The sequence below is a fragment of the Acipenser ruthenus genome, chromosome 2, assembly GCF_902713425.1.
Source record: "Acipenser ruthenus chromosome 2, fAciRut3.2 maternal haplotype, whole genome shotgun sequence".
Lineage (NCBI taxonomy): Eukaryota > Metazoa > Chordata > Actinopteri > Acipenseriformes > Acipenseridae > Acipenser > Acipenser ruthenus.
Window position 1 is genome coordinate 23,422,097 of NC_081190.1, and position 122,709 is coordinate 23,544,805.

General features: G+C 37.7%; 1 protein-coding gene across 2 annotated transcripts; it reads left to right on the forward strand.

Moving 5' to 3' along the window:
• Positions 1 to 16,886: 16,886 nt before the first annotated feature.
• Positions 16,887 to 111,165, forward strand: LOC117963485 (fibrillin-2). 2 transcript variants are annotated; one of them, XM_058992355.1, is made up of 65 exons: positions 16,887 to 17,545; positions 18,297 to 18,379; positions 19,333 to 19,431; positions 20,012 to 20,107; positions 21,360 to 21,455; positions 41,034 to 41,231; positions 46,048 to 46,173; positions 53,933 to 54,058; positions 61,422 to 61,574; positions 62,015 to 62,185; positions 63,281 to 63,424; positions 64,259 to 64,378; positions 65,128 to 65,253; positions 65,744 to 65,866; positions 66,257 to 66,379; positions 66,991 to 67,143; positions 68,962 to 69,015; positions 70,202 to 70,327; positions 71,938 to 72,063; positions 75,900 to 76,019; positions 76,804 to 76,941; positions 77,978 to 78,028; positions 79,364 to 79,489; positions 80,302 to 80,529; positions 80,986 to 81,111; positions 82,095 to 82,223; positions 82,632 to 82,757; positions 84,910 to 85,035; positions 85,853 to 85,975; positions 86,366 to 86,491; positions 87,622 to 87,747; positions 88,419 to 88,541; positions 89,526 to 89,648; positions 90,291 to 90,416; positions 91,713 to 91,835; positions 92,720 to 92,842; positions 93,015 to 93,176; positions 93,393 to 93,461; positions 93,570 to 93,695; positions 94,015 to 94,140; positions 94,362 to 94,514; positions 95,051 to 95,122; positions 95,784 to 95,909; positions 97,066 to 97,191; positions 98,274 to 98,399; positions 98,807 to 98,923; positions 99,026 to 99,154; positions 99,692 to 99,811; positions 100,527 to 100,652; positions 100,835 to 100,987; positions 101,192 to 101,257; positions 101,834 to 101,959; positions 102,213 to 102,332; positions 102,444 to 102,566; positions 102,785 to 102,916; positions 103,185 to 103,310; positions 103,632 to 103,838; positions 104,385 to 104,510; positions 104,633 to 104,755; positions 105,594 to 105,710; positions 106,137 to 106,265; positions 106,796 to 106,915; positions 108,085 to 108,316; positions 108,405 to 108,576; positions 108,843 to 111,165. In XM_058992355.1, the coding sequence occupies exons 1-65, from the start codon at positions 17,376 to 17,378 to the stop codon at positions 109,212 to 109,214; spliced, it is 8,598 nt and encodes a 2,865-aa protein (XP_058848338.1). In that variant the 5' UTR covers positions 16,887 to 17,375; the 3' UTR covers positions 109,215 to 111,165. The 2 variants fall into 2 exon arrangements, with proteins under 2 accessions (XP_058848338.1, XP_058848336.1); XM_058992353.1 differs by having other exon boundaries at positions 16,888 to 17,545; positions 108,840 to 111,165.
• The last annotated feature ends 11,544 nt before the right edge of the window (positions 111,166 to 122,709 follow it).

The following is a 122,709-nucleotide window of genomic DNA, read 5'->3' on the forward strand; positions in this document are numbered from 1 at the left end:
ACATGGTGCCTGAGTTACAAGCTTGCAGTGTCTATTTTAAATATCCAAAGTATGGATTGTAGCGTAACAGGAAAGCGTAATCAGTCAGACTGCTGAGTCTGTATCATCTGATCCGAAACTGCAGAACTCTACGTGTTCGATATCTGAACCTTCATCATCGAGGATGCAAGCAATTGCCTGAATCATTCAATGCACAGAACAACTACTTCTTAGTTTTTTCTATTCACAAGAGCCATATTTCCCCTCAAAATTAATGGTGAAACTTTGACTTTTGCAGAATGATGCGGCGTCGAGGAGCTGTCACCAGCAACTTGTAGTACTTGGTGGCACTGATGGACCTGTCGCCTCATTCTCCCTTTGTTCTTCTCTTCTAGGCTGTCGGTGTGACAGAGGTGTTGGTCTTACTTTTTTCACTGGTTGGAAAAACAGGGCAGTTTAAATAACATTAATTATAAATGAGGGGAAACTAATTACCGGCAGATGGAAGAAACACTTCTTGTCCTCCACAACCCATTATACTCTCCCGTTGAAGGGTGGATGAGACGATCTCCTACGCGGACATCAGTGACTGGCTTGTAGAGGTCTCATGCAAATCCCCCCCCCCCATAAAAGTATATTAACAAACCTTATTAATACATGTTAAAAACTACAAAACAACAGCACTATCGGTTGTGTGCCGGTATAAAGAGACAAAAAGAGTCAATGTACTCAAATTTGTTTCAGGTTTTTCAATGTTACAAATAATAACAGAGCTACTGGTAAATATGTAAACATGCTGTGATGGTGTCTCTTCCATGTTGGATACACAGAGCTAGGACTTCTTATTCTTTTTCTCAACTCGAGATTGCTGAATGTCCTGGCTCCAGCACAAACAGCTTTTTGAAGGGAATGTTACTGACTCACGATCGGACATCAGATTTTACTCAGCAGTGATTGGTGTAGCGCAATTAGGATTACGCTTGCGCCAGGCGCTAAATTTGATCAAAATCTCTCTTGGGACAGACCTCTCCCTGCAGCGCTACCGCAATGACTTTCAGCATTGCCCTCGCACTTGCCCCTGAGTTATCAAAATCAGGCTCTAGATCTTTTAGTTTTCCAGAACTTATTTTTGCTTCAACATTCTGAAATACTGAATTTCCTGTTCTGTGGTCACCGGTAAGTTTTGTATTGGGAAATTCAGGATGCATGTATTAATTTTGTTTAACTTTCTAGTGCTGTTTCATTTGCAAGTTTGTAACAAACAAAATAAAATCTTTATATTTTGGAGAAAAGACTCGGACAACATTTGTGCTCTTTTGAGGCTTGTCCATTTTTAGAAACCAATTCCCCAGGAGGACATCTAATTGAATTCTGAACGACTCACATATTTTAGCTTGCTTTTATGACATAACCCAGCTGATGTTTCCATACATTTATTCTCTGAATGAAACAATGCTTTTTTACTTTTTATTTTATTTTTGCAAGATGTAAACATATTTAATATTTTAGATGGGACATATTTATATTACTATGTTAACTGAATATCTTGCTACAAGGATATCTCAATCTTCTACTTACATGTTGCAAAGATTCTGTGAGAGAAATCCTAGAAAGAATGACTGAAATAAGGCTGGATCTCCTGTAACAGCTGAGACACACCTGGACTTCGGTGTCCACAACAGGCTTTTACAATTTAAAGGTCAATTTATCTTCTAAAGCCTCAAACAGAGAACAGCGTTTTTAAATACACAGCAAGAGACTGACACTCCCTGTCAGATAAAAAGTGGTCAGTGATTACCAACAGGATGGTTCTCATTGTTTGGCATAACATTGTACATGTTTTCATGACACCTATGATATTGCACAAGCAACGTGTGGATGGCCCATGAATAACCTACATATAATGATTTACATACATGTTGTGGTGTTGGACTCTTTTGATGTGCAGAAGTTATTAAAATACAACATTATGCTCTTTAGTATGTTTTAAAGTCTGTATTATGAATCCACGTAAAATCATGGAATGTTCTTGTAAGTTCTTCTAGGTGTTGATGTCACTGGTGGTGGACCCTCAAGGTAAGAATTGGTACACATAAGAGAATCAGCAGGCTAATCTGTGCAACGTAGACAGCAGACTTTCATATACAATGTATGCTGCTCATCTACTGCTTGACAGCCACACAACTATGCTGGACTTCCTGTTTTTTTTACTGTGAATAATAGCTTGATTGTGCTCAGGTTTTGAATGACTTGTCATTATTTTTGCAAGTGTTACTTGAACATTCAAAGTGTATCACATTGCTCCTTTCTTGTATGGACTATACACAAATCTTAATTGATTCACACCACTCTGGTTGATTTTGTAAATGAGGTGGAAAGTTTTGTCGTACTTGGCAACAACATGCAATTTCCTTCTGAATGAAGCACCATTTGGCCAACAAAGGCTATCAACATTGTTTATTTTTCCAGGTAAATGTAAAACTTTAAAATGGAAAAAGAGTTTACTATTGTCAGAGCTGACATAATGCCCCAGAATGTTAAAGTGACTCAAACAAACAGTTGCGCACGAGCAGCATGTGATTTAACAGGTGTTAGGTCTCTTAAGGAAGTTTTTGGAAATGAGTTCAAATCGTTTTTTACTCTTATGAACAAACAGCATGTTTCTTAAGCTAGTGATGTTAGAGATGTAAGCAACAGCAAGATTCTTTGCTGAGATATATAAGACTTTGATGTAATTCACAGAGCCTCTGCCCTGCCTGGACTGACTTTCGGCACGTGCTGTGTACTGACCTCTCAACTTGTGGATAACTTTTGAACATTTGTGAATAGGGGTATTTTCTGTTGATCTAAACAGTGGCTAAATAATGCCATAGTTCCTGGATCTTTCCATATTTTTACAGACAGAAATACACAAAGACAGTCACTTGTATGGGTTCATTTGCCGTCATACATAAATGGTCCAATTTTCTAAACCAGGATGGGCAAAGTTTTCCCTTTTCAGTCTACTGAATTTCTTTTTTTCCAGCCGTGTTATAACTTGTTTTAATTGAATCAATTGATCCACCATCCATAATTATATAGCAATTTTACCTATTAACCAGCAGTGAAATGGCCCTCAAGGACCGGAATTGGGCACCCCTAATCTAAACAGGGGTGGTATTTACACCTGCCTCTATATAGAGCAATTCAGTAGATGTTTATGGCTTATGGTCAAGACTATTTATACTCTTTTATTTTATATTCCTTTTTTTCTGGGAAGTCTGTCCATTCACTGGTATTTGTCTACTAATTCTTTCAGAAAATACTTCTGTTTATTGCAGTTTTTATTTAGACTATATGGAAGTAAGGTTGTTGGTATTTGTCACATTGTGGAAGGATGGTGGACAATTCACTGGCAGACAGGAGACAGAACTTTATTTGTAATGCCGTTCAGGCGCACTGATTTATTTTAGTCCACAGAGGGTGCTGTTGTCCGTGGCCTGAATACCGTAAATGGTAATCAGGTCCACAGGAATACCAACACAGGTAAACAGTTCAATACAGGTGCACTCACAGGTGCTCTGAAAATAATAATGAATGACAAAAGTTGAAAGAAAAAGGGAAAATAAAACACAGAGCAATCCCCCAAGACCCGCCTCTCAGCCACTCAGAGAGAGGGAAAGCCAACACACCCTCTTCCCCACCTCTGTGTCATCGCCATGACTGACAGGCGGATCTTATGAGACTGCTGCCCTCTTACTGCAGAACCACGGATACGCCAGATAGTCAGCACAGATCTCCCCTGTTACAGACATGTATTGGCTATTTGGTATGGTGATAGAACTGAGGTTGTGCCCATCAACTGCAGGTTCAAGTCAGATGAATGCCAGTACATATTAACCCTTAAGTCTTTATATCACTGCAGTGTGTTGGCTAGTTTGAGTGGCATCTCTAGAGCAAACTTTATCTCTACATCCACTGACCTGTGTTTACAATCATGTTTAGATGTAAAAAATGACAATGAAGCCAGTATCTGAGGTGTATTTAACTGGAAGTTTTTGAAGTCTATAAAATCCTTGGTTGTTTTGTCATCCTGCAGATCTAACACTGCATTACTGTGGACACAGTTCTACTGGAGTAACACTACTGCTTTGTTCCACATGACAATGTTACTCTATCCAAAATGCAGCATAATACATAATTAATTAATCTTGGAATTCATTGAGATTTTAAGGTATTGTGGACCAATTTTATGACCACCATACATGCCAGCTGGAAATGTGTGTGCCAGCAGGAACTGCCAAACCGCTGTGTAATTAGTTGTTGTTTTATTAGTGACTTTATTGACTGCCAATTGGTATGTGTCTGTCGAGCACAATTGTGTTTTTTACATAGGGTGTTGCTTTGAGTATAGACACAAAGCTAAAATGTGAATAGGAGACATTTTCATTTTATTTTAAACTGGTTTAATTGAAATATACACATATACAGTGGTACTGTTGTAGAGATTCACACTTGCATCAGGAGTTAAACATTACTTATTTTTGCTTCACTCCCAAAAGGAACTAAAAATGAGAGAAAGAAATACTTAGAAAAAAACATTCTTTTGCATATCTTCCACTGTGTGACAATAATTATATGTGACAATAATTGTTACTAATCACCTTAAAGTGTATCCTTATGGAAACAAGTTACTTTAACAGTCATATATACAATTATGACCAAAAGTTTTGCATCACCCTATAGAATTAACTCATTCTGCTTCAAAAAGTCGAATGAAACCTATAATGTTATGTTAACATATTGAATTACATACCGCTTTGTAGTTTTCCATATACTTAAAGAAAAATTTATAATTTAAAAATGTGAGATTTCTAAATCTAACATGAAATACTTTACTACTATTATGGCTTCTGGTAGACTTTTGTGATATAATTGTGTAGTTTCTTTGTTTACATGCTGTTAAATAAAATATCTAAATTATGTTCATATACTAAGAGGTTGGATAGTAAATATGACTTTATATACTGTAAAGCCATAAATATTTGCAAGCCTTTTATTATGTGTTTTTCAAGTTTAAAAAAAAACAAAAAAACATAAACATTTTTGGCACAAATATCTTAGTCCCTTCCTAACTTGTAAATGTGTAATATACACTACCAGTGCAACAGGTTGCCGACATTTCTGGAGCAAATTATGGCTTTACAGTATTTTGTTTAAATGTAGCTGATACAGCATAAGTAAATAACATAAATAAATAACATATATAATAACAGTTCATGCCGGGAGTTATTTTTCTTTCTTTTGTAGTATGTTTTGTAATTTGTTTTCTGTTAAGTCACAGAATCGCCCTTAGGCAGTTTTTTCATTCAGCCATTTTATCTTGTTGTTTGGAGTGGAGGTGGAGGGTGTTCCTTTGAAAAGGGGCAGGACTGACGGTGATGTAAACCAATCACATGACAGATCGAGACTATTGCCCGGTAGTGTAAGGCTGTCAGGTCAATATTTCAATCTATTTTTGCTCTTATGATGAAGTTTTAACCAATCGCAGGCCAGAATTGTCATCTATCTATCTATCTATCTATCTATCTATCTATCTACCTGTTCTGTCTAGTGTGATGCATGCTGGGAGAGTGGAGTGAGTGAGGTGGAGTGGATTGAAAGTAGGTGTTTCGTTTTTCTTTCTTTTTTATATGTGTTTGTTAATGTGAATAGTTATTTGGTTTTGTTTGTTAAATAAATTAAAGAAGTTTGTCTTTTGCGGTCAGCATGGCTGGCTCAGGGGGGGTTTTCCCCCTTGAGAGTTTAACTCGTAAGCACGGAGTTAAAATAGCTACGGAAGGTTTTGTTCCTATAGAGAAGTGCATGTTAGCGATTGGGAAAGTAGTCGGTTATGACAATATAAAGTCTGCATCTAGAATGAATGGATCAGTCGTGGCGTTTTTAAGTCAAACTGATCTAGTGAATAAAGTAGTAGAAAATGGAATTGTTTTGAATGATTCTCTGGTTGCAGTGACGCCATTAGTGACACCAGCGAGGAAAATAATCATATCAAACGTTCCACCTTTCCTTAAAAATGCACTAATTATAAATGAATTGTCTCGACATGGGCAAATTGTTTCAGCCCCAAAAAGAATCCCGTTGGGCTGTAAATCTCCATTATTACAACATGTGGTCTCCTTCAGGAGACAGTTGTTTATGGTTCTGAATAAAGGGAGTGAGGAACTTAACATTGTTTTAAAGTTTAAAGTGGATGGCTGTGACTACGTGATTTTTGCTACTTCAGAAACGATGAAATGTTTCAATTGTGGGGCGGATGGACATTTAGTTAAAAATTGCCCGAAAACAAAAGATAGAGAGGAGAGAGAAGGGGGAGAGGTGAGCGAGAAAGTAGCGGTGAACTTGAAATCCACGGAGCCGAGTAATGTTGATGTTGAAACAGAGAGTGGGGGTATAGAGAGAGGGAATGTGAGCGCTGAAAATGATGGAGAGGTGGCTGGGACGAGTGTTGGTGTGGAGGTGAGCGGAACAGAGAGTAAAACTGGCGAGAAGGAAATTAAGAATACCAGTAGTGATGGTAACGAAAAACAACAGATTGAAAGTGGTACTGTTAATGATACGGATAGTATGAGAGAAGCAGAGACTGGAGAAGTAAGAGAGGACAATCAGGGTGCGGGTGGAAATAAAACTGAGCGTCTAGGGGAGAGTGCATCGGAGAATGTTTCTGAAGTAAGCAGTTTGGCAATGGAAATGAGTGAGAATATGAATGATAATGTTGGATTTAAGACTCCAGGAAAAAAGAGGAAAAAATTATTAAAAAGGAAAAATATAGAGGAAGTAGAAACAAGGGGAAAAGAACAACCTCCTAAAAAGGAGGGGCAAAAGCCCTGGAGTGTTTTGGTTGCCAGCACCATACATGAAAGTAATTCAGAGTCAGAGAGAGAGGAGGAGGAGGAGGCTGTGTTAACCGACTCCTCTCAATGCTCTGAATCCATTTTGTTAAAGAGCGGGTATGGTGAGCAAGACATAAGAGAGTTTTTACTGTTGACAAAGGGAAGGAGAAAAGTTGATGTGGAGGATTTTTTTCCTGATTTAAGTTTGTTTGTGAACTCAGCGGCTTATCTGGTAAAGAAGTCCTCTGGGTCAAATTTTACAGATCAAGAACGCTGGTGTTTAAAGAATTGTTTGATTAGAGTTCGTGGTAAACTTAATCAAAAATAAAAATGGTAAACTCCGTGGTTTTTTTTCAAATATTGTTAGTTTTTTTTTCTATCCCAATGATGACTTTTCTGTTAGGGACTATTAACATAAATGGTTGTAGAGACAGTTTTAAGAGGGCTTCTGTTTTTGAATATTTGAACCAGAAAAAACTGGATGTCATTTTCTTACAAGAAACTCATTGTGATTTCAAAACCCAGTCAGAGTGGGAAAAGGAATGGAAAGGGCAAATGTTCTTTAGTCATGGATCTAATGTGAGTGCTGGGGTGGCAGTTTTGTTTAAGGAACATTTTAAACCTGAGTCTGTGGACTTTACTGAACTGGTAAAAGGTCGGATGCTTAAAATAGAAGCTGTAGTAGAAGGACAATCCTTTGTATTTATTAATATTTATGCCCCCAATGATGGAAAAGAGAGGTTGGAATTTTTCAAAATTCTGGACGAGGTTTTAGTAGAATGCACGTCTGATGAGGTTTTGTTTTTAGCAGGGGACTTTAATTGTACTGCTCATTGTAAAATGGACAGAAATCATCCTGAGCCACACCTTAAGTCTGCAAGAGAATTATCAGTTATATTAAAAAAGATTGATTTAATTGATGTGTGGAAAAGTGTGCATCCAAATAAAAGACAATATACTTGGGTTAAGTACAGTAAGAGTCACATCTCAATGGCGAGATTAGATCGGATTTATGTTTTCAAAGAGCATTTTAATCTGATAAAACAATGTAGCATCTCTCCTTCTACCTTTTCTGATCACAACCTTGTATTCCTTTCTGTTTTATTGCCTAATGTTAAACGCAGTCGTTCCTATTGGAAATTCAACACTAGTTTGTTAAATGATTTGCATTTTATCAAATGTTTTAATTTCTTTTGGAAAACATGGAGGGATGATAAAGGTTCCTTTTCAAATCTTAGACAATGGTGGGACGTAGGTAAAGTTCAAATAAAAACATTCTGTCAACAGTACAATGAAAACGTTACAAAGAGGGTAAATGAGTCTCTGCAGGAGCTGGAGCGGGATGTCTTAGAGCTCCAGAGAGCTCTAGACTCCAAGCAAAATGATAATCTAATTGAAAAATTAAAGTACAAAAAGAAATTAATTGCAAATCTTTTGGATGTAAAAGTGAAAGGAGCACTGGTGAGATCTAGGGTGCAGGGGCTGACGAAGATGGACGCACCTACTCAGTTTTTTTTCAGTTTGGAGAAAAAAAGTAGCCAAAGGAAGGCAATTCATTGTCTAAGGAGGCCGGACGGAGTGGAGCTGAGAGACCCGGAGGAGATCAGGAGGCACGCTGTCCAGTTCTACTCAGGTTTATTTGCAGCGGAGGCTGGGGCTGAGCCTGAGGAGGTGCAGGGTTTCCTGCAGGGCATGACGTGTTTGCCTGAGGAGGCTAATGAAGGGCTGGGGAGTGCCCTGTCTATCGAAGAACTTACTGTTGCTCTGCAAGGGCTGAATCAGGGCAAAGCTCCTGGCATTGATGGCTTGCCCGTGGAGTTTTATAAAAGTTTTTGGCAACTGTTGAAATATGATCTTGCTGAAGTTTTTGAAGAGAGTTTTGAGCAAGGAGAGCTGCCGCTAAGCTGCAGGAGAGCAGTTATCACGCTCCTTCCAAAGAAAGGTGATCTTTGCGACATAAAAAATTGGAGACCTGTGTCACTGTTGTGCTCCGAATATAAAATTCTTTCTAGAGCTCTAGTCAACAGACTGAGTACAGTGATCGAGACTGTGGTGCACCCTGATCAAACTTATTGCATCCCAAATAGATCCATTTTTGATAATATCTTTTTGGTCAGGGACATATTGGCAGCCTCAAAATTGTTTGGCTTTAGTACTGGTCTTTTTTTGTTAGATCAGGAAAAGGCTTTTGATAGAGTCGACCACCAGTATTTATGGAAGGTCCTCGCTGCTTTTGGTCTTAACTCTAATTTCATTAGTAAAATAAGATCGCTCTATTGTAACGTTTTCAGTTTGATTAAAATAAACGGAGGACTTACTGCACCTTTTAAAATTCAGAGAGGAATTAGACAAGGATGCCCACTCTCTGGTATGTTATACGCACTATCAATTGAACCTTTCTTGAGTAGGTTAAGAAGTGTTTTGACAGGCTTAGATATTCCAAACTGCAATCAGTCAATTAAGCTGTCAGCTTATGCTGACGATATTATGTTGTTTATAAGTAGTCAAGAAGACATAAAAGTGTTAGTTGAGACCCAGAAAATCTTTGAAAAGGTTTCGTCTGCACGAGTAAATTGGAGTAAGAGCAGTGCTGTGCAGGTTGGGGAAGAAAAAAGATGCAAGTCATTGGTATTGCCTGATGGACTGCAGTGGACCCGAGAAGGTTTCAAGTATTTGGGAATTTTTATGGGCAATGAGAAAATGGAAAGGCAAAATTGGGAAGGGGTTTTGGAAAATATAAAAGGACGTTTGCAGAGGTGGAGGTGGCTGCTTCCTCAAATGTCTTTTAGAGGAAGAGTTTTAGTGGTAAATAATTTAGTCGCCTCCAGTCTTTGGCATAAGTTGATTTGTGTGGAGCCTCCAAAAATGTTGTTGAAACAGATCCAATCCCTACTTTTGGAGTTTTTTTGGAATGGATATTGCTGGTTGAGGCAGTGTGTGTTGCATTTGCCATTGGATGAGGGTGGGCAAGGATTCATCAATATTGAGTGCAGGACAGCTGCCTTCAGACTGCAAACGTTGCAAAAATTGTTTTATTCATCGGTAGAGTTGCCTTGGAGAGGACTGGCGCTGTCTTTCTTTCGTCAGGTTGGAGGGTTTGGTTTTGATTTTAATTTGCTATTTATGGATGTTGGTCAAATTAATTTGACGTGTCTTCCTCTGTTTTACAGGAGCATGCTGAGGGCTTGGGGTGCACTGAAGGCCGAGTATGAGTTTTCTTTAGACCCCTTTTGGGTTCTACAACAGCCTTTGGTGTTAAATCCACAATTTAGTTTCATTTATAGTTTCAAATCGGTTAATGATTCCCTTATTAGGGCTAAACTTGTGAGGATCTATGATCTAATAGACACAGAAAAATGTGCTTGGAAGGACCCAGAATGTTTAGCCAATGCTCTGGCCATGCGGTCTGTACGTGTGGCAGGCGTTTACCTGTCACAGCTGAATGAAGCTCTGCTCCCAGAGTGGCGAGAGGCACTGGAGAGTGTTTTTAGTGAGCATCGAATCCCTCAGCAGGCTCCGTTTCCTTCCTTGCTAATCTCTCCTGCTATTAGTAATTTTGAGGAAGAGAGTGGCAAGATTTTAAAAGTGAAGGACTTGTGTAGATGCCACTTTTCCCTATTGGAGGGGAAAAAAGCATATCAAATGTGTGTGAAAGTAAAGTTCCAAGATGTGCTTAAAGTTCTACCGGACACGCATTGGAGAGAGCGGCTGGGAGCTGGAGAGGAGGACAAGCCAGCCTGGAGAGCTTTATACCAACCTCCCCTTGGTAAAAGATCTGGTGACTTACAATGGAGACTCTTGCATACCATTCTGGCTGTTAATGCTTTTATAACAATACTAAATCCGGAGGTGAATGACAAGTGCCCTTTCTGCAGCAAAAGAGAGACTGTTTTTCACTGCTACATGGAATGTCAAAGATTGGATCCATTGTTTGTTTTTTTAAACAACCTCTTTTTAAAGCTGGGTTTGGAGTTCACGAAGACGGTTTTTATTTTTGGGGTCACATATGCAAAGAGTAAAAAGTTTGTGTTTCAGTTGGCTAATTTTATGTTAGGTCAAGCTAAATTGGCCATTTTAAAAAGTAGGAGCAGTGAAATTGATAAAAACAGTCAAGACTTGGTTAAAGTGTTTCGAAAGCTAGTAAGGGAACGTATAGGTGTTGAATTTAATTTTTATAAAATGATGCACGATTTATTAAAATTTGAAATTATATGGTGTTTTAATGGAGTGCTCTGTGAGGTGGATGAAGAGTCTGATGAACTTGTTCTAAATATATGAATTTTTTGTAGAATTTATTGTAATGTAAAAGTTTATACTCTGTTGTAAATAAATGTTATTTAAAAAGTAAAGTATCTATCTATCTATCTATCTATCTATCTATCTATCTATCTATCTATCTATCTATCTCAATCCTAAAATTATAGATGATGCAAAACATTTGGCAGTAGCTGTAGACCTAAACATATAACATATATAATATATAATGAAATGTAGTCAGTGTATAAGCGTTTTGAAAATGCATGCTTATATTTAGCTCTAAGTACCTAATCATTATACTATGGAACTGATATTGCTGTTTCTACTACAGTATTTTTTTTGGTTTGTTTATTTTAAATACAGCACACATCATTTTTTGAAATCTTTGGTTATTGTTATCTTCAGGATCTGAGAGGGATTTATAAAACTTGAACTTTGCCCTAATTTTTAAATTTCTGTATCAGATCACTTTGATAAAATGATTTAGTGTTATAACACACTCCCTGCCATCTCTGAGTAATGTCTATTCTCAAAGTGTTTTACTCAATTCTGAGACCTTCATTTGAACTTCTTTCATTTGTTAGGATGTGTTTCAATTCCCACAGACAGAAATTACGCTTTACATTACATTTCTATGTGAACCCGACTGGTGCAAAGGCTGTGATTTGCACAACCAAATGTAAATTAAAATGTTCAGTGTTAAAGGTGAAATGCAGTACTTTATATGCAGCAACTCATTAAACACAACAGCCTTTTGTATGTTGTCGTTTGTAACTTATTTATTTATAAATCTGGGAAGACCTGTGTCAGGTTTTAACAGGAATCAGAAGGTTAGCTACTGATTAACAGTATGATGTTTGTATTGGTTTGGCATGTACAGGTATTCACTCAACATCTGACTGAATTGTCTAAATCATTAGTAATAGGAAGCAATGCTTTACAAACCATTTCCAGTAGACATAACGGGCAAAGATTAAAATGCCCTTTTAAACAGCTTTTCATGAATGTACTCTCTATAACAATCATTTTTTAACAGTAAAGTGGAAATGTAACTTATGAAATATAAAGCCCCAAACGTGTGTACTAAATATATTGCCATTTTAACTCAATCCGCAGCATCCATCTCCCAATGATGGCAAGTTAGGTAGTCTAAAGCATTCAAGACAGAAAGATCATTTTCTTACCTTTCCTACCTAATCTAATCATGACATAACACTGTGTTGCAAGGAACGCTATTTATTTATTTATTTAAATTTCCTGAAGTCCACTATTTGTGCTCCATCTGGAAATTTAAAAATAACAGTGACCCAGGGTTACCAGACAGTAGGTAATTTTGTTGAGGACTATTTCCATAAAACTGGTTCGTTTGTTGAGGAAATAAATTACAATTTTAAATAATACATTAAACAGTAGGGCTACTGGAAGAAGGTTTGATGAGGTAAATGAATAAACTGACTTATTGAAAGGGAGAGCTGTGGCAGTTAAAAGCAGGCATCACTCCATCAGACCTGATCAGCAGCAGCATCTGCAAACAAGAAGATACTGAATGCTGTCAACAACAGCAAGGAAGGTGTGCAAAGCTGAAAGGAGGCTACTGGGTGAACAAAGGTTGCCTGTTGCTCTTCAGTCATCTTATAGAAACATTCTGTTTTCATATTTCACTGAGGTTAAGTTACCATTTTTGGTTTGAACAGTGCCGGTGTAGCATGGAATTTAATTGTATCATTGGAAATGCAATATATCCTTTTAACATTGTCCTTTTTTTATTGATTTAATGCTAACACAGAGCAGTACTGTATGTGTAGCATTATTTTATACCTCTGAGCCCAATGGGATGTGGCCAGCATTTCCTCTGCAGTCTGAGCAGTTACAGGAATTCATAGGCACATCTGTAAGGGATTACCATGGCATGTCTCCCCACCACGTATTCGATGTCTGCTTGGTGGGAGAAAATTAGCTCTTTTGTTACAGGAAGTGAGGCTATTGATATTAACTGGCCTAGTTCCTACATACTGCACAAGTCACAAAGAATGAATGCAAAAGAACACTATCTAAATCTTAACAATTAAAATAGCTTTTAGTTCATAGCATGTCTTATTAAAAATGGTCCCCTTTAACTTTGTAACATTACATTAGTTTTCATAGAAAAAGGCTTAATATTTGAGGAGACGCCCATTAAGAGTCCATTTAGCGCCATTATTTTACACTTAGTTCAGGGTGTTGCGAAATGAAGAGCACGTTATCAAACAGTGTTTACATCAGTGTAAATCAGTTTCGACTGTCCACGATGGTTTTCTATTCAATTGATAATTTACAAAATTAGTTACTATCGGAGGATAGAGGCAAGCTGGGGTGCTTTGTTAAAAGATGGAAACCTTTTAAAGAGGAGCTTACTTAAATGTTTAAAAGCGGCAAGAATTGTAATGTATAAACCACTGATTTGAAGACATACATCTAGTCAAAATGTTTGGCATGGAATTTTAGTTTCTTTTAGTATTTCTAATTTCAGCACTATTGAGTGTTTAATGGTTATGGGTAATGTGTAAAGCATAACCAGACTTCAATTTAACAGGCTCAACTCAAACTCTATGATAATCAATGAGCTTAATTTTCAACAATGAATATGTGGACTTGAGGTCTTTTTACCTTTCCAGTGTACAACATGTAAGACTCGAATTTGAGAAAAAAAATCAACACAAGCTTTTTGGCCACAAGCAGATGACTGATATTTTCTAATGAGCAAATGGTCGCCCATGCTTAAAAATGTCCCTTTAGGTATTCGGTTCAATTAACAGCCTTTTAGGGAAAGCATTCATTTTTGTGTAGCAGATATTTCATGAGATAATGAGAAATAATAAATGAAGAAAACAACAACAACAGAAACAGTACAAGCTTATTTTCAACACAAAAAGAAATATAATAATGATGCCTCATCTTCAGGCATTGATTGTATGCTCAGTATGGTCAGTTAGGTAATAATGTACTTCAATTGCATAAAGTGCCCTAGAGTCCTGTGAATCCACAGTAAATGCAAAGTCCTTTCAACACATGTGTGTATTATATAGTGTGCCTTGTGCTCCTGCAACTTTTGGGCATCTATAAGCCTCAGTAAGTTCACATATGTACCTCACGCTGTTAGATAACAAACGTTTGCAGTATATCCTGTTTGAAACATAACAGAAACCATATCCTTCCTTACTATAACCTAGAAATGAAAAACAAATTTTCAGGCTCTCACGATACAGCATAGTGTCTGCTCATGGCTCATTATTTTTTTTTTTTTGGCTACTAACCAGCCAGGGAAATCCAGTGACTACTGCAGAACTTTTCAACAAAATATCTGTTTTTATTCATTGACGGATCACTTCCAATACAAGGCAACATGCTAATCCTTCTCTCTCTGACAATTAATCTTCTGTTAAAATATGGTGTACATGATTGTGGCAGGGTGAAGGATGGTAAGAGGGGTAAAATCTGGCCTCCCGACAGGTGGAGGCACTAAATGGAGCATCCCGCTCGACTTCACCAAGATGGAGCATGCCTTAAGCATAGGGTCAGGTTGTGGCGGCCATCTTGGGACACAGGTGTTTCAGGTTACACTAATATCAAAGCCGGGTTAGGTCACAAGCACAACTGTTTAGCGGTTGGCTGTGACGGATTGATAGAATCGTGGCCAGGGATACATCCCTGGCTGGAGGTGGTCTGGTCGCATACAATGCAGAGGAGTAAGGCAGAGAGAGCTGACCCTGTTGTTGTTATGTCGCACTGGTGTTTTGAAAGCACAGAGCCGAGCAGGAACACGGAGAGAGCGAGTAGACAACAACTTGATCAGTGAATGACCGCATTACCCCAAGACAACGGCACGAGAGGACTGGGAATTAAAAACAACAAGGATTGTTGTTATTGTAAATATTTGTAAATAGTGAGTGTGACATGAACACTCTTGTGAAACCAATACACTGTGTGAGTCACTGAAACTCTTAAGACTTGTGTTATTTCTTTCATCACACACCCCTCCCTCTCACATTTGGTGTCAGCAGTGAGATTTACCCGGGTGCAAAGGGAACAATGGATCCTTCAGAGTTTTTAGAGTTTTTACAAGAGCAGGAACACTGCAGAGATGCACATGAGGTCCAGCGTCAGGCGTAATGGGCAGGCTTATTTCCGCAGCTATCCGAAAAGCTGTCACTCACGACAGCTGCAAACCCAGAAGCCACGGTCACCAGGATGATGTCGGTGCAGCCCTAGCTGCTAAAAATGACTCCAGAGGACGATGCAGAGGCATTTCTAGTGATATTTGAGAGAATGGCAGAGGCGGCACTATGGTCCAGGGAGGTATGGGCCATTAAGCTTGCCCGTGGACATTGGACACTGAAGAGACGCAGAATTATAATTCTGCCGGTGGATGGAATACAAATCCCGGACTGTCCACCAGGTGGTTGACCTGGTGGTCATGGAACAGCAGGGAAGTAAGGTAAACCCCAAGGAGTGGTCCCTGATGGGTTAGAGAAAGTGTCCCTACCCCCATGCTTGGCTAAGGGGTGGGACAGATCCACCCCGCCTTCATATGTGTTTCCACCTCCCCTTTTACGTTTCAGGTGCCACGAGCCAGGCCACAAGATCGCGGAATGTCTGCAGATAGACTGTGATCTGGGATAGGTGATAGAACAACGGCCAGCAAGTATAAAAGGGGATAATGGTCTGTATTCATGGCGATACCAAGACATATTTTGTCGCGGTATTGGCCATAATTTGAAGACCTCATTGTGGGAGGGCAATTCTGTGTGGCCACCTGGTCTCAGCTAGAGGGGGGAAAACAATTGTTGAATTTTCCCTCTAAAGTCCGATCTGTTTAACCCCAAGTTTCGTCCTAGGAAAAAAAAGGGACATCTATCAGAGACACCCTACACATGACGTATAAAAGTACAATATTGAATATTGAAAATAAATGTGTGTTAGAGTTGCAGGCATATGTGTCCCTATGTGAAATGACTGGCAAGAACATGATTTTCAAACCAGGGAGGGACTCTCTTGGACATTCTAAGTACTGTATTTGATTATTTATGAAACTTCCTATAATTTAGTTCCAGTTTTTAAAACACACCTGAGTGTGCTATGGGAGGGGTAACACGCATGAAGTACAAATTAGGTTGTCCAGTGTGTATTCGTGAATCCTAAACCTAATACTCAAATTCTAATCCTGAAAGCTATGATAATAATTACATGAATCATTAAAGTGAGTAACACTTGGTATAACAAGGGACACAATTCATTTTGAGGAGTCATCATTTAAATGTCTTTAAAATGTGTGCATTAGAAATAATTATATGTTGTCCTGTCTTTGTGATCTGCAGGATGCTCTAGGAAAGCTTTTGCTTAATTAATTAATTAATTAGTCTATTTATTTGTAACCATTTTGTCTTTAAAGATTGTGATTTACATACTAGCTGAAATTATAAATAATAATTAATAAACTATCACTAGGACTTAGTAACTAATGACAAAATGACTTATTTTTTGTGGGGTTTTTTTGCGTTTTACTCAAGTATTCAAAAGTACCATACTTTTCGAAAAAAAGACAAATAATTAAGAAATGTAATTGAAAATAGAAAAAAGAAAACCAAAAAGAAAAGAAACAAAAATATGAAACGCTAGTTACACAGCTGAAATTAAATAAAGCAACAGAAGAAACACATCAACGACTCAAACGCGCCCCCCTTCCCTTCTCAGTGGTCCCACCCATTCAATGGGATGTACTGTCCCGGGGCACGTAGGTGTGGAAAATGGTCGAACTTTTCTCAGCCCGCCGCCTCCTTTCTCTGTGTAAGCCCACGTGCTAGAGGTTTGATTTGCCCCCACTGACAAGCAGCAACCACAAAACGTCAGATCACATCTGCTCGATTCACAGTCAGAACTCAGACCGACATAGGAGCTGTTTACTGAGGAAGGAGGTGTTTCATATCTATCCCACAGTTTTGTAATCAGCTTCGACCCCGGCTTCATTTCACATGAATTAGTCACTTTAAATAAGTTTTTCACCAGGTTGAGATGACACACAATGGACATGTAACTCTGGAAAAGCAACACAAAACTGTTTTTATAAGACTGCAACAAAATTAAGGAATCGGTGAAGTGTTCTTTCCCACTTAGAGTGAAGCTACGGTACAGTACAGGACTGCTGGTGCTACCAGTCCGCTGAGAGAAAAGACTTGGAAAGGATTTGTTAAACGTTTTACCACAAACCTGAAGTGTTGAGAGTTTTACAGGATGGGGACCCAGTGGGTGTTGAAGTGCTTGCTTGGATGTATTGCCTTATCGGGAATCGTAGTGGAAAAAATATCAGGGCAAAATCAAGGAAAAAAATTCAAACCAGATGAAGAGAAAGAAATGACACCCAACAGAGTGAGAAGAAGAGGACAGCAGGATGTGCTCAGAGGGTAAAAAAATAAAAAAAACACACCTGGACTTTTTAAAATGATTTTCTTTTCTATTCCTTAATGTACGCTGCATATCGTACTGTAATGATAGGTATCATCTATCTGAATTCTTTCAAGCTATATAATCTGAAGTTTGTTTTTATCTTTTGAAGTGTATTTTTGCTCGGTTACTGCAGAAAGAAAAATAGTATTTTTGTTAGCGCATTTTGCTAATGCAATGGGAAAAACAAAATGCAGACAGGAAGGTGATTGACACTTGCATTGTAGTCCGTTTTCTTTCCTAAATTCTCAAATTGGCAAAAGGGTATATTGTGGTCAGTACGTTCTCACATAAATGTTGACCTGTATTAAGAGTTTTTATCACGCTAAACTGAAAAATGCAGTTGGTAATCAAATGCGTGTGTTTCCTTTGGGTGTCATTACTAGGGTTTGTTGCTTTTGAGTGAGGCAAGAAAAAGCTGTTTTAGGTTAAAAGTTAAATAGCATTATCCCTCACAATATAACTGTATCGTAGTCAAAATGTAATGTATTCTACTTAATCTAAGAAATATGAGAAATATGAGAATTTGTTCAAATGATGGCTTCTCCCAAGCATTATTATTATTATTATTATTATTATTATTATTATTATTATTAATAATAATAATAATAATAATAATAATAATAATAATAATAATAATATTATTATTTTTATTATTTTATATGCCTGTTTTTTGTATCAGTTTAGTAATCGGTATTTATATTCTCACAGCCCCAATGTGTGCGGATCTCGATTCAATTCCTATTGTTGCCCTGGATGGAAAACTTTACCAGGAGGAAACCAGTGCATTGTTCGTAAGTACAACCTATTCTATCTAAAGTAGCTATTGTAAATGCAGAACAAATATATATATATATATATATATATATATATATATATATATATATATATATATATAATATATATATATATATAATGTAGTTTAGTAAGGAACAAAACTCATGCTTGTATAGGTTTTGTGTTTGCTTGGGCACGCCATATTATAATGGCTATAAAAGTTGTGTCATGACATGTTCATTTTTCATAGCCTGAAGTGTGAGTGTATGTGGTATTCATGACCATGAGTAATTAAATTCTAAGCCTGTGTTGGGAACATACAGTACATTATCTTTACAATACACATCAATGAGTATTGGAACACCCTGGATTTAAAATAAATCTGGTAAGATACAATAAAAAATAGTGCATGATATCTTTGTCAAGTTAATGGTGGATGTCTAAGGTACATAGTACAACTAATCTATGTACTGTGTATTGTGCCTTTTAAATTCTCCACCATAATTACCATATCTGTGTTTTGCTATTTTTGACTGTTCTTTCCCATTTGTTTCCTATTCTTACACTATTCTTTACTAACCTTTATGCTTTCTTACTAGTCAACCTAGACTTTTGATCTCTGGCATAAAGACTATATTAATGGCATGGCAAAGCTCCTCTTTTTAGTTTGCTTCAAGGACAGCTTACACAAAAGTGCTTGCATCTTAATTGCACAGTACACTGGAGTATGGCCATGGAATGTATGCTGTATGTGAATGTTAACCATATGGTTATGCTCGCTGCATTTGTTTGGATTTTCCCATTGGTGGTACTAGGCAAGTTTAAACTACACCAGTACATGCTCTCATACATTTCTTACTGTCTGTTAAGCTGATCATGCAGCAGGCTCAGCGAGGCAGTCACAAATAGCTCCTACATTTCTTGGGTTGGACCTTCAGTTGGTGCTAATTTTTTCCCTTTCATATTTCAGCCATTTGCCGAAGCAGCTGTGGTGATGGATTTTGTTCACGTCCCAACATGTGTACTTGTTCAAGTGGACAAATCTCGCCAAATTGTGGATCAAAATCCAGTAAGTGTTCAAAATGTTTCTTATAAATTCTTGTTTCACATACCAACAGATCACTGTAATTCGAGAGTCAATATATATCGTTTTTTTTAATAGTGTAATAGTGTAAAGATTTTAAATATTATGTTACACTTTCATTATGCCGTGCTGTGTATAATCAAAAAAAATAAGAGGTTCATTGAATACATTATTTTGCGTTTGTCTAAAATAACATTTAGCCTTGTAGCTATTATGTGTTTAAATTATGTAATTCAGAAACAAATATATTTATTTTTGTTCATTATGAAATGTCTCATAGTCTCCAAGGATTTTGTTTAAATGTGTAATAATACTGATTTGTACTTCATATTTCATTTAATAAATTATGTTTGGGGGTGATCTTTAAAAAGAAGGTCAAATACCTCGCTTTCCTGTGTGATATCCTTATCACAGGCAGTTTGTATGTGCTTTATATTGTATAAGAAAAACAGTTATGGTATGAAATAATACCAGTAGAATAATTGGCCCCTTGCCTTAATCTGTGGAATTGTTTACAGAAACCAAGCCGAGCAGACCTACTAAATGACTTTTATTTCATTTGCAGTTCAGCAGTGCAACATCAGGTGTATGAATGGTGGTTCTTGTGCAGAGGACCATTGTCAGTGCCAGAAAGGTTACACAGGAACTTACTGCGGACAGCGTAAGGACTCTTTCACACAATTACCAGTTAAACTGTTCGACCTTTACAATAACACTCATCACTTGCGTAAGGCTTGAATGTGTATATGGTAGGCCTATTAGGCAGAAAATTGAAATATCCATAAAACTATCAGATTTAATTTTATCAGCAACAATACCAGAAACTAACTAAAAAGTGTTTCTAAAGCAATTGAACTTTGTTCATTTCTGGTTTGGAAACTTTATTGGGTGCTTTTTTCTATTCTTTAAAAAAAAACATGATTTGGAGTAAAGGGCTTTGATAATCTATATACATTTTATACTGCTATTCTCTGATATCCAGTGTAGTATGTACTACGTATGTCAAAAGGTCTGACGTCTCAAGAGGTGATGGGTTATTTGGCACTGGCAGCAGAGTACTCTGAAGCCCTACCCTAGTCCTGGTTTGGAAGCTAGCCCAGGGGATAGAGTGTGTTTGAGCGAGAGAGGCAGCTCTTCTCACTGAGGACTTGTAGTTTGCAAAAAAGCAGATATTTATTTTGTCAGGTAGACTGCTCAGGGACCTCAGTTTCACCTTTGAAATATGCAGTACTGTAACAGTTTCAAGAATATAGCTTTGTACTGCATGATACCATTATGGTTCATTTTAAACATATGATGTCTATAAGCAAATTCTCCTAATAATGTTACTGTTGATGGTAAAAAAATGCGGATAGTATTACAAGTTTAAAGCCTTGTATAGCCAAGTATTTTGTGGACTGTAAGACTGGAAAGATACTGGGTTCCAATCCTATCCCAGCTACAGAGTCTCTGTTTAAACATGGGCAAGACGTGTTATGTGCCACTTTTGAATGTTTAAAAATCCTTATGGCATGACACATTTCTCAGTTGAAAGGTCTGCGTTTGCACACTGAAAACAAATTAACATGGTCCATTGATAACACATCAAATACTCAAACAGTTTAAATTCCTTCTTGAAACCTACTGCACTGGTTTAGTTTTGTTTTAATGAGAATTGCAGTCTCCTGGTTGATTGTAATGAGAACTGGAGTCACCCTAATACCACTGAGTTGAATGAAAGCGCCAAGATAAATAATCTGGCCGGCATCTGATTTGGAGCACATTATATAGACAATTATAAGCCAGGGAAATTGATACGCTTTATATAAAACATTTCATAAATTGTACATGGAAAAATAACTTGAGATTTGACCACAGCTGTTCACTTTTCTTTTTTTTTTATCAACTAACTATAATCTGTGCTCGAATTTCAGCTGTGTGCGAGAATGGCTGCCAGAATGGAGGGCGTTGCATTGGACCAAACCGGTGTGCTTGTGTGTATGGATTTACAGGACCACAGTGCGAAAGAGGTAAGATAAATCAGTGGAAAGCATTACTCATTCCTATGTAGGGGATCTGCTTTAGTTCAAGTTGGGTTGGCACTTTCCAACCACATCTGCATTTCCGCCTTATCTAAATGGAGACAGTGACTGTAGTGTGTAGACACATCATTGAAGAATGACTGCAATAAAAAATACTTTCAACACTGTTGCTAAATAGGAGATCCAACTCTAACTGATTTTTATATCTCAGCTCTGCAGTGGAAGTGAATCCACGATTGAAGTTTCCAGCAACTCTGTTTGACAGTTCTGAAAAGATAAAACCTTACAATCAATACTGCGGTTTGTTTTCTATTCATGTACAGAAGTTACTGTTTACAAAAAGTCGGAAACACATCCCATAAAAGCTGTCATCCTGGTGTCAAGGCACCATGCCAGGATGACACTGGTCTGGAAGCAATCTCAGATTGATTACTGCCTCTTATTCCATCAAGGAAGATGTGGGTAGAAACCACATGCATTCTATTCTATTCTTTTGGTCTAATCCCTATACATGGCAGATGAGCACTTCTGAAGAATTCTGAGGTTGCTATAAAACAGTGCTGTAGGCAGCGGTCCAGATAAGTTGCGTATCTGCACTTTAACATACGCACTAAATTAAAATTTAATGCGTAAAAATGCACAAAGCAATTTTGCTGTACAGCTGGTTTGCCTCCCCTAAAACAATTACAGAATACAATGTCTTCAGTTACTCGGAAACTGTACATAAGAATAACCAACCCAACAAACATTATCCAATCTCTGGCTAGCCCTGTTGTCTTTGCAGCCAATCACAGTAAGAATAAGAAAAATTTGAAGCTCCACAGGTTGAAGCGTAAATATCCCAGTCCAGCTACAAATCCAACTGGAACCATCGAACTACCAAGGCAACCGCTAAAAAAGGTGCCTATAATATTAAACAAGCTGCTTTATAACTCATAAATGCATTTCCTTATTGACTTTATCTGTATGGCTTTATACTGAAGTTTTAACATGTTCGCTGAGTTTAAGAATTTAATGTTAAAATATAACTAATGTAATTAATTTGCAGAGTCAGTGTGATACCTCAAAAAAAATGCGCTGAGCCGATAAAGAACCTTGTAGAACACACACGTGGTTGTATGGTAGTTGCAGTTAAAATGGGATGCCTACACCATTACCATTAAGGATTGTACTGTATTCATCGAGATTACTCATGACTTCAAGGTAATGTTGCATTTTACCCCCTGAAAATACATTTTACTCTGTCAGTGTTAAAATTAAAGTTACTCCCAGACCCAAAACCTTACCTGGAGCGCTGGCTGTAGGCTAAAACACCTATCAGAGCTAACAATAACTTATAATAGTGTCTGGGAGATATATTATAGGTGCTGTCAACTGTTTTGAAATGTCAGGGTTATATGGGATTACTTTTATTGATATACATTTCCAGTAGTTTTGTTCTGTAAAATGAATCAGAGGGTAAACGTAAAGAAACAGATGTCACAAATGTTATGCAGCATGCATACATTTAAAGTCACTGGAGGTTTGGGTCAAGTAGTGCAAGTTGGTATAGGAATCTAGACTGTTTGAGGTTCCAAACAAAACAGATGACAGATAAATTCACTCTGGTGGAGCAAGCAAGGCATATTTGTGCAAACTCATTACTGAGGTCCCTAATTATAATCAAGCTCTACATGTTAAGATGAATCTAATGTGTTGCATGCCTAGTTTTTTGGCACGTGTAAGTTTGCTCTTGAAGGGTATAGCTGTGAGAGATCACCTCCTACTAAAAGTCGATAGATGCAGCACAGTTGAGGAACAGCTGGCACTGGTTTCTGTTTAAGTGTACACCTACAGAATGAAGTCCCATGAATTTATAATGTGAACGGTTAGCTAAGGATAAGAGTTTTCAACAGTTAAACAAAGAACAGATCATTTGATTATAGTGCTGGGACGAACACAGGATTTTCATGTTCAGATATATTTGCTCATAATTTAAATATCTGTTTGGATATTCGTTTGTTTTCAAAAAGTAATAAAAAGCATTATTGTGCTCACAACGCAGGCAGAGACAGCATAGCAGCAGGGGCAGGGGGTCGTGGCCCCTGTGTGCGTGTGCCTTTTACATCAAGACGTTACAATTTGTAACATGTTGAAGTAGAAAAATATACCAGGAGTAAATAATAAGTTGTGTAGGCCTTACTTTACCCCAGTGAATTAACTATAAAAAAGGATGTCAAATAGCAGTTCAAGTTAAATGAAAAAACTATTTTGGTTCTCATGTATTACATTCCACATAACAGAAAGTCGCAACAAAAAATATATAATATATAAAATCTATGTAGAAATCACTACACAACATTTACAGCAAGTTGGGCACTGTTTATAGAGCGCATCCTGAACTCACGTGGAGTGCCTTTACTGGATGCGCCACTTGGGAGCCCTTAAAACTTTTAAAAAGAGGCTCAAGAGCTGCTGTGTTTTTTATATGATTTTAGTCAAAAGTTTACATATCCCAATGGCTTTTTCTTGTAGAGCTCCTAAATTAAAAATTCTTCGTTTTCGAGAAATTTCTAGAAATGATAAATTTCCTTTGGGGTATGTAAACTTTTGACTACAACTGTATATATTAATCTGACATATCACACAGAGCTCTTTTTCATTTGCCATTTTTGAAAAAGTCACGCAACTTCTGGCGAGGTGGTAAATAAGGTATTTTTGTCATTTCTAATGAATATGAATATCTGATTTTTGTATCCGAAAACATGTCAAAAAATATTTGTTTTGAATATTCAGATATTTGTCCCAGCACTATTTTATTATGTATTTCCATCCCAGGTCTGTCATATCAGTGCACACAATGTCAAGCATTAATTTGCATCCAACATAAATCTAATTTTGACAATATAATGGATCACAAATGCATTGAAAAGAATTTACAATTTATTACACTTTCTGTAGTAGACAAGTCCATTGCGGGAGGTATACGCAATACCTCTAGCTTACCCAGATTATTGTTGGCTAAGGTTCAAATGCCAAGCACTTCGTATACAGTTTAGGGCGGTTGTTGGTTTTAACTAAGTATTTACCTTTGATTTTTAAACTATTGATTCACTGGACATGATCAAGGGCTGCATAGAGGAAGAGAGGAGTTAATAATAGAAGATATGTTCTTATAACTTATAACTAAGCATTTTGATTAGATTTATGGAATGTGGCATATATATATATATGTTTTAATTGGTCCCATGTCAAATCCATAGATGCATTCAATCAGTTGAGTCTTTCAGAATGAAGGGTTTTGAGAGTTTATGGTTTTGAAAAAATAGGCAGCATCATTTATTAACCAAACTAAAAGTAAAATACAAATATTTGGAGACAGACTTATTTTATACATGAGAGGAACACATGACTGAGGAACAGGGAATAAAATAAAACATCCTGAGATATTTAAGACAAACGTTTTCTGTATGAGTGAGAAAGCAAGCCAACACGTTTCTCTAGAGTGATGAAGTCATGGCATGAGTGGAAACTGTAAAGCACATTGCCCATAGTGCACTGTTTATTTCAGACACGATAAAATCAGCAACTTTAGGAATAATTAGTGAGACTGATTTCATGTGGCTTACTTTGGAATGGTAGTCAGGAACATTGACAAAACAGATGCAGGATAGTTAAATTTTGGTTATATTTTTTTCTTTCCTAATATATATATATATATTTTTATACATATAAGCAATCCACATGTCTTTTAGCATTATTGTTTAGATCATTGCCGGGAATGTTTTCTCTGTTTTATTGATTATTCAACAGGTGTCAAAGAGAAATGTTTTAAAAAATATATTATTATTATTATTATTATTATTATTATTATTATTATTATTATTATTACTATTATTACTATTTCTAGGTGTTTGCATACTGCTTTTTTGCTGACCACTATAATTGTCTTTTAAAGCTGTTTGTTATTTTCTCACTAATTTAGAACACATGTAATTTTCCTTCGGATTGGCCTCCCAGACACTGTGCTACGATAAAAAAAGTGACTGCATGGCTGGCGATCGAGCTCCTACCAGACTCATTTCCGGGCTGGAGACGGCAGACTGTGCAGTAACTAATGACTGGCAACACTGCTGAGCTAAAAAGGAAGCAGGACTTGGTTACGAGTTCTGATACCACTTAATTTCTCTGCCTTTCTTTGTATGCTCACAATGTCAAGTAAAGTTGTTCTCAATGTAAAAAATGTGACAACTTTAATCCTGAAATGAAGTAGCTTGTTGGTTTGTCTTCAGTTTTTTTTGTTGGTAGTTGAGATCAAGAGATTAGATTAGAAGTGATTTTCCAGTGGTATAGAGGCCGGGGTGGTGGTGTGTCTGTTAAGCCATCACTATAGACCATTTCTAACATGGCAAGCTACTGAGTAGATCTGTGAATTAGAGAAGTGTCGTGAAAACAGTAGAACTGAACACAAGGGCTGGTGGACTGTACTTAATGCAAACAGATATCCCTGTGAATCATATTGGAGTTGCTGATTCTTATTTTCTATATGATGAAACTTATGGGTATCTTTGTAGATTGTGTTGCAAATCTGCATGGGTTTAAGGCTATGTACTGTACTGGTTACATGGCACTACAGTATGCAGCAAGAGTTAAGACAAAACTCAGAAGTGACACACCACAGTCATGTTTAGTATTCCTGTCAGATTTTCATTCAGTGAAATCTCTCCAGTAGGGAATTAAATTGCCCTTGATAACTAAATTGACATGGTAACTACTAGGACATATTATAGGACATATTATAATACATTGGGGAATGCCTGTACTGAACAAGAGTATGATTTACAATTAAACCCAAGCATAGTAAATAATTATCCATACTTAACACTAACACTACCACTAATTCATAATGAATGAGCAGTATTGAATGTATCTGATATTGATGCTTACCTCAGATGAAATACATATATTTAGTTCATACATTGTTGTGTTTGATTTACTGACACATTTATAAAGTGTAATCTGTATGAGTATTTTGATATTGTAGTCTGGTTCTGTGGGTTCAACATTTAGGCTTAGGCTAGGCTTAGTTTATGTTTCTTTCAACACTCATCTCTAAATTCCTGTGTGATATATTGCTCAGAGAACGCAGTCTTGCAGTTATCTAAAACCTGTACAAATAATCTGCCATGTAAACCATCTGTAAAGTTTCCCAGCTGACCCCAATGATAACCTGTATGGTAATGAGACATTCTTTTTGTGTAAATAACCTTATCTGGAGTTAATCATGCATATCAATCTATGTAGAGGCTATTGTTAAACGTTCAGCTGTGTTGATGAGTTGCATCTCCTGAACAAATTGGAGCCCAATCTGAAATTAAATTGACAGCACTTTAGTTAAAACTATTTCAGGTATTATCACCATCTAAGTTGTGACATTTCTAACAGTAACAGCAGGGGGAATTGCCTTTAGTTTGTCTACTTTAATAGATATCCAAGCTAACAACCTTGAGGTCTATTGGTCCTATCTTTTCAGAAAAGTTTTTCTCAAAATTAGGCTCTTTGATTTTTGTAAATTATACTAGAACTTCCTGATAGCTGTGGCTCGGCTTGCAACACATGAATAACATTTCAAAATCTGCCACGTACTGAACCCAAATAAAACAGTGTGCAGGCTGGGTTAAAATACTGTCTCCTGCACTTGTGCCTGCTACCATCTGTTTTTATAGTTAAACTGTATGTCTGTGCCAAATAAAAAGGAATATTTGCACTAAAGATGGGATTAATTATGCGATTTTTAGGAAGTTCTGAACAGTAAAGAACTTCTAAGCTAATGAAAGAATGCTTCACGTGATGTGTTGGTGTGTGTAGCTTAAAGGCAAAATCTGAGCCACGCATTCTTATTTTGATCCAGACAAAAAATTGCTGAGATATTGGGGAAATAACCTGGTTTTGTTTTTAGTCTACTGGTTCCACTGGGATTTTTTGGGTGAGATTTTATATCTGCTTGAATTCAATTGTCTAATAAAAAAAGATTAATTATCTTAACATTTGAAATAGCACTTTTGCTTTAATTATGAAGATGGTGTTTGAGAAGCTAAAAGGATTCAGCAAACTTAGATTTTTGACAGGTTTTAGTGCAAATGTACAAGCTAATAGGAGCCAAGAATGTTTTTGGATTAATCCGTTTTTAATAGTTTGGCTAAATATGTGCTGTTAAATAGTTCCCTGCAGTTATTCTTCAAAACTTTTAAATACAGAGGGAGTGTGTGATCTGAGAAAAGCTAAACGCCTCTAAAAAATAATTTTGATGAAAACTTTCTTGTTGGAAATTTCTTAAAGAAGGAAGACCAAATGTGCAGCCTGGACAAGGAACCATATGAGTGCCTTATACACATTTCATTCAGATCTGGAATGTATAGAAAGGCAGTCTTTCATTTCCTTAAGAATATGGCACAGCAATCTGTAAGTTTTATTTTAAGTGTGTTGAATAAGTTCATGGTTCATTTTATAGCCGTTTCAATGGGAACAATATCCTTTAGAAATGTGCCCTCTGTAACTTTACCATACTTGTAAGGCTCAACACAGAACTTTTGAAGTGAACTCTAAAAACATATTTCCTGTACTGAATAACTTAATGTTGAAGTCAAAGGGCTTTTGAGGCATACTGTGTTGGGTTTTTAATTATGCCTTTTGTAAAGTATGAATTCAGTGTTTAGTATGAATTCATTTAATATAATTTCTAAGCCATGAAGGCAAAACGTAACTGTTTTATAGTACATATGCATTCAATGATCTTAAAGGGACAATATGTTTTTTTAAATGTACTGTTACTAACTGTGTCTGTTACTGTAGAAACTAGCTTACTGTAGATATACCTTGGATAAAGACGCCTGCCAAATAAATACATAATAATAATAATAATAATAATAATAATAATAATAATAATAATAATAACATGTTGTAATAGCTCGTCCACTGCAGTCACACAACCTATAAAAGATGGATACAAAATTGAAATTAATAATATTAATAATACAAATAATGAAAAATGCATGCCAAAGACTTTGTTTTTGGAGTCTAATCCACAATTACAAACGAAATCAGAATGAAATATGGTTCTACAAATTAAAGAACTGTAAAACTTACTTTGAGCAGAAAAATGCAGTGCTATGTTAAACGAGTAATGCATTGTACACTATGGCCATTTTTCGGTACACCTGTAGATGTTTGTGACTTCCGGTGGCTAAATTGAACTTTAAGAAATCGGACATTAAATGTCACAGGACTATCTGTATTGGACTATAAGTTTTCACTCACTATGTGATACAGAAACAGAAAAATCAAACACATTGAAATTGTGTATAGTTACTGGATATGATGAATGAATTAAAATTATCAAGGGTGCTACGTGGAATAAGTCTGCTATTCTTCAGCTACAGTGTGCTTGATTCCTGTACGGATCATAATAATGTGGGAAATTACACACATCACATTCAATTAGCAGAGACATGATGGTTTCCATCACATGAAACATGTTGTTTCAGTTAAACCCTGGGTTCATAGTAGACCGTTAAGATTAACTTGACACTTCATTACAGATTGAATGGTTGTAAGGTTCAGAAGGGAGAATGGCTCTGTAATGGTAAATGCTCATTTTCTGTATGTCTTGGGGAGTTGGATAACAATCTGGTAAAAGCTAGAATGTAAGCTAAAAAGTAAATGCTTATTAAACTGCTTTTCTAAGACAAATATTTTTCTTTCCACTGAAGCACACTACAGTTAATCAGTGGACATCCTGGTTCTGAGGCATTTAAACTTTGCTGACCTGACCCAAACTCTCAAAGATTTAAAGTTTCAAATCCAATACTGACCACTTTCTGAAAAACAAACAGCTTCCAAAACCACAGTATAAGTAAGTATGATAGGTTAGAAAGTAGTTTCCACTTGTTTTAAAATTGTGGTTACTTGGATGACATGACTTGAGTGTAGATGTTTAGACAGTTATGGATCACAGAGTGAAATTTGTGTATTTTATACTCTAAAGAGTGAACCAGTACCAGCAGAGGACGTACAGTATTGCTTTAATCAACACTACATGGTCAAATGAATAAGGTAGTCAATATTGCATTGTGGTATTCTTATGTGTTGATCCCGCACTGAAGACAGGCAGGTGACAGGCAGAATGGAGCCACGGATACACAGAAGTGCAGTGAAACACGCCAGCATGGTGCTCAGTGTTTATTAACACATAAAACAAAAAAACAAACACTAATGTCATGTGACGCTACCAGCAATGGTATCACACAGAGGACGATACAGGACTCTAGAAACACCAAAAATAAAACAATACAACAAACTATAAGTCAAAGGTGCCGTGAAAACAGCAGGCCTTGCAGCAGCCCCGATCACAGTGATCTCTATGTTTTTATACTGATGCTGTTTTTATACTGACGCACCTTTGATTTGCTGAGACACGCCCATCTGCCTGCTGAAACAGCTGATTGCTTTCAGCTGCTGCTCCACGCAGACAGGTAGACGTCCCCGGCAGAGCGCCACAGCAGTTAAACAATTAAATGAATCTATTTACAGCAATTAACCCAAAAATATACAATAAACTACATATTTCCCATGTGCAGGGCTTCTGCCCTGTCACATGCATGTATATAAGCTCCAACCCAAACTGTGTTTTTTCTTAAGCAGAACAACTGAGAGACGCTTCTTTTGTGACATTACATTTAAACTTTTAGTTTGATCGTTGCTTAGGTTGATTCAGTGAAATTTCTCAGTAAAACACGAATCACAATTCTTTTTACATTATAACATACATATGCATGAGGTTTTAGGCACATGAGAAATACACGATGGGTGTACAGAAGTACTGGATTTAGTTTGGTAAGATGGTGATATATATATTTGTCTATACCTTGGACTGTAAGATTATTTCTTTAGAATGTCCTTATACTGTTTGATTTGACCTTAGGTCTTTTCAATTAATGGGAAATGTGGCATTTATATGTCTTATATGTATGGATGATTGTTGCAGTAGAAACACACTTTCCATATGACATTAAAACATGATTACATCTAATCTCTTAAAACATCCCCCAGTCTTCTGAACAGGACACACGTCTCCAAAGTAAAGTGTTTCATATGAAATTGCTTGTAAAATTGCAGTGCATCTGCACTTAGTCTGGCCTCATGCTGGAATGTGTTATTCATTACCCTACATGTCTTGCCACCCCCCTATTAAGATATCTAAAATTAGAAAACAATTCTGTACCATCAGTCAATCAGCTTCCAGCTCTAGCGGGCTTCTATCAGACAATAGATAGAAGTTCAGCATCTGAGACACGAACAGTAATATTGCTCCATTCAAATATCAGCACTGTCCAGATAAATTATAATAAGCATGTGTTTTTTTCTCTCATTATGTAGTGATACCTGACAAGATCAAGGTAAATGTAGGTTTTGAAGTGTTGTTTTAAAGAACATCTTGATGAAGGCTTTACCATATGGTAGTTGACCGTGACCTTCGCCCTTTGGCTCGGGACGCATAACTCCAGTAGCGGTCAACTGCCACAAGATGTCTGCTTTGAATTTCTATCGTTCTTGGCTTAGAAAGTACTGCTGTTGTTTTAAATTGGCCTTGCTGAGGTAGGATTTGGAAGATGTTTTACTCATTATTGCCATCTGCTTTTTTTCCCTGAGAAGAGTCACATCTCTAATTAGCATATTCATATTTTCTGTGGTTATTCTGGCTTATACAGTACTGTGACAGGATGGTCGAGTGGTGATGTCACAGACCAGGAAGTAACCACACACAGACAAGGTACTACGGGCTGAGTCGCAAATTAGCTTGTTTTTCTTTATTAATAAATTGAATATTTAAACAAAAACAAAATACTTATACACAAAACAAAACAGCACGGTGGCCAAAACAAACACAAAATAATCTACAAAACAAGTGCTGTTTTGGAGATAATTAGGCATGAGTAGTAATTGTATATTATATATTTTCAGTTCTTACTTTTTACGTTCCTCCTCTGAACAACCTAACTATAAAATTGAGCCAATATTTGTTCCTGAGTCTTTTCGCTACCTAGATGTCCTGAACAAGGGACATTATGAGCCAACCGCAAAGCTGTGGAACAAGTATTGCTTTACAATCTGACCTGTGCCCGAGGCTTGGGATACCCTGTATAGTAAATGCCCAGAAATAATGTGATGAGGATATGCGAGTGGCCGGTTGCCTTCAACCTCCTTCCTCTTGATAGACCGAACCTGCTCCTAGAGGTTGGCCAGCATAGGGTCATTTTTCTGTTTCCACGCTAGGTCACCATCTCAGTCCCAGAATTTTAGTATGTCGTGCGTGTGTATCGTAGCTTCACACTGGGGGTCTTGGTAACCTGCCCCCGCAGATCACACTGGATACCAATCCCCTTTCCCTGGCGTTTATTAGACATCGAGGATTCTCCCACCAAACCCCAACCTTGTCCCATTGACATTCCCTCCCATTTTAATGCCCTTCACTATCTTTTTGTTTTCTTTGGGCGGAACTGGTCTTACCGGAGACTGTCCCTACCGTCTTGGTTATGGCTGTTTCAAAATGTGGCCACTTGACCTAATCATTTGCCACAGCCACGATTATAGTCACATATATTTTAGTAGTGGAATATGTCCGGGTTTCCCCATGGATACAGGAGATGACCACTGAGACCAGTGGCAGCCAAGTCACCCGCACCAAGAGAGCCACCTCAATCAAGGTTTGCCTGCATCGTGAGTCCACTAATGTGTGGGTGCTCACCTTACCAACCCCTACATCAATAATACAAGGCCCCGCCCAACCATTATCCCTGGACTTACCTGCCTCCGGTGTTGGATAATGTGAGGCCACGCCACACTCCATTGCCGCCGGGCAATTCCTGGCGAGGGGACCAGCCTCATGACACCGGTAGCACACCAGGGAAAAGGGTGCCCACGGAGCCTGTGTGTCCCGCTGTCGGCTTGGCAGCGGGGAGGGGGCCCCTGATCTCACCCAGCTGGGGGCCTCTGGGTCGTCCTCCATTTTGGAAACACGTGGCTTGGGCAGTACTACTGCTGGTTCTGCCGCCAGTTCCCTCCCAGGGCCAGCCAGGAACATCACGCTCATTTTCTCTATGAGGTGGGCATATTCCTCCTGTTTCTCCACTTGCCGTTGAGCCTCCCTCCGTTCTTGCACCTCCAGTATTGCGGACACGATTTACAGTCGCAGACAAAAAGCTTTTACAAAATAATAACACAGCACTGTAATCCAACAGTGCACCAAACAGTGCTCCTCAGTGGTGTTGTGCCTGTGCAGAGATAGTGGTGCTCGTGGGTGTACGTGGAGGCTCAGTCGTGGCAGCACCCAGTCCTACTTGTAATCTGCAACAACAAAAAGTTAATACAACGGGCCGTACTCGCGTAGCTGCATCCCCTTTGTATTGCTAAACTCCTCCCTGTGATCAGCCCAACGCCACGGTCTAGCCAATCGCTGCCTGCTCCGCAGCTGATCACAATGGAATTCTTTAGCAAACTCACAGATACGTGCTGCCTCCAAAATGGTCGACTTCCGGTTCCCACCTACCACCAAGTCACCCCGTCTGTGGGAAAACATACCACCAACCTTACACAGCACCCTTTCTGGTCTGGAGGGAGATTTGCAGCTCTCTCTCTGTCACAAGTATATTTGAAAATGTTTTTTAAATGGGTACTCAGTATTGTAAATTCACAGAGAAAGTTTCCTTTTTCGAGTCAGACCTGTATGCTTGCATCACTTAAGAATCAGACCCTGTGTTTAAAGTTGGTTTGCAGCAATGTTTAACATTTCAGGAGTGTTGTCGTGCTGCAGTTTAACTGCACCTCCTAAAATATTGTCCTTTTAAATAATAATAATGAATGGAGTACAGTGTATGATTTTAAACTTCTAATTAATTACTACTTTATAATGCAGCATGAGGGTAGATAAGGGTGGGAATGGGGGGGGGGGGGGGGATCAAGCGGAAAAATATGTGGTTGAAATTCGGTGCAAGACTGGCCTCTACAGGGGAAAGAAGTAGATCAACCTCTGTAACAGCTTGTACAAGTGAGCCTGGCCCCGGGTTTGTGCTTAGCCTCTGCAGATCGCAGATTGGAGGATGGAAACCGCAGACCCACATGATGTAGAAAGATAGTGAATTCTGTTTCCACCAAAAGAATAGTACGTAATTAATACTTTACTGCTGTGTTAACTAGTACTAATGAATGTATATTTATAGCTTCCTACATGTCAGGAGGGTTAGCATATCATGTTTGAAAAAAAAGATGCCCATGGGGACCCTAAGCAGCTGAAATCAGCAGGAGAGGAAATGGAAGTGGGCACCAGCAGTAGCATTAACCTGTTGGCTGTTTGCCAACACTGATAGGCCTGGTCACTTCCTAAAGCAGTCCTTCGGTTTAAACTCATGATTGCACACACTTAAAAAAGTGCATGTCCTCTTGCAGGCCTCCTGAAAAATCTGAGCAAAATTAAGACTGTATTCCCATGAGACGAAAGTTTACTTTACTGCAAAACTGAAATGTTTGCTTTGAAACAGGAACACACTCAGCTGGCTGTCACAACGAGTAAATTCACAAACAGACAGCCCCATTAACCCCCTAATCTCCTTTGTCTGTTTAAGATGATTTCATGATAATTACTTTTAAATGAGTGTGTAAGCCTCGGAATGTTGTGCTTGGAAAGCATGGCTCTATTAGCCCTGAAAGGAACACGTGATTATACCATGAATGAACACCATAGTGGCTCGGCAAGGCACTGGGATTGTGATAAATCCTACAAAATCCACAGGGATTAGCCTGATTACTGCGGCCTTCCTCTGCAAGTGGATACAGGTTTTAAGACTGCTTTGTGGAAAATCAGACATTAACACTTGAAAGGAAATTCTGGCACTGGCTCATTTTTTGATTCTGTAATAAATACCGCTGTTTTGAAATTCAAAGTGAAAGTGATATGCTGCTGAAGTTAAAAAAAAAAAAATGCTTTGAGATCTATGCACAAGAAAATAGTTAATTTTTATCATTTGGAATTTAGTTAAATTGACTTTACAAATGAAAAGGTTATATTGAATGTCATGAGCAGGATGTAATGTTGAACACTGTAGCATGTTGTTGCAGTTTAAATAGATCTAATTTAACTAATTTCACAAATGAAACATCATTGTAGGTACTGGTTGACAAGTGTTAGGTTGTTTAACCATTGTTAACATGGCTTAAATACTGCTGACACTGATTTCTGTTTGTATTGGTACAGTCGATGGTGGGTAAGATTGCTTTGCGTGTTGATATATATTTACTTATTATTATTATTATTATTTATTTCTTAGCAGACGCCCTTATCCAGGGCGACTTACAATTGTTACAAGATATCACATTATACATTATTTCACATTATACAGATATCACATTATTTTACATACAATTACCCATTTATACAGTTGGGTTTTTACTGGAGCAATCTAGGTAAAGTACCTTGCTCAAGGGTACAACAGCAGTGTCTCCCACTGGGGATTGAACCCACAACCCTCCGGTCAAGAGTCCAAAGCCCTAACCACTACTACTTCTTCTTCCATGTACGGGATACTAGTGCTGTATTTATAGTGTATTATGATAATATAATTAATGATACAATCTGAAAACATATCAAGGGTGAACAGGCAATGAGTGAGAGACAACTCACATCAGATAAACAGCACTAATCAATTTGTCCAAATGGTTTTACTTGAACTACAGATATTTTGAGTGCAGCCATAGTGTTGTGATAAAACTCGAAAGTTCATTTCCCAGGTCTGTTGCAAGGCAGTCAGAACAGCTCACATCGTGTGCTGTAAGAACCTTTCAACATTGAAGTAATGGGAGAGCTTTTCTTTGCTGAGTAAATCAAAGTTCTCTTCTCTGTAACAGAGCACATCTCCACATGCTTTTTCTCCACCTTCTGCACAGCTGTGCCATGTAGCTTTTAATAGGGTTTGTTTCAGGCCAAATGAGCAACAAAGATGTCATTGACACTGGAGTTTGTATATGAGAGGCTGATTTAATGTTCCCCAGGCCACATGCCACATGCATAAACTTCAAGAATAGGGTAAGAAATAAAAGCAGATAGAAACCCCTTTCTCTGAGCCTGTGAACAGGATCGCTTGCAGTGGTGACGTCAGACCAGAAACACAGACTCAGGAAGTAGTGGGGCAAAACTGAAACGCTACGGCGTTCAGCCTTTTATTAAATAATAAACAAAAACAAAAGATTTAAACAAAACAAAATACTACAAAACAAAAAGGCGCGTTGGCCAAACAAACAGAAATAAACAAATAAGTATTGTGCTGGTGTAAAAACCAGCACGCTTAGCAATTGTTTAGGTTTTAATTTCTTTACTGTCTAACTCCTCACTCGTTCTCCACTCTCGAACACCCTCAGCCTGTGCGCAGACAGCTGCAGGCTTTTATATTCTGGTTGAGGGGTTAACTAGCTATTAGTTAATTATTCTATTACCCCTCGGCCATAGTCTGCACGAGTTTAATAAGGATGCGTGACTGTCAACTAGTTAAATAATCAGTAGCTGATCAGTCACGCATCCTCACAAGGTTTTAATAAATCAAAAATACAAAATAACAAATAATAGCGGCAGCTTTACATCTGCGCCGCAAACAATAAGATGATAAATAATAATGAAATAGCGCACATAGATATATAGGGGTGGGACACACCGCCACAGAGCCCCAACCACTTTAATAAATAAAAAATGAACCCTAACCCAATTAAGTTTAATTTAGATTATTTTGTCATGGGCCAAATACCACATCGTTGTGTTTATGGCCTCTGTTCTTCTTGTAATGTGGATACTAGGTATTGCTTCTAGGGTGTGGTTCAGAGTAGACTTGTAAAGTCAAGCGCTGGGAAGCCGAAAGCTGGGCGGCTGAAACAGGAGTCGACCTCTTAGAGCCTGGAGGAAGGGCTACCTTCAGCCACGGATTCCCTGAGGTTTCCCCCTAAAAAATATGTGAGTAGGGGGTTTTTCCTTACCTGAGTGCTGAGCGGTTCGTATTTAGTTCTATGGGGGTGCGTGGCCAGGCTGGAGAGGCTGGGCTCTTTCCCCCGGCACAGTGATGCTCCGGGGGACGGGCCATGTCAGCTTTCATTTGCATTCATTTTTCAAAATTTGAGGGGTAGCTAGCATACGCCACTGTGGGGTGCGTTAATCATTATTATTTTTCATTCATGGTTTGATGGCCTCGTCTTTTGGGGGGGGGGGGCTCATAGCCACTTCCTAGCTGCATGTAACCGTTCATGTTTTTCCAGCCGGCCTTATGCAGGTAGCCTTTGCACACCCACGGATGAGGCCTCCTGCTACATTTATTATTCACATGGGCCCTGAGTGCCCATCACAGTAATCGGGCCCTAAGGTCTCATCACAGTTCATCAAACCATCTACAATTGCAATCAATAAATCTTAGCCATGGCAGATTCTCCATGCTGAATGCGTATTTTAGCTAGAAAATGCAAACTGTTCTATGAGTCGTTTTCTATACTGTGAACAGGATGTGAGGTGGTGTATTGACTTCAATGTCCAAACAGAGTTAATGTTTCCAAAATGTCCCTGTTTATTTACCACAAAAACAAAATAAACCACCTCTTTACCAACTATGTTATTGGGGGAACACAGCGGGTTTGCAAACCCAGAAATAATAACATACAATGATAATCCCACGTCTCCAGTGCACAAAACTGTGCTCTTCAAAAGTCGGGGATCGTGGTGCGTGACAGTGTTGTGTAGCGAAGGGAGTGTTCAGGGCTTTGTGCTGGCTCCATGGTGGCAGCTCCTGCTCCCTTACTCACTTACTTGCAACACGTAACAAAACAAACAAAGCTCTGGCTGTATATCACGCTCAGTGCAAGGGGCCGTACTTGCGTAGCTGCGTCCCCTTTGTACTACCCAACTCCTCCCTGCAATCAACTCGGCGCCATGGTTTCTCCAATCGCTGCCTGCCCCGCAGTTGATCGCAAGGGATTAGTTTTGTGTACGTGCAGCTACGTGCTTCCTTCAAGATGTCCGACTTCCAGTTTCTGCATAGTACCAACCTTACACAGAGCCCTTTCGGTTGGGAGGGAAATTTGCAGTTTGGATTCTTTCTCTCTGTTACATACACACATACAATTACCTTATTCCATGTATGAAAATATTTCATTTGCAAACAGCAGGAGAATGTGGCCTTAAACTATATAATATAGTACTTTTATACAATTATATATTTTATGTTATCATGGCGACAGACCCCTAAACTACAGAATTGTTCATACGTATAAACGTGACTAATATTTTTTATATTAGACTCCTTCCTACGTCATCATCTTCTTCAGTGTGCAGTGTCTGTCTGTGCCGACAAAATACTGTAAAGAGGACAACAATAGGCTACATTCAAAACAAAGATATGGACAATTTGAAACAAATTTAAACAGACGTTTTTAAAAGAGCAAGAAAATGAAAGAAGAAAAACACTTACTGACATAAACCACACAATGTTGTATTCATGTTCAGTGGGAAAAATTAGAGAATTTCACCCGATACCTGACAAAGACCTGGACAAACACCTTTCAAATTTCATCTTGTCAGTAAAAAAAAAAAAAAGGGGGGGACGACTTTGAAACAAGTTCTCTCCGAAGCATTTTTAGCAGCGTTGACCATTACATGTGCAGACATAATGAATGCAGCATTTTCCAGAGCAGCCCTTCACAAAAGAAATCTCAGCCAAACAAAACATCTTAAGAAAGAAGGGAAAGGCAACCAGCTTTAAGAAACATAGAGTATATAAAATAATAATATGGGTCAGAATATACAGTGCCTTGCGAAAGTATTCGGCCCCCTTGAACTTTGCGACCTTTTGCCACATTTCAGGCTTCAAACATAAAGATATGAAACTGTAATTTTTTGTGAAGAATTAACAACAAGTGGGACACAATCATGAAGTGGAACGAAATTTATTGGATATTTCAAACTTTTTCAACAAATAAAAAACTGAAAAATTGGGCGTGCAAAATTATTCAGCCCCCTTAAGTTAATACTTTGTAGCGCCACCTTTTGCTGCGATTACAGCTGTAAGTCGCTTGGGGTATGTCTCTATCAGTTTTGCACATCGAGAGACTGAAATTTTTGCCCATTCCTCCTTGCAAAACAGCTCGAGCTCAGTGAGGTTGGATGGAGAGCATTTGTGAACAGCAGTTTTCAGTTCTTTCCACAGATTCTCGATTGGATTCAGGTCTGGACTTTGACTTGGCCATTCTAACACCTGGATATGTTTATTTGTGAACCATTCCATTGTAGATTTTGCTTTATGTTTTGGATCATTGTCTTGTTGGAAGACAAATCTCCGTCCCAGTCTCAGGTCTTTTGCAGACTCCATCAGGTTTTCTTCCAGAATGGTCCTGTATTTGGCTCCATCCATCTTCCCATCAATTTTAACCATCTTCCCTGTCCCTGCTGAAGAAAAGCAGGCCCAAACCATGATGCTGCCACCACCATGTTTGACAGTGGGGATGGTGTGTTCAGGGTGATGAGCTGTGTTGCTTTTACGCCAAAGATAACGTTTTGCATTGTTGCCAAAAAGTTCGATTTTGGTTTCATCTGACCAGAGCACCTTCTTCCACATGTTTGGTGTGTCTCCCAGGTGGCTTGTGGCAAACTGTAAACGACACTTTTTATGGATATCTTTAAGAAATGGCTTTCTTCTTGCCACTCTTCCATAAAGGCCAGATTTGTGCAGTATACGACTGATTGTTGTCCTATGGACAGAGTCTTCCACCTCAGCTGTAGATCTCTGCAGTTCATCCAGAGTGATCATGGGCCTCTTGGCTGCATCTCTGATCAGTCTTCTCCTTGTATGAGCTGAAAGTTTAGAGGGATGGCCAGGTCTTGGTAGATTTGCAGTGGTCTGATACTCCTTCCATTTCAATATTATCGCTTGCACAGTGCTCCTTGGGATGTTTAAAGCTTGGGAAATCTTTTTGTATCCAAATCCGGCTTTAAACTTCTCCACAACAGTATCTCGGACCTGCCTGGTGTGTTCCTTGTTCTTCATGATGCTCTCTGCGCTTTAAACGGACCTCTGAGACTATCACAGTGCAGGTGCATTTATACGGAGACTTGATTACACACAGGTGGATTCTATTTATCATCATTAGTCATTTAGGTCAACATTGGATCATTCAGAGATCCTCACTGAACTTCTGGAGAGAGTTTGCTGCACTGAAAGTAAAGGGGCTGAATAATTTTGCACGCCCAATTTTTCAGTTTTTTATTTGTTAAAAAAGTTTGAAATATCCAATAAATTTCGTTAGGTGAAATAACTAGAAATAGACAACTTAAGAATACTTCAGTGCCCTTTCAGGAGAATGTTTATGATGGTCTTATATTTATAATTCAAATCGTTTATAGTATCCTTCTTTATACTGTAACGTGTCTGGGGGGTGGTGGGTGGTACCGTCTATAGTGTTTACAGTCGTGCGTAGGCCGCACGGCTGTAGCTACTTCTCATTTGGGAACTAGTAGGCTGTCAGGCTCGCGTGCTGTAGGAATACATCAACCGACCTGGGAGCACACTGTCACGTTAATACTTGGGAGGAGTTGCCTGCTAAATGAGTCCCTGGTTGTGTTCAGTGTTTGGGTTTTTTCACTGTCACTTTAGGCTGAGTGGTTTTTGAGGTGGCGGATGTGATTGGGTTGGGATGACATCCATCACAGGGTTTAGTAAGTAGGCGGGGCATTATAAATATGGCTGGCACGGTTGGGCAAAGGAGAGACAAGTGAGCAAGCGCAGCGAGAGACAAGAGGTGCGCCCGGAGGGAGAGCCCTTTCTATAAGCAAGGAAGTTCGGGGCTAAAACCTACAACTCTGTGTGAGACCTCCCCACTCCTACCCCATCCTACTGGCATTACAATATGTGACATGGCTGTACTTTAAAACTTGCATTTATGTACATTTTTAATTAGCTGTACATTATATATACAAAGTAATACATGTGAAGTATATATGGATACCCCACGAGATGAGATTCTTCATGTATTATAAGTTGCTGATTGCAATATTTGGATGTGAGCACTCTAGTGCTCACATCCAAATATTCTAGAATTGAATGCTTTGTGTTACGCACCAGCTAAAACTGGTAATGAATACTGTTTGTATTAAAAATGTGGATGCGGTTTTAGATGACAGGAATGCCTAAACAATGCTAAACCTCAGTAATGTGAGAATTGTTTCATGTTTAGCAATGCAAGTACATCAGAGTAAACAGCATATTTGTAAGCATTCTTGGTGTGAGTAATAAATGCTACTTTTTGTCATTATGCATCTGTCCCAATGCTTGTTACAAGCCTGTATTAAATAAAACCTGTAAATAAAAACTGTCCACTTGCAATTACTCAATTATAGTGCCGCTGCTTTGACTTCACTTCTTGTTGCCTGCGGTAAACATGCACGCTAAAACATTCATACTGAATTCCTGTCTATGTTACTAATGCATTCCATCTTCTTCTCTTTTCTGGCAGACTACAGAACTGGACCATGTTTCACCCAGGTGAGCAACCAGATGTGCCAAGGCCAGCTCAGTGGCACAGTCTGCACCAAGACCCTGTGTTGTGCCACTATTGGACGTGCCTGGGGACACCCCTGTGAGATGTGCCCTGCTCAGCCTCAGCCCTGTCGCCGTGGGTTCATACCCAACATTCGAACTGGAGCTTGTCAAGGTTCGTGTTTCACGGTCATTGTTTTTTTCTTACATTCATGAACAGGAAAGGCTGTTAACTTTTTGTGGGATTATATTTCCACTACTCGCCAACAAATATCAGGGCCCTGTCTCCTAACACTGGTTGGAGTCCGTAACACTATACTATGAATTTATTCTGCTTTACCAACGTGAAACATGGTTTTCTGTGATTTATATTACCAGTCTATAGGTATAAGACGTTGTTACCCTTTTACAGCATCATAGTGCTTTTTAGTGAGTAAATACTTGAAGGCATCACTTTTACATTTGCAGTCAGCATGCATTCAGAAATCATGACAGTAGCCGTAAGCAGATCTAATTCCAGAGGAGGCTGCAAGAAAGATAGTGTATATGAGAAAAAATGCATCTGTGATCTGTCCTTTTTATAAGGTATAAAATTCCATTTATCAGTTCATGCTGTATACAGTTCTTTTAAAAGTATAATATAACTGTTCTATAACAAGCCACCATTGCATAAACTAACTGCTATATAAAACAAACTGAAAAGCATTGTTCTTACTTAGTAGTCTTTTCTGTATTATTCTGACACTAAGGTATGCTTAAGCTAAGCGATATTCCAGTGCCAAAATACCATTACTTTGTGCTGATATGTTAGTGATATATTATGTTACCTGACCTAAGGTGACCAGCAACATGCGATCAAAGATACAGCTTCTACTTTGCTTCTTTTGATGTTTTCAGTCAAATGAGAATCTTTCAAGCCCCCCTCAACACATTGGCTGGGCTTTCAAAAGTGCAGGTCTGAAAATAACAGAGACAATTCAGCATACTGTTACAATTTACTTAGAAACTGTCTGCTAGAGAAGAGCCTTTCTTCACTTGCCAGGAATTATCATAGATGTCTAAATTAAAACATCTGGAAAAGCGTTGTTTAATTTTTAACACATTGGAGACCGTTAATATTTAAGAACATAAGAAAAGTTTGAGAACAAGAAAAGGCCATTAAGGTTAACACACCATTTTCCCCTACTGGGGGGAACTAATTTAAAAGCACAGATTCTAGTCATTATTTATTTATTTTTTTAATATTCCCAGTGTCCTACTACTTCACCAGGTAGGCTATTATAACTTTCTGTATAAAAAAAGTGCTTCCTGTCTTCTGTTGTAAACTTACTTTTACTCAGCTTCCCCTTATGCCCTCTTGTTCTTAGCCCTCTTGTGTGCTAAATTTGACGTAGTGTCTTAGGCTAACTTTATCTATACCATTTATAATTTTAAAGACTTTTTTTCTAGGCTGAAGAGATTTAATTATTTTAACCTGTCCTCATAGACCATCTCATTAGAACTGGGATCAGACGAGTTGCCCTTCTCTGTACCTTCTCGAGCGTGCATTTTTTGTAGTGAGGTGTATTCTAGGTGAGGTCTAACTAGGTGTAACGGGTGTTCTGTTACTGTGTGGTTATCTGCTGAGAGACACAGAGAGGGGTTTGGACAGGTTTTATTATAAAACAGGCAGATGCAGTGGTTAGTAGCCACCAGTAGAGTACCAGCAATGGTAGCCCTAGTGCAGAAGGATATACACACACACACGAACATAATACAGAAACAAAGAAGAAAACACTGTTCAAAAACAACTAAGAAACAAAAGGTGGCTCGGGCCGTGCTCTACTCCTGCTATACAGGGAGGTCCTGCACCACGAACCTTCTTCCTAACACTAATAATATATCATTTTGTGGGATTAAAATCCCCTAAATGAATCTCTTTCTAAAGTATCAGTTAACCCAGTCTACACACGGTGATAACCCATAGCTCACCCTGGTTAAACACACAGCCATGAGGATTCTTTTCTTTCACATCGAGGCTTGCAGAAGGTGAAAGCACAGCACACACATAGAACAAACGACTGGCTTTCCAGACCCTTGATCATCAATTAGTCAATTAACACCTGGCCACCTGCTGCACATCAGGATTCACTTAGGCAAGGGAGGGGAGTCTAACCTCCCAGCCCTGCCATATCCAGCCCACACTTATTTTGTACAAAATTTAACTTACTTTATTTACAATCAAAACAAAACCATATTTTATTTAGAAACCCAATCACACATAAACTATTTACAGGGGCAGGCATCTGCTCTGCCACACTCGGGTATTGCATAATCTTAGTATAACCTCTCTAAACTTGTATTGCACCCTTTTGCAATATAGTCTAACATTCTGCCTTTTTAATTGCCTCACCACATTGGCAACCACATTGGCACCACAAGTTTGCCCAGTTACAGAGAATGTCCAAATCCCGTTGAATTAGCTGGACTGCATTTTCAGAGTTCACTACTCCCCCAAGTTTGGTACCATCTGCAAATTTAACAGTCTTGCAATGTGTATCTTAGTCTGAGTCATTTATATAAATAAGGAACAGTAAGGCTCCAAGTACAGACCCTTGTGATTATACTTTTCTTGCCCGTACTTGCATTTCTAATTGCTTCATATAATCATTTGCTATCATTTCTATTCTGAACTGGGGGTCTGTAACATACCCCAATAGAAAAATAAAACCTCTAGTGCTTTTACCTACCAGCTTTACCCAAATGAACTCACTTTGTGTTGTATACTGAGGTAAATCTGTGTTTTTTTGTTTGTTTTTTACTTCAAGACCATCCCTAATATATAGAGCTACACCTCCTCCTCGCCTACCTATATGTTTTCGTAATAGTTTATACCCCTGTATGTGGAATTCTTAGCGTTTTGTCTTTACATTGTAATTTATAATTTTGATTTATTTGCTCTAATCTAAACCATCGTCTCTGCAGTCCAGTAATTGAGATTGAAAAATAAACTACAATCTTATGTGTGTCTGAACCCTGTCCACAACCTCAAAAGAGAGTGTAGCTTTCCTTTGCTATAAATTGTAATAAAATACCAAAGCCACACAAAAAAAATAATGTTCATTTTTAAACCACATTAACAACGTTATTTCTCATGCCCAGAACATGTGTTTATTATGCCTATAGCACAGCATATTTCACGTATAGGAGCTTTTTCACATCAATTTGTATTAGTATTTAGAAAAGCAAGTAGTATGGTACCATTTTAATCACAATTACTGTAACCTCACAGCAGAAGTCTTCAGTTTCTGTTTTTCTTTTCATCTAGTTGCTATTTCGGATTGGTTAATGGCAACAAGTCTAACTGAGACATGTATGAAAACATGGTTTGCATGAATGAAATCATTTTAAATCTTAATCACAACTGATCCATTGCCTAAAGGAAAAAAAAAATTACATTTTAAATAGTCCTCTTATTATATATTTTTTACAACTCCAAGAACACAGTAAAGTTTTAATTGTAGAAAAAGCAGGACTGTAAGAAAGTGTGCTTTGAAATTTTAAAGGGCGAACAGTTTATTTTTTGAAACAGAGTTTAATTATTTTTTTGTCAGCATGGTTAGTTCGCACTTGTATACACTGACTTTTTGTTTCAAGGATTGTTCATCATCACCTATTAAGAGTAAAACTTCCCCTTTCCGGAATAGATCAATTTCCCGCAGTCACCTCCGTTTATTTCCAGTGACTTCATTTCTCTGGTTTGCAAGACTATGAAACATACTCTTGTTGAAGCCACACAGAGCAGGCTCTGTGCAAAACCGGACTGATATACAGCTCAGCAATACAGCCTTTCAGAGGCCTCCGCCTGTAGTCATGTCAGTGAAATCTTGTACAAGCACTGGAGATCTCTGATTACAGCTAGTGTATTCCTTGTTTAATGTATTTTAAATATGTCTGACTGTCTCCCAAAAAGCAGTGGGGGATCCCTCTTAATCACGTCTCCTTGTCTACACAAAGAACCTTTAAGAACTACAGATTAGAGTGGGTATTGTATTGGACTGTTGGAGTGCTTTCATGAATAGGCCCAGAAATGATTGTTCTGAATCCAAACTTAGATGATTCTATCTGTATGTTTTAGAAAATATCAATCTTCTTTTTTTTATTTATTAAATAACTACTTCAGTTTACCTCAGACAGCCTGACTCAGCGTTTACACAGCCAAACATGTAGAACCCTGCATGCCTTAAAAAGTGGCATTTTACCACTAAAAAGCCAGGAATGTTGCCTATAATTACAAAATAAGTCAAACCAAACATTAAGTAAAGGAGAATGACACAATTTAATCTGCAGGCCTTCGGAATGATTTACAAACAGAAAACAAAGGTAATTAAACAAACTAATTGAAAAGACAAATATTGATATTGGCAGATATTGGCAGTAAGTACTTAGTTATGGTATATACTGTATAGGCCAAAATAAACTACTACTACTAGTACTACATATTTTTAGTTTGACGTCTTTTCCACTTCTGAATGTTTTGAGCTCTTTGCTGAACCACATGCTGAGTTTCAGCAGGTCTTCACTTCTAGTGTCCCCCAGACTCTCTCTAGCCAGAGAGGTGCCCATTTACTAACTAGCCTGCCATGGAGGACTCGTTTGTGGCAGCCCCTAATAGAGATCTAACCAAGGACCTCCCAACCAAAGACAACAGTGCCTTTTGACTGTAGTAAGCGTGGTTGTTGGTTCAATGGTAAAGAGTATTTATGGTTCTCCACAGCTTTACACTTGTGAAATTGTATTTGTAGCAAAGTGATTTGGAATGCTCAGTGAGTTAGGACAAAGAAGAAAAACAATACCGTGTACCATTGTCTCCAGCATCGTCCTCTACTGTATGTCCTGGCTCTATTAAGAGAAACCTGACTTTTAGACAGGCAAGGTTCTGTTTGCAGAGACTGACAAATTCAAGCCTGAACAGCTACATTTATATACTGCTTCTTTCCCCTTTCATGCAGACGTTGATGAATGCCAGGCGATCCCAGGTCTGTGCCAAGGTGGAAACTGCATCAATACAGTTGGTTCATATGAGTGCAAGTGCCCTGCTGGTCACAAGCAAAGTGAAGCAACCCAGAGATGTGAAGGTAAGAACTGGGGCCTGTTTACATTTAGTAACTCAATAGGAAACACAATTTTCTGTCCAGTTTATTCCGGGTGATTACAATCATTTTCTTTCATCCAACCCAAACAGCGTGAATGACATTGTTGGCTATTATTTACACAGATATTAGATCATTCAAATTTGTACATTTAAGCATTAGTACTTCTGTGGGTACAGTGGCCATAGGAAACAATTGGTAAAAGTGTTTTATAACCAGTTACCTTGCTTAAACTGCTATTGAACTTGGTAGGTGGACAAATGTAATAAGGACTTCACTGTATTTCTATTAAAGAAAACTGCAAAGAAAATGTAGCAGCAGTTGAAAGAACAAAATGCAACTAAATTACCAAGAAGAACTTTAATCAAAGCTCTAGTTTACCTGGAAATCTGGTTCCCAAAAGTTTTGACACTAATAAATGTGGATATGCATGGAAGTGGATATGTAATTGAAGGGTAGATATTTTAAAGCAAGGCACAAGCGTCTGGTAAACAGTAGAGTATGTTAATGTTTCAGGCATTTGTTTGTCAAAGATCGCACCTGTTAGTTATTTTGTATTTAAAACATTACACGTTTTTCTTGAAGAAGAAACACATTCAATCTTTGATTTCAGTGATCTGTTTTCTTGTTTAAGTAAGGAGGTTGGGTGCTTTCACCCCAACAACAGATCTGTCCTTTCTTTTAAAATCTGTCAAAGTACATTTCAGTTTACTAAGCCTAAACGTGGCCTGTTGCTCTGCAAACAGTGGCAGTTTACAGATTAAACAAATCACCTTCCTGACAGATGATGCCTTTTTACTGGTTGATTTGGGGAGGGGGGAGGGGGGTGGCTTATCCCCTTTTAGTAGTACTGCTTAGTCTAAACAAGCATAGGCCATGAATCAAAAGGAAAGTGATATCCATCCTTTTAAGGCATTTTGTTTTTACAAGTATATAGCTGTGCCAATATAATTGTTTACTATTATATGTTTGGTCAGCGCATATATTTTGCACCAGGTTTGACCTTTCCTGTATTATACTAAAGCTGTTTAGTTTTTTCCAGTTGTTTCAGTGTGATGCAATCATACAGAGCCAGCATGTCCTTACATTTGTTCAGAATAATTACCACTCATGTCTTATATATTGTGTACTAATGAGCAGCAACCGTAAGCAGAAGGTAGTGTCGTTAGAGCATTGTACTATATCCTTGAAAAAATAATAATAATAATAATAATAATAATAATAATATTAATAATAATAATAATAATAATAATAATAATGACTTTTTAAAAATAATTTCAAGTGTCAAAGAAAATGAATAGTCTTTACATTGTGTTGCTTGTTTGCATTGTGCATAACTAAAATCAGAAGGGACTAGAGACACTGATGCTGGGACCAAATCAAAACTTTGACAACCCACTAATCGCACTTAACAAAACTGTGTTTAATAGCATTTTCTTTTTTTGTAAGTATCTTATTTCTTCTATTCATAAAAAGAAAACGCTATTAAATACAGTTTTGTTAAATGTGATTAGCGGGTTGTCAAAGTTTTGATTTGGTCCCAGCCTAAATTGCCTCCCAAGTCGTGGAAATCTATTGAGGGTGGCTTCTTTCCCCCACGTGTTGCCCAGTTTCTCAGTTGCAGCAGGACAAAGTATATTTTCAGTATATTGTCTAATGTTCTGGAATTGCATGTTGAATAGCAATTCAGATTTTGTGATTATTGTAACTGCTGGTGGCACTGTTGGCAACATGCACAGTAACATTTCACTTCCCTTCTGGTTTCACACTTTTTATCTTCTAGCTCCGTAGGCATGCCAGTGCTTGCTTTCACCTAGTGTGTTAAAAGCTATGATTAAAGACCATGAGAAAGAGGCCTTGGACAATAAATCACCTTGCCAGCTGTTTATTTTCGTCTTCTTGTCTTTGAACAATTACACCATATGAAAAAAAGAATATTAGTTAAAGGGGTTTGCAAACATTTACAAACATTCCTTTAAGATATGGTCACAGCTATTGGCACCCTGTAAGGTAATTCAAGAAAACATGTTAAATACAAGCATGTACTGAACATTAGCAAGTAATTAATATGGCAAAGACCAAAATACACAGTTTCTGGTAGTTACAAACAATCTTTATTAAAAAAAAAAGCAATTAAGCAATTTCAAATATTTGTTCATGACAAAAGAATTGGCACCTTTACATTAAAAGTCTGTAAAAATGTAATAGAACTAATTACAAAATATAATAATTGATTGAAAACCATTACAAGTAGAAAGTCAATAGCCAGAAAAAAAGGTAACTATTTCCAACATCTGTTGAAGATGAACGTTTTGGCAACACAGCTAATGATGGTCCAGACAAAGGAGTCACGTCTGAGAAAAGCACTCGTAGCAACCTACAACAAAGGAAATGGCTACAGAGCAGTATCAAAGGGATACCAAAATCCACAATCAGAGCAATAATCAAGAAGTACAACAGAACAAATTCAACTGAATGCTTGAAAGAGGCTGTGTGGTCCAGTGGTTAAAGAAACAGGCTTGTAACCAGGAGGTCCCCGGTTCAAATCCCACCTCAGCCACTGACTCATTGTGTGACCCTGAGCAAGTCACTTAACCTCCTTGTGCTCCGTCTTTCGGGTGAGACGTAATTGTAAGTGACTCTGCAGCTAATGCATAGTTCACACACCCTAGTCTCTGTAAGTCGCCTTGGATAAAGGCGTCTGCTAAATAAACAAATAATAATAAAAGAGGTGGAAGCATCAGCCATAATAGTGCACGAAAGAACTCTGCAAAGGCATCTGAACACAGAAGAGTTGTATGCATGTAGACCTTGCTGCAAACCACTTTGAAAGATTATTCATAAAACAAACCATCTCAAATTTGCCAAGAAATATGAACAGGAATCTGAAGCATTCTTCAACAAAAATTATCTGGTCCAGTGAGACTAAAATACAACTTTTCCCCAAAAATGGACCACAGTATGTTTGGAGAGAAATAAAGGGAAAGCCTTCAATGAAGAAATCCTTGTACCCACAGTTAAACATGGAGGTAGTTTGATCATCATATGTGGGTGTTTTAGCAGTTCCAGGTACTGGAGACATTCATGTGATTGATGATTGGATGAATGCAGCCATGTATCAAAACATTCTACAATGTTCAATGATTCCATCTGCTTGTTGGCTGATTGTCAGTTTATCTTCCAATACGACAATGACCCAAAGCATACGACTAAGTCAACTCTGGAATTCTTGAAGAAAACAAAGATACACATTCTGGAATGGCCTTCACAATCACCAGATTTCAATTCAATAGAAATGCTTAGGACTGATCAGAAAAAAAGCTGTCTGAGCTGAAGGAAATATGAAGACAGAAAGGGCCCAGATTTCACCAACAAGATGTAACATACTGGTTAAGAATTATCATAAATGTCTGAAAGCTGCAATAAAATCAAAAGTGGGACACACGAAATACTAAAGCATGGGTGCCAATACTTGCGTCATGAACGAATACTTTAAATTACATAAGTTTGTTTTTTTGATAAAGATTATTTGTTAAATTACTACAAATGATGTATTTTGCTTTTTATTTTATTAAAAAGTGGTTAAAGTTTACTAAATGCTTGTACTTTTTTCTGTTACCTTGAATTATAGTATAATAAGAGTAGGATGTCAATACTTTTGTCTGCAACTGCATCTCTTTAAATTTGCCAGAATTTTTTACTAACTACCCAGAAAGTGTAGCCTGAAGGGAGGAGTTCCACTGAAGAACTGATTTATTAGTCTGTATTTGTAATTTTAAACATATATAATTAAGAAGGGCCTCTCTCCCTGCCTGCTAGGTGTCCAAGACAATATTAATGCCAACTGTGAATACAGTGCCTACTGTTGTTAGTGGCAGGGTGCATACATTTAAATAAGGGGTATTGCTGAAGAGCTGAATAAATAAAATACAAAAATAAAATAAAAACAAAGTAAATATATGAACATACCAACTTGAGGAGGAAAATATCTTGCAGCTTGTAATGGTATGCAAAGGTTGAGTTACTGACTGTCAGTTTACTATCACATCTGGTCCTTTTTATTCCCAAACCCTTATTTGGCATTCTGCTTTCTAAAGGTTTGACCTTTTGGGACTTTTTTGAATATACTGTACTAGTTACAGCCTTTTTTGGCTTTAATCTTCTTTCCTTCATTCCGATCTGAGGGCTGCTCCTATGTTGTTGACTTGTTCTGTGTCAGTGTTCTTTATATGACATCATCCTGACAGACACAGGTTACAAGGAGCACTTCCCATCTCAGTAAAAATCATTCCAGACACCTACAGGATACAGCCAAGTCAATAAAGAAAGAGAAATGTCAACAAATTGCCATCTAATCATGTCAATTTTCCTATGAAATGTTAATAAAAATCTGTTTGGCAAGAAGTAAATTATTGGCAAATTTATTATTAGCAAATGTGAGTATGCAAATATAGATAATTTGTGTTTATCAAGAATCAACCAACCGTGTTGGTGTAGCAATGGGAATCGGTGCTAATGGAAAGCATATGTTCAGTGTAAATAGCCACTTGCAAATTATTCTGCTCTAATGCTGGAGTCATGACATTCCTCTGCTGGCTCACATAGCTATCCATGACCATGGTTGTATATATTCGATTAAAAAAAGTTATTTAATAATATAGTTAATTTTGTGGTTTCTTTTTCAAAAATCTTGAAAACTAGTTTGATGTAAAATAATGTATTGATATTCAACAGAAACCTCAAGGTATGTGCAGGCGGTCTTCAAAGAGACCATAAAATTAAAGTTGAATTCCTTTGGTTACACGGTGCCTCAGTGTTTATTGTAATGGCTGAGTATTTTGGCACAGCTAGTACCAGCAATAGATCCTATTTTCCCATATGATCACAAAACCTCCGGTTGCCAAAACAGCAGGACTTCTTTGAACATTAGCAACTGGAGTTCAAAGGTCATACAAAGGAATTTATAACACTCCTGTTTAATTAGATTCTGAAACGTAAACTAGTTATTTTATTAATCATAACCTCCAGCATCCAGTGGTTAAAGAAAAATATTTTGTACCAGGGTTCCTGGTTCAAATCCAGGCTCAGCCACGGACTCAGTGGGTGTGACCCTGAGCAAGTCACTTAACCTCCTTGTGCTCCGTCCATCGGATGAGACGTAAAATGAGATCCTATTGTAAAGCGACTCTGCAGCAGCAGTTGTTGATGCATAGTTCACCCCCTAGTCTCTGTCAGTGGCTTTGGATAAAAGCGTCTGCTAAATGACTAATTAATAATAATAATAATAATAATAATAATAATAATAATAATAATAATAATTAATTCCTGAAAGAAATCATGTCGATTTTTCTTGCACATAAAATAAGGATCCAATGGGCCATCATAAGCAGTCATTTAAAGCTTGTGTTATATACTGTACTGTATACTGTATATACTGTACTTCAAATTATACTTGGGCTCCATTTTAAGATGTTCATACTTGTATTTTGTACAGCACAATCCTTTTTATTAACTCTAACGGTTCAAACGGGCTTTAATAGACTGAAACGGATGTAATCCCATGCATAGAACATAAAGCACAATTTGAAAGTTCAGTAGCGTCACAGTTCTCTCGCCCAGACTGCACGGCGTATTAATTTAGAAAGTAACAAGCAGGAATTTATACTGTAGACATTGCAAATATTAATGTAAAAAAAAGATAATTGTACCTAGATTTTATCAAAGAAAATAATAATCGTGAGCTTCCTTCTGCATTTAGTCATCCGGCTGGAAAGTGTTTCTCAAAGCTTTCACACTTCAGTGCCCTGTGCTGATGCTTATGTGCTCTACACTAGAGGAAGATGGTGTTATGGTTCAGAATAAAGGAACTTACAGTCAGCTTTTTCAAAGTAAGCAATGATTCAACTTCCTGCTCATAATGTTCAATAGCTTTTTATGTTTCCACTTTCTATCAGGAGTGGCTTAATTTAGGTTTTTAAACCAAAGAACCTTAATTAACCTTCTGCAGTATTTGACAAGGTCTGGCACGTGGACTCAATATATATTCATTTTGCAATGCTCAACGATAGGGAACTTTTTCATCCAGAAGCGGTAAGATTTATGGCTGCACATTTTAGTTTAATTTTAATTAATTCAATTAATGATTGACTTTTTTTGGCTCTGTTTACAAAAAAGGGTTTATTAAGTACTTCTCTCCAGAGCTACAACCACACAAAAACAGAATTAATTATGGTTGACATGCTACCAAGCTGTTTTGTTTGGCAACCACCGCCAGTGAGCACAAGAGATGATTTAGACATTTGTTCCATTCATTTTGGTTTAGCCTTTCACAGTCACTTGCTCACTGGTATATATTTAAGCAGGTTTGCTGTTGTAGACCTTTCATGTGTTTTGTAGTTTGATTTAGAATCATAAATGTCAGAGTTTTCACGGACAGTTGTTGCACTTTGAATAACCCTTATATCCCAACAGAGTTTTGTTTTTGCATTTAATAGACTTGCTGGGAATTTTGAAATAATAGTAAAAAAAGTCAGCCGTCTAGCTTTTTCCATAAAATGAATTGTAAAGTTTAATTGTTGAGGAAATACATATATTATTGACAGCTGAAAAAACCTGGTGCATTTAGTTGTAAATATCTGAGCAGGCCAGGTGCTTGTGTGAATTGTGAGTTTTGTCTATCATCATGTTTTTTTGCGAAAATCCCATCAACGATTAAGTGTCTTTATAATTTTTAGTGTGTTTTTTTTCTGTTAAAAAACGTATTGAGCATCGTGACAGGGAACCCTGTCGCTGGTTCGTGGAGTGTGTGTGTGGCTGCGACATGTGGCAGGAGACACGTTGCTAAGCGACCAGTTGAGCAGTGGGCTCGTCCTGCGCTCAGCTGATAGGACGGCCCTGAGTCGCTGGGATGCCAGGACTTCAGGAGCAACAGAACAGAAGTAGGTCAGTTTCGGGGATGTTGATCCCAATACAGTCTAGAGAGGGTTACGTAGAGTAGCAGGAGTGGGATGTTCCTGTTAGTGGGACTAGCGCTTGCCATTTTGTGTGGCAAACTTTTACCTTTATTTGTACCTTTGTTTTGTTTCATTTCTTTATTAAATGAGACACTAGGGCTACCATTGCTGGTACCCTAGTGTCAGCACTATGTTGTAATTAAATCTGCATGCCTATGTGGCATATCAACACCAATGCTCTTTGTCTGTCTCAGTATTTTCCAGTGACTACCCACACACGTAACACATCACCCATTTACAAGCATAATGATAGAATAACCAAGTAGAAAAAAACTGTATTGTATTGTTTGTATTGAGATGTAATACTTTTTATTGCTTTAAGGCAGGGTGTAACCTTCAGGTGAAGATACAGTATAAAGGAATTTGAAACAAATGAAAGCTTGAACCGAGTAAAATCACAGTTTTTAAAATTACTTTAGATGCTTGTTTGCAAATATTTCAAAATTTGACACAGAGTGAATGAGAATATCAGACTAGAATGGTGTTTGCCTAAAACGGCAAATCGAGCCGTTTAAAAAAAAAAAAAAAAAAGATGAGAAATTATTTACTAATACTAGCCTGTGGGTGCTTGTTTTCGCTATTTCTAAGAGCTCCTTTATTCACAATTGCCCTGGAATGTTGGTACTCAGGATTGTGGAGTCTAGTTGGTCACCACTATAAAAGCATTACCTTGCCTTTTTGTAATATTAAATTGCTGTCTTGCTGATGTATGTGTGCTTTATTCCTCACAGATACAGATGAGTGCAGCACAATCTCAGGTGTCTGTGGCGACGGAGAATGCTCCAACACAGTCGGCAGCTATTTCTGTACCTGCCCACCTGGCTTTGTAACATCTGCAGATGGCTCTCGCTGTATTGGTAAGTACATGCATACCATTCAGATAACTAATGGTGTCTTTTCTTTAAAAGGCAAACAATCACCAGCCAAATATAACAAAAATTCACTCACAGAAAAGTTGTATTTATTTTGGTTAGTTCAGAGTGAGGGACTTGTTCCAAGGAAGTGCCTTTGGAATAAACAAAAGAGTATGCTTTCTCTAGAGTGCAGCTTTGTGTCTCAAGTGGGTGTTAGGGCTTTCTTGGCTGTTACTAAGAGAATTTGTTAACATTTCTTTTCCATGGAATAGTGAAGTGCTTCCTTTAAAAAACACAACCGCTGCCTGCCATTGTAGGTAGAGTAGGTGGCACTGGGTGGATATGGGATCAAACAAGCATTTCACGTGGAGGACTTCCATCGGTGGAAAGATAATTTGAGCAGCTTGTACAAACAACGGGATGTTTATAGAAGCGTTGTATAGTCTAGTGAAAATAGAACTCTCCTCTAATTTTTTGGCTTAGTAGGCAAAGTAGACACTCTGGTGTGTCTCAGAATCAACTTTGCCCACACATATTGCATAGTTTGGCAGGAAAGTGACACTTGGCCTGCAATAGGGAAATAGGTGTTTGTTTGTTTGTTTATTTGTTTTTGTTTGTTTTTCCTGGAGAGTGTCACAACACTGTAAAGTTTCATTTAAATCCACTTGTCCTGGGGGAATCCCCTAACAGTTGATTATGATCCCTGAGGCAATTATACACAATTAACTAAGTTCATTACAATGCTATGATCAATAAACATCATTCTTTTGGGTGATTCTAATTCTCGTTTTTCTATGAATACAATTCATGGCTACCAACTTTTTTTTTCTGCAGTAGTAAAACGTGATGCACTATTAACGACTACCTAATGGTAACTGTTTGACCGATTTTAATACAGTTTTGCATGTGAAATATTTGGAGACAAAAGGATCAGTCTTAAGCACGTGTTATAACAACCAATCAAAATCCTATCAATCCCATAATCACCTCATCTCACTAGCAGGGTTAGGCAATATAAGAGAAGCTAATGCATGTACAACACTGTAGAAAATATGATATCACTTAAAAAAATATTGGACAATTACAGTTTTTGGCACCAGGTAAAAAGTCATATTCCAATTAAAGGTTGTCAGTAATTTTAATGTTCCCTGGTAAGTGGCAGTGTGTTAACCAGGTACTACAAAACACTGTAAACAAGAAAGCCAGACGGTCTATGACTTTAACAATGTAAACCAAAGAAAAAAAAACAAAACATTTGATAAATGCCACAGTGACCACCCATATCTGTGAAAGGAAATAACTATCTTGATCGTAAACAGCAGAAGATATATAGCTATGGCCAAAAGTTTTGCATCACCCTATAGAATTAACTCATTTTGCTTAAGTCGAATGAAACCTGCTGAATAATGTTGTATTAACATATTGAACTACATACCGCTTTGTAGTTTTCCGTGTACTTAACGAAAAACTGACAAAAACTAACATGAAATACTTTACTACTATTATGGCTTCCAGTAGATTTTGTGATATAATTGTGTAGTTTCTTTGATTACATGATGTTAAATAAAATATCTAAATTATGTTCACATATTTATCGTTTTTTAAATGAGGTCTCAATCCTAAAATTCTACATGATGCAAAACTTTTGGCCTTAGCTGTAATTGAGTTTCCAACCGTGTTTGTTTATATTCTAATGATAGGGATCCCATATGTGACATGACCTTTGTAGTTCTATAATTGAAAACGGCTGTTTCATTTGTCTTTTACTGTAGTTGAATGTGGGGCCACTGTACCTCCTAGCACCACACAAATAAACCCATAAGTCATGTAATTTCATTGCTGTACGGTATTTAATTCCTCAGCAAGCAACTTTCATATATCTGCAGACTCGTACTCCAGTGCCCTTTTTAGGATAACCACAAATACACTGCTGAATTAAAATGGTACTTTAATACTTTTAGTTTCTTTCCTGTATTGTTAAAGCAAAGCATACCACTTTTGTGATACGCTGTAAAATGTTTCAAGTGACCACAATTCAATTCCCTGTCCTTAATTGTCACATACAAATGTAAAAAAAATCTTTCCCTGGGCATGCTTGGATTTTTCGGATTTTGTATACAGCAGATATCTCTGCGACTGCCCTTTTACTGTAAGCATATGTGTTTTATCTGTTTTGACAGAAGCTTAGTGCAAGTTTATATTTGGCAGTAATTGTTTTTGCAATTATTCCATTCTACACTAAGCAACTTTTCTGGTTGGTTAACATATTGCCCTTTTTAAAACCCTTCACAATTATAAAGTATGCTTCTTACCACCCAATGATGGTTTAAACTAATGCTCAGATTCTGGTTGTACTAAGAGGATACAGTATAATTTTATATTGGAGAACATTTCTGCCAGTTAACACAAAATTAAAAAGCAGTGGTGTTTCTCAAATAACCCCAGATGTCCAATTACATTTTACTGTTTGACCTTGGAGCAAGTTGGGTTTTATTGAGCCCCTTTTAAGTGATCTGGAACAGCTCTGTGTGTCCCTCACTGCAGCTGTTTGAAATCATCAGTTTTTTTTCTAAAATCAACAAGACCTATTAAAGTACAGTAATGCTGATCTACTCGTACAACGCCACCTGTAAGGATGTAAATACATGTGCCATTCTTCTGAGGAAACCAATGGTGTGTGGGCCATGTGACTTACTTTGTCTGTTGTGGTTTTCATGGCAAACACCTTCTATACTAAATAATAACTAACGAATACTGGGGTGACTGTGACCAGCTGTGTAAATAAGCAATGGCATGCACATAAGACATTCAAAATGAAATTGTAGCTTTTAAGAAAGCTACAATCCACTTGGGCCAGAAGGTAATTCAAGCAATACGTTTCATTTTTCCAATGACAAAACCTGGCCAGTGTCTCCTTGAAAGTGAATTTTCATTCTTCAGCCAGTCTGGGGTGACACGGCATCCTTTATTTACATCCCATTAATACAAGATACGGAACGTCTGAAGTTTTGAAATTGTATTACCCTATTATCTTTATTATACGACTAAAGTGTGTCTTTTATCTTCTACGTGGCACTTATGGACACATCTCATTATTGTGTGGAAAATTCTTGGCACCCACAGAGCGTGTTATAACAAGTGTAGAATGTAGTTAATTGAAGGTCTTGAGTTTTTTTGTTCTGTTTGGGGAAATTATGATCTAAATGTGTGCTGTCAGTGGGGTAAGCTTTAGACCTTAAATCGTAATTACAGTTGAAGGGGCTCTGTTCGTATTTGGACTTCCATGTGGGCTGTGGGAATATGAGGCAGGAAATAACAGGCAGGCTTTTGTATATTATTAGGTATTTCTACCTCAAAATGTACAAATGTATGTTGTGTTTTATAACTTCAGATGTAAACTGTTTTTAGACCAAATCAGCTTTTGAAGTCTACTACAAATATCCTACAAAACTAGCCATAAAGCCCCCTTATCTTCAGAACAAGGAAGGAACATGAACCTTGGGATTGCATAACTGGATAGACAAAAAATTAGAGTACGCTGATGGTGACAGTCTCATTCTCCCCGAGCACGGTTAGGGTTCAGTTTTGGGGAGTAGATATAGCTTTATGTATTTGTTAATAGTATGATTTTAACTTTTACTATTAAAGACGTTTGCAGCTAAATCCCTTAGGACTAAGCGCATTCCTAAAACTACTGTTCAGAGTATTTCATTTGTGACCATATTTTAGCGACCAACAAAATCGTTAATTTGCGACCATAATTCGTTGCATTGTTTTATGAACTCCATTTTCCAAGAGGTTACGTTTTTTTTACAATTTGAATTTTTCTGAATACAATTGTAATATTTCCTGGAATGTATTAATTAGAATACAGTCATATGTTATATATCCAGGAGCTTGTGAATGAAGGGGGGTCAAAAGTCTTTCCAACACCTCAAGACCTACAACTAACTAACTGCCCTGTACACACTTTGGCCTTTCCCCCTGCAAGTTGTCAGTTGTTTGAGGGTCATTAGGCACACTGTAACGCGGTCCAGGAGGATTCTGGAACCTGGTGTGACCCAGGGGATTCAGACATTTATGACATTTTCTTTCTGGCTCTGAACTTGATTAGAACGTTGAAGGTTTGATGAAAGTACAATGAAACCAAAAAAGCCAAGAAAGCTGTTTTTATTTGCTGTAGTATGACTCTGTTATTGCCCTGATGAAACTTTAGCAGAGCAATAGCAGACACTACAATGTCAACACAATGGATTTAGAACAAGTATTACACAGCAATCATGACACAGTAACACACTAGTACTTATATGGTACCATTATACAACAATGGATGCCAATGTGTATTGATCCACACTAACTGTGAGTGAACAGTTGTTTTGGCAGATATAAAAATGTTTTATTATTTTGTCAAAGGCAAAGCCATTCTAGTTGCTGTTGTGGTAACTTTGCTCTTTAGTACCGATCCATGGTGCCAGTATGCTTTACCATTGAAGATCATTTAGTACAGGTGGCATGGCAGACTAGTGGAGACAAAGAGTAACTGGGTGCAGGAAAGGTCTTAGTTATTATGTTGACTGCTGGTCAGTGGAACATTTTGGAAACTTTATGAAGAGGAGTTCTGTCAGCTATAAAAAGGTTTGACTTACATACTATCAATTCATCTAATTTAGCTGAAACGGTCATAGTTCAATGAACATGCCTGAGGTAAACAGGCAGACAAAATTGGTGACAGTCGTGGTGGGTTAATGTCATATCCTAGTGCCTACAGTTTCAAACACAGTGGCAGCAGTGTGGAGTAGTGGTTAGGGCTCTGGACTCTTGACCGGAGGGTCGTGGGTTCAATCCCTGGTAGGGGACACTACTGCTGTACCCTTGAGCAAGGTACTTTACCTAGATTGCTCCAGTAAAAACCCAAGTGTATAAATGGGTAATTGTATGTAAAAATAATGTGATATCTTGTAACAATTGTAAGTCGCCCTGGATAAGGGCGTCTGCTAAGAAATAAATAATAATAATAATAACAAAAGGTAAGGAAATAAGTGGTCCTGAACAACTTCATTAGCAGTAGAATATCTAAACACATTTGCTAGGAACAAATTTGTAGTGTAGGTAATTATCCTTTTGACATTAATATTACTAGCCCTGTAAAGCCAAAGAGATTTCTTGTTACAGAATGCTGGCCTTGTGAATGCTGTGCAGCTTTTCATTCCCTCAGCATTACAGGAAATTATCAAAACTAAATGTGACAATTAAGATCAAAATTCAGTCAAGCAAACTTAGCAGGCAATGAACCTTATTGCCAAGGAGTCAAGTCACATACCTCAGTATACGTGATGAGTTTTGAAATTATTTTTTCTGCTACACCCCACCTAGAGATAACATACACACAATCCATCACTCAGTGGACAGAGTTTTTTTTATTTTTTGCTGAGGGAGATGCGGTCTTTCAGATGAAAGGTCATGTTTGGTTTGCAGATGTGACATTCCCATATATTCTGATAAAAATGGACGGCTTTGTATCTCAAGATTGATAAGAATATTATAGTAATGGTAAGAAATATCAGGGACGTGTGATGTTTTTCAATGTGACGTTGTATTCAGAACAGAAGATTCTTCTAAGAGGCCAAAGAACAAAGGAGTTTGTGGTCCATAAAAAGGAATTGCCAAATGTAAATGTATATTTAAATAAACTGTGTGTTCATGTCATTGGAAGTATATGGGGGCAACATTTAAGTTGGTGTAACCAAAAAGATTAGATATGTTATTTCAATTCAGTGAAGTACACCTTTAACTTGTGTAACTTGTTCAGAAAAAAATAACTTGCACCCTTATGAACAAATAAAAGCCATGGAGTGTATTTAATAAGATGGTGATATTTAAATGTTGGGGGATTTATTCCCATTGCAAAAAAAAAAAAAAAAAAAAAAAAGAAAGAATTTTCTTGAAACGCTCTATTTAGTAATAGAGATTCCCTTCCTGCACACACACACACACACTTCCTCCAGTTCCTCATATAGGACAAAAAAGACTACAGTATTTCAAATGCCTGACCTATATAGGAAGCCGAGCCGTTTTGAATATTTTGATTTTCACACCAAACTGGCAAAGGATGAGCCGGGTCTACAAAGGTAGTCCCAAATGCCTTCTTTTTTTAGTCATTTATGGGACCTGTCTTGATTCAACATGCTATTGTCAAGCCAACAAGGACAAAGGACGAACACCTAAAGAAATAGGAAAGGAACTCATCTTTTTCAGCTGAGCTGTGCTTTCTTTTTTAGTTCGATAGTATGTTGTGACTTAAGTTAAATGACCTTTGGGTTTCATTCCCCTGGCAGACTTCTGTAAGATTTCACAAGTCCCCTACAGCAGGGCCTCCTGGGATAATGATGTTAAAGTAGCTACCAAGATTTTCGCAACAAAATGTAAAAGGCTTATGTATGTCTTTTAGGATCACAGACTGAAACTCCCTTAACCTTGCAGGAGACAAAATATGAATGGAGGTAATCTGCTGGAAATCTGGTCAAAGGAAGTTAAATTCAGAATGGAGTTTAGGAAGTAAAACATTTATTTGGTGTTTTACCTAGGTATTAACACTTTTTTGTACAAAGGGTAACAGCATTTTAAAACCTCTGGTGTGTTTGATGATGGTAGTACATTTTCCAGCAGTGCACTTTGTTTGGTACTAATGCTTAAATTAATATTTCTGTGGACAGATTATCCATGAAAAAAAAGTTCACTGGATCTGCTGAATATATTCCAAGAATCCTTCTAAATGGCAGATTTCTTTGTTAGTTTATTTAAACTAGTATCAGGTTTATCGACAATATATTGTAAATATTTTGCCCCAGCACAATATTCGAAGGGTTCGTCCACATTAGTTCTTTCAATGCTTGCATATCATGCTCTGATAACACACCAGTAATTATAGTAATAAATAATCAGATTTTCAAATAACTCTTACTCTCTTGAGAGACTTTTAAGAGAAAACAGGGATTCGCCTAACAAGAATTGTAAATACCGTGTCCACTGGTACATTCGCATTTTGGTTCTGAATCGACAAAAGCATTTGGAGGGTGAGGGGTTAAAAATGTACCTAACCTCCAACCAATTTTCTGTCTAAACCAAGAAAAAGCAAACATGCCATTTACTGCATAAAGCTTAGTGCAAATTAGTGACGGTAGGCATTCGTTACAATGGTTACAGTGTGCAGTATTGGAAACAGATGATTCCTGACACAGCCTGCCGTAGTGGAGGTATTAGAAACATTAATAGAATGGGAATTAAGAGGTCATGGGAAGTGTATGTTTGGTTTAGATCACCCCTTTACACACCAGTGTTAAGGTTCTTGTTCTTCCTCAACATCCAGATCAGAGGGTGGGAACCTGCTTCTCCAGCCTGGTTAATGGCCGCTGCGCTCAGGACCTGGAAGGACGCTTCACCAAGATGCAGTGCTGTTGTGAGTCCGGCCGCTGCTGGGCCCTGGGTTCAGTGCCAGAGATGTGCCCCGTCAGAGGCTCTGGTGAGGAAATGAATGTCTTATACATTATTCATACATTCAAATTGGCAGCTCCTAAAAAATTGAAAATTGTTCGAGGCAGTGAAATTTATTTTCACCTTTAATGCAACTCATATTGAAATAAACTTTAAAAATATGTTTGGCAGTTTGGACATGACACATGCCAGTTCAGACGCTGATATAATGTGTGACTCATTCTTGCCTAAAGTGGAAATCCTGCTAGATGCATTTATTAAAGTTTTCTATGGCGTCTAATGGAGGGCAACATCATTTTCTTGTGTGTCAAGTCCCAACCAGATGCAAAACTTTGTAGAAGCAAAAAAACAAATATGGAGTCTTAGTTATCATGGGACTCTGAAAAAAAACATTTTATAACATCTGCATTGTTATATAAACACTTAGGTCTTTGTTTCACTAAACAAGGCTTCCCTTGTCTTTTCCAGATGAATATCGCAGGCTGTGCATTGAAGGCGCACCTGTAGGAGGATTTCCGTCTTACAGGCCTGAAAGACCTGGGGGAGGAGGAGACACCTTCAGGCCTGGGGTGAACGGGTTTGGTCCAGAAGTACCTAGAAATGGTGGGAGTGGACCTGGACCATCACTCCCCGAGTTTGGTGAGCTGATGAGCTTTATCATTCTTGTCAAGATAAAAGTGTTTCAGTGTGTAAAATAGAGGTAGCCACCATTAAAGGGGTAAATCTGGGACAGACATTGCACAGAGAGTTGGTGATCTTCCAAAGACTCAAAGCGTTGGCAAGTTCCACACTTGATTTCATAAACATCAGTGACAGGAAAAATGGTTTCCTCAAAGAAAAACAAGACTAGCGGGCATTCAGTGTAACGTTTTTATAAGATACAACGTATTAGAAAGTAAGGCAGGCAGGTCCCTGAATGGCTCACCCGGCATGCAAGGTGAGTCATACAACCAGAGATTACAAGTTTGAATCCTCATTGTGCGAGGTAGCCAGTGTTTTTTACATAGAATTACATTATTTTTTACACATTATTTTTACATACAGTTACCCATTTATACAGTTTTTTTTTTTTTTACTGGAGCAATCTAGGTAAAGTACCGTGCTCAAGGGTAAAGCAGCCATGTCCCCCACCTAGGATCGAACCCTCAACCCTCCGGTCAGGAGTCCAGAGCCCTAACCACTACTCCACATTGCTGCCCTATTTTCTTTAGGCCCAGCTTATTGCTACCACCCCCACGCTGACTCGGGAGGGCGAAGACGAACACACGCTGTCCTCCGCAGTGTGTGCCGTCAGCCGACCGCTTCTTTTCACACTGCAGATTCACCATGCAACCACCTCAGAGCTACAGTGTCGGAGGACAGTGCAGCTCTGGGCAGCTTACAGGCAAGCCCGGCCAGACTACACGGGCCGCTGGTGCACGGCGAGCTGAGGACAGCCTGGTTGACCTAAGCTCCCCCCCCCCGGGTGGTGCTCGGCCAATTGTGCATTGCCCCGTGGGAGCGCCCGTCCACGGTTGGCAGTGGAATAGCTTGGACTCGAATCGGCGACGTCCAGGCTATAGGTCGCATCCTGCACTCCACGCAGAGCGCCTTTCCGGATGCGCCACTTGGGAGCCCCTGGGAAAAGTAGCTATTTAAACCAGACATAATCAAACTTCTTGGCAGCAGGGCTTTCACTTTATTACAAGCTCAATTCAAGGCAGAATTTTTTTAATAGACCCACTTCTGTTACAGCTACTCTCAATCAAACAAAAACAGTGGACATCTGCAAACACTTACCCAACCTGTGCCTCAATGGACGCTGCATCCCCACCCCTTCCAGCTACCGCTGCGAGTGTAACATGGGATTCAAGCAGGATGGTCGAGGCGAATGCTCAGGTAAGGACATGGTCTTTTTCACTAATAAACATTGAGTTAGGATCCTATAACCAGGTAGTTTTGCTTCTGCTGGGGAGGTGGAACATCAATTCAACAACAACCTTTAAAAAAAATAATAATCCTGTCATGTGAAAGTTCATGGTACAGGAAACTTGAAAGAAAACATTTACACCAGTATCTTACAGTATGCGTTGAATGTTCCATTCAACCTAAAACCAGACCCCTTGTGTTTATTGAATTGTAAAAAAAAAAAAAAAGTTAATAAACAAAACATGGAAGCATGATACAAAAGTTGTACCTGGATATGGAATGTAATTTGACTGGTTGCATTACCATTGATTTTTTTTTTTTAAATGCTCATAACTAAGAAAAGTGATCAAAAACAGGATACTGCATCCATAATTCCCAAGCTGCTGATAGATTGTACAGCTATGGCCAAAAGTTTTGCATCACCCTATAGAATTCCCAAATTTTGCTTTAGTCGAATGAAACCTGCTGAATAATGTTACATTAATATATTGAATTATATACTGCTTTGTGATTTTCCATATACTTAAGGGAAAACTGACAAAAATGGAAACATGTGACAGTTTGAAATCTAACACGGCATACGGTAGACTTTTGCGATATAATTTTGTAGTTTCTTTGATTATGTGATGTTAAATAAAATATCTACATTATGTTCATGTATGTTTTTTTTTTGGTTTAATTATCTCTCAATCCTAAAATTCAAGGTGAATTACATAGCTGGATATTTCTAGTTCATGCTTTGAAACTAGCCTAAATTTGGCATTAACACGTTTTTAATTTCCAGCATTTTTCTTTTGTCAACAGATGTTGACGAATGCACCTCCAACCCCTGCAAAAACGGAGACTGTGTCAATACACCTGGCTCTTATTACTGCAAGTGTCATCCTGGTTTCCAGAGAACACCCACCAAACAAGCCTGCATTGGTGAGATAACCGTTTTGACATGTGGCTTGTATAAGCTTGTTTTTCTAAAGGCCTCTTCTCCATGTGAGTTTGGAACTGTAAGGCAGGGGACCCGGCCGAGGCACTGGCGTGAATGCCACAGCTCTTTCCCAAACAAGTCCTTTGTGAATTTTAACTACCACAGAGCCGTCAACACCTTCACAGCTGTCAGCACTTCTTAGGGCAGGTCTGTACTGAGGTGGGAGAACAGTATCTAAGTTATGTCTACAGTATGTGGAATTGGATCTCAAATGCATCACCTGCAGTGTACCAAAAAAGGTAAAAATGGAATATCCATGCTTTGTCCAGTTAAATCAGTTTTAATTGGTCCTTGGGTTACCATTACATGTTCTCATGACAAACAGCTCACTGTTCCATGAAGCGTTTTAAATAAGGAAAAGCAGCACCATTGTTTTGATATGAGCGTGTTTGGAGTTAGCTATCAGCTGACAAACACCCTGATAGAGTCGCTGACTTCAATCCCTTTTCTCCAAATCAATAATAATGCTGGTGGGTCAAAACATTTCTGCTACGATGTTAGTTACCTTCCTGGCTTTGCACATTCTGAGAATCACTGAAAATATTCTCAAATAAATGATCTTATGTACAGTTTAAAAAAAAACAAAAAAAAAAACATTACCCATCTGAAATAGCAGGTACAGTCAAATATTAAAAACCGACAATGCAATTTCTAAAGCATAACTTATATTTTTACTATTATGTGTTGCTAGATATTGATGAGTGCCTTCAGAATGGAGTTCTGTGTAAGAATGGTCGCTGTGTAAACACTGAAGGCAGTTTTCAGTGCATCTGCAATGCTGGCTTTGAGCTAACTTCTGATGGAAAAAACTGTGTCGGTAAGCAATTACTTATATCCATTTTTTTATGTTGGTTTTCTCTTAATGTTATTTTTATTGCACTGATTCTTGTGAAATGGTATACCATGTACACATATACTGTATTTATTGGTGTTGTAGAATTGGATTTTGACTATTTGTCGAGTAACAAAACCTTGTGGGTGGGTGTGTGTGTGGGGGGGGGGGATTATATAGGACTTTGATTCATTCACATAATAACATTTACCTAATACGTTTAACTAGACTAGTTAAATTATCCATAATTATAATTTTGATTTAAGTTGAATGATAAAAAATGAACACTTCCAGTATATTTAAAGGCACTGTAAATATTAACTAATTATTTTATGACAAAGAGTTACTTATAGGAAAGTAGATTTATAAAACTCTGCATATGTGTCCTTTTACCTGTCCCTCTACAATGATCCTTTGAGCCACTGAGGCGTCTGGTTACTGTGAAAGTCTTAGCCATGCTTTTGATTTCTCTCAGATCATGATGAATGTGCCACCACCAACATGTGTCTGAATGGAATGTGCATCAACGAAGATGGAAGTTTCAAGTGCATCTGCAAACCTGGCTTTGCCCTGGCTTCCAATGGGCGCTACTGCACAGGTATGGGCACGAGCGTAACTGCAAAAACTAGAGCACCCCAGTACTTCTTTCAGGTCAGAAGATGACTTCTTTCTGAGAGCGCTAAGAATAATGCACATGAAGCATTTCCCTTGTATATTATTATTATTTTATTAATTTACAAATTAATGTTTGTTTAATAAACTATGGGCTTCAGTGAGGTCCACATCCTGGTTAAATGAAGGTTAAATAAATACATTCAAATGAATGGAATTGAGTTTCCAGCTGGGTGCTCTAATTTAAAGTACATGCACACTACAAAGCATTTTCACTTTTTCCACTTCTAGGTGACACCTCGCGTGAGTAAAGTAAATCACAGTGTGACAAGATTGTTTCCTTTTTGGTTCTTGACGTCTTTTCTTTTTGCCTCAGATATTGATGAATGTCACACCACTGGGATCTGCATGAATGGACGCTGTATTAACACTGAAGGCTCGTTCAGGTGTGAATGCCTTGCAGGTCTGGCTGTTGGGGTAGATGGCAGATTCTGTGTTGGTAAGTGAGCAGTCCAGGCTGATGGTACAAATTGTTGTCTAATTCAAAGCTGACATTTCTAGGTATTTACAAAAAAAGTAATAATAATAGAAGAGTCACTGGATCAATTAAAGACAGATATAGATTCCCTTAGAAATGTATGAATCGTACTTGTTACTGGTATTCCAGTTACTCAGTAATATGCCATTCTTTTTGATGGGAAGCATGCACAGTAACGTACCACTCAAGGAGACCTATTTTTTATAGATTTATTTTATTTACACTGTGAAACCGGGATATCATTTTCAGTAAGGCCCTGCATTTGTACGACCGAAATTTGTGGCTGATCTAAATGAATGCAAAGTAAAACAAAATGCTTTAAGGCAACGATCACAGTAATCTTAAATTCCACGGAAACTGTTATTCAGTATTAACATTTTAGTGCCGAGTGAGACACAAAGGTAAACAGCCTGTCTGAGGTCAACACAGTAATAAAGTAGTTGTATTTTGTTATAAAACAGATGTATTTTCCAATAAAACAAGCTTGATATTGTGAAAAAACTTCACTGCTACAGATTTCAAATACATGATAAACAAACACAATTAATTATTTTTATTGTCCCCAATTCTAGACACACACATGCGCAGCACTTGCTATGGAGCCATCAAGAAGGGAGTCTGTGTCCGTCCATTCCCAGGAGCAGTGACCAAGTCTGAGTGCTGCTGCGCCAACGCGGATTACAGCTTCGGAGAGCCCTGTCAGCCCTGCCCAGCTAAAAACTCAGGTAAATAGCATGCATGGTAACTATTCCATTTAAAATAGTGACAGTATACAGATTTAAATGTATGTAGTAGGTGGTTTATCTATTGAGTAAAATTAGGTCATGAAAAACAAAACATCTGTTGTTGCAAGATAGTAAATTATTGTTATTTCGGACTACGCCAGCCACCACTTCCGCTGTTATGGGGGCTGCTCCCAATTCCTATCTTCCTGCAACTGACAGGAAGTGATTGTACCTTGTAAATCCCTCACAGCTGCAGTTGTTTTAAGACTTGTGAGCAGTGGTGGCTGGTCACTTGACACACAGAGGAGGCACACTGTAAGGGAGTTGGGTTTTTATATATACAGAGTATGTGTATGTGTAGACTTGTTTTCCTAAGTTTTTTTTTTTTTATATATACATTTTTTTAAATTAAAATGTAACAAAAATGCAATCGAAGCAGTGAAAAACCGGCGATACAAAACATATGACATTTGGTGGTAGACCATGACAGCAATGCCCTAACATAAGTCACACAAACCACATAAAATCATAAACAAAGTTCCATAAACTGAACACGCAACTGGCGGAAATGGGCTTCCATACTTGTAAACACAATTATGGTATCAAAATAGTTAATAATAGAAAGGTAGCGCACATAGCAAAGTCACAATCCACATACAGTCTTGCAAAGAGAACAAGTTTAGTGCGTCATGACACATCACCATATGTTTCAAAACAATCAATGTATGTAAAAATTACTGATAACTGAATTCCCAATATATTACATTAGTTGAGGCTGAGGCCTACCTGCACCTTTTATAGAAACCTTCTCTGTGTACACCAGCTTTCTAAATGGATTCTCTAACAGTCAATCTACCACGTTCTGCATTTCACTTTAAATAACAGTTTTCAATAACACTGCCTGGTATCTAAATACTGTATTTCACTATTGACTTCTTACAAAAGTTCTGCAGTTGGACAGGATGTTGTCTGAGGCACTAGCTATCCCATGACTTTTGCGCATGCTCAGCACAAGCATCATTACATGACAGTACACCGGAGAAAACAGGAGGTTGGCCTCCTCTGTGAAAAAAAAATAATGTGATTCATCCAATAAAAACTTGTTTGTAGGGCCAGGTGACTGTTGGCAACTTGTATTAGAGTATACTGGAGATAGGAAAAAACAACAGAGCCGTGCCTCCACCTAACTGCATAGTGTGAATTGAGTAAAATGAAGAGATACTTCATAGTATGTCAGCTACATTTTCCTAATATTTAATTTCATACCCTGTTCTGTGTGTTATGTGTGCTTTTATATGGTTGTTTCTGCTTACTAACTATTCCAGCAAATATTGTTTAGGAAAAGATTGATAGACAGGCTGCTTAACCCTTGGCACACACTATCATTTTTGAAATCCTGATTAACAACTGGCAAAGGAGTTAAAAATTTATCATCTGTTTTATGAGCTTTTCACTCAGAAACATTTGTCTGGCACCAACGAAACTCAAAAAAATGCATCTGTGTGTTTGAGTTTGGATCACCCTTACATTCCTTTTCAGCTCTGAGAGATAATACAGCTTATGAAGACAGGGCCTAAAGTTTTACATAGAAGGTAGCGTCTGTTTTCAAAGGAGCACTACCACCTCACAGGATAAATATACTGTATGCACTGTTTTATTTCTGAGAATTACTTGAGTACAAACAGTAAATAGTGTAGCACAGGAAAGTGCACTTCTCAATAACACCTAGAGTGCACGCCTGGTATTCTTTAAATTGTAACTGTAAAATAATCAAGAAATTGTAAGTCAAGGTTCTAATTTCTGATCATTTTCTTGCAGCTGAATTTCAAGCACTCTGTGGCAGTGGAATTGGATTCTCAGTGGATGGAACAGGTAAATAATTCTATATTTTATTATTACTAGAATACATGGTGAACAATACTTTTCCTATAAACTTTGGTGTTTTTTATACACGGTGGTGGCATGAGACTCATGCATAATAAGATTAGGTGGTGATGCGAGGCAAGTGTATAATAAGATTGCCCTTGTAAAATAAGGTTAATGTTAAAATTGCGAACTAAACTCTAACACCACTATATGAACACAACAAAACACCATTAATACCAAAACAAACAACAATCGTCTGCAGATTTCAAGTTTTATCCGCAGAAAACAATAAGCAACATACATTTAGTAAGAAATTACCTCAGACACGTACTCTCCGTCAGATTTTAGGCAGTGTAGAGTGAGAAAGCAGAGCTTCTTGAATGACGAGGAAATCACTTCACCGTCCAAAAAAGTCAAGTGAATTTTCTTAGTAATAATACATTTTCCGTGTCCAACACCCACAGAATATGGTAATAAAATACAAAATACTGAAGTTTAAAATTGTTGAAAAATACATTTGTTTTACAATGTGTTTTTAATTGTGTTTGTTATTCTCAACCCTTTTTCAGTTTATAAAAATAAACACAGCTAGTTCTACAATTTCTGTCTGTTATGTCACCATGTATTATAGCAACTGTGAACACCAAAACTCAACATACAAGGCTGTAATTTGATCTCGTGTTTCTGGTGGCTTGGATAAATCACTTGAGCTAATGTGCTCATGATTTATGTCACTGGAAACCCCAGGTAGAATTGCAGCCTTATTACGCACAGTTGGGCATATATTATTATTATTATTATTATTATTATTATTATTATTATTATTATTATTATTATTATTAATAGTAGTAGTAGTAATAGTAGTAGTATTAGTCGTAGTCACTTTCATTCACTATATAGGTCTCAAATGTGCAGTTTTGAAAGAAACACGTGTTACATCAAACATGTATTTTCATTTAAGATAAGACATCTGGTACTAAACTAGGTTAAATAAAGTTCTCAGTTTGCTTGCCCTGCCTTCAAGGAAGTCTGGTACTTCTTTACTTCTTAGGAGTGTCCTCTGGGTCAAAGCATCTTACTGACTGCAAAGCATGGCAGTCTTACAGGATTATTTTGTTAGCTGCAATCACTTTAATAGTCGCTCTGTTTTTTTTTGTTGTTTTTTTTTTGTCTGTACTGCTTTTTCCAATAGATATCAATGAGTGTGCATTGGATCCCGAGATCTGCTCCAATGGAGTCTGTGAAAACCTCCGTGGAAGCTTCCGTTGTATCTGTAACATTGGATATGAATCTGAGGCAACTGGCAGGAGCTGTGTCGGTGAGTGAAATTGTGTTTAATAGCCAGAAATACAATGGACTTAGATTGTGTCTCCAATCAGTTTAATACAAACAATTACTTTGCCAACCACCCTGTGAAAAAGGACATTTCAGAGAAAATCTGTTTCAAATCAGTGACCCCTGCTGGCCAAGTTCTCGGCAGACCTGGCAGAGACTTCCCAGGATGGGCCCACAAGTTGAAAGTGGAAAAAACGTTCAGTATGATTTTAATGGCACACATTTCTGAGGATGAGCTCATACATCAGGTTGTTTTGCTGCATCTGTTTAACACTCAGGCAAAAAAATAAAATCCTTCCCACTGACAATTGTCAAATGTTATTTCTTCAAATAGAGTCCAGACTTTTCCCATTTCTAATGGATTTCATAGACCCTGCCCTGATCCAGCTGCATACTGTATTGTGTGACATATATATAATCATACAAATTCATTTTTAGATTTATGTCACTGTGTAGACATAATAGCGGAACACAATGCTAAATATATAATAAGATGACATGTTGCTCATAATTGGCAAATAAAGAAAGATAATATTGCTTATAAAAATACATTTTGAGTGTAGACTTAAGATTGTCTGCCAAGTTTTGTAGACTTATAGTAAGCAATGGAGAGCTAAGTAGACAGAGGCCTTTTGTTCTTTATATGACACCATGAGCTGTTACCAAAGGGATAAGAGTACTGTATATGAGACTGCTCTGCGTCAGGGTTAGAAAAACGTTTGCTCCTGGGTTATTTCGTAGTGTATTTATCCAGGCTAGCCAGTGCGGTTGTGCTTGTCCCATGTTTTAAAAAAAAAAAAAGTTGCAGAGGAACAGTGCAATAGTATAATAATATTCATCACAACCCGATAAACTAGTGTACAGCTAATGGAAAACATATGTGAATGAATACAGAGTGACAATCAAAAGCCTAAAGGCTGTGTCACAAAATAATTCACACACCTTCTCAGACGAGGTTGGTGATTTTATTGTGGCATTATATCAATGTCAGTAATATTATAGTAACTATAATGGATTCTAAATGGATTCTGAGGGCAGCAGTGTGGAGTAGTGGTTAGGGCTCTGGACTCTTGACCGGAGGGTTGTGGGTTCAATCCCAGTTGGGGGACACTGCTGCTGTACCCTTGAGCAAGGTACTTTACCTAGATTGCTCCAGTGAAAACCCAACTGTATAAATGGGTAATTGTATGTAAAAAATAATGTGATATCTTGTAACAATTGTAAGTCGCCCTGGATAAGGGCATCTGCTAAGAAATAAATAATAATAATAATAATAATAATAAACATTCTTACAGCTGGAGATTTTTTGGGGGGGATTCTGTGTGTCGTATTACATGTTTTGAGATAAGCTGGCTATTTTGAGCAAGAGAAAATATGCATAGAATACAGTACATACACAGTTACAGTATCTGTTTTTAGAATGTGTTTTGGAAGAGATGCTCAATGTGAGATACTAAAGTTTAAATAGTCAGGCCCAATGCGAGTACTATTCATCTTTTAAAATAATTTTAAAAACCAGTCATTCCGTTCCTGGGGAGTGTAGACAGCAAATACATTTCTTCAGGGTGCTTAATGAGCGTGTTTCTTTTTCAGACATTGACGAGTGTGCAGTGAACAGGCTGCTCTGTGATAATGGACTGTGCCGGAATATGCCTGGCAGCTACAGTTGTACCTGCCCCAAGGGGTACATCTTCAGACTAGACTCAGAGACTTGTGAAGGTGAGAAGAGTGCTGTTCTGGAAAAGTTTTACTAAAGCCTAAACCAATAAACAGAATAAAAAATAAAAAATTGAAAGTTTTACTAAATTAGAAGTGACGATCTGTGAAAATATAAAAGCAGATAGAAGGGAAAATGACTAAAAGACAATGGCATTGGAGAAAGGTCTTGATTTCCGGTTTAGGCCTCACTTGCCACAACATATTCCCTATGTTTACCTAGCTGGTGGAACTTTTGTTTCACTCAATTGTCAACATTATTTCCCCGTAGTAAATATGGTAGGGTTATGTCAACAGACTTGATGGATTGAATTCAAAAGGCTCTAACATAAAAGCAGGGGATAATTAGCTCAATAACCTTTTAGAAATGCAACCTTTCCAGTTGTCCACTAGGGTCTACCTTTATAGTCAAGGGAATTCTAGGCATTAATGAACATGCTGTTTTCATGTTTTGTGTTATCAACAGTGTTTTTTTTTTTTTTTTAACAGCATCAGGGTGGAATCTTGTTTATAGTTACTGGTCTTTTATTTTATGATGAATTGTTGAAACTTTTCTGGCTGCATTTAACTAGAGTCCAAATCAATGCAAAGCCAGTAGTGTGGTGAGTGATTTCTGTGACGTTATGACCTGAAATTTAAAACAGATGTCTTTTGAAGTCTGTTTCCAGCAGAATTGAATAAATTATTATCCCTAGCCATGTCTGCCTTCAGGTTCCCATGCATTTGCATAACATGTGTACATATATTTGTCCTAACAATGAGGGTAATTGTGTTAATAGTTAAGATAGTGGAACTCTGCCTTTCCTCTTAGCATGCCTCGTGGTCAGGTTCACAGTATCTCATGTTTTGCTACTCTCAATCTTACTTTTCTTAATGAAGGTAAAGGGAACCAGCTTTGGTGTACACTGGTTAAGTTCAAGGCTTTTTATGTTGAATGTGTGCTTACTCATCCAGTCCACATTATAAAACCATTAAATTAATTCAGCTCAGCCACATTTTACAGTCTCTGCTGGGGTGCACTGGCAGAAGTTTGTATGGAAATATGTACAGTAGGTTCACATAGTGCCTGCCCTGCACAGTACCTGACTGTTGCCAGTTGCTATTATTAGTAGCCCCCACATCACTAGCATTGAAGTCTCCACATTTTTTATGAAAATGCCTTTTTTATGTATCTTTGGCAAAGACACATCAATGTCAGTTAGCTTTCTCACAAATAGCCCTAGCTAATGGAAAAAGTTATTGTCAGTCTGCCAAGTCACCACCAGGATCATTTTAACGGCAATGCCTATACAATGCTTAATACAAGATGCAGAAGTTATTAAGGCTATGCATCTTGGTCCTATTACTGCAGTGTAGCATTGTGATACTACCTACCATTTTATTGACTGTACTCCGTGTTTTACCCACAAATGGGGATGCCCTTACAAATGCACTTTTTTTGGTGTACAACTGATCAGTTGTTTAACTGTACAAAAATAAATGGAGCAATTTGAAATATTATGAAATGTGTGTATATATATATATATATATATATATATATATATCCTGAGCCATTCGAAATAAAAAGGCATAATACCACAGTAGTGATGTCAGAAAGTGATAATCCTCTAGAGGAAAATATACTTAAACTTTGACCCATTTGACTCCAAATGTCTCGTTTTCAGTCACTCAACAACACCCACAGTATAGTACGTATGTTTATTAATGATCAACAAAATGAGAATACGTTAAAAAAAAAAAAAAAAAGATGTAAAGCTGATACATTTGTGTCTCAGAGAAACTGGAGAGGAACGGGAAATTAAACAAGGTAAAGGCAATCATCCAAATAAAGCTGAAGCACTAACGGATAACGACATAGAACGTCTGTGCAGCACTGAAACACTACATTTAAAAAAACCGAACTGTACTGCTGAACCTCGTCTTCTTTAATATTAGCATCACAAGGGTATCCATGTATTATAAAAAATAATAGATGGGCCTCTTCAGTGAGTTACAGGAAAGCAATTCCATCTCAGGTTTCTGTGACAGTTTATCAACTACTCGACCTTCGGTCTCATAATTCATGATGTCACAGAAACCCAAGATGGAATTATTTTCCTGTAACTCACTGAAGCCCATCTATTATATATATTTTAAATATATAACTTTAACAAAATGGGAACACAGAACAAACAAAACAAAATGGCACATTGGCCAAACAAAATAGACAGACAAGAAAATAACTAAAACAAGTATTGTGCTGGTTTTGAACCAGCATCCGTAGCAATTGTTTCTTTGTACTGATTCTTGTATCTCCTGTTACTCCCGTTCTCTACTCCTAAACACTCTCCCCCAACAGAGGTGAAGTGGATCCTTATATATCAGGTGGCCAGGAGTTAATGACATAATTGACAATCGATTAACTCCTAGCTACCTTCTACATTCTGCATGAGAAGGCAGGGAGAGGAAGCTAACCCTCTCACTCCCGAATCAAACAATAATTATGAGGGATGGCTATCGTCCGTCTACATAAATAAATACAATCCATACATTTTTAAATCATACTACTACAACAATAAACCATTACTTTTAAATCGTAATACATCCTGTTTTTAAATACACAAAATACAACCCCCCGTTCAAAATAAAGAAATACATTTTATCAGCTTTTCTACCCTGCTACAATATACTATATATGGTGTATTATGTTATTCTGGTCATATTGTAGTTGGCTATTTAGTTTTTTTTCCACTTTTTTCCACTTACAAAATGTAGTTCTTAGTCACCTTCCACAGAGTTAAGTTAGTCTGAAACAATGTTATCTTGAATAAAACTCCCCCATCCTGTACACTATACTGTATGCATCCCATATGTGGCTTTTGTGACCTCCCAAATTTGATATTGTTTTCTGTGAAATGTGTTACCATTTTGTGAGAATTGGCTCATTCATATTAAAATTGCCTTACCAGTTAGATGCTTTTTCCATTCTCAATCATATTTATTGATCTATTTCCATTATTATGTGGAAAAAAAGCTCTATATTGCTGCATTACTTAGAACTTATTTTGATTTCGGGCTTGAGAACAAAGTAGAGACCATTATGCTTTTATTACTGTGTGCAGTACATTCATATCACCTCATTTTGGTTTTCAAGACCATGACATTGCCAGTTTGTGGTTAGATATTTGATTTTCCTGGAAGTTTAATGATGCTATCGTAGCACTCACAACAGGATGTTTGTCTTTAAAACTGCTGCCAGTAGGTGGAATACAGTCGGGTTTTATATAGAAACATCTGTTTAATGTTAGAAAATGTGAAACCTCACTTGCAAGTGCGCTGACCAAAGGATTGACACAGTGCTGTGGCTAACAGTATTCTTTTCAATTCCATTAGTCTTTCTGAGTAATAATTAGTGGAGACAATAAATCCTTTGTAATTTTGCTCAGCATGGCACTGGCTGGGAATTTTATTGTAGTACAGTACTGTTGAAACATTTAATTTTAGATACATACATTGTAATTTATAAATCGTGTCCCTATCAGAATATTAGAATTTTTGTTCTTGTATTGTTTGTTTAGCCATGGCGTGTGAGTGAAGTAAGGAACCACTAGCTGATAGGTGGGGTGCACTTGCAAACATATAGAATCACAAATCGAGTAGAAGCCTACCTTATAAAACAAGGCAAGCCTCAATCTTAAACCATTTTGCAATGGGTTACTTTTGTGATTGTTTATGTCTGTGTACGTTTGGAGAAACTGGAATGAATGGATGAATTATAAAAACGAAAAAGATAGAGTATAATTCATATTAATGATTACCAGTTGCAGATGTAACAATAGCCTTTTTTTCTTGGACTCCAGATGTGAACGAATGTGAAAGCAGCCCCTGTGCTAATGGAGTTTGTAGGAACAATGCTGGATCGTTCTCCTGTGAATGTTCTCCTGGCAGCAAACTCGATTCTACTGGATTGATCTGCGTGGGTAAGAAATGATGGGATGATACTTCATACAACCATACTGTGTGTTTCTAAGTGTTCTGTGAGTACCTCGGATGAAGTTGAGAATGTATTTCTTGTGCACTCTTTGTTGTGCCAGGCCTGCAAGTGATGAGTGAAGAGAAAATACACACGCAACTTGATTAGAGAAAACTACCAAACACTAAATATATTAGGTCATCAAATCTATGTAAAAACAGACAAAAACCTGATATCTACACTCTCAGAGGAATTATAAGTCTAGTTGCTGCTAATAGGTTGTAGGTCAATTTCAGTCCTGTATACTGAAGAACTAAAGTAGCTAGGTATTGCGTTTAGTCTTGCTAAAAAGTGTTTGTGCATTGGTTGGATTCTGGCCAAGATTGAAGAGTGGTTACAGCACTTGACATTCATTAGACATGTCCTCCATCAAGTAGTAACTACTAAGTTCTATGATCATACAGGTCTAGAATCCAAGTTGACATGACTACAGGCTAACATATTCTAAGTGGAAACATGGACTTTAAACAAAAAGGAACTTGTTCTCTAAAGTTTCATGTTGTAGCTATTTCTGGATTAGGAATATTTCAACAGTATAAAAATATACTTTGACTTTGAAGTTAATGACAATAATATTAATAATCTAATACCCTCATTTGATTTAATTTCATATTTATTCCCAGCTTTAAGCATTTTACATGTCTTTGTGTCAATAAACAGAAGTTTATTTAGTTTTAATCAATTCAGATGTAATGGAGACTAACTAACTTGTTTTCTGTTTGCCGCAACAGACAGCCTGAAGGGAACATGCTGGCTCAATATCCAGGATGGCCGCTGTGAGGTGAACATCAACGGTGCGACACTCAAGTCTGAGTGCTGTGCCACTTTGGGAGCTGCTTGGGGCAGTCCATGTGAACGCTGTGAAATAGGTACATCCTCATTCAGGATCCAAGAACAATGTCCTCACGCCACCCAGAAAGTTGATGATTAGCTTTACCCAGCACTTAAATGCAGTGTTTATCCCTCTGGAGATAATATATTGGCTGTATGTCATACTTTAGAGTGTCACATTTATCTAGAGCTTTTATCATATTGTTAAATAATTTGATTAGGTTCATTGTTCTTATCCTAGCTGGAAGGGCATTGTCTCCAAGCTATCTCAAAGCAGAGTAGAGCGTAGACAAGGTTTCTGAGGAGTTAGAAGATTTCTAACAGTGTGCTCAAAAGTTCAAAGAGAGATTCCTGTAGATGGGTCATTAGAGAACAGAAACATTCTACACTAATAACATGGTTAGTGGTTAGAGGCTGGTCTTTTTCATGTATCTGCTTCTAGCTGTAGTGCTTAGTTTGTTTGAACTTTCATTTAATGAATTTTGGGGTAAGGATGAACCCAGTATGGTATGAAACAGAAAAAATAAAGTAAGCTTGTTGCTATGTTTTTGATATTGGCATTAACTTGGAAAGTTGCTGAATATGAAATATAATCTATCCTCTTGACAGCAAGCCTACATTAGCCACACATTTTGAGTCTCTGTTTAATGTGGTCTGACCTTATTCCAGTTATTGCTCACGGCTGACTGATGTCCCTTGAAAATATGATTTGGTAATGTAATGCTTGGAACTGTCTGACGGTATTTGGTTTGTATGTGTGGTATTAGTTTTAAAATAGGAATTGTTTGGCATTGTGGAGGATTGTGAATCACAACCATTATAAGCTAAGACAGCAGTTCTAATGACAATCCAAACCACACAATTCTTTGCTCAGGCCTCTGTTATGTTGTAAATTTCTTCCTGGGAGGAACTGTTGAGGTAGGTTTGTGGTTATTGGTGAATAATTCAGACTGCTAACATTAGAATAATTACATTAAATGTGGTCCTATCTCTGTACAATTAAAGCCTAAAATGTTTTAAACATGATATGCAAAAACTGCATAGTTTTAAATATATGTTTATGTTTGTTTACAGATACTGCCTGTCCAAGAGGATATGCTAGATCAAAGGGGGTTATCTGTGAAGGTTTGTATTTTTATTTATTTTATTTTAATTTTTATGGCTGAACATCTGTTTCGTTTTCATGTCTGTTAACCACCCAATTGGTAGTGATGTATACCTACATTTATTTACTGAAATGAAATACATACATTGCATAAGATCATCCTATGTCAGTTACTGTTTACACAATGTATAGCAATCTGTGATATACAGTAGCTGTGACCTATTAATAGGTGACTCCTGCTAATGAGACTGCAGTTTCAGGGACATCCTGTCAATCAGTCTGTTGCTGGCTATGCAGTTATAGAGAAAATAAGGAATATTTGTTTCTTAAGGTTTAGAAAAGAAAATGTCAGTGCAGGATGCACTCTATAGCCTGGAGGTCACAGGTTCGAATCCAGGATGTGTCATTGCCGACCGTGACCGGGGGTTCCTAGGGGGCGGCGCACAATTGGCAGAGCGCCGCTCGGGTAGGGAGGGCTTAGGTAGGCAGGGCAATCCGCGGTTCATCGTGCACCAGTGACCCCTGTGGCCGATAGGGCGCCTGCGGGTCTGCAGTAGAGCCATTCAGATCTGTGTTGTCCTCCGACACTATAGGTCTGGTGGCTTCGCTGTGGATCCGCAGTGTACGAAAAATGACGGATTGGCAGGAACACGTTTTGGAGGACGCGTGTTTCAGCCTCCGTTTCCCTAGTCACCGGGGGGTTGCAGCGGTGAACCGGGATAAAAATAATAATTGGGCATTTCAAGTTGGGGAGAAAACCAGGGTAAAAAACCATTGGTGACGACTAAATTTAAAAAAAAAAAAAGAAAATGTCTCCTTGAGGAAAAAAAAAAGATCCAAAATCATATGCTAAGCAATGAGAAAGAACTTTCTGGGTCCGTTGCGATAGCAACGTTTTTAAGCTGGAACTTACAGAAGACTACTGACATTATGATAATGGACTCCTAAAGATTATTGTATTAAATAATATATTCCGGTTTTAAATAATACTTGTCATTCTACATACTTAACTGTACAGCTGTGCATAACATTGTTTGAAGATTGTATGTACCTGCAGCTTAGTTGAAGGGTACCCAGGGTGTTGTAGTTATTGCAGGTTTCTGCTGCTGTGATAGTGCGCTCAATTCCTATAGGTTGTGTTCCGGAGGGCATATGTCTTTATTTTAACAGGAGCAATGGGATTGTCCCTGATCCAGTTATAGATAAAGTGTAAACACTACAAGGCCCTCTGGATCAAGCTTATCAGTGAATCAGTGTCCAAATAAAAATGAGCTGCTGATAAGGTGAAAGTGTGAGTGGACAGATCTGTTAGAAAAAGTCTAAAAGTGTTTTTTTCTCTTTCTTACCCCATACAGATGTCAACGAGTGTGAAGTTTTCCCGGGTGTCTGTCCCAACGGTCGCTGTGTGAACACAAAGGGCTCCTTCCAGTGTAACTGCCCTGAAGGCCTGACGTTGGATGGAACAGGCAGAATGTGTGTTGGTAAGAACAAATATGACTGCCCTTCTTTTAAAATGCCTGCTGGGACTGAGTAAATATTTGTATGTATTGCAAAAACTTACGAGTGCACAATATTTAGAAACTAAAAAATCTCACATTTTGAATTCTCATTTTGAATATTCTTTATTTCTCTACGTTCATCCAACCCCCAATGTCTCGTTTTAAGGAGATTTTTTTTATGTTTTGTTGAGACTACCAAGCCCAACTATATTCCATTTAATGTAGAAACAACTGTAAACCATAAAGAACCCAGGCCAGCCATTTGTGGTTCATTAAAAAAAAAATTACAGTATTGCTGTATTGGGCCAGTTTCCTGGCCATCCCACAATTTAAGTAATCCTATTTGGAAATGTGTTGGACAATCTTGGCCTAATAGCACCTTATTAGGGATGGTTTGATGGTTGGTTGGTTCTACAATGCAAAAGTATTAGCTCTGGTTACACACTGAAACCCCTCATTATAGCCACCTTGAGGATAAAGGTTAGGGCTTGTTCACAGAAATAAAATAGTAACTTATAACTAATAACCATGACTACTTGTTTGAATGAGCTGTGCTGCATTCTCATTATTTATGTATTTATGTATTTATTTATTTATATTTCTAAGATTAAGAACCATTTAACAAGTGTTAACGTTATCTATGTTGCTCTGGGCACTGGTCTATAGTTTTAATCAGTTATCTAGCATGTAATTCCAACTGCATTGGGTTATTTTACTGAAATAATGACTTATCCTGGTGGACGTCAGTTGCTTGTGATCCAACAGTGGAATAAACTCCCTGTTTCCATTTTCAGATGTACGTGTGGAGCAGTGCTATCTTACCTTTGACGAGGATGAATGCACTCAACCAGTGGCTGGCAAATTCCGAATGGATGCCTGTTGCTGCTCCATTGGCGCTGCCTGGGGCACCGAATGTGAGGCTTGCCCCGAGCCAGGCAGCCAGGAGTACGAGGCCATTTGCCCAAGAGGACCAGGCTTCGCCAACAGAGGGGACATTCTAACAGGCAGACCCTTCTACAAAGGTAAATCAGGGGGATTCTCCAGAGAAAGAACATGGCTGCTTCTGTGGTGGTGCAAGAACTACTGTTTCAAGTACTGTGAATAAAAACTGTGTATTTACTGTAAAACACACTTGCTACGAAGCAAACATATTTTACATCCATAAAATGATGAGCAATGGAAATGGCCTAAATGCAGGCATGTTTATGGAGCACTGAAACAAGCCATTAACATTTCAATGAGGCATGGACTTTTTGTTAATGTAGAAGAAATAATTGTCATGAACCTCATCTCAAAGGTATGTGTGTTTTTCATGCAAATCAAGGTTAACAAAAAAGTAATTGTGCTTTGTCTGGATTTTTTTTTTTTTTTTTTTACTAAACATGTTTAATTTATGTTTTGTACAATCGGGCAAGAAAGCATAACACAATACCTTCAATTGAACTTGTTTTTGTGTTTTTTATGGTTTTTTTTTACAGATGTTAATGAATGTAAAGTATTTTCCAGCATCTGCAGCTATGGCAAATGTCGAAACACTATCGGCAGTTTTAGATGCAGATGCGACAGCGGATTTGCACTGGATATGGAGGAGAGAAATTGCACTGGTGAGTCGTGTTATCAAAGTGGTCCACTATTACATAGATTTGCATATCATTCATTGTTACATAGATGTGTATACCCATTATAGTAATGTTGCTTACATATTATTGATTTTGCCCATATACTGTACATTTTTTTCACATGCAACAAGAAATGAAATCGACTTTGTGGATGTCAGAAATGTGCATTTTGAAAGTAAATTCCTTCCCAGTCAAGTGATAATTAATTAGGGCTTCTGTTTTTCGGGTTTTATTAATTGTATTTTTCGGTGCTTATTTTGAGCTATTTTGGAGTTTTATGTAAATCGTTTTTTTTTCCGGGGCTTTAGTTTTTGATATACTGTCTGAAATTAGTGTTTTTGGTTACTTTCCAAAATGCTTGAGCGTTTGTTTGTTTTTTGGTCAAAATATGTATAGTAGTAACTCGACATTACTTGCACACTTAAGTTGTACCTTCTTTCCTTTGCTGTCTTCCACAAAGAAATCCCTATGGTCACGGACACATTCTTCTAGGGTTTTTGTGTGTTGGTATTTTTGTACATTTCGCCACAATTCTGTTTTAATTGTAATGCAGCTTGAAATCCCGCTAACAAGCCTCCATCCTGATTGTAATCTTGTTTTAAATCTCGCAAGCGGAGTCTCCAGTAGAAATGTAAGAATGTGCTGTCATTCAATAGTTGGGGCGGGTTTAAAGTATTGAGAACAAATCAATGATAGATGCAAGTCAGGAAGGCGGGACATTGCCCAGCAGCACTGGGAAATGTATTTATTATTATTTTTGTAGTAGGTTTTATTTTTTAATGGGAATAGGGTAAAGTCAACATGAATTGATTAACCATTTCCACAGTTTTTTCCGTTTTTTTCCGGTGTTTATTGGCTATCCACCAATTTCATTTTTTTTGTATCGGGGGTGTTTTATCGGGTTTTATTGGTTAAAACTGAAAATCAGAAGCCCTATATATAATACATTGAGATTTCTTTCTGTCTAGACATTGATGAATGTCGAATCTCCCCTGACCTCTGTGGAAGTGGTACCTGTGTCAACACTCCGGGCAGTTTTGAATGCGAGTGCTTTGAAGGATATGAAAGTGGATTCATGATGATGAAGAACTGTATGGGTAAGTGTGGCTCTGGTGTGCTTGCTTTCTTAACCCTGTAGCTTGTTTCAGGAACTTATGTGGATCTTTCAAAGAGCTGTCCACCAAAACTGTAATTGATATCTACTAGCTGAAAAGAGTAGGGACGGACAAGCAGATAAATGGATTGATATGGACATTTGCCAAATCATATAGACGGACAGAGAGACGGATTAACAGACAACAGGAGTGATGAGATTAACAGACGCAAAACAAAATAGGATTTGAGATGGATTAATAGATACATTACTGATTGATTGATTGACATTCATAGTGAAGTTAGCTTCTTAGATCTTTCTTATGCGTTCTATGAATCACTAAAGTGTCATGCTGACCCATAGTTATATCTTTATGACCCTGTGCTGTTCATGTTTTTGCTATTGCTTTCAGATATCGATGAGTGTGAGCGTAACCACATGCTGTGCCGGGGAGGCACTTGTGAAAACACCGAAGGCAGCTACAAGTGTATTTGCCCCCCAGGGCACCAGCTTTCCCCTGACGGAGATGCCTGTGTTGGTAAGGGCACGCCAGCTTTTGAAATCTTCAGCAGCAGCATGCACTAAAGTTTGGTACTTTTTTTTATTCCATAATATTTTTTCGACAATTGTGAGTCAAGCTAATTTATCCATAGAGCAGAAATGGCTTGATAGCTGCCTTGTATGCAGTTTTTTGGATTAAGGAGATAGTTTAGACTGCATGGGGTCTATTCATAAAGGCTTAACACCTTTCGAAATGAGAAAACAGGAGTACATGATCGGATTTCGTCCACAGCCGCCTATTTAACGGCAGTTGCTATTCATAAGAGATCATTCAGATGCGTAGTTAAGCCTCATCGATTTTCATCTATGAAGGCATGTTTTTAACGAATTGAGAGAAAGGTTAACGATTACCTCATTAGCATAAAGTTGTCATCGGTCCTGAGCGTCAACCTGCTATTCATAAGAGTGAACGACAGCAAAATGCTGTTGATAACTAGGAGTTATTGAACGCTTTCTACAGTCAAGTCTAAACTAACGACAGCCTCGGCAGACTATTTTTTTAAAGAGCTATTTTATTACTACACTTGCTCTGTTATACAGTTTGACATACCCGTGATTTAACACTGCCTGTTTTGCATTATAATCTGTAGCTTTATATGAAGGAACATGTTTAATATTAATATTAAAATGAGACAGAGAATAGACAGTTATTTTATTATTAGTACTTCTTTACCGTCATCCATGGCTGACAGTGGTCCTTTTCTTTTTATTTCTATAACCTGTGTTCACAATAAACAGTTTGGACGAATACTGCCTGTGTGAACCTGTTTATTTTCATGGAGTGTTACAATATACAGTCAGGGCCGGATTAACCCATAGGCTAATAAGGCTATAGCCTTAGGCCCTCATATTTTGTAGGCCCTCCATTCCATATTGAAGTAACAGCTGAGTGACGGTAGCGCGGCCATCGGAAATTTTTTGTGTCTCATTAGATATTGCTTTGTACAAATTGACGACATCAGCGACACGAATTGTAGCACCCACATGATCAGTTAGCAAACTACTCACTTAGTCTTCAGCCTTCACTAGTTGAACACTGTCTCTGCGGCAGCGACCCATTTTTCAATCCGTTTCAATCTTGAGTCTGTCTGCGTTTTTATTTCCTTTATTTTAGCCATTGCATTTGCTTGCTTTGTTGTAGTGCTATTTATTTATAGTTTATTGGTTTTTCTTAAACTATTTTATGATATTTACAATTTTTGTGTAAGACTGTTTTCAAGAAAATCGTGATTTAAATTTTCATAGCTGTGTGCGTAATACCTGTATCGCCCTTTACATAAAATTAGATTTTTTAAACTTCTTTTGTGTACAGAATTTAAAATCTATTGCTAGCAATACCTACTATCATTAAATAGAGATAGCTTCCCTTATTAGTATTAATTGAGATCATTTCAGTTTTCAGTACATGATGAGAAAGTACGGTGCAGCGTGGGACACATATTTATTTATATATATATATATATATATATATATATATTATCTTATGATCACTAACTGCAGCGGAGAATGTTCTTTCTCTCTTCTAAAAAGGGTAAAAAATCCATCTCAATGCTTTGTCAGGTCTTTGAATTACGATGACATCATTCGTCATTCACTTTGCCACAGCTAAAGCTGGGAAAAATGTTTTGTTTGTTTGAAGAAATGAGTGTAGTGAGCGATTTATGTTTGAATTTTTGCAAACTGCCCGTGACTGGGAGCTGCAGTCTCGGTTTCGGTAGTACTATTGGTGGATTCCTTTTTTCTTTTTGCAACAGCTACCGAGGCCACCCAGGGAACATTAATAATGTTGATGATGTCATCAAAAAGAGGCAGATTTTCATTCTTGATCAACTGTATACCCATTCATAAAGTGCTTTGCGACAGTCGCCTGTATTCTCAGATCATTTTATGAATAGCAATATGGACGACTTTCGTTAGTTTTAAACAAAATTAATTTTATTACGGCAGTCGGCAAGTACTTTTATGAATAGGGCCCCATATCCATTTATTCCAGGATTCTGCTCATGAAGGTGTCATTTCTGATTGTGGTTCGTAGTGCAGATGTCAAGTTGAAATATCAGGAAGTTCTACTAGCACATTCTAACTGCTGTTTGAACCAGCTTTTTTGTAATGCTCTTGGTGTTGTTTAGATGTGAATGAGTGTGATCTCAGTGACAACCTCTGCAAGAACGGGAAGTGTGTGAACATGATCGGCTCCTATCAGTGCTCCTGTAATCCTGGATACCAGGCAACTCCTGACAGACAGGGATGTGTTGGTAAGGTTTACTTTTTATTTAAATCAAATGACTTTTTGTTGATTATTTAAATAACTAGGAACACGGAAACTATGTCAGTAATAAACATGTATCAATGGGATTACTACTGTTATGTTGTTAGTCAGTTTCTGTGGCAGATGTGTTACCAGACAGTGTCTGTAATTAACTGTTTCTTCTAACCCGAAAGTACAAATCAATGAAGCAGCATTTCAAACCACTGGGATGTCTACATGTTTAGCTTACTGTGCAACCATTACCCGTGTAAAATATTGAAATAAATAATATGGAAAAAAGAAGGCTTGTCCAAATACAAACCTTTGCTTCTGCCTGCCGTTGAGTCTATGCGCTGTTGAACCGAACAACCCCAATTATGTCTGTACCAGCTATTTCCATCTGCACAAGTGAAAGGTTCTGGCACAGGAAAATTAATTATGTCAGAACAGTGGGTTGTTAACAAATGCTTGAAAACACAAGTTACCATTTTGATACATGATTAAGCTTGATTTTGGCCCTTCAAAAAGGATGACATAAAACTGCCTCCAAACCCATCTAAAACAAAACTCGCAAGTACAGTACAGTACACTAAGTTTCAATACCACTGAGCTGTTAAGATGAAATTGTAAGTGTGTCATATGTACATATGGAGGCTTCCACCATCATACATTCTCTACTTTGTTTAAAAGTATCCTTGTACTGGTGTAAGCGTGTGTACATCATGCTTACACTGTTTGCTCTTACTTCTTGGTGTTGGTGTACTTGTCTTGTAGTGTAGTTGAATGTTATTATTTTTTATACGTGGGGCTTCCTTTTGTTTCAGACATCAACGAGTGCACAATTAAAAATGGAGGATGCGACACCCAGTGCAGCAATTCAGAAGGCAGCTATGAGTGCAGCTGTAATGAGGGCTACGCCCTGATGCCAGACAAGAGGAGCTGTGCAGGTAAACACCCAGCTAGACCCTTCAAATGTGCTTAGAATAGCAGCCATCAAACTCATCAAGCACATCAGACAGCAGCTCATTTATTGCTATGTAAATATTTTCCAGTCTTAAGAAATTATGTAATTTCCTTGAACCCTTCCCATTTCTTTCTCAAACGATGTTATGTTTCAAAAAAGTTTGCCCTGTCTCTCATTTGCAAGAGCAGCATTTTAAAAGTGCAGGTCTTATACTTTTTTGCTGAAAACTCTCCCTCAGACGAACCCGACATGACTAGAAAGAGGCAATGTATTTTTCTTTTTTTATAAAGGCCTTTTTTGGGGGAGCTGCAATACTGTTAAAAGTGTCTGTCTGATTGAGAGATTGCCCGTTTACCCGCTCTTTGTTGCACAGATATCGATGAATGTGAGGATAGCCCTGATATCTGTGACGGTGGACAGTGTACTAACATTCCTGGAGAGTACCGCTGTCTTTGTTTTGATGGGTTCATGGCATCCATGGATATGAAGACCTGTGTAGGTATGTACAGGAACTGATTATTTGTAATCTGAAGCAACAGTTTTAGTGACACTAAATCTATATCAATTATGTTAAAAAGGAAAACCTATGGACAACACAGTGCATTACTTCCTGCTAACACCATAAGTGTTTGTTGCTGGGGTTGGAGTTGTTTTGGTTGTTTTGATATGGGCAGCAGTGTGGAGTAGTGGTCAGGGCTCTGGACTCTTGCCCAGAGGGTTGTGGGTTCAATCCCCAGTGGGGGACACTGCTGTTGTATCCTTGAGCAAGGTACTTTACCTAGATTGCTCCAGTAAAAACCCAACTGTATAAATGGGTAATTATATGTAAAAATAATGTGATATCTGTATAATGTGAAATAATGTATAATGTGATATCTTGTAACAATTGTAAGTCGCCCAGGATAAGGGCGTCTGCTAAGAAATAAATAATAATAATAATAATAATAATATATATTGTAACACGACTCGCACCTCTCACGGTTCTTTGCCCCTTTAAGAATAGACAAAGACACAGGAAATTGATTTTTCTCGCGCAGGCGCGCTATTTTTAATAAACACAAAATCAAACAAAACACAAAATAAACACCTAGCTCTTAAATGAGCACTAACTAAACACAAATGGTAACCTAACTCACCCGCAGGACGGCTAAGCCGTTTACCTGCCCGACAACAAAACACTCCGTTCTGTAAACTTACACGACCGCTCGGAAGCAGAGCACCCCTTCTGCCTCCTTCTCCTCATCAGCCCTGAACAAACTAACTGCTTCTCTTTTATACCCTGCACCTGGCTCTAATTTAATAATAATCACCAGGTGCAGGGGATAAATAAACAATAAAACAATTAACAAAACTAATTAAACAATAAAACAAACTAACAAAAATGTGCCTGCGCACATGTCTTACGCAGGGAGGATTTTATCCCCCTCCCTGCTATGTTACTATATATATATATATATATATATATATATATATATATATATATATATATATATTTTTTTTTTTATTTGGCACCGGAGATGCAGTTGAAGTTTGCCAAAAGAGTTTTGGACAGCAAGTGCGCTTGTTAGTGAGCACTATTATTAAAAGAGGGTACGTGTTAGATAATCTCTTGAAATTCTTCCATTGCAGATGTAAACGAGTGTGATTTGAATCCTAACATCTGCATGTTTGGGGATTGTGAGAATACCAAGGGATCCTTCATCTGCCATTGCCAGATGGGTTATTCGGTTAAGAAGGGAACAACTGGATGCACAGGTACAATCAGCCATGTTTCTGTTTGGTTCTGTTCCCAGTTCTGTTGCTAGGCCTCCCAGTTAGATATGAGGGATAATGCATAATGATCTCTAGAGAGAATTTGCTCCATAATGTACAGCATTTAGAAGCAACAGGTTAGAGCTCCCTGGGAAAGCTGCCACTGTAACAAATGAATAGGTTGAGTCTGCCAGAATCCCTACCCATTGAAGAATCATCAATCAAAATAATACGAGAGTCATATTATCCACATTTAATAGTAAATTGTCCAAAATGCAATACTTTTTCACAATTCAGGTCTCTTTAAAGCATGCTTGTTAGAGGATTGTTTGTTTTAAAAAAACATTTATGCCTGTTGAACATTTATAATAGTGATACTAAGTACCATGGTATATCACGGTAGTTTGGCCCCCATCCACTCTTGAATGGTTCCTGTATCCCACACTAAAATAAACACAGGGCATTATTTTATAAGACAATATGTAGCTAACATATCCAGGAAGAGTTTCCCATAGAATTTGGACAATGGCTAGGTAAAAGCGGACAACAGTAATAGGTTGTTACAGAATGGTATCACTTATGACACTAAATTAGTACCGTTGCAGTCTTAGCATTCACCAGCTTTTTTCTTTAAAACGATGTTGCATGTTTAAGTGTTTTTTTCCCCTGTCTAGATGTGGATGAGTGTGAGATTGGAGCTCACAACTGTGACATGCACGCCTCCTGTAGCAACATCCCTGGGAGCTTCCAGTGCAGCTGCCGAGAGGGCTGGGTAGGAAACGGCATTAAATGTGTGGGTGAGTGCAAAACAGATCTACATTACGAGCAATAAAAACCTTTTAGAGCCTTACATTGCCAGATGGCAATCAGAGCCACAAACAAATAACATTTACCAGTACATTATGCTTACCATGTCATTCTTCTATTCAGTCTTTGTTAAGCACATTTACAATCGTATTTTAATTAAAACAACAGAACATCTTATTATGAACTGAACAAATGTTTTGACCAAGTTCTGTTTCTTCTCATTTTTCTTTTCTTTTATTCAATCCGTTCACAAACACTGAAGCGTTCAAAGGCCTGTTTGAAGTGCTGTTGTTGTCCTTGATATCAAAGTGGTATCGGTTACAGAGAGCATTCACAGTTGTTAGTTTGGGGTTCAAAAGAAAAAGACAACTGGGTAAAATTGCAAATAGGGCTGACAACGGGCTCACCGTAGGAGGGAGTGCAGACAAGGTCTTTGCTTTCGTGAACAGGACAAGCATTAATTCAGTTTTTGAGACAGAAGGTTACTGCCAGAGAATGTGTGAGATAAAAGACTAGCTGGTAATCTCAGATTTGAATCAAAAGGGAAGTATTTATAGGAAGGAGACCCAGACATTTTACTGAGTTTAAGTATTATTAGGATCCACTTTTCCATCCCTGTGGCTATGAATAGGGAATAGTAGATTTGTACCAGAAGTGGTATTTCCAAATAACCTGGTGTAATGGTTATCGTAACATCACATGAAAAGAAGAAAGAAATGATCTTAATACAGTTTTAACGGACATTTTATTAACCCTTTCTTCATTCATGATTTCTGAAGGACTGGCCCTAGAAATAACTGTCTGCTTTCTAAAACCTAAGGTGTTATTAAAAGTCACTGTTAGGGGAAATCTAAACTGACACATTTACCAACTGTGGGTGTCAGCTAGAGGAACTGTTTTAACTAGAATGAAGTTATAGATAGATGATTGGGTGTAGGTATCGAGTTCATTTATTTTCCTGTGAAACCCTTCAGATCTTGATGAATGTGCTAATGGGACCCACCAATGCAGTCCAAACGCCAGATGTATGAACACACCTGGATCGTACCGCTGTGGCTGCTTGGAAGGATTCACAGGGGATGGCTACACTTGTTCAGGTATGACACAAAGTTCAGCTGAGTGCTCTAGAGCAGTGGATCTCAAACTGGGGGGGCGCAGACTGTATCCTGGGGTGGGCGTTAGAAGGTTAAGGATTTTTTTTTATTATTATTACAGCGCACATCGTAACCTATACAGTATAACGGGTGGATAATTTATTTTGACTTTATTGGTGGTTTTGATTGGATCAGCAATAATACTTCCACCAATCAGAGAGTTAAATACAGTGCTCATAGCGATCCCGCCCTCTGTCAGACTGGTATACAGAACAGGTTAAAGAAGCACTGGACAAGGGAAAGAATGTGTCAGATGTCACAGTGGATATGACATTAAAAGTAGACCAGATATTTCTGTCAGTGGATTTAAAAAATCTGGAATTAATTGATATTGCGATCAGAAACCCAGAGGCATTTGTACACATCTCAAATAATTGGCAAATGTTGTTGCATTAATTCCTAGACAACAGTTATTGATGAACTTGCATTGGTATTTCCATTAATAGAACACAGGTCATGAACTATACACAATAAAACAGATGCAGAGTCTTCTTGATGAATCTTTTGGCAAGTAGGTTTATATGAGAACCTGTGGTGAATCACTGCACTGACCTGTCTTGCTCTTTGCTTGCTCTTCCTTCACAGATGTGGACGAGTGTGCCGAGAATGTGAATCTTTGTGAGAATGGGCAGTGCCTGAATATTCCTGGAGCCTACCGATGCGAGTGTGAGATGGGCTTCACTCCAGCTCCAGACAGCAAGTCCTGCCAAGGTAGGTCCTGAGCAACTACCCAATGACCTGTGAGCTTTCATTGGTTGAAGTTCAGGAAACCACAAATAAAAACACCCGCTGTAGTGTCCTAAAGCTGCAGTCACAAGAATGGATGCGGGATACAGTGATAAAAGTAAATTGCTTCAACTGAGCCTGATTGAGGCAATCAACCATTATAAAAAAAACACATCATAAGGTTACTTTGTGCCAAGGTTCCCTGGGTTTAAACTTGGCTCAAAGTCCTAATTGTTTTCCAATAAAAATCACACATAGACCCTTCTCTTCTGCCCCCTTCTGCATTGAAATAGGCCTCAATTATATATAGCTATAGTTATGGAATCCTATCAGCCTTTTCAGAAAATGACAGTCTGTAGTAAGCCCAGCTTTCTGCTATTTATCATCATGACTACATTGACTCTTTCACCATATAAATCATGACTGTAATAAAAAAAAAACAGCCTAAGGTTTGTGAGCGGATAACCACAGCTCTGAAGCATTCTAGTGCTTAAGTTGGCAATCTGTAATCAGTTTGTCTGAGCTCCAAGTGGAAGCCACAGAATGCTTAAAAGTTTAACCTTTTGCTTGTTCTGCGTTTGTAAAGAGTAATAGTGGACCACATTTGGCTTTTCTAGCTATCCTTTAAATTCCTGTCACAGATTATTCATGTAATAAGTGTGTTGAAGGTTAAGCTGAACTTGTCCCTCACAGACTCCAATGTTAAACATGGCAAAGCATAGTGAAAACCAGGTGGCAAGGTTTAATGTATCAAATGATTTTACATAGAACAAACATTATGTACAAAATTGCCCTTATTTCTGCATGACACATGCTTGTGCAAAGAGTAACCCTGTACAAATGGCAACACGTTGTAAAATGTCCTCCAGCAAGTTTTTAAGCACTGGTGAGCATTTGAAATATCCACAGGTCTTGTATGAGATTACTTTTTTATTTTTCAGATATATACTATGTGTCTCTAGACTCCCTAAAGCTATATGTTTAATTTTTATGACAGATGTTCTCTGACATTATAGTCCTACATTCTTTGTGTCAGAATAATGGTAAGTGGATTTTCAGATGGAAACAAAAGTTTGAAACTCATCTCCCTCCTTAGGTTTTTAATTAAAAGACATCAGCGACAAACCAATAACAATCTTGAATGTTTATTATAACTGACATTTATTGTAACAATTGGTTTCCTGCGTTTTACTAGTAATCGGTTAAACACCCCAAAATGTTTTTTTTTATTTTTTATTGTATCCAATAGTGTCTGCTAACCATTTTTAACTTATATTACAGATATTGATGAATGTTCCTTCCAGAGCATTTGTGTATTTGGTACCTGTAAGAATCTGCCAGGCATGTTCAGATGTATATGTGATGATGGCTATGAACTTGATAGAACAGGAGGAAACTGCACAGGTATGCACCTGCTCTTCATTTTTAATGTTAACTTTTATTTTACACCAGAAACATAATTTCTGGGCCCTGTTGTGTGCGTCCTGTACTCGCCCTTCCCTGACGCATTGAGGCCTAGTCCAGGAGACAACGGGTGCAGGTTTCCATAGAAACAGTCACTGACACTGTCAGCTCTGGTTCGTGCTAGAATGTCCTTTATTTATTTCTCCTCACTGTGGTCCAGTCATCATCTTACAAGAAGGCTAAAAACCAACACCAACATCCAGAATTAAAGTGACCTTTAGTTCTTAAATTTAAACGATAAACAAAGGCATTCTGTAGGCCCTTTGGGTGGCATTCTTTGAATTATCATGCTGGTATAGTATGCGACTGGAATAAATGGCTGGTACCCTCACCATTACATTTCCATTGCTATATGACCCTATATCCCTGGCTCATTGCTGTATCGTGTTATACAGAATATAACAAATGAGCCCTCAAGGAAAGGAACCATAGTCTGTAACAGTGCTTAAGGTTTTCAAACATGGTATTTGATATGCTCCCCACAGCCAGCAGCCATATAGTCAGGGAAGCTTTTTTTTCTACTGTTAAAACTGTTGTAATATCCATGTTGTTTTCTTTTTTACTAATACAAGTTTATTGTAGATAACAATTGTATCCAATGGGGAAAAATAAGATATTAAATAAAAATAACAAGAATTAAGGAGGTTTAAAACACCATCAAAAAGAATTACATTACCATTGCATACCTGAAAATATAAGAAATGAGAAAATTGGTTGTGTTGACTTTCAAAGTCATTAGTCATTGGTTCATTAGCCATTTCTTTCATTCTAAATGTTAAGTTGTAAAGCAGTTGTGAGTTGTTACTTGTGTGATTGTTTTACAGACGTTGATGAGTGTATTGACCCCATAAACTGTGTTAACGGGCTTTGTGTGAATACCCCTGGAGGATATCAGTGTAACTGCCCTTCTGATTTTGAGCTGAACCCAACTGGAGTCGGTTGTGTTGGTAAGTCTTTCAGTTTAAAATGACTGTAGCCTCATTCTCATGGCTTTTTCAGCCATGCAAAGGTTTAAACTCAAAATTATATTTCTATTGCTACAAAAACTAAATACCCTGCAGTGATGAGCACTGTAGAGTTAGTATGATGGTAAAATAATAATCTGTTCCTGTTGCTCAGACACTCGTGTTGGTAACTGCTACCTGGAGCTTGGCTACCGTGGAGACGGTGGCCTGGCCTGCAGTGTTGAGGTCGGGGTTGGTGTCAGTCGTTCCTCCTGCTGCTGCTCTAAGGGAAGAGCTTGGGGAAACCCCTGTGAGCACTGCCCAGCTGTCAATACAAGTAAGCACACCTTTCAGTATTATACCAAAGCCATGACAACACTACTTAACAGTAATAAGAAAGAAAAATTAATATTAAAAACTGAGGGAATGTCCACTTTTTCAGTGTGCTTTGTTTTGTTTTTTTGTTAATAGTGAAACAGACAGACCGTTGTAGGTTAATTGTTTGAACTAAGTCAAGGTCAGATTATAATAAACACATTCTTGGTCTTTATAGCTGAGTATAACACACTGTGCCCTGGAGGTGAAGGGTTTAGGCCCAACCCTATTACGATTATATTGGAGGGTAAGTACTCTACCAACTAATGGGCCATTCATTGCTCACTAATTCATTCATAAACTTGAACCTCGTATTTCTAATTGAAGCTAACGCCCTTTATTTTCCTGTCTGTAGATATTGACGAGTGCCAGGAGTTGCCAGGGCTGTGCCAGGGTGGAAACTGTGTCAATACCTTTGGCAGCTTTCATTGTGAGTGCCCAGCTGGATACCACCTCAATGAAGAAAGCCGAATCTGTGAAGGTAAGACATACTGTATAATAGTTATTTCTTTTGAAGCTTCTTTCATAAAAGATTCTGGTGGCTCACTGGGCAAGCGGTCCAGAAAGTCACTGGCTCAATCCTGTTTTGGATTTTCTTTCTCCATTAACACCCAAGTATGGTGTGGAATGGGGGGTTGCTGAGTGAAATGTTATGAAGTTGAATATGTTTAAATGTAGAATGTGTTTTTTACCTGAGAAATCGTGCATCACAAACAGTTTCCAAGAAATACAACAACTGTTTCTACAATGAAAGTTAAATGAGAGGTAAACCCAATTCTAATTCTGTCTTTGCTCTGTAGATATTGATGAATGCGTAACCTATCCTGGTATCTGTGGGCCTGGTACGTGCTACAACACCCTGGGTAACTACACCTGCGTCTGCCCTCCAGAGTACATGCAGATCAACGGGGGAAACAACTGCATGGGTAAGTCACGCTGAACACTGCTGTGAAGAATATTTGTTGCATGTTTAGCAGCTATCATCCATAACTTAAAAATGCTTAATCCAAATTGAAGGTAGACCTTATAAGACACTATGTCAAGTAAACAAACAATTCGGCTAGTGCCTCCATAAATTCTACCTAACGTTTAGTAGATAATTGCAACTTAAAAGTGTCTACCAACAAATATTCTGTGTATTTCACAGACATGAGGAAGAGCGTTTGCTACAGAAACTACAATGGAACTTCCTGTGAGAACGAACTGGCATTCAATCTCACCAAGAGGCTGTGCTGCTGTTCTTACAATGTTGGTAAAGCCTGGAACAAGCCCTGTGAGGCATGCCCAACCCCTGCAACATGTGAGTATATTGCAGCCCATTACAGACTATTCATAGTTGTCCTGATAATATGGAGCAATAGTCAAAAAGACAACGAAAAGCAGTGCTGGACAAGGAGATATAGCTGTAGCACTGAGTGCTGGACTGCAGGACCATTACTTACCCTTATAATGAAGGATTTCCCGGTGTCTTTCCAGGGTTTATTGAAAGCCCTTTTGCCAAACAGGGGACACAAAATGGGGTGCAGACCTTTTCTATTGGTATTATATATATACTTGATGTAATAAACCCTACAGCTGTTAAACAAGCAGTGTTTAGTCAGGTTTCATTTAAGTACCATCTGTGGTAAAGAGTAATCCCTCAAGCTCCCTCTCCTGTGGGTAATGGCATGTGTGTGAAAGCTCCCTTCAACTCTCTATTCGTTCGTCTTACACATGGAGATGGAATGTGTATTAGGCATTACTATTCTAACATGGACACAAAGTAAACCAGTTTAAAAGATTAACAGGGAGTTTGTCAGACTTTGGTACTGATGCAGCTCAACCTGTGTATTACAGCGGAGTATCGCACACTCTGTGGAAATATCATCCCAGGATTCACCTTTGACATCCACACTGGAAAAGCTGTTGGTAAGGCTTAAGTCTATTATTTTAGTTTTTGATTCAGTGCTCTTAAATTATGAATCAGAGCTAAAATAAAATGAGTACTATAATCAGCACTAGTGTACTTTAGTATTATTACAGTAATCCCTACCTATGCTGTAGTATGCTATAATACAATAACATACTTTAGTATACTACAGTAGAACGTGTGTCGCTCTAATTGTGACTGGGGGGTGTTCGGATAATTGATTTGTTCTTATAATCAAATTATGACATGACTTTCCAAATCAAGAAACCTCCAAAAAAGATATAATTCACCCCTTTATCTGTAAATATATAACCTACAGGACTGAAGTGTTCTGTAAATACCAGCAATTAGGGCTGAATAGTGCATTTGCATTGCAAACTGGGCAGAAGAGCACAACACACAAGAAGACAGGTTAACAAGGGGATGTTTGGATAATCAAAATTTGACTGTAGACTATATTAAAAGGGCATTTGCACTATAGTATATTTTATCATTACTCTCTCTCTCTCTCTCTCTCTCTCTCTCTCTATATATATATATATATATATATATATATATATATATATATATATATATATATATATAATATATATATATATATATATATTCTGTAATACTGTCAGAGTTTTAAGAGGCGTGTGCATTTTTCGATCCTTGCAGATATTGATGAGTGTCGGGAGATCCCTGGGATCTGTGCAAATGGTGTGTGCATTAACCAGATTGGAAGCTTCCGCTGTGAATGCCCCACTGGATTCAGCTACAATGACCTGCTTTTGGTCTGTGAAGGTAACAGCATTCATACACAATGTACATTCATCATTTTTTTTTGTAAAATCTTGGGTGCCTGTTATTCAGATTGTCTATGTAACAGTGGAAGTCAGTACTAGTCTTCAATAATTTAAATCTAAAGAAGCAATAGATTTCAGTTCCTGATCTGTTTACACAGCTGTGTTGTGGAGATATTGGAGTTTATGTAAAAATACATGCATAATATCGGCTTTCGCATCACCTTCTACTTTGGCACGCAGTTTCTAATTAGGACTCAGGAGGCTGTCTTGGTTGGATCTCAAAGCTTGAACAATACCAACCAAATTAGACAGAGGATCAAGACAAGGGTAGTAATCGGTTTCTAGCACTCTAAAAGCCTGGTCTGTGTTTCTCATTCTTACTTTTTTTTGTTCTTCCTTTTCAAAATATTAGCGTTCTGTCTGCGTCTGTACCGCCTGCGCTGCTGCAGAGTTCTTGAGCCGCACTACTTGTAGCGTCAATCACGATTGTTCCTGTCAGACAGCAACAGACTCCTTTTCTTCTGGTCTCAGAATGGTCTGAATGTGGTTAGCCTTGAGTTTGAAGCACAAGAATGAGGTGTATTTCCTTTCAAGTCAGTCCAGTTTGCAAATATAAAAACAACGCTTATTGCACGAAGCGGTTTCACTCTCACTGCAGGCTAGCACAAAGGAGACCCACACATGATCTTTTAGATGATGAGCATTGGCAGCAACATCTTAAATTTATGGAAATTTGTACTAAGAAAATGAGTTAGAATAGACAAAGCAGGCAAATCATTCCGGTCATTAAAGCAATGCACTTTGAGGTTACGAAAGCCACTGGATATTTGAATATTAAAGATGTTTTAAAGATTGTCACACCAATACATAATATTTAAGATCTTGCAGACAGTTGTATCCCCATGGTTTTTTGCTTGTTTTATTGGTACAGTAACAGACAGGTATGGAAAAGCATTGTAAAACCCGTTGTTAACCAAGGTAACACATGCATAGTATAATCACTGCGAAATTATTGTACAAATTTAACATGATAAACTTTTAAAAGGAGAACTACAAATGTTGAAATGTGTTAACATTGAATATAAATCCCAGCAACTGCACTAAATATTACTCTGTGGGTAGCCCGAGTAACATGGATGTTTTCTTCATTTCAGATATTGATGAGTGCAGCAATGGGGATAACCTCTGTCAACGCAATGCTGACTGTATCAACAGCCCAGGCAGCTACCGCTGTGAATGCGCGGATGGATTCAAACTCTCCCCTAATGGGGCTTGCATTGGTAAAGCATCATTTGATGTTTTTGTATATTTAGAAATACTTTAGAAGAATGCTGTTGGGCACATCAGGCTTGCACATTTACTGAATGATTCTCATGTTTAATCAAATTCATGTAAATTAGGGTAATTAATGCAATTATTCAGACATTTCATGAATAACAAAAGGTTACTAGAAATTCCCTTTTCGCTGTTTTTCCTGTAAATGTTGACAATGTTGGGTATTATGAATCACACCACAGTCAGTGATTTCCGAAATATTTTTTTTAATTAAAAACACCTCGTGGGCTGAAGCTTACTCTGAGCAATACCAGAGCAGAAATGTTGGCAGGATTTCCAACTTTCCAACTTCCCAACCCAGGAAATAGTTTTAACACCCCAGTCTGTATGTACGTTTAATGTATATTAGACAAAACTTCAAAATAGATTTTACATATTTAAGGAGACTTTTAAGTCCAATTAAAAACGTTGTTCTGTTGGTGTTTTAAAAAATCTTATCGTTGTAGCAAAAACACTTCCTGGAGCCATAAAAGAGCTTGAAGATGTAATATATATAAAATTGTAGTAGCAGGAGAATTCTGCATTGTAGTGGCAAACAGTTTACAAAAGAAAAGCAAGCATGTGTCTTAAAACTACCTTCACGGAAAGTAAACTAATGGGACTGACTCATAGAGTAGAGTTCATTACACAGACTTCATTTTTGTGTGACATTTTAAATAAGTGCAAGACACGACATCTTTATGTCTCTGACCTAACCCATCAGGCACAAGTCACATATGAGACAAAGGCTGGTGCTGAGTGTAAATTGCAGGTGCAGCTTTGCTTTGCCAAATCAGAAACTGCTTTAGACTCACCTGTCTGCCAGTTAAAACACTGGAGAAAACGTCAGTGCCTACAGGTTTATGGTCAACTGCCGAGTTCCCAGAGACAAATGGCTAAAGTACAATATTTACAGAAACTTTCCAATGAGGAATGCCAACTGTGGACTTTGGCAGCATTCTAAAAATGTGCCTTATTAATGTACACAGAGGTAAATAGAATACACGCGTGAGGTCTTAACCTTGTTTAATGCCTTCTTCCCTTCAAGATCGTAATGAATGTCTGGAAATTCCTAACGTATGCAGTCACGGTAAATGTGTGGATCTGCAAGGAGGCTATCGCTGTGCTTGTCACAATGGCTTCAAGGCAACCCCAGATCAGAAGATGTGTATGGGTAAGTGGAAGAAACTTTGACTTGAATGTGATTACCAGGTGCTTTGTGTCTCTCACAGACAAGGAAACTAACATTAAAGAATAGTTGGGTAGGAGAGTAGAGTATTTCACTGGGCTCCAGCTTATGGAGTAGATGCCAGTGTTAGAAACAATCAAGTACAAACTATTAGGAGTGCACCCAGATTTTGTTTGAAAAAAAAACTGCCTGGGTTTTACTTTAATAAAAGCAACATTGTTAATACTGTAGTTTATTTAAAATGTACAAATTGTGTCTGAAAGCCAGATGGATAGTGGCACACTGCTAGTGTAACAGTAAGTGTGAGAGCGCCCTCTGCTGTTTGAATGCATATATTGATTCTCATTTAAAGTGGACCTTTTTATCGTTTTTTTTGTTTGTTTTTTTTTAAGATATTGATGAATGCGAACGTCAGCCATGTGGAAATGGAACCTGTAAGAACACAGTGGGATCATACAACTGTCTTTGCCATCCAGGCTTTGAACTTACTCACAACAACGACTGCATTGGTGAGCCCTTGTTTGAAGTTGCTATTTTTATGGAACATTTGGTAATATTCATATTTATTTAAAAAAATAATAAATTATGTTGTTTTTTTTTTCTTGTCTTAGATATTGATGAGTGCAGGACCTTATATGGGCAGGTGTGTCGAAATGGCCAGTGCATCAACAGCATTGGCTCCTTCCAATGTTTGTGTGAAGAGGGCTATGAGCTCACACCTGATGGAAAGAACTGTGTTGGTGAGCAACTGTATATTTTTATTTGTATATAGGAGCAGCTAATGGGTGCTGCTTACTGTAGAAGGATACACGTGTTAGCTAATACATAAGCTGTTCAATGTCCATTTAATTATTATTATTATTATTATTATTATTATTATTATTATTATTATTATTATTATTATTATTATTATTTATTTCTTAGCAGACGCCCTTATCCAGGATGACTTACATAACATTATACTGTAAAATGCCTAAGAAAAACATTCTTTCTGAACTCCGGGACCTTTTTGAACTGCCTTTTTTATGTTCCACATTAAGATTCCTGTTTTGAACTGGTAGGATAGTGGTTAGGGTTAGGGGAGTTTTACAATGCTCAGAGTTCTTTCAGCCATTATAACACAGCAACAGCACACATCTAACCCACACCATGTTGATATACCTTCAACCATACAATCCGTTGTTTTTTTATCTAAGATAAAATGGAAATGGCATTTTGAGCACCTAGTTGGTTTGGAGTCTAGCCACGTATTAAAGTTTCTTCTGCTTTCTCAACAGATACCAATGAGTGTTTGACTTTCCCTGGAACATGCTCTCCTGGAACATGTCAGAACCTTGATGGAACCTTCCGATGCATCTGTCCTCCAGGATATGATGTTCAGAATGAAAACTGCATTGGTAATGCTAAGTGAAATCAATCTCATTTAAACGACAGCTCCAGTTGTTCCAGTACACCTTGCTGGGGTGTTGATAGATGAAGGATTTCTGGTTTTCCCCAAGCAGGATTAGAATCCATTACCTCAGATACAGTATACTTTACACCCCATATGTGTTTGTAGAAAAATAAATCAGTGGTTTGAGTTTTGCGTGAAGAATGAACACATTTTCCAGAAAAGGACATGCATTGCCTTTGTTATTGTAATGGTCTCAGACAGCGGTGTTTCCATCTATAACTGCCCCTGCATGGCAGGAAGCCCTGACACTGATGGATGGACCAGTCCATTCTCCAGTCTTCTGGTCCCCTCAGTCTGCACTCAGCGTGGGTCAGCTTTCAGACATACTGTGGAAAGATTCACATTTTTCACTGTTATTCCTAACCCAACTTCTTACTCTCCTGTTTCTAGTTGCTGTATGATTTCTTTACTTTTGTGCTTTAAGAAACAAACCCATAAAACCCCACCTTTCATAAACACAGTGACTCAAAATAACGTACATGTAGAAACATCTAATGAAATAAATGTAGAGATTGAAAAACTTATTTTAAAAATGTGTTTATATGTATTTATTTGATCTGCATTTGTCATCATGCATGCACAAATTCTCAATTGCATTGTGATTCAAGATGGCAAGTGTGAATATCTAGATAACTGATGTGTTCCTCATTGTCAACTAGACATCAATGAGTGCGATGAAGACCCCAATATCTGCCTGTTTGGTTCCTGCATTAACAATCCCGGGAGTTTCCAGTGCGTTTGCCGACCAGGATTCGTCTTGTCTGATAACAGACGCAGGTGCTTTGGTGAGTTTATTAGTAACCGTCAGTAGTTTACTGCACTTCATTTATCCTCTTGCACATCCCCTTAAAGTATTTTGCACAATGCTAAATGTTTTCTATAGGAACCAGGGGCTGCAAGACATTTGATTTTTAATTCACAATTGAATACATGAGTTTGGGTTTACATAGTTTCGTTTTTTTAATAGATACACGAGAGAGTTTCTGCTTCACCAAGTTTGAGAATGGAAAGTGTTCTGTGCCAAAGGCTTTCAACACAACCAAAGCAAAGTGCTGCTGCAGTAAGATGGCTAAAGAAGGCTGGGGAGACCCCTGTGAACTTTGTCCTAAGGAAGGAGAAGGTACATTATATTACATACAGATAGGATTACACAGGACAGAAATACCAACTGAGATGTAGCTGCTTCTTTTGTATTATTTTACAGCTTTGGCTGCCAATATATAAATATGTAAAAATTGCTTAAACAGCGAGTGTAGAATAAAATCAAATCTGCAAAAAAACATGTTGCTCAGTAACACGTTGTCACTGTTCTGTTGAATTACAGCGGCATTCCAGGAGCTTTGTCCATTTGGTCATGGTACCATTCCAGGCATTGGTGACACACGTGAAGGTAAGACAGATTGCCCTACGATTTTGATGCAAGAAACGTCCACTGCTCAAAACCACTTAACCATTTGTGGTGAAACTTGGTTAGGTCATTGTTTAGCAGAAGGTATTGACATGTGAGAATCTGGGCAGGGAGGTAGCTGTCCTTCTGGGTTTACGGACATACATGTCACACTTATATATATATAGAGAGAGAGAGAGGGAGAGGGAGAGAATAGACAAAGCAGGCAAATCAATTGAGATTTGGTTAGGATGTGCTTTAGCACGACTTACTGTGTATCACAATCTGAAGATACGGCATGGAGGACCCTGTTGGTCTGTCCATCCATCCATTTGTTCTGTCCATATGACTTGTGGTGGGTCAAGTTGATCTACTTTTGCATGATACTAACAGCTCAGTTTTACTATGTATGTTACTAACATACTGTTTTTTATATATAGTTATTTTACAAAAAAATAAAACAAATGCAAATGAAAGTAAATGTAAGTGCCTACTTTAAAGAAGTCGTAATAGTGTTCTCATGATGGGGATGGAGGACACATTGATACAGATAAATTCTTTTTATTGTCATTTCTTTAGATGTCAACGAGTGTGTGGAGAACCCAGGGATCTGTTCCAATGGCCACTGCATTAACACGGATGGGTCCTTCCGCTGTGAGTGCCCAATGGGATACAGCCTGGACTATACTGGAGTCCACTGCATTGGTAAGATGCTGACTTAGTGAACATAGGAACAGTGGATCTTTGTCTGACTGTGCTCCATATTAATGGAAAGATACTGTACATAGCACATACTGTTGGGGTATGGGGGGAGAAATTAACAGGCCATAATTGTGAGTACCATATTGCTCCCTGAACAGGTCCAAATTTACTGCCAGCAATAGTCAAGGAGAGGAAATGGTTGTTTGAGACATGTTTAAGTATTTAAATCTTAATATGTTTTATATTGTTCTTGCAGACACTGATGAATGTTCAATAGGAAATCCTTGTGGCAATGGTACCTGCACCAATGTGATTGGTGGATTTGAGTGTAACTGTGATGAAGGGTTTGAGCCAGGCCCAATGATGACCTGTGAGGGTGAGTCGCAATTTCCTTTATTAAATACATACAATAATATGTGAGAATGCCTTCCATATCACCAGATGTTAGTGAACAAATGAACGCTTATATTTATTCTCTGTAATACAGATATCAATGAATGTACACAAAATCCTCTACTGTGTGCTTTCCGCTGTATCAACACATATGGAGCCTACGAGTGCACTTGCCCTGCCGGCTATGCCCTGAGGGAGGATAGGAAGATGTGTAAAGGTAAGAACAAAAGCTAAGAAAAATAGCAATGCATACAAAAAGGAGGATATCACAGGAGGATAAGCTACTTAAAAACACACCTCTGACTAGTCTACCCAAATATACAACTGGGTATGTGTTTTTTTTTTTTTTTTTTTTTTTTTTATACATCACAGTTCCTTATTTACTAATTTATTGTACTTATTTGCAATGTAAAAAATGGTTCTGATCTATTCCAGATCTGGATGAATGCTCGGAGGGACTCCATGACTGTGAATCCAGAGGCATGGTCTGCAAGAACCTGATCGGGACCTTCATGTGTATCTGCCCTCCTGGCATGGCCCGCAGGCCTGATGGAGAAGGGTGCCAGGGTAAGACCATCTTCTGCCCAGCAGCAGCTACACAAGTGACATATTAGTTAGGCACACTTGAATCTTTAAATGCACCAAGGAAATTGCTTGTAACTAGTTTTGTAAAATAAACAGACATTTTTTTCTTTTTCAAAATAAAGACCTTGATAAATCTGTCTTAAGCATTGTACCCTGTTAAATGTACTGTATGTATAGGATTTAACCACACTGTGGAATTTCATTCCTGTTTTATTTTTAAGCTTTCTCCAATTCTTATAATCATTGATAGATGAAAATGAATGCCGCACTAAACCTGGGATCTGTGAAAACGGGCGCTGTGTCAACACAGTTGGCAGCTACAGGTGTGACTGCAATGAGGGCTTCCAGTCTGGACCGACAGCCACGGAATGCATTGGTAGGAACACTCCTATGTCATAATCTGTATTTAGAATCTCCAAACGTAACCATCATTACTACAACATAAGTTTTCTCAGAAGTTCTCTAACATCAGGATCATATTAATTTGCCTTGATTGGCTGCTATAAAACCAAAGTTTCCAAAGTATCAGGAGTGGTAAATTAAAACCCTTGACAGGCTGTGTTGTGCATCAGATTATTCGAAGTCGTATAACCAAAATCCAACTATTTTAATTAAGGCTTGGCCCAACAACTGCACTGTGAGTTTTGAAGTATATTTGGAAGCGTGTATTAAGTGGCTGTTTCTGTCACTCACACAGACCATCGGCAAGGCTTCTGCTTCACTGAAGTCCTGCAGACCATGTGCCAGATGTCCTCCAGTAGTCGTAACCTCTCCACCAAGTCAGAATGCTGCTGCGATGGAGGCCGAGGCTGGGGCAATCAGTGTGAGATCTGCCCCTTGCCTGGAACCGGCCACTACAAGAAGCTCTGTCCCCATGGCCCCGGCTACACTACTGATGGCACTGGTGAGGGGAAGAGTGGGCATTAGAAACTGGTGATTTCAGGGAGACGGGAGAATGTGGCACCCTCTCACCAACACACACACACACACACAGCGGTTCTTACATTGCCAACCAATTTGCACTTCCACTACTGTATCAACATCACAATTGTAAGCGCAGCTGCACTCATGACCCTTTAGCTATAGCTGGAACTGCACTGGTGGAGCCACACAAAGCTTCTCAAGCCCAGGCTGTAGGACTGTTTGCTCTTCCATCCCCACACTCCATCTCCCAGAGGGGGTTTAAACCAAACTGTTACAAACACATGTTTACATTTAGTCCCCTCTCTTTCACAGACTTAGCCTAAACATTGTTTCTACCTCTAAATATTTATAGCATTTATTTTAGCATCCCCAAGCATGTTTATATACAGCTCATAAGTGTAGTCCTCTTATTGTAATGTCATTTCATTATAAAGCAAAACAGACATGGTCTTTCTTTGAGCATGGTCTTTTAACTTTGACCCCCAACTACTGTGTTCTGGTCTAATCTGGTATCTTGATTCAACAGATATTGACGAATGCAAAGTCATGCCTAACCTGTGTAGGAATGGACAATGCATCAACACCATGGGCTCCTTCCGTTGTCTCTGCAAACTGGGCTACACCACTGACATTACAGGCACCACCTGTGTGGGTAAGTGGCTGTCTACTGAACCAAGAACGTCCTTATTAAGCAGTTCATGTTGTTGAGTCAGAAATCACTTTGTGTTGTGCATATTGTTCTGTTTCTCTATATGTTCTATTTGTGGTTTACAGACGTGGACGAGTGTGTCCAGTCTCCAAAGCCTTGTAACTTCATCTGTAAAAACACAGAGGGCAGTTACCTGTGCTCGTGTCCACGGGGGTACATTCTTCAAGAGGATGGGAAGACTTGTAAAGGTATCTAGTTTGAAAACTTGCATTTTCTTTACAGGCACCAAACTTTATCGTGTAATTCTTTACTATACAGACTAAGACCTTACTGGCTCATCCTGGCCTATACTTGATGGCACTGTAGGATATAAGAACCAGGTCATTGTTGTTACCTGTTTACTGTACATGCTATAGAAATCCAAAGTGTATTTTATTTGAAGAGTGATTCACCTGAGGAGACTATTCATAATACAATAAATAAATCAACATCAAACTTCGGTAAATAAAGGTGAAACAATAAACAAAAAAGTCAAGGCTCTAGATGAAACACACTACTTCACTTACAAATTTAACCCTGTAATAAAGCCAGAAAGGGTACTATAGGAGAAGACCTGGCCAAATTGTATTGACAGATCTATGAAACAGAGCAGAGGGCAGAGGGGGAAAAGAATAGTAGTGGAATTCATGCATCGCATACCATTTACATTATATCCAAGATCTTTAATCAAGAGAGGGGACGCAAGGCTACACATCAAGGGAAACAAAAAATACCCAACAGAATGATATTTTTTGATTCTAGTTTTGCAGATGGAAGTATTGATAGACAACAGGGGCCCTAATTTACAAAGTTACTGATATTGTGTTGTGTTTTTTTTTTGTAACAAGGTTTTTCAATGTTTTGTATGCCTGGAGATGTTCTAGATGAAGCAAAAACAGACTTTAGAAACCTTGAAATAACAAATTCAAGCTTTATGAATGGGACGTAAATAGCTGTCTGGCAGAGGAAAGAAAACATTTCACAAAGCCAGACAGTCTATATTACCTGTTGCAGTAGAGGCTTAACTTGTGTTGTGCTGCTTTATAGATCTTGATGAGTGTCAAACCAAACAACACAACTGCCAGTTCTTGTGTGTAAATACCATTGGAGGATTTACATGCAAGTGTCCACCAGGATTTACACAGCATCACACTGCCTGTATTGGTGAGTTTCTTTGTGTTACTCTTACCTGGAGAAGTGCTTTCCATGCATGTGTACATTCCAGATGTGTTAACTTTTTAACACAAGTTTTATAGAGTAGTGCAGGAGAGTCAGCCAGAGCTAACCTAAGAGCTACATGTGCAGCACTCAAACACCCTGTGACCCCCCAAGACCCCCTTCCTCTGATATACTGTGAGCTTCTTGAAAGAAAAATCAATTGCTGTAAAAAAAAAAGGAGGGCAAGTGGATGGATTGATTGCAGACAGTTTTATTTATTTTGCAATGTGTAGCAGGATGAGGATTTACTGAGGCTGAGGTACCGCTGCGGAAGGGTTAATTTTCTTTAAGAGTATTTGTCTGGTTTTTATAGTTGTTTGTCTTGTATATAGTATTATGTTTTTTAAAGAAAATGTATTTTCTTCCCACCAGACAACAATGAATGTGCCTCCCAGCCTTCCCTCTGTGGCTCTAAAGGAATCTGTCAGAACTCTCCAGGCAGTTTCAGTTGTGAATGCCAAAGAGGATACAATCTGGACTCCACCGGCCTAAACTGTGGTGGTACGATAAGCTGAGCACATGAATTTTGAAACAGAGAACCCAGATGTTACTTTTATTTAAAGATAACTATTCATGTGCATATCATGCATGATGGAGAAGCTTGTTGTCCTCAAAATGAATGTTAAAAAACTTCACATGAAGAGACTATCCTATAAAAGCTTTAATGAAAAAAAAAAATGTCATGAAAAGGAAGCTGCTTATAAAAATCCTAATAATGTCATTGCTTTGCCTATTCATGACAGAATTTTAAAAAAAATACAATGTGGACATTTCAGTATGTGTTTATCGTAAATGTGCATCACTAAAAACACTGCGGCAAAAATATGAAATGATTGATTGCTATAGTATGTTGCAATCATTAAAACAGAGCCCAGAGTCTTAAAAGAGCATGTTAGAAAAGCTGTCCCCAGCGGCTCACCTAGAAAAGGCACTACCGCATAGAGGGTATGGTGGTATGGTCTTGAGTCTGCTGGTTCCAATCAACTGGCAGTTAAATCAATTTTATATCTCTTCTCATACCTCTGTTGCAGATGTGGATGAGTGTGAAAGCAGCCACAGGTGCCAACACGGATGCCAGAACATGGCTGGAGGGTACCGGTGCGGCTGTCCTCAGGGGTACACACAGCACTACCAGTGGAACCAGTGTGTCGGTGAGTGTCCGCCACAGTCAAAAAAATATCATTTGTAATATATCTGTGTACTAAAACATTGTGAACTTATCAGGTTTCAGTGGCAGCAGCACAGAGAAGTCTTTGTGCATTCCATACAGCAACAAATAAATTTTACTGTAATCTGTTAATCAGTACTTGGTCTTGTTATCAATCTAACCAGCTTTTTAAATTGATGTTTCATTGCATAGTTGCTTGCTTTACAATAATTCATTTGATTATCCTCCTGAAATGAAATCCATATGATTAACATTTAGATGAAGCTAATCTGTCTGCATAGTTCCATTGGCCAGACTGGAAAACTATTAATGTTATACTGCCTAACATGCTGAGATTGGCATCTTAACTGAGGTGGCTGTGTTTTTCTTTAACATAATTGCTTGACCGATTTAGCGAGACAGATTTATAAGCAAAAGTCATTACCAATTAACTCTGGGTAGTAAAAATATCTGTAACTAATATTTTACCAAATGGAGTTTTTGTTTGAAAAGGCAATATAAAAAAGCATGCCAAGCAGAATTTGTACTCCCATAAAATACATTACTTATTATTGGTATTTGTATTGGCTACATTACAACACTCCAGCTGCTTATCCTGTTTCATAGTTTTAATAGGAAGGTCAAAATGCTTTAAATAAATTTCCTAATTATCGTCTCTAAAATAGTAAGAATTATAGATTCTTGACTAGTCTGGAATCTGAACGATGAGGCCAAGGCCCAAAGTGTCACTGCCAGTCCACAGGAGCCTCTCGTTTCGGCCCTCCAGAAGCAACTAATGAGTGAAGGAAGTGACTTGGTCCCGATTGATTACATTTCAAACTGGGGAAATGTTTTGAGAAAGTTCTTTAAATTTTTACTTCAATTCTGTAAGCAGCATGCCACAGATAGCGTGTTATTCTTAAACCAATTTTAATAGTTTTGGGGCTAGCTCAGTTACTAAAACCATTTTTACTAGCTAAACCATTTCTTATATAATCCTGTCTGGTTTCGATGCAGAATTTACAGATCTGTGCTCCTCTGCACCATGCCACCATCTCTCCAAACCCTCGCCCAGTACTGTACTGTACACCCTTGGAAGAGGTTTATCTATAAAGAAAAAGGTTATTCTGTTTTAGGTGTTTTGTATTCTGTAAAACCATATTTGTTCTACAGATGAGAATGAATGTTCCAACCCTAATAGCTGTGGCTCTGCATCTTGCTACAACACGCTTGGCAGCTTCAAGTGTGCCTGTCCGTCGGGTTACTCATTCGATGAATTTGGCAGCAGCTGTCAAGATGTGAACGAGTGTATGTCCTTCAAGACCCCTTGCAACTATGGCTGTTCAAACACAGAGGGAGGTTATCTGTGTGGCTGTCCACCTGGTTATTACAGAGTGGGACAAGGGTAAGTAGACATTTTATTTTATATGACACAGATGTAAAGTATAACGAGAATATCACCTACTAGTTTCCTAACATTGTTGTTTTTGCAGTCACTGTGTATCCGGCATGGGATTCAACAAAGGCCAGTACCTGCCTCCAGGGGCCGAAGCGGATGATGACAATGCCCTGTCTCCAGAGGCCTGTTACGACTGCAAAATCAACGGCTACTCCAAAAAAGATGGCAGGAAGAGGAGAAGTACCAATGAAACTGAACCTTCAGAGGTATGAGACTAATACTTGTCCTTTCACTGAAGTGAACAGTGATTTAATGTCCTTTACTTAACCATATCCATTCTTCATAGGTTTTTTTATAGGGTTTTTTTTGTTTGTTTGTTTGTTTGTTTTTAATAGTGGGTTGAAGACTTGGGGATTGCACTATCAGCAATAGCAGAGAATCCATTTGCATATTGTTTATAGAAAAGTGATGGGGAATCCCAAAAATGAGCAATCATGTTGACCTTGACCTATAACCTTCTTTGTTCTAGGAGGAACCTATCAGCTTGGCCAGTTTGGACATAGACGCTCCTCTGAAGCTGAGTTTTAAAATCTCAGAGCTGAACATCCACGAGCACATCCTGGAGCTGATCCCTGCAATCGAGCCACTCACCAACCACGTGCGTTACGTCATCTCCTCCGGCAACGATGTCGGGCTGTTCCGCATCCACCAGCGCGAGGGCCTCAGCTACCTGCACACCACCAAGAAGAAGTCCTTGCCAGGGAACTACACGCTGGAGATCACCAGTATCCCGCTGTACAAACAGAAAGAACTGCAGAAACTGGAAGACAGCAAAGACAGAGACTACCTCATGGGGGAGCTGGGGGAAAGCCTCAAAATGAGGCTACAGATTGAGCTTCAGTAAAAATGATTGTTACAAACCTGGGCAGAGACTCCAGTCAATTTCACAATCTCAGTCATTCCCTTATTTTTCGTCATAAGCATATCAGGGGGATAAAGCTTTAAAAAGTCAATGACTTTAAACAAAGACCTCTCACATCCTGTCCAGGACTGCATAACAACTTCATGCAAGGAAGGGTTTTGTCACTTTGAAATGGAGATATTTGTTTGTTTTTAATAACCAAAGTAACTGTATAATTTATGTGATTGGATAAAGAGTGAGAAAAATATTGAGACTTAAGTTTGGGTAACAATAATGTACGGCACTAAATAAGAATAAGAACAAACTTGAGCCATTTCTCAATGTACTTTAGCAGTCTATACCATTTAAGGTGTTTTGCTATATGATTGTTTTTTTGTTTATTTGAAATGTATAGATGTGTATTTATTTTAATACAATAATATATAGAGGCAAATAAATTCTAATGAATGGAAGTTTAACTGAATTTCGTTCACAGCTTCCAGGTTGCAAACAACAATCCTTCATTAGTACAAGAACAAGTTGGCTCAAAAGGACTTATTTATTGTTAAACCTCAAGCTTCCAGTTTATTACACAATATTTTTTCAAAAGTGTTATAGATTAAATACAACCTACTTTAAAACTGTTAACCACTTCACTGTTTTTATCTTTTTGAATTTTTTTGTAAAAGTTATTCCTTAACTGCTAACTCACATAATGTGATAGAAATGACACTATAATGCATATTGCTATATCTGATTGTCAAGATTAGCTTTTTTGAATGTGTAATTAGATGGAGTACGATTTTGATGTACTTTATAATTCACACGTTTTAACAAGATATGGTAAAATATGTATTCATAAAGTAACAATAAGTTTTCATACCAGAGTGGTTAGGGGGACAAAATAAGTAGCTGCCTAAGGCATTTACACAATACACCCTGATTCATTTCAACATGGTGACTATATGTTCTTTCAGAATCTTTTAATTCCTATAAATATACCTTAGAATATCTGCACCTCGCTTTTCATGAGGGGCACTGTTTTGTGAACATTTTTAAAAGGGTTTATAAAACGTTCATGATATACAAAATTATGCCTAATAGCTCTGAAGTGGTTAACATGTTTTAAACATATCAATGCAGGATTGCGCCACGCTGTAGTTACATATTGGATGAATTGGCTTTTTTGAGCTAAAATACATTTCTTTTATAGCAAAATACCTTGACTGGTTGTATTGCCACAAGTTAACAAAGTCTACCAGTACTGTACTTTCAAGCAATAACCACAATGCCTCATACTCAACAAGGTGCTGTACATTTATTATTAACTGTAGGCAGCTCTCAGATCATAGTTTAAAACTGTAATTATCTCACTAAAACACCATCAGAAGGTGCTTGTTTTTAAAAACAAATACTGTTACTATGACATGTTTAAGGGTTTTTTGTTTTTTGTTTTTTTTTACAATATGCAAAGTAAAATTGCATTGGCTAGGACTTTATTTTTTATTTCTTTCATATGAATTCCAACCCTGGTACATAAATATTACTGTAGTTATCTGCCATTCTTTTCATTGTATTATTGCTTATGGAAAGTATGTGTGTACAATGAATGCCTCTTAGTTACTAGAATATATTACAGAAAAACAAGTATTTTATGTTGTATAGTTTCTACCCTTACTAAGGGTATTTCACTGGTGCTTTTCAACAAATGGTACTGTAATGACCCCATGCTGAAGTATTCTTAATACATAGAATTTATACTGCAACTCTTGTTACAAGCACTCTGGAACACAAAACCAAGACTATTCCATTGCATTGTTGTACTTTTAAAGGGAGGAAAATGATTTGTATACAATTCTAACAATTGGCTTGCAAGAACAATTTATTGGGATTTTGTAGATTTTGTGTATCAGTGTCAACACTTTCTTACAATAAAGCTTATTTTGGGTTATAATGCTGTATGTATTTATCCTAAATGATGTTGTAAGTCTCAACCCCATTGGACACCCCATAGGAAGCTACACTTACAAATGTCTTGGAAGTGCAGTCTTGTGATAAAAAGACTTGATTCTTCACATACAGGTCCTTAAACGACCTCCCAACAGGGAAATGAAAACACATTTTTTGTGGTAATTCTTGTCAAAATCAGTTGTCACTTATGTTTTGTCTGACTATTAAGGTGTGTGGTATTTCTGTGTACCTGGCTGGGCACAACGGATCACATCTCTCTAAATGAGAAGTATTACATTAGAGCCGGGTTCACAAAACCTGTAGTATATCTGGTTATTGTATTACAAGGCATACTTTGTAGATCAACCCATGATGCAGCACTGATCATTACAATTGATTCACAGTGGCATGTATTATTCAAGATGATATGGCTGATATTAATTTCCAGATAACACTTACTCATATTTAATTTGATTTTAACATTATAACAGTACTTAAACATATATCAAATTGTGCTGTACAATATCTGACAGAATGAGGGCTTCACAGAACAGAAAAGCTGGAGGTATATTGTTAAAACACTAGATTGTGTCAAATCAGTTTGGCAATTCAATTAAACTGCCCGTGATCATAATACAATTAAGATCCATTTCATTAACCGTTGTTTTCGCGCTGTGAGTGACAGATATCTTGATGACACTTGATGAAACTCTTAAGCGCTTATTCACCCTAATAAGTATTAGCTTTTAGATAGTTTCAATGTCTTTTCTTTTGCAGTATAAAAAATCATGGAAATTAAATCAGATATTTGTCTTGGCAAATAGAGACAAAAACCTCGTCCTCATTGAGTGTGCTGCTTTTTTTTGGTTTTTTTTTTTGGCTTTTGCCATATATATGGTGGCATGAAATTACCTAGAATTACAGTCATTTAGAAACTATTTCAATTGCTGTGCTATGCATGCTGTATTTCATGAGGGTTATTTTCTTTACAGTCCTGTGAACAGAACATTAGCAATGCTGGTGATTGTACTGCACATCAGACAAACCACTTGTCAAGAGACATTTGAATGATAGTACATGGTTGTTTCATTTTTTGTGAAATTCTTCTTTCAAAAAATAGCAGTTTATTAAACTGTATAAAACTATTTGAAATTATACCCCTATATGTATTGCTTAGCGCCTTGGGAATCTGTCGATGTTTATTATACAAGAATACCTTTACTGAATCAGATACACTGTAATGAGACATAAATCAAGTCTTTATAAGGTATCCACTGTGCTTCTACCTTGTCTTTGGAGGGAAGTCATATAGTAACCAAGCACACTTAGTTTAGGCATTTCCTTTTATAGCCAGTGCTGCAGTCTACAACCTTTTTACAAGCTTGGAAGAATTTGACTACTAAAGCTACAGCCAGATACCTTTAAATCTGTCTTTAAAAAAATAAAACACTGTTAAAGTCTTTAAAGTATTTATTTGCCCTTCACATACTGAATAATTGTCATATTAATGTATTTATTTACTTTAAAACTTAGCAGATTACAATACACTATGTTATTACTCTAGCCAAGCTGTAAAATAATGTCTAATGTAGTGGGTTGAGTCTGCCAGCACTGCCTTTTATGTACACTGGAAACCAATGCAGATTTTCAAATACAGTACAGTCAACATGCATTAAAAGCAACTCTTATAAACCTTTGTATGCATACATATATGTACCTGTATGTAATGGCCACCTGTAACTAAAGACTATTTTAGGTGGTTCCTTGAACAGCCAGCATGCAGGTGAATGTATCAATTTTCAAGCCGAATTGAACAAATATAGGACCCTGTAAAACAAAAACAAAAAAGATTGTACAACTCTTGTTTTAGTTGTAGACTTTAAAGGTTGCCAGAAAAAGTTACATTTCCTTAAAGTTACACCAGAGAAGTATGGCAAGCCAAATTATCATTCAGTGATATCTCAAATTCATTTATAGATATCTTTAAATATTGTAAGGTATCTATAAATCATTTCCAGATAACAGAAATAGATATGGAGATGTCTTGAAATCTTAAAATAGATGGATACATAAGATATCTCTAATTCATTTAAAGCTCTTTGTAAATCATTTAGAGAATTTTAAAATGAAATAAAGATATCACCAATTGATTTACAAATATATACAGTATTAAATGAATATGTAGATATCTGTAAATCATGTGGATTTTGCTAGCATGGTATGCCAAATTGTCATGAATTTTAGATATCTTAAAAACTGCACAATGCAGATATCTCAAGAGGCTTTCAACATATCTGTAATTCAATTTGAGATATCTCAAAATGTTTTACAGATATCTTTAAATATTTTAAGATATCTTAAGTTGCATTTTAAGATAATTAAATGATCATTTGGCTTCCCTCCCTGGGAAAAGAAACATAAAACCAAATTTAAATACAGAAAATCCCCATATGTCACATGACAAAGAAAAGGGAAAGGGGATTAATTTTGAATGATTTGTTATGCAGCAGTTGAAGAGAGGAACTCTAGTCTTAGAAGATAAAGCCTGCCAGACAGTCAAGTTGAGTCCCTACCATCGACTGGACATTGCTGTGGAAGGATGCCAGCTTTAGGCAAGCCCCCCATTTTTAGTTGGTTAATACATCTTCTTTTCATCCAATAGCTTTAAGAAAGGAGTTTGCTAGACTAAACAGTCTGCCACTAGGGATGTCATTAAGCAGATGCTTCCGTCACATGTACTCCTCATTGTGTAGTGGGGAATGGTAGGGATTTAAACTCAGGATTCAGCAGCGACATTAATGTGAATTAGCACACCTGGAGGACATGATATTCTCAAGAGAAGGGTGTGAGGTAAGTTCTGTACCTCAGGCCAAAGTAGTTCAAATACACTAAGGACTTTAATTTGGCTTTCAATTACCTATGGATTCAAAATTATGGTTCCAACTGAAACCCAATTCTGTCTAAAGCATACAAACATACATTTAGCTTGGAATATGATGTATGTTCATATGAAATCAGGGTTAACATTTCTAATACCATTCTTAAGGTTAGTTTGGTTCTCATTGTAGTAACAAAAGAAAAACTAAAATCAACCTTAGAAACAATGCTTTACCCGAGGAAAGGCAGACTTTTCTGGAAAGCAAGCATATGGTCTGCCTGAACAGGTGGCAGTGCTTGCTTTTCCATTAAGAGATGACGTGGGAACTTCCATTTGTTAGGATGCTTAGTACACAGGCTTTCCTTTGTCTAAGAATCCTACGTGGTGAAAGTCACTGCTGTCAGATCTCATTTTCTTCCTCGTCTTCCTCCCCCACCACTGATCTCTCTAACTCTACTCCTCTTGAATCCATCACCCTCTCTCTCTCCTCATCCACCAAGAACCTCGGTGTCACCCTTGACCCCTCCTTCTCCGACTATCAGCACATCTCTACCCTGGCACGCTCCTGTCGCTTCTTCCTTAGCTACATAGCACCGGCAGATTAGCTGTACCCCACCTCCGCTCCCCTGCTTCCAGATCCCGCTTCTTCTCCTCCCTTGACCCTCTGTGGTGGAACGACTTACCCACAGATATCAGGACTGCTCAGTCCCTGACCACCTTCCAGCATCTGTAAACCTCACAATTCTCGACTATACTGGACGATATGGCACCTAACTGTACCAGTACTTGCATCAGCTTGTACTCATACTGAACTGCTCCACACCTTGCCATATTCTACTACTGCTCTTAATTATAAATATTCACTGTATCTTGTACATGATTTCACTCTTAGATATCCATATTTACATTTTTGGTAACTGCTCTTATTTGAAATTGTTCTTATCCATTTATCATACTTACTATGTGCTCTTAATAGACTTCACTCGTATAAGCAAATATTTTTAATATTAACTGCTCTTAGTCGAACCCGCTCTTAAATGTAATTATTTATTGTAGTCTTTACTTTGCTCTTATTTTCTACTTGATTGTATTGTACTTTATAACTGCTCTTAACTGTAATGTGATATTCTGTGATGTGATTTTCTGCACTGTGATATTTTGTAAGGTGATACTTTGTATTGTGATATTTTGTAAAAACTGTAAGTAGCCCTGGATAAGGGCATCTGCTTAGAAATAATAATAATAATAATAATAATAATAATAATAATAATAATAATAATAATAATAATAATTTGCTCGTGACTGTGTTTTTTGCAGATGAAAGGCTGAGTTTGTTGGCAATGAGCTTCAGTTTATTTATGAACAGTCAGTGTACATCCAGCCAGAGCCTTTTCCCACTGTCCGACTCATGCTAACCACTCTGCCATATGGTGATTGCTAAGAGATGTCACGGTTATTAAATATGACACCTATCTAGGATGTGGTTTTACTACATCTGCAAATCTACTGAATTCAAAGTAAAAAGTTCCTTATGAACTTTTTTATTTTGTTCTCCTTATGGTTTGTATGAGGAGATGAGTTTACCAACCATCTTTAGAAACCAATATACTGTATGACATTATTACCATTACTCACCATCTCCTGAAACCAACCGATTTCACTATACTTTTATAAGATTTGAAATCTAAATCTGAATGAAATCTTGCTTCTTTGGACTTTATTTATTTATTTATTTATTTATTTATTTATTCTTTTACCAGGACAAAAAAACTAAACATTGAGACCGAGGTCTCTTTTACAAGAGTGTCCTGGCAAGATGAGCAGAAACAGACAGCAGTAATTTCACATCCCTGAAAATAACATCACTCCAAAAGACTCATGCATTCAATCTGGGATCAGAAACGTTTACACTTTGATAATTCTTAGAACCTACTCATTAAAATAAATGTAATCTTAGTCATTATTCTTTGTTTAGCTGATACATTTGGGTTATTTATCTGATGCTCGATCATATCCTGGATACTCTTGTCCAGACTATTCCATGCCATAGGGGCTCTGTAGCTAAATGCTGATCGGCCAGCCCAGGACCTTCTCCAAGGCACTTGATAAAGAAGTGCATGACTAGATTGTAAACTATACTTGGGTATATTTACCTGTAGCAACAAACCTAGGTAACCCGGCAGCAAAACTATTATAGTTTTACACACAAAAGTCTCCAGTGTAATTGCCTTCTACAATTAAGTGACATCCAATTTAAATAAGCCAGTAACTGGCAGTGATGGGTTTGAGGGAGGCCTTCTAATACAAATCTGGCTGACTGGTTAATTATTCGATCCAATTTGTAAAATAAAGTATCACCATAATCAAACAAAGGAAAAATACAGCTCTTTATAACACGATTTCTACTTTGAAGTGTAAAGTTTTTTTTTACTGTTGAAAAAGAAAACCCAGTTTTTGAGCTATTTTTTTTGAGCTGGTTAAAATATGCAGATCAAACTTCAGGCCAGATCCCAATAAAGCTATATGAAGAGCAGAATGATAATGTTAGTGAGGTTAGCTAATTTAATAAGCTCTTTGTTTTATAGCCCTGTAAACCGCATGTGAAATTATACTTGATTTTGTGCCAAGCTCCTAACTTGTTCAGTGTGTTTGAAACCCAGACAGAGGATGCCACTTTTGAGTCATAAGAAAACAGTAGGAACTTATGTTGTTTGTTCAACTGAAGTTTCTACTGACTTTTGCTAAAATACTAATAGTTGCCTTGCAATACTAAGAACATGATTTTTCCACGATCAGCATCTACACTTCAAATTGCGTTCATCTGCAATATAAATCAATGTACGGTAGTGCAGTAACAGACATGTATTCCATTGCCTGGATGCATTGCAGACAACACAACACTTATTTTACTTTTATAGTGAACTTAATCAGCCATCACTCTTGGGAGCCAAGGATTTAATAATGTTTTAACAAAGACTGTGTTATAATAAAGGCCAAAGCAGTATTTTACGTATTTATTACATTGAATCTACGTTGTTTAAATAATTCTCCTCTTTGCGTAATCAGCGCATCGTTGCATTTTAGTTGTATTCAGTAAACAAAATGATTATTAATTACTGCAAGCGTACACAGCGTGCTCTTTTACAACACCCCCGCCCCCCCAAAAGCATACATAATAAATGCTGACTGGTTTACTGAATTCATATAGTACACAAGTATGCAGCGATTGCAGAATTTGAGCACAGGTTCAAAATTTGAAAATAGTCTTTTTCTTTCTATGGCTCGCAAGAGGACAATAATCTGTAACTCAATTGGCTCATGGATTTACAAGGCAGTAAAAACATTATTTTATCTTTCTGTGTAAACCCCCCCACCCCCAGCTTCCCTGACGAAAGAAGGGACTGCATTCCATAAATTAGGGGCTCTGCATGAAAAGGCCCGTCCTCCCGTGGTGATTTTGTTGACCAGTGTAAGGAGGCTAAACAAGACTAAAACAAGGGTATTTAATATGTTCACTTTTCCTGGTTTTAGTCAGAATTCTAGCGGAGGTATTCTGAACGAGCTGTAAACGAGACACCACACCTTTTGGGATACCAGAGAGAAGTGCATTACAATAATCAATTCTACATGAAACAAATGCATGCATTAGTCTCTGATTGGTCTAAATTTGGTTATATTTCTCAAAAGGTAAAAATATACTTTTGTAACTTCCCTAACAGAAGTCTCAATTGATAAGTCTGGATCAAAGATGATCCCCAAATTATGTAATGTAATCCCACATTTTTAGTTGGTTCTGAGAGCCCACTAGCATAACCTGTTTATCTGAATTTAGCATTAAATAATTCTGAGGCATCCAACACTTGACAAGACAAGCAGCAAGTAACTCCCCAGCAGAAGTATTTACTGGCTTTAGGGACAGATATAGCTGGGTATCCTCCACACATAGCGATGGAAATTCACTCGTGTGTGCGGATAATATCACCTAACGATAGCATATATAATGAAAATAACAAATTACCTAGAATAGAGCTTTTTGGAATGCCACAGATAACGTCAGACCTATCAGATACCTCCCAAATACAGACAAACTGAAATCTATCAGAAATATCAGGTTTGAGCCATGATCGAACAAGGCTAGACAGTCCCAGTGTTTTCAAGATTATTCAATAGTGGTCTACAGCAGTGGTGCGCAAGGGGGCGCGGAGAGTCAGGAAAGGGAGCGCGACTATGACTAAAGAAGCAGTTCTGTAAATAAAATTTAAAGGATATAATTTTTAAATAAATACAGAAAATACAGCTAATTGGTTCAAGTTCTTACCTTTCAAATTAGCCGTTGACGATCAGTATCAAAGGCACTTAGATCTAAGAGAATTCAAACTGATGAAAAGCAGTACGGAAATTCAGAATGAAACTTCTGAGATACACCAGCTCAAGTCGTTGTAAGGTAAATTAAGTCGTCCAACACATACATTATTTATACTGCAAGTTACATATTTGTGTCAAACTGGATTTTATTTTTCTAGGACTCATTCTAGAGGGTATGTTTTAGCAACTACAAATACATTGCGAAAAATATGTTGCGTTTTCTAATCAGATTTCACAATGAAACCGAGTAGTTTTTTTTTATGGTATGGTGTACTGTATAAGAAACATGATTTTTAGACATATTATTATGTATGTAAATGAAGTTTGCTTGTATTTTCAAACAAAGGGAATACACATAAAAACATTTTTCCCGCCATTTAACAATTCATTGTATTTTAATTTAATAGTGTGGTGCTTTCTTTCTGTACCATTTACCATTCAAACGATGGCCAATGATATACATCGATATTGCTAACTACATTGCTTTAGAAAGGAACTTGATTGGCCCAAGAAAAGTTTCAAACATATTAGAAAAATAACCAGAGCTGTCTGACACTCTGTTGACTTGTTCTGTACTCTTTCGTGGGCTGGTCTGGAAAGGAAACGTGCTTACTCTGACAAAGATGACATCTCTGGCAGCTACAGTTCTTTTGCAGGAAGGCATGTGAATATTTCAAGCTATATAAAAATGTCATTTTATTAGTCAGAAAGTGTACACTGGTTGGGGATTGTAAGGTTAGGTTTAGGGTTAGACATATCGTTATGGTTAGGATTAGATTTAGGGTTAGGAATAGATTTAGGGTTAGGTGAGAGAAGGGGGTGGGTAGGTTTAGGTTAGAGTTAGGGTTAGGATTAGATTTAGGGTTAGGTGAGAGAAGGGGGTGGGTAGGTTTAGGTTAGAGTTAGGGTTAGGATTAGATTTAGGGTTAGGTGAGAGAAGGGGGTGGTTAGGTTTAGGTTAGTTTAGATTTAGGATTAGAGATACATTCAGGGTTAGAATTAGATTTAGGGTTAGAGTTAGAGTTAGGGCTAGGGTTAGATACAGTTAGGGTTACGGCTAGGGTTAAATACAGTTAGGGTTAGGGCTAGGGTTAGATACAGTTAGGGTTAGGGTTAGGGTTAGTGTTGTTTATTGTTATTGAATGAAGGTTTGTGTAAGAATGCAACACAATTTATTGAAGGATGAATAAATAGATCTGTTTCTGACTATGAAATGACTATATTGTAAATGTTTATCACATTACTATTTACTTCCCGTCTCATTTTTTTAAAATTATTATAATAATCACCACAATATATATTTTAGGATGTTACATATTTCCCTCATTTATTTGAGTTCATACTCATAGCCATACAATTATTTGCATACTATATTAATTAACAAGGTTCCTCTTGTTAATTATCAAACCACTGAGATGATCAGGTTTAAATAAAAAAAAAACAATACATTATGTCTATTAGCAAAAATGATAAAAGCTGTTAAGTAGGAGAATGTTAACAGTTGAATGTACTTAATGTAATTTCTTGAAAGATCCTTCCCAAGCCTGGCCCATATTTACTCCTTTAACTCAGCTTGTAATGTTCTTGTTTCCAGGTCAGTGGGTCATATAGTTAAACCTCTGGTGCTCCTTCAGTAACAAGGTATTGTACTAAATGTTTAGAGGTACAGTGTAGTATTTGAAATGCACAGTAGGTGGCAGCAGAACTGTTAATTCATTGCCCCATAAGCCAAGACAACTAAGGCAAAACAATGGTAATGCAGCCTACTTCAAACTTAACTTTACTTCTGGAATTAGTTCCACAATCAACAGCCATTAGCAAACAACTCAAGGCCTGTAAATGGTCTGAAATCCATCACAATGAGAATGCTGTGAATAAACAATACGCTTACCTTATATTAAGGGTGTTTCCAGAAGTATTTCTAATACCAAAAATATAAATCCAAAATCGGCATAATAGTTATTTTGAACCCCCAAGTGAACCACAGGCAGGATTAATAAATCCTCTGTAAGTCGCCTTGGATACAGGCATCTGCTAAATAAACAAATAATGATGATAATAAAGCAAAACTATTTTAATGATAATCATTTCTGTATATACTGGGCTGTGTTATTCTCAATTTTGTACACTTGAAAAAAGCTATTGACAGTTGATCTCAACTCTACTTTATAATTGGTTCTCTTTTAACTATGACAGGGAAGTGATTAGTTCTCCGGGAAATAATCATTTATTTTAATATAACTAATTACGACTGCATCAGATTTGATCCCAGCCGCTGTCATCTGTAATTACAGAATTGTGCAGATAATGTACGTCATGCTTGGATATGGTTCTTGATAAGCTTCATTACAGGAGGTTTAACACACACTAAACAAAGTGGTTCAGTAATATTTTTCTATTATGTTACACAAACACCAACATTTTTAGCTGTTTAAGGTGCCTTTGTGATTCAAGCTGAACTACACAGCCATATGTAGCAGTAGCTCATATTAACCACTAGATGGCACTGTGCAGAAGGAAATGAACAGCACACACTGCAGCTTTGCAAAGTGTCTGAAAGGGATTAAAATTGTTAGATTGCGTCCATTTTTTGTCATGGCAACAAGATGAGGATTTTGCATTGTTCAGGAGAGATGGTAGAAAAGGAGAAAAGGGCAAGCCGGTTAACAGTTTGTAAAATACGGCTGAGGACAGGGATTGCAATCCACTTACATCTGTTTATGAGTACCATTTAAATTACCATAAAGGTCGAGGAATGCAGAGCGTTTTCAGTGATTATATGCAGTCATTCACTTGCATGATTATATCCAGTCATGCACTTGCATGATTATATCCATTGCCATCACCTATAAGCAGCGCTCCAGATAAGGTTTTGGGTCTAGGAGTAACTTACCCTCTAATTTTAACACTGAGAGAGTACAATCTATTTTCAGAGGGTAAAATGCAACATTACCTTGAAGTCATAAGTAATCTCGATGCATACTGTACAATCTTTAATGGTAATGTGGTGGGAGGAATTAAAAAAAAAGAGCCTTCCATTTTAACTGCAATGTTACTTTGAACTACTGTATAAAATCAGAGACAACAGCTATTGTTAGTCACTTTATAGAGGACAGCCAATACGACTTTCAAGATAAGCACAGAAACAGAACATATATTTTAACATTACATTCTTAAACTCAGTGAACATGTTAAAATTTCAATATAAAGCAATACCGATATAAAAAAGGAAATGCATTAATAAGTTATAAAACAGTTAGTTAACATTATAGGCACCTTTTTTTTTTAGCGGTTGCCTCTGGCGATGCAGGGCCATAGACAGCCATCAAAAATCTCGAGGCACATGTCTGCACATCAACCCCTTATGGTGTCGCTGTAGTCTCCAATGACAGAAAACAATTGAAGAGCACAGAGGCTATATATAACTGGTTCCAGTTGTTAGATTCATAGCTGGACTGGGGTGTTTACAATTCAACCTGTGTAATATCAAATTGTTCTTATTACCGTGATTGGCCTCAGGGAGGGTATTACGCGCGCATTGAGCTCCCACCAGTTGTGACTCCTCATTAAGAGATCCAAGGGATTCAGGGGACGGATTCGGCGTGCACCTGGACTAAAGGGCTGGGGGGGTATGTGAGGGCTACTTAAGGGAGCCTGCAAGTTCCTCGGGGTAGCAGTGGGAAAGCAATGGACAGCAGTGTGTAACTACTGTGACTTGCTGTACAGCTGTCAAATAAAGTAATTGCCGTTTGGACCTGATACACCTCGTCTTGTCTCATCTCTTGATCTCCCCTTCCCCCAATCTTGAAATGGTTCAGTCCAAAATCAACCGCCACAGTACATGAATAATGCAGGTAGGCATACAGGTGTTGTGTCGTGAGTTAGACTGGCTATTAAAAACAGCTTTTCTGTTTGCAATTTCTGTAATTTCAGAAAGTAGTATGAAGTTCATAATATTTTAAAGAAAGGTACCAGGTATGTGTGGTTTATTTTACTTTGGAATTAGATGTGGTCTATGCGCGAGGAGACATCAGTACACATACGATGTGCTGAAATACTTCACTGTGATTGGTTGATTTTTTCCATGTGATTTATAATAATATAATTATATATATATATATATATATATATATATATATATATATATATATATATATATATATATATATATATATATATATATGCAAACACTGACATTTCACTGTACTAACATACCAATTATCAAAGGATGCTAGAAGTTTTAAAATGCAGACACAATTCAGTACAGTTATACTTAGGGTCAAACTTGTACAAAGGAGACCAAAT

Bases quoted from the DNA above. Each gene is read 5' to 3' on its own strand.
- LOC117963485 (XM_058992353.1), top strand. From the start codon at position 17,376: ATGGGGACCCAGTGGGTGTTGAAGTGCTTGCTTGGATGTATTGCCTTA. The intron at 18,380-19,332 runs GTAAGTACAACC...TTCATATTTCAG, and splicing joins AGGAAACCAGTGCATTGTTC to CCATTTGCCGAAGCAGCTGT. The intron at 98,924-99,025 runs GTGAGCCCTTGT...TTCTTGTCTTAG, and splicing joins TCACAACAACGACTGCATTG to ATATTGATGAGTGCAGGACC.